At 40.4% G+C, this 112,033-nt stretch overlaps 3 protein-coding genes across 8 annotated transcripts; 1 reads left to right on the top strand and 2 right to left on the bottom strand.

Annotated features, from left to right (window-relative positions):
* Positions 1–9,301: 9,301 nt before the first annotated feature.
* pik3cg (phosphatidylinositol-4,5-bisphosphate 3-kinase, catalytic subunit gamma) lies at positions 9,302–28,423 on the bottom strand. Its single transcript, XM_085138754.1, has 24 exons — positions 28,243–28,423; positions 26,969–27,188; positions 26,712–26,883; positions 26,330–26,592; positions 23,018–23,104; positions 22,825–22,925; positions 22,527–22,696; positions 22,254–22,441; positions 20,543–20,650; positions 20,338–20,422; positions 19,824–20,253; positions 19,617–19,715; positions 19,400–19,535; positions 16,117–16,182; positions 15,854–15,997; positions 14,996–15,077; positions 14,136–14,239; positions 13,837–13,983; positions 13,663–13,753; positions 13,398–13,528; positions 11,324–11,435; positions 11,032–11,189; positions 10,825–10,906; positions 9,302–10,604 (listed from the first exon to the last, which is right to left on the bottom strand). The coding sequence occupies exons 2-24, from the start codon at positions 27,179–27,181 to the stop codon at positions 10,405–10,407; spliced, it is 3,369 nt and encodes a 1,122-aa protein (XP_084994880.1). The 5' UTR covers positions 27,182–27,188; positions 28,243–28,423; the 3' UTR covers positions 9,302–10,404.
* A 2,569-nt stretch (positions 28,424–30,992) lies between these two features.
* LOC146498636 (HMG box-containing protein 1-like) lies at positions 30,993–40,701 on the top strand. Of its 4 annotated transcripts, XM_085137567.1 has the most exons (14): positions 30,993–31,125; positions 31,778–31,785; positions 32,053–32,155; positions 32,494–32,601; positions 32,683–32,887; positions 36,153–36,279; positions 36,473–36,584; positions 36,672–36,781; positions 36,892–37,048; positions 37,129–37,273; positions 37,487–37,605; positions 37,715–37,898; positions 37,985–38,126; positions 38,204–40,701. In XM_085137567.1, the coding sequence occupies exons 1-14, from the start codon at positions 31,008–31,010 to the stop codon at positions 38,219–38,221; spliced, it is 1,656 nt and encodes a 551-aa protein (XP_084993693.1). In that variant the 5' UTR covers positions 30,993–31,007; the 3' UTR covers positions 38,222–40,701. The 4 variants fall into 4 exon arrangements, with proteins under 4 accessions (XP_084993693.1, XP_084993690.1, XP_084993691.1 ...); XM_085137564.1 differs by lacking the exon at positions 31,778–31,785 and having other exon boundaries at positions 31,001–31,125; XM_085137565.1 differs by lacking the exons at positions 30,993–31,125; positions 31,778–31,785 and adding an exon at positions 31,132–31,251.
* Positions 40,702–40,771: 70 nt separating this feature from the next.
* On the bottom strand, positions 40,772–103,682 carry ptprz1b (protein tyrosine phosphatase receptor type Z1b). Of its 3 annotated transcripts, XM_085137560.1 has the most exons (32): positions 103,338–103,682; positions 80,320–80,388; positions 63,611–63,790; positions 61,866–62,017; positions 61,683–61,778; positions 61,476–61,542; positions 59,989–60,146; positions 58,879–59,029; positions 57,830–58,014; positions 56,767–56,893; positions 56,606–56,658; positions 55,773–56,246; positions 55,441–55,624; positions 54,896–55,099; positions 51,656–51,800; positions 51,477–51,565; positions 51,301–51,386; positions 50,300–50,320; positions 48,190–48,286; positions 48,012–48,094; positions 47,802–47,936; positions 47,350–47,481; positions 47,114–47,271; positions 46,883–47,018; positions 46,106–46,252; positions 45,912–46,005; positions 45,345–45,418; positions 45,125–45,253; positions 44,372–44,521; positions 44,145–44,287; positions 43,925–44,060; positions 40,772–43,169 (listed from the first exon to the last, which is right to left on the bottom strand). In XM_085137560.1, exons 1-32 carry the CDS (start codon positions 103,399–103,401, stop codon positions 43,026–43,028), a joined length of 4,263 nt encoding a protein of 1,420 aa, XP_084993686.1. In that variant the 5' UTR covers positions 103,402–103,682; the 3' UTR covers positions 40,772–43,025. The 3 variants fall into 3 exon arrangements, with proteins under 3 accessions (XP_084993686.1, XP_084993687.1, XP_084993688.1); XM_085137561.1 differs by lacking the exon at positions 50,300–50,320; XM_085137562.1 differs by lacking the exons at positions 54,896–55,099; positions 55,441–55,624; positions 55,773–56,246; ... (9 more) ...; positions 80,320–80,388; positions 103,338–103,682 and adding an exon at positions 52,744–54,880.
* Between the last annotated feature and the right edge of the window lie 8,351 nt (positions 103,683–112,033).

Below are 112,033 nucleotides of genomic sequence, written 5' to 3'. Positions count from 1 at the left end.
TTATACAAGGAGCAGAGAGCGCGATAGTGACAGAGATAGTGACAGTTCGCATTAGGAGCAGCACATATAGACTTTAGGTGCACCTTCAGCAGGGCAATAACAAGTCCAGATATTACTAGCTAATTATAGAGCAAGAATAAAGAATATATGTTCAAGCAAGATTGTGAAAAACAGCCCTATACCTTTATATGTGCACTAGGTTGAAGTGTAAAAGAGTCCTTTACGACATTTAATTCCCTTTCGTCATTTTAATCAGGACATGGAGATGAGTCAGGTGTTATCACTTGTGGTACTTGTTTATGAGTCGCAACAATTTTATAGAAGTGGCCTGAAAATTTTGTACAGTTCTAATGAGGTTGAAAGTCAGTATGTTTAAATATTTGCAATGGCCACATTTACACATCTCTCTTAGGCCCGTTTTTTTTAGTAATTTCTTTGACTTAGTGTAGTGGTTTATAAACTCACCTAACAAACAGTAGTTCTCTAGTTTGATCCTGGGAGAAGGCACAACTATTTCTGGAGTTGTGTCAGGAAGGGCAAAAAAAAAAACAGTGAAAGTAGAAGCCTTCAGATATGGGTCTCCATGTCCTTCTTGAAGGACATTCAAAGCTCTTCTTTGGATATTTGTTCCTTTGTATGTTAAGGTTGTGGGGAGGCCAATCCATGACTGATAGCATTGCATGTTGTGTTTTCTCTCTCCAGGTATGCTTCTACTCAATTTCCGGTGTGTGCACAGTGTGCAGTGTGATTTACAGATCTAAAATTTGATCTGCATTCACAGTTCCATCAAATTCAACACTATTGGCTCAAATGCTACTTGTGTTTCCCCAAGCTCAAAAGGACTGGTTGGCTGGGTGAGAGGGTCGTGGCAAATGTGATTATATAAATATGATGAATATGATAAATGTTGGTTTGTAAAAAAAATTGTTATGCTACGTTAGGGCTTTTTGGTTGTTGTTTGTGTTAGTTTTCCCCTTTTTATGTGTCTCCTATATCAATATATACTCTTATGTGTTGCTAGGGGACGTCAGTTATGTTATGTTAACATTAGCTGTGTTTTTCTTCGCTGGCCTGATTTTGAGTGGGTCCTGTTTAGTAGCTACTTTTTCCATTTTGGATTTTATGGCCATTTTTACAATTTCTTCATTCGATTAAAATCAAAATGACTAGCTACACCTCTGTCCTTGACTTTCAGCTTTTTCTTAGGTCTTCTCTGCATCTCTCATGTTGTGCGTCAGGTCTTACTCACTGCTGTGGAGAGGTTTTTTGGGGGACTGTCACTTCTTTTTTTGTCCTCCAGTTTTCTCAGAAAAAAGAACATACTGCACACTGTGATGTGCAGAACCACCTTGTTAGTGCAAAAATACTTTTTATTCCTGTCAAACTATTTAGCTGTGATTCAGCTAAATAAATGGGACCAAAGTATCTGTTTTTGCGACTATACTGAAAAAGCATCCATTAAATGAGATTTCTGAGAGCAGACTAGGCTTGGACAATGTGCAAAGCAGAAATACCAACCTCAAAACTTCTTCTTTTTGCTTGCTGAGCAATGACAAATCTTGCATATTTGTTTATGTATCCTTTCTCAGAGACCTTAGATGTACTGAATAGTATTTGCTTGTCATTTCAAACTGCTTTAAACCCACAGACTGTCCACGAGCATTTGTGAGCAAAGAAACATGTAGCTGTAAGTAATACATCTTTTTTAAAACAAAAGATGGTAAATTGCCCCACAATTGTCTAGGAAATCCAACAGTAACCGATTTAATATAACAGCTTGATCTTTATCACTTGCTTGGCTTTAGTGATTCATATGTCAAAATATCAAGCAATGGATGTTTGCTGTTCAAATGCTCCTTAGGTGTAGTTAACATCTCCACTTAAAAATTTATGTTCACAGCAAGCAGCTGCCTCTAGGACTGAAAAATGAAGCTAATGTGGAAGGCCAAAAACTGCAGTTCATTTAATGGGCAGTTATGGCTCGTTCCAATTCCCATTGACTTCTATATTAAAATGGTGAACTTCAGTCATGGAAACAATATGTTTACACCCTCCTGGAAAAGTTGGTTTTAGCCTCTACAGTCTTTGTAAATCTGAAGGCGAGGGATTTTTTTCTTACCTATGGATACTGTTTTATTTACAGGTGTCCTTACAGAGGCAACTATAGTCCAGAGTTATATGCTAGACACCATTTTTGCTAACTCAAGTGATTAAAACAGTGTGTGTGTAGTGCTGGTGTTTTGTGATGGATTAAGAGAATTACCCACTACATAATAAGACTTCCTGTATAGTTATGGTTGTACTAACAGCTTGTCTGAAAAATTTGTGCTCCAGTTTTGGTGAGTAAAATTTTGTCTCTGTCTTAATTTTTTACTTAGAACTGATTAGTAGGTGTCTGTGTCTTTGCTAACCTAGCTTGTTAGCATTAGCTAATAACACTCTGGTAACTTATGTTTACAATAAAAACATGATTGCAAGCAAAATTCTACATTTAAGGTTGGACGTAGGAAAAAGTTTGACTTGTTATGCTTTTAAATCATTAATAAAAATATAGCTTTTCTAATTTTACAATTCATTATAACATTTGGCATTTCATTTAAAGCTAGATTTTTATCACCACGGTTAAAATGGGATTTGCATGTCAGTAAAAGCATATATTTCGACCTTACTGCTTCTCTATTTCTTCTCTTGGAAAGTAATTAATTAAATAAATGATCTAATTAGCTACAGGTTTGTGTGTTACACATTAAACTTCCTCCTGCTTGGCCTCTCTCCTCAGTGACTAATTGTTCTACCTGATGGTAACTGATGCTAAATACAGATAGAGTGCGAGAAGCAGCATCAGGTTGCACACACACATGCATGCACGCACTAACACACACTTTCATGCGCCCTCGTATTCTGTCAGTAAAAGTATCTGATGTGGCACACTGACACACACGTGTGTGTACTCAGACACAACTCCACGTTCATTCTCCAGTTACAGAGGGTACAGATATGTTCAGGGCGTTAAATATTAAAGGCTGTAATTTTAACGGCTAGGTGTTGTAATCGTGGAAACCGGTAAAAGGTCATGTTCGGACTACAGACTGTGGTTATGTGGTTGACCATTTGGCGAAGCAATGTAAAGTATACAGGTACAGGGTCTGAAGCTAATATATGTAATATATAATATATTGCCTACTGTTCTTTACAACATTTGTCATTTTGTTATAATATCTATAATAGTTCAGTCAGGTTGAGGTCTGAACTTTGAGCTATTTCTTTTCTTTTTCAGCATTTCTGTTGCAGATTTTCTGCTGTGCTTGGGATCATTGTCCTGTTGCCAGCCCAAGGTTTACCAGCCTCACATTTGACTCAAGAATTCTTTGTTATCCAAAGAAGTTAACTGTCGACTCAGTGACTGTAAAGTACCCAGCTCCTGTGGCCACAATCAAGCCCAAATCATGACCTCTTCACCACCACGCTTGACAGTTATTTATCAAGTATTTGTGCTGTTAGGCTGTATTTTGGTTTTGCCAAACGTGGCACTGTGCATTATGGCCAACCAATCTCCAATCTGTTCAAATGACATTGCTCCAGAGTTCTTGTGGTTTGTTAACCTCTTAAGCCCCAAGCCTACCTGATCTACTGCTTTTTGCCCCCGTATCAGGGGGCGTTGGGGCTTAAGAGGTTAAGATACAACTTCTCTCTTTCCAGAGAGAAGAGGCTTTCCTAGTCTTTCTTTGATTGTCATGATCTTTAACATGCTGAGGCCTGAAGAGTCTGAAATGTAGCTCTTGAATTTATTGCAGTTTCTCTTAAGGGGAATTTCCTGGGATCTCCTCTCCTGGTAAGATTGTGGTATTGTGTTAGCACAGACCAGAATGGTCCAGATCAGCAAACTGCTATTTAAACCTTGCCCCTATTTAAGCGATTTCTTGATTCGGTTGGTCTGGAAGATTCTTCTGCCAGTATCCCCATGAAATACATCTGTAAAATGCACTAATATTACAAATGGTTTGGTAATTATTTTGTTTACCTATCATGAAATTTTATTTCCCATCTAATTTTTCAAAAATGTACACTACAGTGGCAGAAAAGATGAAAAATAAGCGCATGAATGGAGACATCTTCGACAGCTAACATGTACTCTTCACACTCACGCTGCGAATTCAGAGAGAAAGCATCAAATCTATATTTATGCCCTTCAAGCCACTTCAAAACACCCACCACAAACAGAGAGAATCACACCCACACATCATAGGCATATACATGCACATACGGTTTAACAGCATTTACATTAACATAGTTGTGCATACACAGATATGTGCACATGTGCATGCACAAGTCACACACACACAATTATTTTAGTGCCTTTGCAGTCTTTAACCTTTGGTCTACACAGCACTACACACACTAATTATTTCTAATTAACCTCAAACCAGGTCCTAACCCTAATATAACCAGGTCATACCCTCACCCTGATGCTCCTAAACTCCCCTGTTCCTCACAAAGATTATACAGGAGCACACACATTCATGCACACAGTACGTGACGGCACGCAGGCATGTGCACGCACACACGCATACAGACAATGGAGTGATTTCCCCCGTCGTCTGATCTGGTTCATGTCTTCCTGGAGAGGAACAAGAGATAATAAAGAAAGAGAGGGAATCGATTCTAGATGCTCCAGTTCACTCCAGTTTCTTCCAGTTCCCTCCCACACCAACCTCACAGCCCTGTCACAGCCGAGGGAGTTATTTTGTAAAAGCTACAGTGCACATTTACCCTGGAAAAAAAGCTACTGAAAATCATTCAGTTGCTGTTTCAGAAGCAGAAATATGCCCTGTTGAAATACTTCTGGCTGTTCTACAACTCGCAGCATTTATGTGAGGAAAAGCCTCTGTGATGTGATCACCATAATAGTGTGCTCATCAGGAAATTTGACTCGCTCTCGGTTTGTTAGAAAGCACGATACTGTATATTTAAAGCACGCTGATTTGCAGTGGATGGATTCAATGGATTCAAGCTTAAGCAACAGAGTCACTGCATTGTTTCACTGTTGAGATCAAGCACTCAGGCCTATGCTGTTATCCTGGTGGATGCCAACATGCATTTCCTCACTTGTTGAGAATATGACAAAGGATGACTCATCTAACCATACTGCTTCTTTCACCTCTCTGTGCCTATCGTTTTTGCACCACTATACTCTCAAAAGTGCATTCGCTGTTGTTACGAGGGGTTTATATATCCATCTATAATATCCCTCTATATTTAACATAATATAGAGAATTTTTGCTGACTCGGATCTGGTTCTGTGGTAACTTTATGACTCTCTCATCAAATTAAATGGTTTTCTGTTTTTTTCCCTACATATTTGAAACTATAATTTGCTGCACTGATTTCTTTATCATAGAAAAAAATACACACATTTAGCTTTTGTTACCATTTCTGGTGAAACACTACAGTGTTTGTGAGTCCTGTCATCAGTGCTTCAACTATGAGGACCATTTTTGGACACAAGCCAGCAGACCACAGATGGGTTATATGTTTTTAATCAGAGTTACTAAAAACAAATGTAATCAATGTTTCACAAAACATAGGAAAGCTTAAGTTTCAATTTTTGCTGTTTGCAGGAGTCCTGTGAGTTTATTAAATACCTGCAACTTTGTAGGTTTACCTACAGCAAGAGAATCAAAGTGAGGGTTCCCAGAATTATTATTTATTCAGAATTATGAATTCTGTTTAGCCAACAGACAAACAGGTGAGCTGCATACACAGTCAAATTTGGACTTTTTAAGTCATTTGTTACACAACAGCCATCCAGTTAAATAAAAAAAAGATGTTTTTCTCTTGCAATTTTGATAGAAAATCAGGACCAACTGGGCTAAATACTACAAGTCATGACTGAATGTTAATTATTTAAATGTACCGGCAATCTGAACATTTAACTAGGATTATACTGGCACACTGACGGTTTCTTGAAATGTGCAAACATGAATGGAAACAGTATATAAGGTAAAATAAAGCAGCCTTCAGGAATACTTCTCAAAGCTTCTTGGAGGTCATTCAATGCTCTTCTTTGGATGTTAGGTGCATTTTGATCTGTTCTCTGTCAAGATGATCGCATACTGCTTCAATAATCTTGAGGTCCAGGCTTGAGGGAGGAAATCCATGACAGTGTTTCACTGCGTGAATTTTTGTACAAGTGTGCTGTTACTGCATTTGCAGTTTGGGATCACTGTCATGCTGATAAATGAACCCACTGCCAGTCAGTGGTGATGCATGGTGGACCAAACTCTGATGGTACTTTTCTGGGTCCATCAAGATTTTCATCAAGATTGGCTGCAATGCAACCCCAAACCATGACAGACGCTCCACCATGCTTTACAGATGGCTCTGGACACTCACTGTTATACCTCCCTCCTTGACCTCCTCCATACATAGACAACAATTTGGAGCTCAACTTTCAAATTCATCACTTCGTAAGACCTGTTGTCACAGATTTTCAGTCCAGTTCTTGGATATGTCTTTGGTCAACATTGGTTGTTGATCATTGGTCATGACAATTAGCATGTTAATGACCAAAAAAACTGACCTCACAGCCCATTGTTCCTTCAGTGGTGCTAGTTTCTGTCATTATGCAAATGTACTGTTTATAAGGTTGGGGAAACCTGCAGCCAGCTGAGACTGAAGAAGTCACTTGGATGAGTGATGAAACGTTTCCCCCACTGAAAACACTACGTCCAGATGAACAGAATCAACATTTTGGCAGTTCTAGTATAATTTGACATACCTCAGACTTTTCTTCCCTTTTTCCTCTGCGTAAGAACAGTTTACTGACAGCCACAATTTCGGATGAGGCTTCAATAAACAGTAAATAGATCAATTGAAGGGTCAGATGCATCTCTCAGGTCCTGTATCAGGTCTTTGCTGGATTTTGTTTTCCTGTTTCTTAAGGAGATGACTTTCATATATTGTCCATCTGCTGTAACTAGTTTGCAGGCCCACCACTTCTTCTACAAAGAAATGAGGGCTGGCTCAATACTTATGCACAGCACTGTGTATAATATGTTTTTGTTGTCCAAAAGAGAAGGATGGAGGAGACGTTGCACATAAAAGCATTGACGATTTATGTCTATCTGCAAGAATGCATAAGAAAAAAAACACTCTATTCAGTGAGCACCATTATTGTCTTGCTTTGATACAGTTCGTAGGCACATTAAAAACCTTACAAATTACATTACATAGAAAAAAGTCAAAAGGAGGAGGCTCATCTGTCTAATCCATTTAGAACCTTAACACTGTACATCACAAGGCATAAGCGTACTGCCATAAAGACTGAAAGAGATGTGTTCTTCGTGCAGTGCACTTACTCCCACGACTCTGCTGAAATTTCGTTGGGGAAGACAAAGGAGATAAGGTGAGGAGGAACAGAATACATGGGATAACTATCAGGAAGGAAAAGGGGAGCTGAACAGTGAAAAATACAGGGAAAAAGAGGAGCAGAGGAAAGGATGAGACTGGTTTCTATGATGTCGAGCTTTGGGACGTGTAAATGTAGAGACAAACTTGTGGTCTTGTGCCATCTTGTGGTAAAAGTGGACTTCCATCGTTGAAGTACACTCACCAGACACTTTATTAGGCACATCTTGCTCATACTAAGTTGGACCGCCTTTACCTTCAGAACTGCTTCAATTCTTCATGGCATGAATTCAACAAGGTGCTGGAAATACTTAGATTTTTATCCATGGGCATGATGGAAGCTTTGAATTCAGTAAACATCTTGACATAATCCAGAAACCAGTTTGAGAGTTTTGTGACATGGTGTGTTATCCTACTCGAAGTAGCCATCAATAGATAGCATTGTTTAAAAGCCTGCCCGAGTGTACCTTAGTCAGTATTAAGGGGCCCAAAGTTTGCTAAAAATATATCCCCTACACCAGCGGTCCCCAACCCCCGGGCCTCGGACCAGTACCGGTCCGTGAGTCGTTTGGTACCGGGCCGCGAGAGTTGAGGCTCAGGTGTTAAATGTATAGTTTTCAGGGTTTTTTTTTTTTTTTAATCGGTTTTCAGTGTTATATAGTTATCGTTTTTATCGTTGACTCGGTTTTCTCTTGGTCTTTTCACGTGTGTTATGAATAAATTTTCTGTTTTTTCGGTACCAGTACTAGTTTTATTTTGTTGTATTTATCCGCGACACCTTAAACGACTCGGTCCGTGAAAATATTGTTGGGCATAAACCGGTCCGTGGCGCAAAAAAGGTTGGAGACCGCTGCCCTACACCATTACTCTATTACCACTAGTAGCCGTTGACACAAGGCAACACAGATCCATGCACTGATGTTGTATATTGCCAAACTCTCACCCTTTCATCCGAATGTTGAGGCACCAATTGAAACTCAGACCAGGCAACATTTCCCTGTCTTCTTTTCTCCAATTTTGGTGAAACTGTACAAACTCTAGACTCTTGTTTCCTGTTCTTAGCTGATAGGAGTAGCACCTGGTGGGTTCTCATGCTGCTGTAATCCATCTCCATCAAGGTTTGACATGACATGTTGTGCATTCAGAGATGATCTTTTGCACACTTCTTGGCTGTAGTGAGTGTTACTGTGAAAGGACATGACTTACATTGAACAGCACAAACACGTTTCAGTCCTTTTATTGTCCGGAATCAACGTCTACAGACAATTACACGCACAAACAGGCTTGATTATAAAATGTTCTTTCTGCTAAAAAAAAAAAAAAAGAAGAAGAAGAAGAAGAAGAAGAAGAAAGTTTCCCATCTTTCCAATAATATTTTAATGCAAACTTTAAAGAAAACACTGATTGTCAAACTACTGCATTTAACTTTCTTTTAGCTTTTATCTCCAACATAGATACATGGATACTACTGATATGGAAAGACAACACAATCCCTCTTCCTGTTTATTTCAGAGAAACTGTGGAAAGACAAAAGTACATATTCATACAGTAAGCTGCAACTTATCTCTGTACATGGCTGTTATTTTAAACGTTAAGACAGCAAACAGCCATAAAACAGACTGAAACATGTTTTTAAGTCATTACATAATTAGAAGTTGGAAATTCCAGTTTTAAAGACATCGAACAGTTTTTCCTTAATGGGCAGTGCAAATAAAAACCACGTTCACGTATAAATAATAAGCCTCTCATCAAGCACAAAGTTGGATGTGTTATATTATTTGCAATCTCTGAAAAGGAGAATCTAACTATTTCAATAAACTCTTGCATACTAGTCAAATACATATATTAAACATTTAATTACCTGGACACTGAAACACTACTAAAATACTCTGACCACATTTAAAACATTTTTTAAGGATGAACGTAAACATTGCAAAGATCCGTTTTTTTACTGTTTGCTTCTGTTTTAAAAGCTTTCTTTTTAACTACTGCATTTAGTGGTGTCACTAAAGCAGACAGATTCAGTGCTTTTAAGTCTTAGGTCACTCCTATTTTGCATCTAAAAATGACACATTTGATGTTTGCCATGGTCCATTGTGCAGTGAAAACAGTCACACCTGTATTTGGTTTATCTCTCCCCTTGGTCTGAATCATAGCATATAACCTTTAGCGCAAAGCTTTGCAGGAATGGATCAGCAGATACAATTTAAGTCTCAGTTTAGTGACGTTTTGTAGACAGTGACATCCCATTATTTAGCGAAATATCTCATTTCAGATGGTCTCAGCTCATTCGCACAGGCCTAGAGACTGATCAGGCCATCTCCCCCGGCAACCTCTAGTTGCTAGGCAAAACTGTGTATTTGGCAACCACTTGGCAAGTGGTTCCTGGAAGTTGGGGGAGGTTGCCAGCTGACATCAGCACTGCACCAACAATCGTCCTTGTGATTGTTTTGGTCACTATTAGATTGCCACAGTTTCCCGTAGCTTGCATGGAAGACAACAATTTGTTTGCAAGCAGCCTTGACTTGAAAAAGCGCACCACAAACAGGAAACAGAGAAGGTTCACCTTCAAAGTAAAAGTTCTGCCTTACCACTGGAACCAACACATTTCAAAAGGCCCAACTTTTACTTTGAGGGCAAATGTGTTCCGTTTCTGGTTTATGTTGCACTTTTAACAGTTTCACTACAGCTGGGTGAGCAGTTTTCAAGTGTTTGCAGACAAGTTAGCATCTTCCTTGAAAAAGCAAACAGAAAGAGGTTTTTGTTGCAGAACCGTATATCTCTTTAAACCACTCTCAAAAACTTGTTGAGAACATGGTTTTCCCTCGTGACCAGTGGCTGTCCAATGGTCACCGACCAGTCTCTAGATGCCTAAAACACCACTTTCAAAAATACATTGTGTGCAAACATTTTAAATCCTTCTAGATTGTCTTCAGATTTTAAGACTCTTCAGTCATTGACCTTTTTTTTTTTTCACGGAAAACGTCTTAGTAAGTCCTAAGTGGACCGTTTCTCCACACCCTGCTTGATTCCCAGGACCAGATGAACAAACCAGTTAATCTGAACCATCCAGCCTTTCTCCCTGCAGATCTCTATCTGGTCCAGCAGGTGGCGCTGTGCCTCATCTTCACTGCGACCAACAGTCAGGGCCTCGCGGATGTACTCGATGTCCTCCTTACTAGTCAGCTGAGGCATCCCTGTTAATGAACCAAAAATAAGTGTCTTTTTTAAGTCAAAGCATGAGCATGTCTTAGTTTCACTTCACTTCGGTATCAATATCTAAAAAAATTTAAAATCTGTTTAAAACTACTTGTCACCGGTGAGCCAGTCATGGGTACAACTGGACCAACCTGTGAAAATGACATTATTATTATTTTTTTAATAACTGGATGTTATGGTATCAGGAGGAGATTGTACCAGTCATAAGCATCATGGAGAAAAGAATGATGAGCAGGTTGGTGTGATGCCGAAGGGCGAGGTAAGCCTTCACGCACACGTCCTGAAACACAGAGGATGTTCATATAGACAAATGTGACTAACTGGTGTTTGCATGAATCTGCATGAATTTAAGAATGGGACGTGTGTGTTCCTGCATCTATATTGTATTGACATGAAAAAAAGCACCTGGAACTTCTGGAAGTGGGGGCTACTTTTCTTCCCCGAAGTTCCCATAACATACAGGAAGTCTGGTGTGAGCACAAAGGGAACCCACTCCTTACTGATTCCCATGAAACTCTTGTAATTCCCCAGGATGTGACCAAAGTCGATGTGGAAGAGATTCCCTGCAGAAACACAAAGGAGGTCTGTTAGTGTGGTGCCACTCGAGTTTCATTTCTTTCTAAAAATAGCCCATTTTTGTAATTATTTAATCTGTATTTTGTCTGACAGTGATGTGAAAACGCAGATGTAAGATTACCAGATTCAGTGATCATGATGTTGTCGTTATGGCGATCCCCAATACCCAGGACGTATGTAGCCACACAGTATCCACCACAGGAGTACAGGAACCTCTCCACAGCCTGCTGGAACTACAACACAGACAACAGAGTTTTTAGCTCCGTTTCCATGCAATCATGTACTCGTGTACGACAACATCCGGGCTGTAACCCATCCAGCTTTGATTAGTGAGCTTCACACTAATACTGCAGCTGTTAAAAACATGCACAAGGACATTCAGCTGCTCATGAAGACCCAAGTTTAATCATCACGACTAATGCAATAGCTAAAGCCCTTACACTGACCTAAGCCTAACTTTATCTTAACCCTTTAAACCAAGTCTTAAATCTCAAAGAGGACTTTGAAAGGGGTGTGGAAAAAATGAAACATCATCACTCTTACAGCCTAAAAGTGTATCAAAGATAGACTATTACACACTATGTTTTCTAAATTCTGTGTAAAATTTATTAATTTTCATCTTCAGTTTTCTTGAACAAATGACTTGCAGTCAGTCTCCAGTTTGCATGAGCAGTTGTTATGAAAGCTCCAACACAGAATCTGCCCACTGGGAACATGCAGAGGCACAAACACACACTCACACACAAACACACACTCACACACACACACACACACACACACACACACACACACACACACACACAGTGAGTGTATCCTCGCATCAGTCCTTGTTTCAGAAGTGTAGCTTCCTGACTGCCTGCATGTGATGCATTTTGAACACATCTGTAAATTGTAGCTTTAACAAATAACCTCAGTTACACTCTCGCCCAACAGACGCTGCACTATTAAAAGCCAAGTGAGCACACTCACTCACACACACAACAATACTGTTTTGGAAAGAGAACAGCCATAATTATACGGTGGCAGGTTAAATTGATGGTATGTGTGTGAGTCACTGCCGATAAACAAAAGCACCCAAGAAGCCCAAGGAGCAGAGTCAAAGCTAACTGAGCTAGATTAGGGAAGATTAGATTTGGGAAGACTTACGCTATATTGACCCCTTTATTTGAAACTCTGGCCATATTTAATATGAGAATCCATTATTGTAACAGAGTTAATGCCAAAAGTGACGAAAAGAGTAACAGGCCCCCTTTAAGAAACTTTGACCTTGTAGTTACTGGAAACATAACTCGGTTTAAAAAAAAAAAAAAACGCAGAGGAAAAAGCGCAGACTGTGGGAGTGCAGGTGTCTGTGCTAAAAGTAGCGCACGTGGGTGCCATGGCGACAGGAAAAACTCTGACGGTTGCTTCCTTCCTCTCTCTTCCTCTCTTCAAAGTGTCATTTCCTCTGATCTAATAAAGTCTGCAAAACTGGTCTTATCAACACAGTTACTTAATGCATGCAAGGCTTGTAACTAAAGCTTTGCTGATCAGCGACATGTAATCAAGTATAATGATGAATTGGAGCAGAGGTATCAAATATGGGGGACAGGGACCAGAATCGGCCTGACAAAGACTTCAATCCGGTCAGCTGGATTGCTTTGCGAAAATGGAAGTAGGGCATAAAAAAGTCCACCTCCACGTCTATCACCCTTCCCCAATGCAATTATGTAATGGATTAAAAAAATACTAGATGACAGCTTTGTAATGCAGTTTTTTTTATTTGAGACTTCTACATCATCCGTGTGACTTTTTAAGCAATAAATTGTTTTTAAAAAAAAATCCCAGCTGCACATCACTGAGCGCCAGTTGACTGCTGACTGACCAGGAACGCGAGCAGCATGAAAAATCATCAAAGATGGAAAATACAGCATGAAAAGCACAGTGACAGCAGTGGAAACTTCATTGTTTAGCACTTGCTTTCCTTTCAGCTCTTTGCGTGTTAGGACTTCGCTCTTCACCGCAGCTGATTGACCACAGGACAAACAAGTGCAGCCCGCAGACCGGTTGTACTGCATATTTTTGACACTGACCCCATCTGACAACAAACACTCTCTGTAGGTAGACAGGCTGTCCACGACTGCCCGCAGACTGTCTTCGTGCTACCCCCGCTCAAGCGTAAAACCAGTATAAGCTGTCAGTGGTACAGTACGTACCTTGTCCTCACTGACACACTTGTCCCGGAGCCACTGGTAGAGGATTTCATCTTTAAATGCGCCGGTGCTTCCCACAACACTCTGCTGGATGTTGGCGATGGTGGTGGCGTCCTTAACAATCTCAATCATGCCTACAGTGATGCAATAAAGACAGCGATGACACGCTATTTTGGATTTGTCAGGCTCACATGATCAGCCTTGGTTGTTATAAATGAGGGACACAGGATCTAATATGTTTTCTGTGTCTCTGCAGGGAATAACCGACCTATCTTATTTCCAGTGGAGATGCAGCCGTACGGTAAAAGACAGAGATCCAGCGATTCGGTCTCCCAGATCGACTCCATGATCAGCAGAATCTGCAAAGAAGACAGACGGAGTGCTACAGAACTTTTCTTCTCATAACTGTCTCAGTCCTGTCTAAGGCTGAGCTGCTACACACCTGCAGGATGAGCATATCCTGTCTGAGATCATCACCGTCTTTGAAGATGATGCCTATGGGGTCTTTGGAGAGAGTGGTGGAGTCGGCCCGTTTGAACTGCAGCCACAGCGGCTTCTTCTTAGACGCCATCACTTTGCACTGCTCAATCTACATAAAGATAAATTGTTTTCATCAATAAATTCAGTCATTTATAGATACAATTCTGACGTCTCTGCCCAGAAATAAGCACTCATGAGAGCTGAAAGTTGTTCTAATTTCAGTGTTTGTTGCAGGGTCGTGTTGATGTGTTTGCTCCTCACCAGCAGGGCTCCAGCTCTTAGTCCTGGATCATAAGGAACTCTGAAGCTCTCTGGTAGACCAGAGGACTGCAGATTCTCCAGCTTCTGACGCAACTGAAACACCACTGAAAACACACACTTCTTTCTTTACACGTCTTTTCAAGTCTTCGTGCAAATTAGAAGGTTTAGAATAGTCAGAGTAATATCGACACATCCGACCATACAGTACATACATGCAACCATGTATTCATACAACAGACATGCTTTACACATGCTTAGATACAAATGCTGGTGTTAACCACAGAAAGTACAACCCAGAATAAACTAGTGACGAATGTTTAGCAAAGAAAGGTAACCGTAGACATTTAAAGCTTGGGGTGCAAACCTCAAAAGTGTGATATTCTGTTGATAACAGAATAAATAAAACCAGTGTGGAAGAAAAAGTCAGCAGTTTCACTGTATAATCAGGACCAAAGCCTTGGAGGGTTTGTATTTAAAACTGAAACCATCCATCTTCTTCCACATATCCACTTTGGGGTTTGCAAGGGCACTGGAGCCTGTTCCAGCTGTCATAAGACAAGAACTGAGCTTACACCCTGGGCTAACACAGAGAGACAACCATTCATGCCAAACTGAGTTTACTGTCACCAGTTAACCTAACAGGCATGTCTTTGGACTGTAGGGGGAAACCAGAGTGCTCTGAGCACGTGCAAACTCCACACAGAAAGGCCGGCAGGTTTGAACTACAAGCTCTCTTACTGTGAGGTGACAGGGGCATCCACGAAGGAGTACCACTAAATTACTTTAAAAAATAAGCAAATAATGCACGTTCATGCTACACGATATAGGCTCATATCAGTGCTTCTGTTTCTGCTCCTCACCTTGTGGCGTAACATCATACTTGTCTGCAGACATGGTCTTGATCTCGCGGGTGACTTTCTGCAGAGCCTCTGTCATATCCACCTGCAAGCATCAGGACTTTCTGTCAAAGATGTGTTCAAATCCAACCCCCCAAACACCTTTCTAGGCAGCTTTCTCGTCATTTCATTAAGAAGTCTTCGGCAAAGCTCTTCTTTGGTCAGCTGCTTTTCGTTCCCTTCTCTGTAAAGATTATCCCAAATTTGGACTCCGTAAGACATGCTGCCACCAGTGTTGACTTTGCTGACCAACAATTTTTTGTCACAATTTTCATCAATGACTTCTTTTCCTCTGATGAAAAGAAAAATGATAACTAAATAAAAGTGAATGCACAAGGACAGAAACCAGCGAATAAAAACGAGATGAAAAAATTCTGAACGGAAAATTCCAATCAGAACTATTAAGTTGTCTAGAAAGGCGGGACAAGTTTGGAAGTGATCCAATCAGAAGTAATCACCATGTGCACGCTCATTGTGCACGGTTAGACACACTCATTTGATGTGCCCCCAGGATCAGTACAGCTGGTTCACACTGTGTCTCATGAAAACGTCACAAAATCTCAACGCTTGGGAGGAAGAGATGAGCAGACATATGGAAACATTTCACATGTGACATCAAGGAAAATTAAAAAGCTTTGAAAACCGTGTTACTCTAATTATGACTAAAACTACATTTAAATTTGCTGCCAAAGTTATCGATGGTTGCCACTAATTTTCCCTTCTTTAAGAAAGGCGTCGTCACAGCCTGCCCTTCAGACCATGCGTATCACATTTTCACGGTACTATACAATTGTGGAAACATCTATAAATAGGGTGTGTCACCTGCTTCCGGAAGTCCTGCAGCATATTTTCACCACAGCCTCTGAGGTAGGCCTCCAGGAGGACAGCGTACCTCTGCTGGTAGTGCTTGGACTGAGCGATTTCACTCCGCAGGAACCAGAAGAGAAAATGACCGATACGCTTACTCTGCAAAAGAAAAACAAAAGGTGTTGTTTAACTTAACATTTTTTGACTGCAGTTATTGTGCTAATAAAACACACACAGAGCTGAAATGACATAAAACAGGCAGACACATGTCTGCTTACCCTCAGAGCTCTCTTCAGCAGGAACCTGACTAGAGCGCTGTCATGGTAGGGCTCAAACTTGACTGCCTGCAGGACACACAAACACATAAACAAAGCAGCTAACATGATTTCTGATGATAGCACAATGTGTGCTCTACAACAAGCCTGTGTGACCTCTAGTGTTGTGCAATGCACAAAAAGGAAAATGAAACATTCTTCCTACTCCAAAGCACGTGGTGGTGGGCTTTCTAACAACATCATGCTCTCTTCTCTTTGTACATGTTGCCGTTGGGATTAATTTTTAGAAAATACAACATCTCCTTTCACTGTTATGCTGACGATATCCAGATTTATTCACCTCTGAAATACGACGTGTCTGCTTCTTTGCAACCTCTGTTCAACTGTTTGCATGAAGTTAAAATTTGGTTATCACATAATTTTCTTACATTGAACGAGAATAAGACCGAAATTATAGTCTTTGGTAGTCACACTCCGCTAGACCAGTTAGCTGATGCCCTTGGCGCTCTCGCTAGCCATCTCTCGCTCACTGTAAGAAACCTTGGAGTGTTCCTGGAGGGCTCTTTTAAACTTGAGAAACAGGTCTCCACTGTGGTAAAAAACAGCTTTTGCCAGTTGCGTCACATATCCAAAGCAAAGCCGTTCCTTCCTTTAAAGGACCTTGAAAAGCTTGTCCACGCATTTATCACATCCAGATTGGACGACTGTAACTCCCTCTACTCGGGCCTCCAACACTCTTCTCTTTACCGGCTTCAGTTACCGGCGCGTCTTTTAACAGGTACGAGAATCTATGAACGCATAATTTTAGCCAAATTACATTGGCTCCCTGTTAAATATCGCATAGATTTTAAAATTCTTTTGTTCACTTTTAAAATTCTGAATAATTTAGTGCCCAGCTATCTTTCTGAACTACTCCACTTATACAAGAGGGGTGGCTGTAGTTCAGGTGGCAGAGCAGGTCAGCCACTAATCAGAAGGTCGGTGGTTGGTGGTTGGATCCCAGGCTGCCTCCTAGCTGCATGCCAGTAGGCAAACATGGGGTTAGTATCTTGGGCAAGATACTAACCCCATGTTTGCCTACTGGTGGTGGTCAGAGGGCCCGGTGGCGCCAGTGTCCGGCAGCCTCCCCTCTGTCAGTGCGCCGCAGGGCAGCTGTGGCTACAATGTAGCTTGCCATCACCAGTGTGTGTGAATGACTGAATGTAGTGTAAAGTGCTTTGGGGTTCTTAGGGACTAGAAAAGCGCTATACAAATACAGGCCATTTACCATTTACAATCCCAACAGAGCACTTAGATCATCCAATCACAGGCTCCTAAGCACAACCTAGGTCTCGAATGAAGTCGGGAGGTGACCGGGCCTTTGCAACAGTGGCACTCAGACTGGAATAACTTCCATGTTCATATTTGTACTGCCGAGTCTATCCAGTCTTTTAAATCACGTCTTAAAACTTATCTTTTTACTTTGGCTTTTGATTCTAAATAGTTGGCTGTTGTGTTGTTACCTATTGTTTGTTGTCCTGTTTTATTGTTTGTTTTAATTGTCTCATGCTTTTACTGACTGTGAAGCACTATGGTCAACACTGTTGTTTTAATATGTGCTATATAAATACATTTTGATTTGAGAACTGCCTTTTAACAGAGGCTACAGTGTGTTGGGAAGCAGCATGGACTGGCAGTAAAGCAAGTGCAATGAAAACACAGAAGTAACTGTGCTCCAACATAACTGCTATTTAAATGTTTAGAAATAGAGGCAGCGAGTGGTTTAAAAAGGACTGAATCCCTTTTTTTTAGTATATGGTGAAGCATCAGGGAAACAGTGATGTGTATTCTTTCACGTTCACCCTACAAACACTTTGACACATGCATGTTCTGGAGAATTTTGATGGTATAATATATTCCACAGATCAGTGAGATGTCATAACTGCATTTAGGAAGATGTCTTTCTCCTAAAAGGCTCTTTTGTTGGCCACGGCTGACGACCGATACAGTATCGCTCATGCAAAGCTGACTGCAGAGTCAACTAAACTCACAGCATGAAACAGTGAATCAGACAGAGTGAGAGTGTAAATGCAAAAGAGGCTTGGTCATCTCGAGCTAATATTTATCCGCCCAGTCAAATGTTAGTGGTTACACATCTGAAATGAACAATAAACAACTGTAACAGCAGCAGAGTGTGTGCTCATCAGCACCGCATCATAAACTCACAACAACACAAAACTTGGCAGCAGCAATGTAAAGCAGGCAGTGTGTGTTTTTGTTCACCAAACAAACTGCCAGCGTAGGATTAAAGTGTAGCATGTCTGCGCTAGGCTATGCTAACCAGCGTCATACAGATACCAGAGCCTGAATCTGACACAGGAAACGAATGTCCAACTTTAAAATGCAAACAGTCTCACATTATCGACACATCAACACAGAAACTGTAAAAGATCAACTTTAGCATTCAGCAACATTTTAAAAAATGCATTAGATTGGTTATTTTGTTTTGTTTTTCTGCCAAAAGAATACAGCAGGATACAAAATGTACCATCTGTTTCCTGGTTGTAGATGGAGGAAAGAAAGGTACCGTGCAAGTACAGCGAGTACATGTTAGGTATGCAAATGTTAGCGGCAGATAACAGCTGATTTTAATGCCAGCCCACGTCAGTCGATGACCTCAGCTGATACTTTTACAGCCTTCTTCGATTACAATTGGAGACTCTCACATAGGGCGCCACTTTATTAGGTACACCTCACTAGTGTCAAACTGGACCCATTTTTGGCTTCAGAAGTGCCCTGATGCTTCATGGGGGTGGCTGTAGCTCAGGTGGCAGAGCAGGTCAGCCACTAACCAGAAGGTTGGTGGTTCGATCCCAGGCTGCTCCAGTCTGCATGCCAAATATCCTTGGGCAAGATACTAACCCCGCGTTGCTCTCCGATGCATCAATCGGAGTGTGAATGTGTATGAATGTTAGACTACTCAGCACTTAGGTTAGAAAAAAGTGCTTGTGTGAATGGGTGTGATTGGGTGAATGAATTAGTTGTATAAAGCGCTTTGAGTGCTCAGACAGAGTAGAAAAGCGCTATATAAGAACAAGTCCATTTACCATTTACCATTCATGGCACAGATTCCTCTGTGCTGAGACCTTACTCCCTCCCTCCATCTTTAGCTCTGAATGCACATGTACAGAAAGGTCGGAAGGTCCTAGAAAAGAGCTGATGGCTAATTCTGTGACTGAAGTGGTTCTTACTCAGATTAACCAAATATTATTTATATTAAAATAAAAGGAAAAAAGACAGGGTGTACCTGTACAAGCTGGAGAAGATATCGGAGCACATCATCATCCTCCAGCGTCTCCAGCTTCCTGACAGCCATTGAGCGAACCTGTGCATCTGAGTAGTGGCAGTCAAGCAGCTGCATGGCCAGGCCAACATCCAGACCACTGCAAAGCAATGTTATGGTGAAAGGTGATACGACATTGATCCTAAACACAGTGCAGTGGCAGTCTGAAACGCTCTTGTACCTGGTGTCCCATGCGCTGCTGCGCTCCAGCAGTCGATGCGTCGCCAAAACATCTTCCTGTTTCCCCCATCTGACTGAGCCCAGCAGCTTTGGGTAGGCTCTAAAGGCAAGACACGTGTTATAAAATTATATTTTCAGTACTTTGGGGCAAAACATTACTTTATTGTCCATTTAATTTGAAAGGACAAATAAAGAAATAAATTAGTACCTGGGGTCACGCATACATTCGTGTCTAAAGTGCCACAGCAGCTCTTTGTCCTCAGGGCTGAGGGGATGTAGGGGATCAGTACCTACAATGGCCTCAAACTGCTTTTTCAAGTGGTTTGGCATCTCTCTCTGACCCCGCTCCCCTCCCTCTGCGTCTTCACCCCCAACAGCCCAGTCCCGGCCCACATCCCGGCTCTTGGGTAGCACCACAGGGTAGCAGTATTTGTCCAGCAAAATGGCGATGGCCATGGAAGAGGCCTTGTCTGGGTTCGTGGCTGAGGTGAGCTTGTCCGCGTTGATGCTACTGCTGCTTTCCTCGCTCTTTTCTGGCATTTTCCACATGTGGAGGATAAACTCCCCCTGGCGGAGCAAGGAGCGGTGATCGATCAGGAGCAGGTTCACGTAGTACAGGAGACGACTCTTGGTCTTTCCTGAAAGCCGGGTGAACACACAGAATAAAGCATTTCTCTGTAGATTTTCAACATGTGAAAGAACAGAAAGGGAGAGGACTTTACCATCAAGACAGCTGCTTCCTGCTGTACTCTCTTGATAAGAGCTTCCTTTGGAATTTGAGATCTGGGGTTGCTTCCCACAGATCACCTGGGTGGGAAACGTAGAACCATTATGTAACAAAAGTACAATAGTTACAGCTTAATGATTATTTATTCTACCAACAAACAGAGAATGAGAACAGCACCAGAAAGAAATTTCTTAGATTACCTGGAGGTTAAGGCATGCCCCCTTAGGCAGATCCTTGATCTTAATGTTAAACTCCAGCCAGCAGTTCCACAGCACTTCTTCACTGAAAGTTTTAGAGGTGGTTCTCTCCTTAAAAACGTAAAAAAAAATAAAATAAAACACTGCTTTTATCACCCTCCAGCCTTTTTCAAACCCATCTATTTCATATATTTTCATGCCGCTTATACATTTGTGGGCAGAAGTCATCACGGGCATGAATGTGAGGGTAATTTGGAGCTTCCAATGATTTCTTTGAACTGTTCTTTTTCTAAGGTGGCATACATCTTTAGTTCAAAAACAAGAAGTGAGTGCACAAATGTGAAATTCCTTTGGATTTTCTTTAATCCACCCTTTAAGTATACATAAAGGGTCTAAAATATACATGCTGCTGCCACTAATATTGGGTTAAATGTCCCTTAGCAAGTTGCACCTGAACCAGATGCTATTAGTAGCCAACAATAAATCTCGCTGTATATTTGCCTATTCTTCTTGGCAGAATTGGTAGAGTTCATTTAAATTGGCTGGTTTCCTGGCACAGACCCAGCATTTAAGCATAGTCCATGAATTTTGAAGAGGCTGAGGTCAGAGCTTTGCCAAAGCTGTTCAGGAAACATAATGGGCCATTATGTTTAAACTGCAGATTCCAGGATCAGCAGTTGAAACAACTGTTAATGTAAGTACATGTTAGTTGGATGTCTTACCGTTTCACCAAGGTCTAGAAAAAGACCCAAACAGTCACCCTCAGAGGGTAGAACACTGGTTTGAATGTTCAGAAACAACCAAGGCTTAAGCTTGCCATGAACTGGAAAAGTGCTGGAACACCAGTGTCACTGTCCACAGTTAAGTGAGTTTTCCAATTCCACGGACTGAAAGGCTTGTATAGTTATATTTAACTCATTCACTCAGTGAAGCAGTGGGCAGCAATCCAGCACCCGGGGAGCTCAGTGGTACCTCAGTGCAGCCGTTGTATTTTCAAATTCAACACAAAACTGTTTTATGTCGTTTGTGACACAAACTATCTTCTAGCTAAATATGCAGTTGCTGTATTTTTTTCTCTGGGTGAGAAAAAAACATGAATGTTAGCAATGCTCATGCTACCATTAGTGAGAGTGTACTGAAGCACCCAATCTTAGGTATACCCTACCTGTCTAGTCTCATTTTAACCTCTGTTTATATGCTAATTATTGGAAGAAGCCTACACATAAACACAACAGTCACCTGAAGGTGCCTAATATTGTAAGTTAGAGACCCTATGAGGACGCACTTGGCGACATTGGGAAGGAAAAACTCCCTTTCAACAGGAAGAAACCTTCAGCAGAAGCGGAGGCTATCTCCCGCTGCCAGTTCGGGTAAGTCAAGACATGACCTGGATGCCTGAGAATCTGCATGGACCAAAACTGGATCACAGTCAGTTAAGGAAGTTAACCTCATAATAGTATTTGTCAGATAAATGCACTAAAATGCTTCCAAAGCCACAACAAAATGATCAAAAGGTTAAGTTAATATGACCTGGTTTAGCTTTGATGAAGACCAGTAGGAAGCCAGTGGTCTAAGTTTAAGTTTAATGCAATTTAAAGATAAAATAAAAGGTAAACAAAGTGTAATTTAATCTAGAGACTGCAGAGGGATCAACTTGGTTTTATGGCTGGGCTAGAATTGTCGTTTGAAAAAGTGTAGTTTTTGTCTCAATTACCTGAGCTAAAAGCTGCTGCCCGTGAAAGATGCTGGCCTCGATGTAGACAATAAACTCCGGGACTTTGGGGAGAGATGGGATGTCAATACCCAGCACCTTCACTCTGAACTTCCTGTTACAGTCCCACATGGAGATGGTGAACACCCGTTCATGGTCCTTCTCATCAATGGTCAGCTGCTCATGGGTGCCTGAGAGGGAAAAATCAAAAGACTAGGGTTACAAGGTTGGCCATGTGGAAAGAAAATGACTGAACAGCTTAGTTTAACTGCTTACCTGCAACTCCAGTGCAGTCATCAACTTGGGCCCAGTCTTCCTTCTGGACCAGATCCAGATCGGGATCAGGAGGCATCTCCAGAACCAGGTGGATTTCCTCACCATTCTTCAGGCACTGACGGATCCAGTTAAAGTTCTCCAGAGGCTTTTCTCCGTACAGGTACTCCTCCCTGTGGGACAGTGGCTTGTTTACTCTCTAATGTAACGAATAAAATAGTAATGCTGCTCTGTTTCTCTCAACTTGGTTCTCAGTTTAAGCCATCAGCGACTTTCAAGCCCAACTCGACGGCACGGTTACCTGCCACACACCCGCAGCACAAAGTCAGTCTCACACACATCGTCGGGGATGCCCAGCAAAGCTCTTTTATTTGATGTCTTGGCAAAAAAGCTCGCCAACACCTAAACAAGATGGCAAACTTTCAGGAAACTGTACAGGAAATAGGCAGAGGAAACAGTAAAGATTTAAGTGGAATTCATCACTGCACGTCTACCAGTGTTGGTGTGTCATCAATGGAAACTTTGATGGTCTGGCTGGCTGTCCCTATGTGGATTACCACCAGGATGTGGCCATTATTGATCTGAGAGGAGGAGCAGAACACAAAAAACAACTTGAAAGTCTAAATAAACACACACTAAGACATTTACTCCAACATTTGACCAACAGCTTGCTGACAAATGATCAGTCATTTACGTTTTGATGCATTCTCAATCATCCAGGTAAGTAAATCTCCAAAAGTTGATTCTGTTCATCTGGACGTTGCGTTTTCAGCGGGAGAACCGTTTCATCACTCATCCAAGTGACTTCCTCAGTCTCAGCTGACTGCAGGTTTCCCCAATCTTATAAACAGTACATTTGCATAATGACAGAAACTAGCACCACTGAAGGAACAATGGGCAGGGAGGTCAGTTCCTTCATCATGATTATGCAAAAACGGCCAAAAGAGACAAGGATGTGACACGGAGGATGTGGACAAGTGGGTGAAGAATTTGTCTGACAGACAGCTCACCCAAACAGAGAAAAACATCCTTGCTAAAGGGTTGAATTTTGCTGTCACGCCAAGACAAATCCCGCTAGTGGAACTGATCACAGCCACAGAAACAACAATATTGCAGAAGTGGAAGCAGAGCAACTACGTACAAGAGTTTCGGCCTGTCGCAGCAATGCAAAGATCCCAGCATCCAACATCACCATGGAGGAGAGGAAGGCACTCACAACAACAATGACAACAACATTATCATCCTTCCGGCAGACAGGGGTAGGTGCACAGTTTTGCTAAACCACAAAGACTATCGTGAGAAAATTTTGTCACTGCTCAGTGATGAAAATACTTATGAGCCCCTGAAACAAGACCCAGGCAGTGGCTACAGGAAGAGGGTGATAGACTGTCTGAAGCAGTTAGAACGAGACAAGGCTATTGACCGGACCTCATACCACAGGCTGTACCCAGGGGAGTCTACACCAAGTCTGTATGGTTTACCAAAGATACATAAACAGGGTGCACCTTTAAGACCGATTGTCTGTATGATCAACTCGGTCACCAATAACATCTTTAAGTTTCTGGCTTCGATCTTCAATCCGCTGGTAAGCAGCTCTGAACACCACATTCAGAACACCTTGGATTTTGTTGAGAAGGTGAGAGATGTTACCATGGAGGCAGATGAAACCATGGTCTCGTACGATATTACATCTCTCTTCACTCGCAGTCCAGTCATGGAAGCGTTGGAGGTAGTTCGTAAGAGATTACAGGATGACCCCAACCTCAGCAACAGGACCATCGACCAAGTGTGTTTGCTTTTGGAACTGTGTCTTCATTTCACCTATTTGACATACGAGGGTCAGTACTACAGGCAGAAACATGGGTGTGCCATGGGCTCCCCAGTTTCACCCATCCTGGAAAATTTGTACATGGAAGAAGTGGAAAAGAGGGCTTTGCTATCCTACCCTGGAACACCACCAAGTCATTGGTTCAGGTATGTGGATGACACCTGGGTGCAAATCAAATCTCAGGACGTACCACAATTCATGGATCACATTAACTCTGTGGACCGACACATCAAATTCACCAGGAGGATATGAAAAGTGGCAGGTTAGCCTTCTGTGAGATTTCCATCAGTAATGGGGGACATCTAAAAGCTGACGTGTACCGTAAACCTACACATACGGATCAGTATTTAAGGTTTGACTCTCATCATCCACTGGAGCATAAACTGGGTGTCATCAGGACGCTACAACACAGAGTGAACACCATCCCCACAGACACAGCGGCCAGGGAGGCAGAAGAACATGAAGAAGGCCCTGAGTACATGTGGTTATCCCAGCTGGACTTTTGTCAAAGCTGGGAAGGCGCCAAAAGAAAGCTCCAGCCGATCCAGGAGAGAAGGACAATGGCCGACTAAGCGAAAACCTGTAGTTATCCCGTACGTGTCAGGAGTATTGGAACAGTTGAGACGCATTTTTTCTAAACACCGCATCTCATTGGGGCATACATCGGGGAAACCAAACAACCTCTGTAGAAGCGAACAGCACAACACAGAAGAGCTACCTCATCAGGCCAGGACTCTGCAGTCTATGGACACCTACAGGCCAGTGGACACTCTTTCAATGATGAGGATGTACACATCCTGGACAGGGAGGAACGCTGGTTTGGAGTCAAGGAGGCCATTTAGGTGAAAAGAGAAAAAGACCATCTCTGAATCGAGGAGGGGGCCGAAGTACCCTTAGGACCCTCCTCTTTCGCCATCTTACAATGCTGTGATTGCAGCCATTCCCCAACTCTCTGTGAATGGTACTCATGGCCATTGATCAGTGGTCTTTGATCAATGGTCATGAGAATTTGCATAATCATGATGAAGGAACTGACCTCCCAGCCCCCCGTGCTAGTTTCTGTCATTATGCAAATGTACTGTCTATAAGATTGGGGAAACCTGCAGTCAGCTGAGACTGAAGAAGTCACTTGGATAAGTGACGAAACGTTTCTCCCACTGAAAACGCTTCGTCCAGATGAACAGAATTAACTTTTGGAGGGTCAGTCATTTAGTGGAACATAATTTCTAATTAAGACTAAACTGAGAAATTCATCAAACAGTTGAAAGTTCAAGTTCAGCCTGTTGATCTGCAGTTTTCTTCATGCACTATTTTCCTCATCTCATTCAAAAGCAAAACTCGCTGCTCTCATTCTCTGCCCTGTTCTCCAAGCAAATCACTCCACAGTCAGTGTTTTTGAAATGAAGAGCCTGGGGTTTCACACTGGTAGTAATACGCTCCAGGATCCAATCACCTGTCATTACAATCACACAAGTAGGAGGCAAATAGGTGTATACAAGGCTAGAAGAGGTGGTTTCTGTAGCAACAGACATCCCCGTCTATCCTGTAAGCTCAGGCTGGTGAAGAAAGTGGCTCTTTAGTGAACTTACTACTCTAAGTCACACTTTTATGTGTGACTAAAGCTGTATCAGTCATCAGTGCAAGCACAGACTTTATAACTCAAGAAGAAGAGAGAACAGGCAGATGAAGCGTGGAGCTAATACTTTTTTTAGGTTTCAAAATGAATTATTATGACTGAAGCAGAAGCTGTAGCAAAGGTTGGTCCTTTTTTTTTTTTAAATAACCTAGCCCGTTTTTCTTTTCTACTTTATAATTATAGGAAAACGTCTACATCATTTTGCAGAGGTTTTCATTTAAGTCTGCAGGGCTTGGAGTTCTGGGTCAAACCTTGCATATACATATAAGTCATGTTGAGCTGCGGTAATTAAAGCTAACAGTGCTAACTGTGTTATACTGTTATAAACACACATACACACACCTTGGAGAGCAGGTGCTCAGGCAGAGGCTTGCGTGTCATCCAGGGGTCCATGGAGTAGAGCTTTGGGTCGCGTTCTGACAGCTCTATGCGTCGTGGGGTCAGCAGCTTCCTGCGTGTGAACTCCAGCTCATCGTCGTGGACGTTGCTGACGTCGGTTACGTCGTAGCCAATCAGGTAGTTCAGGTAGCGCTGGTACTCCACAGACTCCTGTGAGGGCTGTGGGCGGGGCACTAGCTGAATCCGCCCCACATCCTTCTTCAGAGCTTTTGAAACAAACGAACAAATAAAAAACAATTTAACATGATTTAACAAAACATGATTTTTACATCATCGCTAAAGACCAGCTCAGACTCTGATTGCAGGTAGAAGTGGGTCGTGGTACCTCTCCAGTAGCGAATGCAGTCTAGCGTCTGGAAGACCTGGTGCTTGTCATAGATCTCGCAAACGTTGCCCTTCTTCTGGTACAACAGGATGCAATGGTCAGGAGAGAAGCGCTGGTAGAACTCAGGGCACAGGTTTGAAGTCACTGCCTTCATCCACACCTGGGCTTTCACCTGCGAACGAGGCGCAGTGAGGATTTTTAACATCTACAACAGACGGTACGCGGGTCTGAGAAGAAAAGGAGTGAACGAGCCGGACCTGTTCGACAGTCCAGTTCCCAGCCACGTCCAGCTGCAGAGTGTCGGGGCCACTTCCACCCCGCGCAGCTGTGGGTAGCACAAACTCGACAGTGATCTGATCCATGGAGGTGGAGCAGGACGAGGTTATGGCTTTCTTTCTCCTCCTCCTTCGGCTCTCTTCTCGTGGTACTTCAGACTCTTCGTCGCTCACCTGGATCTGCTGCCTGTCCATCGCCTAGCTTGAGGAGGATGAGCATATGGAAATAGGAAAAAAAAATCCAACGCGCTGGTGTCATTAATTTGTGATGAGCCCTTCCCTTCAATAAACTCTGAAACTGGAAACATGCTGTGTTTCCTGCTGATGCTGGAAACAGAGACAGGCCACGATCCTGGTATCAAGCATCGTCCAGCAACGCCTCCTCATTTCAGCAAAATGTTGTGTCAGCAAATTTACCCAGATTAAGAAAGACTACAACTTCAGACTTCTTCTTTTTTTTTTACTTATTTTCCATTTATTCACATCATAAATTCAGTTTACTTCTCTTTTTTTAAGATCCAGTTTTAGATTGGCATACTTCCTAAAAGTTGGTATCAGAAAAATTTAGTCAGTCAGTGCAGAGGCAGATGCAGCAATCAGCCCACAGACCTTCAATGTTTTACTGACACCCCCCTCTCTCTCTCTCACACACACACACACACACACACACACAGACACACACAGCTCTCTATAATTAGACCTATACAAGAATAATACACTTTGCAATCTAAATGTTACCTCTAACCACACTTCAGAATCAGACACAGAAAATAAACACACTGAGGGCGACTGCATGTACTGACACCGCTTTTGGGAAAGTAAAGATTTACCAAGACGGTATTACTCATATACCTCACTAATAACTAAATACTTTTTCATCTCGTTAGCCCTTTTCTTTCAAATCATCTTCACTGGCTGACGTGTTCAAGATTAAATGGCTGGGGTTTCCCTTCTGCTTCTGTCACATCAGCAGAGGAAGCTTTGAAAAGCAGGAAGCAAAACTCAAAACAACATGGATGTGATTACAAGTGGCTTTAGTGACAGTCTGCTGTTTTAGTGACAGTCTGCTGTTTTGACGACGGTGTCATAAACATTTAAAAACACTTGAAAAGTGACCGTGGGGTATCTACTGGTGGGGATAGTTCAGCCTGTATTTAACATGACCACAGCCGAGCAGGGTTAGCCTGTGGTGTAACGGTACAGCTGCCGCAATAATCGAAAGGAGAGGCGGTAAAATAAAATTTATAAAAACTCACCAATGAACGAAGATGGCAACGAAATCCGGAGCTTTGGACAAAAGTTTCGGCATTTATGCGGAAAGAAGAGACCACGGAATAGAGTAAAGGATACTTTCAAGCTAGGGTGCACAGTTTGTGGTTAAGGAAACGCGGCGCTTCTACTCAGAAACTTTGTCAAACTCTCTGGCCAACTTTTGCCCAGTCAGAGTCACACCGACACTTCCGGCTTCTCTCCAAAATAAAATACCATTACCCGACACCATGCTCTCATAGACCAGTGTAGAAAGTTATTATGTATAATATTTACAGTCAGTGACATGACCCCGCAAAGCTGAACACGCTTTCTGCAAAATACGTAAAAACAAAAAAGGGTAAAATGTCTGTGAAGGTTCTCAGTCATCCAGGTCATCGTAGTCAAAGGAGCTTGCAAAGAAAAGGGTAAAGCATTTAAATATTAAGGGCAAACTAAAGTGAAGGGATGTTTAGAGGGAGTATTTAAGAGCTATAAAAGCAATATTATTATGTATATTTATTATTTTTATTATTATGCATACTTAGTTCCCTAATTAAGTTGGTGCTTTCTGGCATCAGCATCATGCCTGATCCAATGGGGTAGAACTGCCGTTGTTCACTGCCCTCTGGCGGCTACAGTAGGAAACTCGTGAGGGGTTTAAGTAATACATTTGCGAAGGAATAAGGGCAAAAATAACAAGATCCGAATTTTACGAATAAAGTATGTTGAGCTACCCACTGTCGTTGTGGCTCCATTTATGTTGGTGTTTTATTATTTATTGTGAAATATTTGCTGGAAATGTGCATATGTAACATGGGGTGTACATATGTACATATCCATCATGGGGTGTATCTGGGATGATCAGGAAGAGGAGTACAGAAGTCTGGTGAGGAACTTTGTCACATGGAGTCACACAAACCACCTGCAACTCAACACCTCAAAGACTAAGGAACTGGTTGTGGACTTTGGGAGGTCCAGAGCAGGTCCACTGCCGGTTCAGATAGAGGGGGAGGAGGTGGAGGTGGTCAACAAGTACAAGTACCTCAGGCTGTGGGTGGACAATAAACTGGACTGGTCATGCAACACAGAGCACCTGTACAAAAAAGCCCAAAGCCGACTGTACTTCCTCAGGAGGCTGAGGTCTTTTAACATCTGCAGGAAACTCCTGAGGATGTTTTACCAGTCGGTGGTTGCTGGAGTACTTTTCTATGCTGTGGTGTGCTGGGGGAGCAGCACAGCAAAGAAGGACTCATCCAGGCTGGAAAAACTGATCAGGAAGGCTGGCTCTGTGGTTGGCATGAAGCTGGACACTCTGGTGTCAGTGGCAGAGAAAAGGACACTAAAGAAGCTGCTGGACATTATGGACAATGCTGGGCATCCTCTGCACACGGCCATAAACAACCAGAGGAGTCTGTTCAGTGACAGGTTGCTTCTCCCAAAGACAAGAACCAACAGACTTAAAAACTCCTTTGTCCCACACGCCATCAAACTGTTTAACTCCTCTCTGGAGGGGAGAGGGAGGGGAAACAGGAGGACAAAGGAGGGGGGAACAACTAAGCTGTAGTGCCTCTCCACTTCACTGTGTAATACCTTTTGTGCAATACTTTTGTTAATAATCATACTTGAAATGTGCAATTCACTTGTATTTTTATTTTTATTTTTATTCCTATTTATTCTATTTATCCCCTTTGTATATTTTATCTATATATGTCTTTGTATTTATATATGTGTGTGTGTGTATATATATATATATATATATATATATATATATATATATATATGTATATATATATATATATATATATATATATATATATATATATATAATATTCTTGACTCTGTAACTTCTGTCGGTGCTGTGCTTTTTGGAAAACAAATTTCCCAGAGGAACCTACCCGAGGGATTAATAAAGTTTTATCTTATCTTATCTTATCTTAACTAGATCTAACTTAATCTATCGGGCTTGCTATAAGTCTCAGTAACCACTAGAGAGGGTAGTGACTGACAAAATTGCATATCAAATACCTAGTGCCAGCTGCAGTCACGCAATACTTTTTAAAAAATAAATAAATTTGTTTAAACATGTACTTTCCACGTGTTTTACTAATGACGTGGTCACCTCACTGTTTTTGCTGAGTTCTGCATGTAGTGCTCTCAAAGTTATGCTCCAAAAGCTCAACTGGTTTGATGAGTTTAATGTTTCTGGGTCTTGCTCAAACTAGTACGCTGATGTGTATTCACTCATTTCACATAATGATAACATTGGTTGCCCATATTTGATTTGTAAAAACAGTCGCCAAAACGGAGAATATCACACAGCAAATTCTGAAATCTATATGTTCGGCTTTACATAGACTTCTATAATTACAGTAAAGACCTATTTAATCGGTTCACACAGAAGTTGCAAACTTTGGTGAAAAAACAAACAAATAAAAAAACGGGTGTGGGGGACAGAAACCTTAACCAGGCAACATGGCGCCCCCCAGTGTTTTTGTTGCGCTGGATCTGAGAACTGAGCTGAAGGCTGTTTGACCGCCGATGTTCGTAGTTATTTTACAAAAAGACACTTGAGTCAAACATACGACTCCTGTTTCATTTTTAGAGTGCTATTGTAAAATTGCGCTAATGGAAATGACTTTCTATTTAGCTTCACATGTAATAAAATAAAATTAAATAAATAAAAATGAAAAGTAGGCACACACGATACATTTTTAACAAACTTTTTTTTTTTTTTTTTTTGCGGGGATCACAATGTACAAAACCAGCTGGAATGGAATTGACCAATGAGCGCAAGAGAAGTTGCGGATTGACGTCGATTGTGACCAATAGCACAGCTTGTGAAACTGTGTTTATACCCACCCACTTTTCCGTACAGGGAGACTGTTTTGGTGAGTTAAGGAAAGTTCATTGAAATAGTTTATAGGTTTAAAAGCGTTGAAATGAAAAAGCGACTCCACAATTTGATTTGTTTCTCCTTGAACTAGGCGTCGGAGCAACAGCGTGAAGCTGACACCGTGGGTTTTTTGTCGTAAAATACATTTGCGCCGCTCGCCCCGTAAAGCTTCATTGTTGACGTTTGTTGTTTTGTTGTAATGTCTTTTGCGCAACCGTGTAGCTCGTCCATTTTCATCCATTTAATGGCATTTTCACACCCCGAACATGTTTTGAGAATGTATTCGGTGCGTTTTAATAAAACCCGAAATGTTTTTGGCCACTTTTTTGTCGAAGTACAAATACAATTTTATCGACTTCTAGTTTCGATACAAAAGGCTCGAGTGACGCGTATCAAAACGGGCAGTCCGTGACGTAACGCTGTTGCGTTAGCTTTAGGTGATTTCATTTCTTTGCTTTTTATTCGTTTTGACGACTTTCTTCAACTCTTATTATCGCTCCCTTTCTCCGTATTGAATGAATGGGCTTTTTGTGCGCATGCGTCCAGGAACGAAGTTTATAAACAAGACGTCACATGATTATGAAATTATAAAATAGATAAAAGAGAAGCACGTTCTCTTCGGGGTCTGCTGTAGTTCTCGTCTTTAGTCCCTCTGGTAGTGAAGTGAAACGGGTCTAATGTGTCTATAGTAAACCTGTTTATGAGAGGGGAATAGCAGCCAGGCTACTGTCCCCTATGCCACCGCAACCATTTATAGCCTATACATTACAGCTCAGTTGGGGATTATGTTTCTGTGTGTGTGCGTGCCTGCGGCTGACCCATGGGGATTGGGAACATGGCTAATGCTGATTCAAGTGTATAGATTAGCCTTAATTCTGGGTCATGTATCTGAGACTCATGTAAATCACTCTGTATGTTTTAGTGCCTGGACATCATGGTGTGGGAGGTGGTGACTCCAACTGTGCTGTCAGGTCACTCTAAATGTCACCAAGTGCCGGAGCCCGAGCCTCAGGCTGAGGACGCAGGTAACCACTGATTACAGCAGTTTGTTAAACATGCTTTATGATGAAGCCGTCAGAAAGCCTCACAAAAATAAATAAAAAAGAGAGGTCAAGCTCTAAATGTCTCTTACCCTGGTTCTGCTGGAGGTTTCTTCCTGTTAAAAGGCTTTGTCTTTCCCACTGTCACCAAGTGCTTGGTTTTTTATATTATTGTAGGATCTTTACCTTGTGATATAAAATGGCTTGAGGGGATTGTTATTGTGATTCAGTGCTGTATATGTATAATGAAGTTGGACTCAACTAAATTATTTAAAGCCCTGTCAAACCGTTAAAGCATGTGGTGACTCTGCTGTCACCTTCAGAAATGATGATGGATGCAGATGGAGACCAATCGCATGATTCGCTGCGCTGTGACGAACACTTCCCCTCCTCGCCCGGATTCCCCACCAGTGACAGTTACATGGAATATGGTATGTAAGACACGAGGAAGCAGCTTGCGGGCTTCATCAAAAGGAATTTAACCGTTTCTAATATCTGTTTACTTCTCCTAGATGACCTCCCAGATCTACAGGAGGTTCGAGAGGAGACGGAGTCAACATCACCACCTGTGTACCAGGTGGAGTTGGGTGTTTCACACCAGGAACGAAACACACAGACACACAGACCAGAGCCTCCGGACACACGCTGGCTGACACAGCTAGCACACATTGCCACTGGACCTCAGAGTCCACTGCTACAGGAGCCTCCTGACAGCAGGTAGGTGCATGCCTCCTAAACAAAGCTTGAATACTTTACTGAAGGTACAAATAACTGGAAGTGTGTATAGTCTTAATTTGTCTTGTAAACAAAGTGAAGTGATTCACAGCACCATGACATTTAGTGACTTCAAGCCACTAGGCTCAAAATAAACTGTCATCACATGAAGTCGGTGGAACCCGAGATCAATTTTTCTCAGCTTTCAAACACATTAGAGGGTTACCTGTGATACATCTGTGCTGAATCTACGTAGAGTCTGTTCTTTCCAGGTTATGGTGTAAGTTATGGGATAGTGTTTCAGAAGGGTTCATGGTTATGATGCACCTATAGTGTATATTTAACACATAAATATAAGTCCCTCTGTAGATCACAATATTAGACATTTCTGGTCTCCCTCACATCATACAGGGCCAATAGTAGAAAAAATGTCTGAAACCAAGTGTAGAGTTGTCTCAAGTGTGAGCGTGTCTACATCTGTGTACTCTGGATGAGGTTGTAAAACCTTGAGGAAAGAGTCTGATACGAGTCAGTGAGTCTGAGAAGCTCAATTCTGTCTGATAATAGCTGTACAGAGCCTCAAATAATGTGGGAATGTAATTTTAAAAAAGTTTATCAGAGGGAAAGATGTTAGGTCACTTGAGCCTAACATTACATGGAATAATGTTAGCACTAGAGATGGACCAATCCGATATTACGTATCGGTATCGGTCCGATACTGACCTAAATTACTGGATCGGATATCGGAGAGAAATAAAAAATGTAATCCGATCCATTAAATATCAGAAAAGCACCTCACAAAACTTGCTACACGGCGTAAGTCGGCTCATAACCGTAGCACGTAGCAGCAGTGTGCATCACGTGATAGAGCGGCTGTGTGTATTTGTAGCCTGCTAGCAAACATTTCATCTCTGAGGAAGTTATCCCAGAGAGAAGTAAAGCAAGTGTGTAAGTTCATCTCTGAATGTTTGTAAAGCATTCCCGCGTTAAGTTTAACAACTGATATATGGAGCGACTGGCTCTCTCTCTCCCTCCCTCTTCTTGCTGCTACTTCAACCATGAAACTGCTTAATGATCAGCTGATCGGCTTTTCTGTCGCGAGTCCGTCTCTCTTCTTTGTTTATCGCCCACTTCGCGCCAGAAAGAGGAAACCAGCGGCTGAACGACAGCAGCACTATTAAGCTTGATAAGCTGTTGTTAGAATTTATTTAATATTACTTTCTACACCAGGATCTTTTTCTACGCAGCTGACGGCTGGTAACTGTGCAGGGGCGGATCTAGCAAAGTTTAGCCAGGGGGGCCGATAGGGCATGAACAGGGAAAAGGGGGCACAAAGACATACTTTTCTTTCTTATTCTCATTTAAAATGTCTAGCTTTTAATAAATAATTATCTGAATCTTACACCCAAAGTTTTAATCTGATGTAAAATGTATAGAAGTCCATTACTGTATATAGTAACTATTAAGTCTAATATACCCTAGTAAGCTAAACTACTTTTTCCTTTGGTAAGGTACCATCTGTGAATTCTGCAAATCTGTTGAAGAAAGATGTTGAATCTATTTAATATTTCTTGAAAAATAATTTATTTCTGTGCATTTTTTTTCCACACTGCATCAAATTAAAGTTGATTACGTCGATTAAGCATCATGAGGTGGAGGGTGGTTCCCTACTTGTTTTGCTGGGAGTTTGCAACCTTATTAAATCAAATCAAATCAAATCACTTTTATTGTCACATCACATGTGCAGGTACACTGGTACAGTACATGCTTAATGATCCATTAAGCATGTACTGGAACCTAACTGTATTAGTTAGGTTGCTTAATATTTCTGCCAAGTACTCTTTAAAATACCAGAATAGGGAGGATGGAGCAGGTTTAAGTTTATTAGATTGATCAGTGTTGCTGAACTATGAAATATTTTGTTGTATTTTTTACATACAGGTATAACAGAATAGCTTTAGTGTTGTTGTTTATTTAAGCTTGAGTATGAACTTATACAAAATGCAGCAAGATATTTAAAAAAAGTTTTATTGATTAAAAAACACACTATATCGGAGTCATATCGGTATCGGCAGATATCAAAATTTATGATATTGGTATCGGACATAAAAAAGTGGTATCGTGTCATCTCTAGTTAGCACATAACCAGCTGTGGTTGTTGTCTTGCCAGCTCATTGTTAGTTGTATGGAAACAAGAAGGTCACATGTCTAACACGCACAAAAATGTTTATTAAAATGTTAGAGCCATGACATGACCACCTCAAGCTGCTTCTCCCGTTGAGGTGGAAATAAGGGAGGAAAGAGAATAATGTACAATTGTTAAAAGATCATATATAGTTTGACAGAGAAACTTGTGATCTTTAAATTAAAACTAACTCATAAGGCATGCAGCATTTGTGGCCGTTCTCTAGCATACATAAAACAGTAAGGCAGAAGCACGATGTCTTTCTCCACCACTGTATGGCAGGGCAACAAGTGGTGTGTTCTCCTTTGTATTTGTAATGTATTAAGTTTATGAGAAGACATCAGTTTTTTAAGATATAATTACACATTAATCAGTGTATATTTATGAATACAACATTTTTTTTTCTATGAAATAACTTCAACAGTTTACTGACTGTACCTTAAACATAGATGTATATACTTTATTACAACAAAAAAGTGTGTCAGAAACAGGCTTTATTCTCTTTTGGTTGTATTATGAAGAAGGGAAAATTCTCCTCCAAATTTAAACAAAGCACATTTCAAAAATCTCTTTTCCACACGTGAAAAGTACTGAAGCAGCAAGTGAAGCAACAGAGAATGATTTATTGTTTTTAACCAGAGAACATGGAAACAAAACTAGTGCCATCTCCTGGGGAAATCTGGTACTGCACATGTATTAGTGAAACATTTAAAATAAAATTGGACTCACTTTTTTCATTGTTATAACCTCATCAAACACTTATCTTAGTTTTTTCTACAGTTTCTTGTTTGGTCACATGACTTTTCCCAAAATGAGGCAGTCTTTCTAAGACACTTCAGCTTCAAATAGTTATATAGTCTATGCCTAATATTTCTACTTGTGCACACGAGTTGCTGACATTAAACATACCAAAAATTACAGCTCGTGTTGACAAGTAGAAAAACTTTAGCACCACATCTGAGTGACAACAGCGAGCTTCAGAACATCATCTTTATTACACAATTCTTTGTGTCCTTGAGCCCTCTTTTAGCAACACGTAAGTGGACATTCTGAGCATTTACAGTCACACCTCTCTTTTTGCAGTTCTTCTTCAGTCTGCATCCCGAGCAGCAGCAGTGATCTACATTCCTACGCTCGGCCTCCTCCTCCTCTCCCCAGCAGCCCCCTGTCGTCCCTCAGAGGTCACGGCAGGGAGCGTCAGCGCTGCAGGGTAGAGCCTTCTTATTTCCTGTGCTTCAATACCACCCACAGTCAATTATGAAAACTCACTTACACCACTGCTTTTATAATTGTGTACGTTTAATACAGTCGTGTTTTTTTTTTTTTTGGGTGAAACCTCCAGAGCTTTTCTGGCTTCTTACAGCATGCATTGATCCTGATGATGCTTCTGTATCTTTCCACAGACAAGCAGTGAATGTGGCTCTGCAGTATCCACCAGATCTTCTCTGTCTGATGATGAAGACATGGGCTGGAGTTTTTCGTGCCCACCCACTGCCTGGCACTGTTTTCTCAAGGGTACGTACAACACTTACACACTCAGTCAAGATGGACTGACTGTGTTCTTTCATTTCACAGTAGCTCACTGCTCCTCTCTGTCACCAGGAACTCGTCTGCATTTCCACAGCAGCTCAAATATAGAGTGGCGGGAAGCTGACGACTTGGAGTCTGCTGAGGAAGACTCTGCTGATGAGGAGCAGTCTAGATTTCTGAAGGTACGTTAAGCAAGCAGCAGACTGCTGGGAGCAAATGCATAAAAAAACAAGCAGGGATCCACCAAAAGACATCACACAGTGAGGTAAAAATACCATTTGTTCTTCTGCAGAGTTATGGCTCTGAGGGTCTGCAGCTGGTGGAGCATGCAGAGATTGTGTTGTCTGGTCAGGCTGTTCTACAACTGACCTTTGACCCCGGGACATTTGGATATATCCCCCTGACTGCCCGCTGCCAACTCGATCACCCCTTCTATGTCAAAAACAAAGGTACAAGTGTGGACAAGGTTTAAAGAGACTAAACAGCATCAATGACTCTGCAGACATTTCATCCTCCTTTCTGTCGTCAGGCTGGTCATCCTTTTACCCCAGCTTGACTGTGGTGCATTATGGGATACCATGTTACGAAATGGAAGTGGGAGATGTTTGCCTGCCTCCGGGACACAGAGACGCCAAGCACACAGAGGATTCTCCAGTCTTTGACACATTTAAAAGGTAAAGCAGATGTTTGCAGTGTCATGCTTAAATACAGTGTTATGCGAAAACGAGTCAGTACTAAGGGAAAGGTCTTAAAACAGTAATCAAATGCCCATATAGAGGCTGTGGTTTGGGGTGAAAAAAAGAGGGAAAATAGTCTTGTTTGAACCAGCTAAGCCTAAAACAAACACCACTTAGTTTCAAATCAACCTCTGTTTGTCTCATACTTAGTTATGATTTCACTCCTCTGGACTCCTCGGCGGTTTACGTATTGAGCAGTATGGCGAGAAGGCGACGCGCTTCCCAGTCCAGTGGGGGAGCTGTTTCTCCAGACAGAGACGTGCTTCAAGGTCCTGCACTTCAAATCTCCTGAATTATTACTCACTGATACCGTTCTGTTTGCAAGATGCAAAAATCCCTGGAAAAAAAATTCACGTGAACCCTGTTTTGAACCCACAGATGTGCACAGTCCCAGTCATTCCCACGCCACCCAGCAAAAGCCCCCCAAAAACCAGCTGCTCAGTACACAAGGAGGCAGCAGCGCCACACCCACTAAGTGCAAGCGGCCAATGAATGCTTTCATGCTGTTTGCCAAGAAGTTCAGAGTGGAGTACACGCAAATGTACCCGGGCAAAGACAACAGGTGAGTGCATGCCATGGTTGTTAGCGTGGGTGTTGTGTAGGAGTAATCAGGTGTGTGTGTTAGTAAATGTGTGCGTCTGCCATCAGAGCCATCAGCGTCCTCCTCGGTGAGCGGTGGAAGAAAATGCGAAGTGAGGAGCGCCGCGTGTTCACCCTGCAGGCCAAAGTACTCGCAGACGAGCAGAAAAGACTCAACCCAGACTGCTGGAAACGGAAACGAACCAACTCTGTAAGTACACACATGCGCGTGCACAGCTTCACCCACCGTTTTGTACTTCTGCTTCATCCTGCCTCTTTGTCTTGCAGGGCTGTCAAGGAAATTAAGGCTACAGAAAAGAAAAGAGGACAACTGACAGCCTGTTGTGTACACGCACACATACACACACTCACATACGCACATTTAAAAAAAGAGCTATGCATAACCGAATATTACGCTTTAGTTCTATATTTGTTTTGTCTTGATCTCCTAAATCCCTGAATCCTGTTATAGTATTGCAAAAAAAACAAAACAAAAGGCTGCCCCTGGTGAACACCTTGGGCTGCTCTCAACAAACATCACTTTCCTTTTTCTTGCCTTTCAAAGGTGCTACTTCTTGATCTTGAAGTGCTATAAATCATTATTTCTTAATAGGAATTAGCAGAGGTGTCAAACATCGCCTTTTTTTTTTTTAATGCTGCGGAACGCCCGTAGTGTCTCCTGCCGGGGACCGGATATTTTTCCAAAGAGATGAACGGATTTTAGCTCCAATGAGCAAAGTTCATCTCTACACGTGATTCTTACATCAATGTGATAATATCCACAAAAAAAGAAGAGATCCTGATGATCTTCAGTTTCTCACACTATGCTTGAAACAGGTGGAAGTTGTGGTGCTTTTAGCCAAAGTAGAGAATGTAGCTATTTTTCCAAAATTCTATATTGTACAATAAGAAATATACAATTTATTTTATTGCCTGTATTACTTGTATTTGGACTCAGTGTTATTGCACAAGACTACATATGTTAACTTTGCTTTCATTTATCACGTAGCATTTAATAATGAAACACCACAAACTCTTAAACAGGGGCCTGGGTTTTATTCACCTCCCCACAAATTAAATGTGGCCTTTTTTAGCAGTAATAATAATAATTTGCTGTATTTTAGTGAGTCCCCAGTAGTGCTTCAGTTTTTCTCAGTAAGGGTTCCTCGTGGAGTTGTTATGTAAACAAATGTGTTTACATTCGCCGTTAGTCACCTTAACCTGCCATGTCATTTGGAGGACTGTGCATCACGTCACCGTTGTAATCACGTGACAAACCAAGAGACCGCATAATATCATTAGAATTCATCAAGTTGAAGTGATGAAGGGAAAAATAACCATTAAATGTCAACCCAAGTTAAAGCTCTTTCATCTTTGAGGTTGACAATTCTAGTGGCCAACAATGGAGGTAAAGAAAACCATTGAAATGTGGTGGTGCAGTAACTCTAGGTCATCTAAAGAGTGTCATCTGTGCGCTGGTCCACCAACAACCAGAAACAAGTTGCTTTACATGTAGACGAGGCTTAAAACTCTGCTTCCCTGAAGCTTCCCTGAACTCCTTGAATCCCTCACTTGCCCAAAGCTTTTATTTTGAAATAAGAAATGTATTTAAGGAAGTAGAACCACACTCTAATTGTACTTTGAATTAAATGACGATTACTTGGACAGTAAATAATCCCACTGCTTAAAGTTTAACTTTACCTGTGACTACTGGTGGCTTGACTTCGTGTAAAATAAATAAATAAAATAATAAAAATAAATTAATAATACAAATATATATACATACATATATTCTAGCCACTGTCAGGCAGGTAGTGTGCACACTGAGAAGAATTATGACGTGCCCATTGATTAACCGCTACTGTGAACATTCGGTGAAGCTAAATGCCAAGAAATCATCATGAGCAGTCGATGTGATCAGAAACAGGGAAATGTACGATGATGAGGTTTTGTGGTGTATTTTATCCAGGATGTTTTGTTTTTGGCAAAAATAAACAACTTTGTGAATGTGTTTACATGCACATTGTAAAGAGTAAAGAAGGAAGGAAATTTACATTTACATTGTAAATGTAAAAATGTTTCCATTGTAAAATTTAGACTCTCAAAGACGAAAATGGGAAAGGAAATAAAGCAGCCCTGAGGCCTCACTGATAGTAGGGAATGCTTGCCAAAGGCACTAAGAAGAATTCTGGTATACAATCATAAGCATTAAAAAAAACAGTACTGTTCCTCTTACTAAATAACTGAAAGTGAAACACGGTCTCAGTTCGGAAAACCTTCTGCCTGAAAAGCGCGACCCGGGGCTGAATCGTCATACCTTAATAAAAAAAACCAGGAGATATTCCCCGTGTGCATGTAAACACACCCACTGCTAGAAATGTTTGGAATTCAACAGGTGTATGGGAACTCAGCTGTGTGAGGATTTAGAGATGTCACACAATTATTATGAGAGAGTGGGTTTGTGTAGATTTGCTATCCAGGCAGAGTGCAGGAAGGGTGGGCACTCTTAACTCCCACTGCACAACGAGGTTTATTCTTAATGCACTATATACACTTTATCTACTAGTTTTTGTGACTGCTACAGTATAATGTGTAAAGATAAAACATTAATATGATCATATAGAAATCTATATTTTTGGTTTTGACTTATCTTTGGTAACTTTTCGTGGTTGTGCTTTGGATTATTTGACTTTTTGTCTTTGCCATCATGTCATGTACAGGTCCATCAGGGGAGACAATGCAATACAGTGTATTATAGTCAAAATAAAAGTGTAATAAACATGTAATGCTCCATGTCTTTACTTCTCTTTGAGTCCAATAATGATAATTTGAAAAGACGAGAAGATGTCTACAATAAAGGTTTGAACAAATCTTTAATCTTGTTGCATTATACATACAGCACCAGTTCATAGCTGGAGATAAAGGTGTAGACATAAAGCTGCTACTGTAATTATAGAGATAAAAAGAGATGCCATTTCATTAAAACTATAAACATGATCAATTTTTCCAGGCTAAAATTATCAAATAGAATCCACACAGTTATATATATATATATATATATATGTGTATGTGTGTGCGTGTGTGTGTGGAAAGGACTAGAAAATCACTTTTTGTAGTAAAATAGAAAATATGTAGAGGTACAGTATAAACATACAGTAATTTGGCCTTTAAAGTATTCTGGGATCTTTACACATAAAGACTTTTTATTCCAGTTAGGACTACTCTGAGCGTGTTCAGCTGCGGTCTCTGCGATTTACACCAGAAAGAGATTCACAGGTTGGCTAAATGTGTCTGATGCAATAGAAAATACTTGGACCCTTTTAGAAAAATGGAAACAGTCACAGCAAGTGCTACCAAGAATTTCATTGCCAGCCTGTGCCGCTGAGTATTAACAGAACGTTAAGCCTCCCAAGATATCAAGAATATGGGCAGTTTCTATTATTTCCTCCCTTGTCTCGTTTTCACTGCAGTAAATTTTTACAACGCGATGGCAAAAAAAGAAAAAATCTTATCTCTGCCTACATCTATAAGAAAATAATAAATGTCATCTCTTAAGATTTATTTTCAAATGGATTTTGAGCCGCGCATCACTTTAAATCCCAGATTTGATCTTTTTTGTTTCTTTTTTCCATTTTTAAACAAAACAGCTGAAACTGATGGCATTTTTTTAACGAGATCAACAACACAGGGAATCACCTTTAAGAAAATAGATAAAAACACCTCACCAGGATTTTGGCATATTAGTCACACAAACAGGTTTAAAAGTACAATAACGTGACGTACAAAAGGCACTGGGTACCACGGACCATGGAGCCAGTTGCAAGGTGACGTAAACGTAAAAGAAAACGAGCAGTTGCTTCAGTTCTCACCAGTGAGGCCTCGGAGAGGTTTGGCTAGTGAGAACATGATTCTAATTAAGGATACGTGGTAGTTTAAGCCCCAGAATGTGCTGGTTAATGTGCAGTGCATTTGATATTTTGCAGGGAAACGAAGGGTTGTCTTGCATTGTTTCCCTTTTTAACAATAAAGTAAGAATTTGCACTTTATCTACATTTATCGGCATTTCTACAATTCCATTTTGCCTGTGCATTTCTCTAATATTGATTTATTTTCTCTTAGAAGGAAGGTGTAACCTATGACGGTAATAAAAGAATATACTAATAAAATGAAAGAAACAATAGATAAAACAAACATTAATAGACAGATTGAATTTAATTATAAGGGATCTGTCATTAGAAATAAACAAAGAAACTTCATGCTGACCAGTGTCAGGTACAGACATGGAGACTTTCTTACCACTATCACCTAATTCCAACTATCCATCAATTCTCTTCCACTTATCCTTTCAGGGTTGCAGGGGAGCTGGACCCTATCCCAGCTGTCTTAGGCCGAGAGGCGGGGCACACCCTGGACAGGTCGCCAGTCTGTCGCAGGGCTAACACAGACACAGACAACCATTCACACCTATGGGCAACTTAGAGTTTCCGATTAGCCTTACCCCACTAACTGCATGTCTTTGGACTGTGGGAGGAAGCCAAAGTACCCGGAGAGAACATGCAAACTCCACACAGAAAGACCCCGGCCTGATGGAATTGAACTCAGGACCTTCTTACTGTGATGCAACAGTGCTAACCAACGTGCCACCCCTAATTCCAACTAATGCTTTTAATGATGATTAATAATGAAATAATAATGTATTGTTATAAATGTTGCAGGGTTTTGTTTGTTGTTCACTTATAAAGGGTCCCTTAGAAGCAGAAGGGTACCTTTTTCTCTGATCTGGTAGATTGTGTAGCCTTGTCTGCTGTGCATGCTAACATAACAAAAGGGACACTTTAAGGTGTTTCATCATCGCTTGTCGGACAGAGTAAGAATTTTCTTCATAATAAGTGATTGAAAGGAAAAGACTTTAGAGCTGAGCTCTTTTAGATTAAATGTCATTTCATTAGATTGTTCTGTTTTGAAAAATAATCTTATAAATAATGATTTTTGAATTTGCAGTAAATGAAAGTATTAGCATGATCAGCAGACCTACTCTTTTCTCCTCGTAATCTCAAATGTGCGCTCGTGTGATTTATTTTCTCTTTCATGCGCATTTTTGTGTGGATGTCTACATGAGCGACTCCAGGCTTTCTGCGATGTTGGTCTGGCCCAGCGGTACAGATCCATTGGTCTCTGGATTCTGCAGAGCTCTCTGGTCCTCCTGACTGCTCACCAGGCTCAACACCGCTCTGTACAGATACTGGTACTGCTCCTGTAGGGGGCAAAGAGGCAGAACACTGGTAAAAGCTTGCACTTGTTACCTGTCTCATCCATTTATTACTTCTAGGCTGGACAGTTGTGATTCATTATTATCAGACTGTCCTTAAACAACAAAACAAAAAACCCTGAAACCTTCAGTTGATCCAAAATGCTGCAGTAAGAGTACTGACAGGGACGAGAAAGAGAGAGCGCACTTCCTGTTAACTCCAGAATCAAATTTGAATTCCTTGCCATCATATACAAACTCTTGAATAATTAGGTCCTCTCTTATCTTAAAGACCCCATAGCATCACATCACCCTAATAGAGCACTTAGCTCTCAGACTGTGGGCTTACTTGTGGTTTCTAGGGTATTTAAAAGTAGAATGGGAGGCAGAGCCTTCAGCTTTCAGCCCCCTGTTTCTGTGAACCAGCTTCCAGTTTGGCCAGACAAACACCCTCCCTACTTTTTTATTAGGCTTAAAACGTTCCTTTTTGATAATGCATATAGTTACGGCCTGGTCCTGTGACCCCAAGTTTCTTCCTGTTAAAAGTGTGTTTTTCCTTCCTGCTTTTGCCAAAGTGCTTACTCATAAGAGGTTCTCTGATTATTGGAGTTTTCTCTGTATTACTGTAGAGTCTTTACCTTACAATATAAAGCACCTTGACAGGACTGTTGTTGTGATTTGGTGCAATGTATTTGATTTTATTTATTTTTTCTAAATTATGCTGGTAGATGAGAATTAAAAGGAAACATCCCAGTACTTACTATATCATTAAATACCCCAGGCCTCATGAGGTTGGTCATCCGTGCCACTTGGTAGACATCTACTGATCCCTCCTCCTCTAGCTGATTGGACAGGGTGGTGAGGGCACAAAACAGTCCTGACGTAGCACCTCCCAAACTACACATCCACACAAAACCATTAAGAACATTAGACGGATTTAAACAGTTTTATGTCCTTAAAAGGAGTCTGACTCATACTCACGGATCATGTACGATCACCGGTCCCTGTGTGTGCGTGCTCTGTTTTCTGACTCTGTTAATGAGATCAAAGCTGTTTCGGATCGGACTGTCTGGGTTGGGCCAGCAGGTGGTGCTGTACTGACGCACTTCCAGCACATAATTGTTCTAGATGAAAAAACAGTTTTAAAGTCTCAGACTGCATTAAAACATTTTGATTGATGTAAAATATTCTCTTTTATCGCGTGTTACCTGTGGAGACTGGACTGTGAAGTCCTGCACTAAAAGTCTCTCATCATTAGACAGACACATGTGCTCCTCCCTGGAGTACGACACAGTGAAGCCATCAATGCTCAGGGGCTGGTCTTTACTGGGCCAGTACGCACGACACTCTTCGTCTCTCTGAGATAAACAGGAAACGTGTTTATGTGTGTGTAGTTTTATATAGATATATCTATATGTAAGATAAGATAAGATAACTCTTTATTGTCATTGCACAGTCATACATAGTACAGTAGTACAATGAAATTGGAAAAATACATCCGCACTACATATAACACAACACGACACGATATGACACATCACAACGCAACACAAACAACACAACACAGTATATTAACTTAGTAATAAAAAAGAAGAATAAGTGTATATGTATTGCACACTGTTATTATTGCACATTAATTATTATTGCACCTTGTTATAAATATTATTATTGTTTTAAACATTGTTACCTCCCCCCTAAAAAAAGTCCAGGTAGGTAGCCAGTCAGGTCAGCTATTTGCATTGATCAGGGCTATTGCCCTGTTGTAAAAGCTGTCCTTGAGTCTATTTGTTCGGGACCTCAGCAGCCTGAACCTCCTTCCAGACGGCAGGAGCTTAAACACCCGGTGTCCTGGGTGTGTACAGTCCCGTAGGATGCTGCGTGCCTACGGGACTGTACACATAGGTATCTAGGTATGTATAGGTATCTATAAGTTCTACATGGAGTATGTGTGTGTTTTATACCTGGCTGTTTGAGTCTGGCAGACAGACTACAATCTGTGCATTGTGTTCCCAGATCATTCTCCAGAAATCTGCCACCGTGCTGCTCAGAGGAGTCTGGCTCACTATGAACTCCTTAGTGTAATGATGTCCCTGTGAAAATACGAGCAGCATTACACCACCGGCTGATGTTTTGCCGAGGTTTTCGAGACTGGAAAACATTTGCAATTTCCAGTGGTCTTACCATCACGTAGGACGCATTGATGTAGCCTGTGGAGTTTGATTCTGAAGCAGTCAGAGTGACTCTTGATCTCTCCACTACACAGAGACAAGAAGAACCAGGTTAGAGAGAAAAAATGATATTCCTGCATTTAAGTTCATCATTATAGTTAATTAAAGTAACCATAAGGGATTATTGAGCAAGCTGTGGAAGAAATGATGAGGCATCAGGTAACTTGTCGTCATAATCTTGAACCGAAATATCACATTTAACCTCTGACCTCTTCTTCTAGGTCAATGCATTGATCTAAAGGACAAAGTCATAACTTTGTATAGAGCTATTTAAAACTCTTTCTTAATGCCACTGTTTGCACTGACAATACAGGCATACAGTGATTAACTATGGGGATTCTAAATATCACGTTATAATTTGCATCAAAATATCATGTCATATTTGAACTCTGAACTCTGCCTTTCTTTCTGGTTTATTCCAAAATGTGTGCTATGTATGGACTGAAATTTCCAGAAATTATCTGCAACATATTGCTGGGAGTTGCCGGTTTTGCCCAGTTAGTAATCCAGATCTGCTTACCAGGCATTAGAGCTCTGGCTCTGTTCCTCTCAGCGTTGCCATCTTTCAGGGCAGTGCTGTAGTCTGCGTGCTTCGCCTGACGCTGACTAATTAACTGAAACACAAAAATAAAAACATTTGGTTACCTTCACATGGCAGGAACATCACAAATGATTCATTACAAGTTGGTGGGCGAAAAAGGAAGCATGCTGTACCTTGAATTGTTTATCCATACGTGTCCTGCCTGTGGCACCAGGGGTCAGCAGTTCAGAGACGTAATTGTGAAGGAGGTCAGAGGTCACCAAGGTGTCCCGGCTCAAAATAGCTTCAACCAGGGCATCGTGGATGAATATGTATTGCTCCTAGAAGACAGCAAAAAAAAAAGACTTCCTGGTTTTAGTAAGGTATGTCTGAACGCACGTCTTTGTGAACACTAGTGAAACACTTTTAAACGCCACAAGTTACATTTTTACAAGAAAGAAATCTGATACAAATGTGTTTCCTCTGGCCTTTGCTGCTGTTTAGTCATCTAGACTATCTTTATATAAGTGGCCTAGATTGCCTGTGCTTGAATAAAATGGAACTAGTAATGACTTTGAGGCTTCGAGGTGCTCAAAGTACAAAAATTATATTGAAAAAGCTCAGCAGCAGAAATCAAGTCCCAGTTTGTCAAAAAATGTGCTGTAAGAGAATACGGCGTATTAATGTAATAATAATAATAATGTGTGGGGCTATATTTTTCTCGTTCCGTCTTCATCCTCCAAAAGAAAAAAAGGAGCATGCAGTGAGCTAACACACAGATCGACAAATGCCTCCATCTGCACAGTGACGTGGTTGTTGAGTAAGTCCGTACAGACCTCATTACACCGGCTACAATGACCCTTAATCTAGCCACTATTTCCTTCTTTGCAAATGTTTAAATTGATATTGCATTTCTGGGATTGCCCCCACAAAAGGAAAGGTGAAGTCCCACAGCTGTATCACCCTCTTACCTCTGTCTGAACAAGGAAATTCCTCTGTGTGCGGACATGTTTCAGGAAGCCAAGAACGTTCACTGTCCCTTGATCCTGGATCTGCTGCAGCATGCTGTCTATCACAATGTAGGTTCCTGTCCTTCCCACACCGGCGCTGTGACAGACACACGCATCACATGTTAGCAGTACATACACCATCAAATTGTGGTGAGTCTTAAAGAGCAATAAATCATTCCACACACACTCTACCTGCAATGTACCAACACAGGTCCCATCTCCTGCGTGCGGGCCCTGGAGGACGCTCTGATGAAGGACAGGACGGGCAGAGTGTATTCTGGGACGCCCATGTCTGGCCACTGGGTGTAATGGTAATGGAGGACTGTGTGTTCAACTCTCCTTTGAGATACCTAGAGGATCGAAGTGGGTATGAGAAACCTAACCTCAAAGCCACTTTGGACTATCACTGCATAGAGAGAAGGGCTTACCTTATTGGCAGTATCCCTGACAGTGAGCGTCCGGAGTGTGTAGTAAGCAAGTGTCTTGGTGTTTTTCAGTGTCACCTGATAAGACCCATACTCTTCCTGGTTCTCCTCTGGCCAGTACTGATCACATTTTGTCTGTAGAAAGGGAGAAAAGTTCAGTGGATGTAGTTTAATTTTAGGCCTAATACATCTGAAACCACAGGGAAAACATGTCAAAAGGAAAGTCCTCAAGTGTATAACAAAGCCAGATTGCACTAGTGTCCATTCTGCAGTTTTTCAGCTGTCAGACTGCAGTGAAACTAAATGAAATACCTGACGTGAATCAGCTGGTGTCTGCTCATGACAAGAGATGGAAGACACAAACTAAAAAGAAATCAGCTGCCTGGGGTCAGTGTGAATGATATCAGATAAAACTGCACTTATGTCTCCGGTGAGGCTTGTGTTTGAGCTCCTACCCGTCCCTTCTCCTTCAGATTGGTGATCATGACAATAACTCCAATATTCTGCTGCCAGATCATCCTCCAAAAGTCCTCCCTGCCTGATTTTAGAGGCCCCTGAGCTGCAATGTATGCCCTCGTCCGCTCATAACCCTGCAAAAGGAAACATCAGTTGGTTTGCGGCAGCCTGGATGTAAGGTGTGTACACGTAAAAGGACCTTTACTTACATCAACAAAGTTAGCGTTGATGTAGTCCCCGCATGTCCCATCTCTGTCCAAACTGTTAGAGAGCTTAACTCTACTGTGGTCGTCTGAGACAAGTAAAGAGAGTCATTAGCAACATTCCTGCTGGCTTACACAGTTAAAAGTTGAACAGCGATGCAGTGAACAGTGAAGGATGACATACAGGCCAGTATGTTGATGTATCGGTTCTTGTTTTTGTTGTCAGGGTGATTAGAGCTGTCTGTAGTAATGCCCATGTCCACTGTGCATGCCTGCACCTCCTGAAACACACAATCCAATACTAATAAGAATGACAGTAATTACTCAGATGAACACAATGCAGCGAGGTTTGCATTCTCTTCATTTGCCACATTACAATGTGAAGGTCAGGTATATAGAGAAGCTACTATAGGAAATAACAAGAAATAAGCACAACTGAATCATATCAAATCAATTTCTGTCTCTCTACAGTGTGCCTTTTGTCCCGTCTCCCTTCCCTCGCACCCAATCGGTCATAGCAGATGGCCGCCCCTCCCTGAGCCTGGTGTTGCTGGAGATTTCTTCTTATTAAAATGGAGTTTTTCCTTCTCACTGCTGCCAAGTGCTTGCGCATACAGGGTCTTCTGATTGTTGGGGTTGCTGTAGGGTCTTATAATACAAAGCACCTTGAGCACCTTGAGCACCTCTTGTCGTGACTTGCTGCCATACAAATAAAATGTAATCAAATGAGAGGAGGAGCTGTGTATAGATTCAAGAGAAGAAGAAATAAAATCATCCCATGGGATTGGACAAGTTGCCATAATACAAATGTTTTCATTCTGTGATGATGACCCCATATTTAAGCCTCATATTGCAAGCTCTGGGAGAGAAAGGCGACTATTGACAGCCAGTCCCAACAAGCAGCAACCTCAAAGAGCTTCCTGGAGTGGCCACTTAAAATTAAGCATGTTTACATCTTGGCAGACAAAATAATTTTGGTCTCTATAGCTGCTACACCTTTTATGACTTTATGAATTGTACTTTTACTTTATTTTTATTTATATAGCACATTTAATGAAAACAAAATGTTGGCCAAAGTACTTTACAATGATAAAAACATATTACACAGTAACACATAACATCAAATAAAAAATACCTGGTAACAGATGAGTAAGTAGATAAACAGGTAACTCTCGTGCGGTGTTAAAAGCCAATGAGTAAAAACGCGTTGAAGATGGGATTTGTAAAGATTGACAGTCGGGGCCTCGCTAATGTGGAGAGGTAAATCATTCCACATTTTCGGCGCTACAACAGCAAACGCCCGGTCACCTGTATTGAATTGTATGAAACTCTTATATGAATTGTACCAGAATTAATTTGCAGTTCACCTTGTTAAACTTTTTCAAGGTTTAAACATAGGTGGCTATGTTTAAACCATTAGCCAACTGCTAGGCCACACCTTAGCTAGCTTGAGACATGGACGTAGCGCTCCTTTCTGTGTTTGTGCCTTTGGAGTGATTGAATGCAGCCATCTAACAAACAACATGGATTACTGTCTAGTTAAGTGAGCTAGCAGTCCTTCGAACAAGTCTATCCTTCAGTTTTTGGTGAATAGATTTTATTTGCCTGTTTCTTTCTCTGTGCATTGTACCCATACAGTCAAAGGACACAGGTTGCTAGAATTGGCGGATGGGTAATCAAAGTTACTCGTATATTTCTCTGTATTTCTGCCATTTTTACTGACTTCCATTGCTTTTATTAGAAGTAAATGGCCTGCATTTGTATAGCGCTTTTCTAGTCCTTAAGGACCCCAAAGCGCTTTACACTACATTCAGTCATTCACCCATTCACACACACATTCACACACTGGCGATGGCAAGCTACATTGTAGCCACAGCTGCCCTGGGGCACACTGACAGGCGAGGCTGCTGGACACAGGCGCCACCGAGCCCTCTGACCACCACCAGTAGGCAAATATGGGGTTAGTATCTTGCCCAAGGATATTTGGCATGCAGCCAGGAGGCAGCCTGGGATCGAACCACCAACCTTCTGATTAGTGGCTGACCTGCTCTGCCACCTGAGCTACAGCCACCCTGTGTGTTTAACTTGCACAGGCGACCATATTATTGTGTGTAAAACATGGTGAGTGCAGTAAAAGAAAAGATACATTTTCTTCCCAATTAAAACATCATTATGGAACGCTAAATTTTAAAATGTAAATTTTAGATTTTTCACAGTTGCAGTTACACTTGTAAAAATCAGGCCAAGAAAACAACAACAGCTCTGCAACAGGAGAGGGATGGTTGGTGTCTTACCTCATAGGACTCTTTGACAATCTAATGGAGGGTGGTGAGGATGCAGTAAGCACGGCGATGGTGGAGATGAGAGGAGAGTGGGATAGGGGACCAAGATGATGGACAGACAGACAGACAGGGAGTCAGTGCAGGTACAGGATATAGGGGTTCAGATACACACAGAGAGGTGTGTTTAAAGTCCACAGCTCCCATCTGAGCTGTGGACTTTAAACCTGCTACTATGTAAACCATGTTTTGTTATTTTACAAGTATAATTATAAATCAGGCTCGTTTTAATGTAGTGATATAGAGAAAGTAAGCAAATGTAAGTCCCCCTGGCAGTAATAAGGGAGAAGTAAACTTTATCTAATCCTATCTGTGTGTGTTTCTTAGGAGGTTCATGCTAGGAAACAGGGGTGACTAATGCCATGCAAATGTACCTGTTGAAATTAATCCATGTGTTTCTCTCAAACCATTAACCAACATTCAGATATGTCAATACTCCACATAAGACTAATATCTCTTTCTTCACATTCTAAACAAGCTAAAATGGAGATTTTAAAAGCCTGAAAGTCAACAGGTAGTTTGCAAGTAGCTGGCCTAGCATCGACAACCTGTCTTTCAGTTGTAAAGTCCAGTTTTCAGGTCAACAGGTTTAAATTTAGAGTCTGGTGTGAGAAGAAAGCTGCGCGGTCATGGTTAGTACCAAAACCTTCCTGCATGTTGATGTTGCACATGGGCGTTACACATCAACGGCATGTTAAATGATCTGCCTAAAGAACGTGATGTTAATAGAGATATGGAAGAGCATTAAGGGGCTATGACAAATGAAATACTTATACACATGGACCAGAGCTAGGTGATCTATTTATATGCTGGTTACGTTTTTGTACAAATCCAAAAACAAGAAAAATTTTTGTAAGTCTCCTAAAAGCGCAAACATACTGTAACTCACTAGATGTTTTTAAAAACAAAAATATCTTCTTCTGAACTCAAACACTCTGACTGGAAATGTCACCGACCTCAAATTCCTTGGAGAAAGTGTTGGTGGTCTGGAGCTCCATGACATGCTTCACAAACTGCTTCACTGTCAGCGGCTCGTGACCATCTGGAACACAAGACTGAATATTAACTACATCCTGGTACCTCAGCCTAACAGTTACAATAAGACTACTAGGGGATCCTTTGAGCATGTCACCTGTGGCCAACAGCAGGGGTGTAGATGGAGCAGATACAACTTTAGGCGATGTGTCATCTGGGTAGAAATTAGCTGCCTGGAAACAGTTTCTGTGACATACACACAGACACAAAATCTGAAGTAAAGTGCAAGGGTGCAAACTATACAGACAGACACAGTATGTTTAAGTTGGCACGTACCTCCAGTAGATGAGTATTCCCACTAGTACCAGCAGACAAAGGATGGTGAGAGTGGATACGACAGCCAGAGGAATGACTGTCCTCTTCTCTCTGTCCACACCCTCAACAAGTCCGACCCGAGACTCGTGGCTGCTGTTGCTTCGCTCTGTATGAGAGTAGGAGACAAGTTTGAAAGTCAAGAATGAACTATGAATTTAAATTGCTGTTATTTACAACACAAAGCAACAGTTAAGGGCACAAAAAAAAAACTTTACATAAGAATTTCAAACTGTTCCCCAAAGGTTCCTGTGAAAAACAACTGGTCTGGAATTAAGTATGGATCTAATGCTTTTTGGACACAAGTAATCATACTTATAAAGGTGGGATTGACTATATCCATTTAAGAGGAGCTGTTAACAAAGCTTGTCTCAAATCACCAGTGCTTTTCCTACCATCAGAAGTCTGTTATCATCTTCTAAGATGACATATCTAACATGTTTTCAAACTGTTTCCAACCATGGATGTATTAAGAGAGCTGAATATACTATCAATCAGATTTCCTGTCTTGCCACAGAGAAGTGCAATGTTCTCCTCGAACTCCTGAGAAAAAGCTCTGGATCTTCATCTGCTAAAGATTCAGTTCAAGCCAGAACCAGTTGTCAAACATTGTGCTGTCTGCAATCTTACCACATAACGCATAGTCAGTTGATCCAGATTTAACTGTCCGTGTCTCCACCAGTAATATTGCTTCTGTATTCTACTTCATTATTGACTCTGGTCAATAACTCTCTCAAGGTTAAATTAAGAGAAGTGCACCACCTCAAACCTCAAACAATGGGCTGACCTCCCAGCCCATCGTTCCTTCAGTGGGCTGGTTTCAGTCATTATGCAAATGTACTGTTTATAAGATTGGGGAAATCTGCAGTCAGCTGAGACTGAAGAAGTCACTTGGATGAGTGATGAAACGTTTCTCCCACTGAAAACGCTACGTCCAGATGAACAGAATCAACTTTTGGAGACCTCAAACCTAGTTAGCTGAAATTGGACTCGTATGCATGTCACATTCCATAACAAACAGCCAGGGCTGTGTCAAATACTACAGTATTTACCTTCCAGTTGCTCCTCCGTTGCCTTGTTGGTGTCCGTCAGTCTGACCAGAGGAACAAGAGGTCCCAACTCAGGGTTACTTGCACCATCAAACAATAACCCATCTACACTGGACAACTCCTGCACACTGTCTTCAGCTATGCCCTCTTTGTCCTCTTTAGTACCTCCTTTTATGTGTTCTTTATTCTCAAAAGTAGATTCAACCCCTAAAAATGGACCTATAAGGCTTTTGTTTTGATTGTGTTTATCAATTCTGTCACCATGGCCTTGTTCTTCACTGTGGTCAAATAGTATGGACTCTGCTTTTTCACTTTTTGAAAAATTGCCTTTAAGACCTTTGGCATTATTGTCACCTACAGTTCTAAAACCCTTTAGATTTTCTCTAAAGTCAAGCCCATCATGCTCCCCAGAGCCACTGACATCCTCAGCTCCGCTTCCGCTATCACCATACATTGTCGTTCCTAATACACTTACCACTATCTTTTTTTCTTTCAGCATCTCCTCAATATTTCTTAAACTCTCATTTCTTACTCCCCTTTCTCTTATATTTTCTCCTTCCTTTCTGTTTAGCTCACTTTCATCCTCCCGTATCTCATTCTTTGCCTCTTTTTCATTCTCATAGTTTTTGCTTTTTGTTACATCTCTTTCATTGATCACCGATCTATCATTATCAGTGACCATCTTAGTTACTGCTGATCTACTTTTGTCCTCAAAGCTAATAGTTGAAATGTCAAACACTGAAAATTCAGTTTTAACTGCAGCAGCTTCATTGATTTCCTCATTAAAGCCATTGCTGCCAAGGCCAGAGCCTGATCCACTGTCTTCTGCTGAACTTTCTGACAAATCCAGACTTTTGGAATTAAAGAAAAATGTTATTGCACTGACATTGTAGTTATCCATTTGTTTATCCGCCCTGGCTTCCATTTCTCCTATCTTGCTATCACTTTGAGAATGAGGAGACTTGTTTTTTTCTCCATCAGCAATGTTTGTTTTTGATGGGTTTATGGTACTCCAACCAGAATTAGGAAGGGAATAAGTGGCAAATAATTGATCCTGTGAAGACGTGGCAGAGAATTGAGGGTTTTCTACATCAGTCTGTAAAGGAACAAAAGTGGGCTCTTCAGAAGACTTGTCATTATGATGAACGATAACACCACTTTTCCTGTTTTCATGGAGGGCAGGAAAAAGATGGAAGATGGCAGGGTCTTTGCTGAAGGGTGTCTGTAATGGAGGGATTCCACTGGATAAATCTCCTTCAGCAGAGAATGCCCATTCAGAGACTGTTGCAAGTGCAGGGTTGATGATAATTCCCTTTTGAGTGTTTGTGAAGCCAGACGAGGCATCAATGGTCGAGTCTTCAACCGTCGACGTGGCTGTATTTGCTGCAAAATATTGCAAAGTCAAAAAAAAAAAAATCCAAGACAGAAAGCTTACAGAAATATCTCCTTTCATTTTGTGTTTCTCAGGCCAGCAAAGATGGAAGAAAAGGAAAGAACTGTTCTTCATTGAGTGTGCGAAAATTCTCCATAAAGGGTATTCACTAGCAGATGAGGCACCCTGGAGATGAAGCAAAGCCTTCATTCTTTAAAGAGGACAGAGGAAAAGAACAACCACCAGAGTGCGCTGTTGAGGCGCAGAAAGAATTCAGACACAGAGAAGGAGTCCCAAAGCAGATGATAATCACCAAGCTCGAGTGGATTCAAGTAGATTATATTGAGCAAGGAAAAAACTTGACCTTCTTGAGGTATGTGCTGAAAGATTTGCAAGAGTCAAACATGTTTAATTTCCAGACCACAAACCAAAGCAAGAAAGGAAGCTGCTGATCATCACTCTAATCATCAAAGCCAACATAATTTTCCTGGCCATCATAATTACCACCACCACATTATCCACATCATGTCACTAAACAACTGATCAGAGAGCGCAGCAGTGATTAGCTACACAGTCACGGGCCATTAGAGGAGAAAAGCAAACAACCACCACACTTAAATCCAGCTTTCCACCACAGAAGAACTTAATCATGTTCTTATGCATTAAAATTCATCAATATGACAATTCACAACTGCTTTTATTAAGACCTGGAGATCAGTTTTGGTGTTTTATTTTGTCTAATGGTGTGTTTGATTGATTCCTAGAGAAGTTGTTACATCTCACCATCGAACATGGGCTGAGTCGTATGCATCAGCACTCTGAGGAGAGAGGAGGTAGTGAAGGACTTGTAAACTGAATCGGCAAGTGTGTTGCTGGGGGTCGCCGTCTTTTCTGTGATCCAGAGAGATGAGGAGGGTAGCGTTTTTGGCAGGGGCTCATTTACAGGGGCATCGTCATCTTCAGAGGGCGGCAGGAAGGCTTCGTCCACTATATAACGGACAAAATGATAAATAAGCAAAGATGGTGTAAACTGAACCTGTCTCATTCTCAATATGTCTCATAAGACACGTTGTGCCGAAACGATGTTCCAGAAGGTCTAAATGTTCTACAGTGATTATAATTACAGGTTTAGTTCATTTTAAATGTAGACAAACAGCTTCAAACTGAAACTAAACAGTAAAAGATTTACACCACTTGGCAAGTGCCCAGCGGACTTAATCTTCTGTTTGTACCTGTTTGATTAAACTCCCTCCTCGCTCTGCGTGACAAGCTGCAATAGCAGAAACAAACAGAAAGAAACAGGAAAAGCACTTATTCTCTAATCTGACCTGGCACTGCAGAGGCAGGCATCGTTGGAGGGGAGGTGATGATTTCCTGTGGAGAGTTGTTGACTGTGTCTTCATAGAAGACATCTGTGATGTGGATATCCTCCATAGGAGTTGTGTAGAGCTCTGGTGAAGCAGAAGGGAGGCTATTTCCACTGGCTTGTTGTGGTGGGCCTTGATCTCTTGTCTGTGAGCAAAAGATACAGTGGATAAAAGAACAGAAAAATGAAAAAAAAGAAAAATTGTTGTTGCACGTAACAGTGAGTCTTTATGTTTGTTCAAATTAAAAGTTTTAAAGTGAGAAAATCAAAGTAAATTGCGGTATGAGCAACTACCTCATGTGGCAGCACTGACAACGATGCCTCTTCTGTGATTTGCCGGCGAATTGCTGGCAGAGGGGTTGTCCGAACAACTGGAAATAGGAAGCCTGGTTGTTCGGTTAGCTCAGTGGTAACCCATATTGCGCTATTGCCCTCAAAGCCTGCATTAGTGAAAGGCTGGTTCATCATCTGGTCACCTTCAATCCAGTTCTGATCCACATCATGTGATTTTTTACCCTGTTTCTTTCTGACATTCTGAGAAACTGGGGCCTCGGTGGGTGTCTTCGGGGTTGGAGTGGTGCCTTCTTGGACTGGACTGTTCTGGCTGGCTTGGGTTCGGTCTGTGGGCTGGTTCTCATGATATGAAGGTTGGTTCTGGTAAACTCTGGTCTGCTCCAGTGGAATCTCCTCCACTGGGCTGTTGTCCTCTGAAGCTAAATGCATCGGATTCTGCTTCACTGGCTTCTCCCATCTGACTATGGACGAAAGCTTAAAAGAGGAATAAAAAACAGGTATGTCATGTCTATACTGTGTTTATAGGAAATTAGAAACAAAAAAATGAAGGAATTTTACAAATTTCACCTCTTCTTCCTGAAAAGAGTGAAAAATTACAGTAGGATTACTTTTTTTTCTGGTAATCCCAACTCAACATGTCCCTCAAAAAGTCCCTCACAACCTTTTATAAAGCTCTCACAGCCTCTACAAACATAATTACATTAATCTGCATAATAATTAGTTGCACTGATTTTATTGCCGACAGGTCAAAAGTCAGCACTGCAAAATAATTGCACAACATTCAGCTCAATTATGTGGTCAAGTGAAAACACAGATAACTCAGACAAGCTTACCTCCCTGTTTCCTTCCAAATCCTTTGTGACAGCTTCAGGGTCAGAATCACTTTCTAAAACAAGAAGGAAGGAAGGAAGGAAGGAAGGAAGGTAAGAAAGAAAGAAAGAGTTAGCATGTAAAAATGTGCTCTCACCAGGAGCATGCTTGTGTGTCTTTGTACCTGGGTCTTCCAATGGCATGTCCACAATTATCTGGTCGCTCCATCGTCCTCTGAGTCCATTGGTGCAAACAGCCACCACCTGGACCACATAGCTGCTGTTGGCCAGCAGGTTGGAGATGATGGCACCCTGTAAATTTACATGTTAGACTTATGTTAGATCCTTTCAAAAGGGTCCATTACCAGGCCTCTGGAGAACTTCAAGACATGTTGGCTGTGTCCAAATTCAGGGGTAGCATGCTTCGAAGGACCCTACCCTACGCGGACTTGATAGGTTGGGTCCTTCGAAGCATACTACCCCTGAATTTGGACACAGCCTTTGAGGAGGTAATTTAACCATTTAAATCAGCTGTATTGGATCAAGGACACATCTAATACCTGCAAGACACCGGCCCTTGAGGCCTGGAGTTCCCCCACCCCTGCTCTAAGTGAATTCAATGTGAATCCTCTTGAGTCGTACCGAATGTCTTTTTACAATGAATCTGCAGTCACAATGACACTTTTAGTATCTTAAAGATATACTTAACCCTCTTAACAGTTACTAAGTATCTATTTGCATTTATCTGCTTCTTTCTACACACAGTCACTCATCTTTTTTCATGTACTCTCTCTCAGAATTACCCACAAGGATGACACATGACTCCTGGATGTCTTTAAGTATAAGGAAGTTAAATTCACCACCACTATCACACTGAAACAAATATGAAACTACAAGTTGACAATAAAAAAAAAATAAAATAAAGACTGAAAATGAAAATCGAAATCTGAAAATCTTGTACAAATACATGGATATTGTTAGTCACAATAAGGGATGTTCAGTGACTCACTGACAGGCAAAAACTAACTGTCACCACCAACAGCAGCAGCTGAACTATGTGAGAGATACATGGAGAGGAAGAACAGATGGTAGGAATGCTTGATTTTGAAAAAAGTACAGGAAATTACTGTAATTTCTACCAGTTACCTATTTATCAGTTTAATATTGCTGTGCGGACAGTAGATAATAGTACAAAACAAATGCTGTTTTTCAGCATTTTGTGGAGAGATATAAAAAGATCTTGCATACCACATCCTGGTCTCCATCGGTCCTGTACTCCTGCTTGCGCTGGTCTTGGCCCTGCAGCTTCTGGTATGTGACAGTGTACCAGTCGATGGTTGTGTCATACACTGCACGGGGACGCTCCCAGGTCACCATGATGGTGGTGTCGTTCTGAGCGTCAGCCTGAACATTCTGTGGCTCAGAGCTGCAGGCTGGAGGCAGTGCACAGAAAGACAGGTTACTAACAATTTGTATGAATAGCATGCAAGAAACTTTTTTTAAAAAAGAATGAGAAATAAAGAGATGATAGCAGCAACTGCAAGCACACATAAACGTTCCCCACATTGAGTTCAGAGTTTCTGAGGCAACTTGATATTAATCAGCTGCTGAAACTGGAAGGCTGAGTGTATGCGTGCGTGTATGGGTGGGTGAATTTGTTACTGGGACAAAAAAAAGCCTTTCTGAATTTCTGAAAACGTTATTTCAATTTCAAAAAGAGCTGCAAAATAAATTGCCTGCACTGAGAGAAGCAGGGCCACTGAATTACAAAGTCGAGCTGCTTGGCAACCCAAAAGACCCACTTTATTTCAAGGTCCCCTTTATGAAAATGGAGAGTGCGGTGAATTGTATCTTTTGATGATCATAATCAGGCTAGCCTTGAAGGACCACATTACAACCATGGTGGATGCAGAAGATGGGCAATATTTTTAGTGGAGTGAAAAAACACAAGATTAATAATGCAATACTTATACTGATCCCTGAGCAGTGATCCAATTTTCTCCTCCACGCACGCAAAATTTAGTATAAATTAGATTGGTGAAAAGCTTCAGAGACTCTGAGTCAAACTCTTTAAAACCTAATAAGGATTTTTTTTCATAATTTAAAATTATAGCGTGCTGTATTGGGATGGGGTGAATAGCATTGTATATCAATGTTTTACTTTTGGAGACGCTGGTAAATGTGACTATTAGTGTGCACCGTAAATAATCATAAAGAAAACTTGTAAAAAGTTCAGTAAAAACACATATGATGGATAAATGGATTGCAAACTTTTCCTTTAGACTGTGATGACATACTGGGTGTGAGCACCTCCTCGACTCCAGTGTAAGAGGCAAACACCTGACCCATAAACTGCTGCTGCTGCTCTCTAAAGTTGTTCTGCAGGTAATCCGTCAGCATCACATAACCAGCTTGCTCCATAGTCATCACTTCACAAAACACCTCAAGCTGGTGGCAGACAGAAAACACACAGAGGTAAACAAAGAGAAAATGTTGCACATCTTCCTGCTAATCTCTATCAGGCTGCTGAAATAAACCAAAAGTGATGCTTCTGAGTGTTTCTGTGTGTGTTAAAGTGGCTTGTGTTGGTGCCAGGCTGAGGCAGAGAGGCAGCGCTGCTCTATTTTTGGTTGGCATGAATATGCCTGTGTCATGCCTTGCCACACTGTTTCAATCATGCATGCACTCACGAAACACACAAATATTCATGCACAATACACACGCAACCATTCGCAAGGCCTCATTCCCTCTCCATTACTCTGCTGCAAAAGTGATGATTATCACACGCATCAATTCGTCAAGTCAGGGGTCCTTAAGCGTCGTCAGTCCAGAATCGAAATGTAGTAATGCTGCTGCGTCAGCCCGTGATGCCATGTTTACCGGATTACCCTGCTACAAAACCCTGCTCTGTGCAGTTTGACTTAATGTGTCACACTGCATCGCTTCAATGTAGCATTTTGTTTTATTTTGTGCAGAGATGTCAAAGACAATTGACCTGATGCCAACCTCACACTACAACCAGACACAACTGCAGGCAGTTCTGCTGTTTTGCTCATGTACATCATGCGCTGTGCATCGGGCACCAAGTGCTGGAGGGGGCGCCAATACAAGATAATGAGATATATATAAATGACAGGCTGACACAGACCTGTCTCTGTATGCAAGTCTCAAACCTGATCAGGTGATAAAATAAATAACAGTAGCTGAATTTCTTGCTTGTAGCTGTTTGTAGGAGTCTTTAATTCTGACTTAATTAAATACCAAAGGTCCCGAAATTTAAACACGTAGAAGCATCAGCATTTTCATGATTATATAAATAATGCTGTAATGTATATTTGAACGGTGTTATTCAGTGTTACATTTGGCCAGTTTTGGGGGTAAGCGTGTGTGTGATTCAGTGTACTTACCTGTGTTTCCGATATGGGCACAGCATGCTTAAAGACAATCCATTCCACCAGTTCAGAGCATGGGGGGGAAGTCAGTGAGCCGTTGTAGATGTAGTATTTGTCTGTGTTATTTGGCAGCAAGGACCTCAAAGTGAAAGCCTCCACTGACCCACTCTTACCTTGCAAAAAACAACAAATAGCAAATCTTTTCTACAAGCTGCAAGAAGGTCTTTAACATTTTAAAAATATCCTTAAATGTTCTTCTCTGGTCATTTATAGCACTCCTTCATAATTTTTCTCAGATTCATTCTGGTTGTCGTGCACTGTTTACCTCAGCTGTATGTATGACTGCAGTCATTCTGAGGCTGTGAAGGTTTGCAAAAGAAGTCCCATACGAGTCGATGAGTCAATGAAGCTCATTTCTGTTTAATAACAGCTGCACTAAGGTGAGTTGTTGATATTCTGAACTTTTCTGTTGGTAAGCACTGTTGTTTTTTCTGCTGTTAGCTGCTGTTAGCCTCGGTCAGTTGCTGTTATCAGTGAAACTTTCTTTAAAGAGGATCCAACATGGTTAGATTTGGACACTTAACAAATAAACTCTTATACAGTTTGAGAATGTAATTTAACTGGGGTTAATGTTTATCAGAGGGGAAGTGTGATTTTTATTATGCTCGAGCCTAATGCATAACTTTAGCTAATAACTAGTTGTTGTTACTGCTTATCTGGCTTGTTTTGAGTTGGTCTGGAGACGGAATGGAGTCTAAGCAGTCTCATAATTAATAACAATAATACTGGGAGTAAATGAGCATTTCTATGCAAGTTTTCATGTATTAGAGCCCTGACTTCAGCCTAGGAGTTGAGGCTTCTGGTGAGGAGAAAGAAGATTGAGGTAGAAATTAAGAAATAAGAGGGGAGAAAGAGCAGTGGTGGAGGAGGCAGATGAGGAGGAGGTGAAAAAAGACATGATGAGAAAAAGATGATGAAAATATTGTAGGGTCTACCTTACAATATAAAGCGCCTTGAGGCGACTGTTGTTGTAATTTGGCGCTGTATAAATAAAATTGAATTGATTTGAAAATATGTTAAACAGTCACATTCAGTTCAAAGAGCTTTGTGATCTTTAAATTCAATTTATAAGACATACTACATATGTGGACAGTCTCTAGTCACACATATAAAACATGATAAGGCAGTACAGTGATGTCTAACAGCGCTGCTTCCTATGTACTTTTAATAGATTAATTGTTTTTGAGAACACAAAACTTGCTGTAAGAAGTAATTTCACACTATTTGATGTATATTGAGTACAACCTTCTATCTGAGCTCAAAAGAAAATATTTACTGTACCTTTAAGTGAAAAATTGAAATTAGGCCTGCTTTACCTGATTACGTGTTTTGGGTTATATTTGCTAAAACGTGTGCTTTTGTTTATCTCTCGATTTGATAGCTTGATATTTAATGTTCATTGTTCACAAGCTGCAATGCACTGTCCTGTAGCTTCAACCTACCAAACCTGCTGACAGTGTTAATGGCTTCCACAACAGGAATTAAGTTCTCATTATCTTCCAAGCTAATCTGCAGACAAAAGCACAAGCTATTATTGAGGATCACATAGACAAACAATGACAATATTACATTTACAGTATCTGAGGAGAAACCGATTGGACCCTAAAAATGACATGTTAGTTATCAGGTCAGCTATCAGATCAGCCTACCTCAAATAGCACAGCTAAGGCAGCCACCCTTCCTTCTTTCTCTATAGCTTCATCCAGACTTTGGAACTCCTCTGAATTGTAACAATAGATCTGCATCTGATCCATAAGAGACACAAAGGTTATCAGGGTGTAAGGTTATTGGTTAAAAAAGCCAAACTGATGCTGTGCACCACCGTCCTTTACCTCCAGAGGGTATTTCATTCCATTCAGACTGTGTTCAGACCCATCTGATGTTGCATTGCAGCGACCCCAGTGGAAGGTGATTCTGCCAACACGAAACCTGGACCTCAGCCCTCCGCCACTCACAAAGAACTCCCCATCCACATCGATTGCCACTAAAATGCACAATAGAACACACGTTTAAATGAGTTTCACAGAAGCCAAAAAGGCCGATCATCAATTTTGTTTAGGCAGCACTCATTACTTATATGTATTCAGTCTCTCCTAACTTCAAAGTATGTATTTAATGTTTGACAGCCTAAGCAACAGATTAGACAGTAGTAACTTTTAATTCTGAAACCTACTTCTCACCTCATAAAAATTAAAAACTTCATGTGATCAAATTTGGCACAATCACCCCTTCAAAATTATCTTCTAAAAAAATTCATTAATTAAAGAAACACTTTTTAATCCGAGTTTAGCATCAAGCCAGTTAAACCTCTAGCATATTGATCTGGTTAGTTAAGTGGGAGAGGGAGTTGTTAATCAGTTTCAGCTGCTCTGGTGTTAATAAAATTAAAAATACACACACTAGAGCAGCAACAATTAAAAAAAAACAATAACAATTTTTTAGTCATAAGCACCACAAGGCTGGGCTTGAACCTACTGAGTTACAGTGTTAGCATTAGCATTAGCATCAGCCAGTGTTATACTGGTTTAGGTGCTCACACAGCTCACACTGCTACCAAGCAGAACAATCACAAGCACGGGCTTATGAGAGCAAAATCTGATACATCTGAGGCTGATTGGTTAGGTTCCTGTCATGGCCCATCAGCTGAATACTGGTGATCACCAGATCAATTGGTATATCACTTTCTACTTCGCTGAAAAATATCTCACAACATAATAAAATATTTTAATGAGACTCTGTAGGCTATACATTTCTCTCATGAAAATCCTGCCAGCAATGGAATATCTGTTTAATATGCAATTTCCTCTCAGACAGAGCAAGAAAGGATTAATTTTGGAACCATTAACATATACAGAGCGCACACAGAAGCACACACTCCCACAGCCCAGGCAGTATTGGAAAGAGGGTGATGATAGCTCAGCCAGCTTTCATTTGTTTATCAGACCAGACATCACGCCACATGTTGCCTCTCCTCCCTGTCTCTTCACATCGTCCTCATTTCATGCCTTCCCTCTCTATACATTTTCCCTTTGCTCTTTTGTCGCCTCTTTTCTTTTGCTCAGTTTCATCTCTGCCTCTTGGCATCGATCTTTCTTTCTCCACACGGTCTCTCTCTGCTGCTGTCCCTCTAGTTGCATCGCTCTCAATTACTTAGTCTCTTTCTCTTCATCTTCCTTTGACTTGTTCTCCTTTAAATCCTAGCTGCGCTCTCCTTCATTAACCTCAGAACTGTGAATAATTTTTCTTGTGGTATTTAGAAAGTTAAGCTTATTTCCACAGCCAGAGATTAAGACGTTGTAATTTCGAGCTCCATCAGTATGTCAAAACATTGCCGTAAATCGAACTGACCATATATTGTATTTCTACCTCATGTGCTCGCTACTTTAATACTTTAATAAGCTGGTGAAATAGTTCAGTAGAGATGAACTGGCTTTTCGTTGGACAGGACAGAAGATTTTTTACAGAAAATTAAGAAACAGCACTGGTTAAGGTAAAAAGATAGATTCTGGAAATTATACGTATTAGGGTCAAACACAAACAAAAGCACACAAGGGACAGTAGAGGGCTATAAACATACCAGTCTTCCCGTTGTTGTGAATGGTGGTAGACTCTGCTGTCAAGCTGTTCCAGCCCTCTAGCTGTAGATTCTGGTACTGCAGCCTAACCTGGGTAAATGTCTCGTCGATGTCCACAGGAGACTGTCTGGGACTGTTACAGGATGGATACTTCTTACCCCACTTGCGCTGGTTTAGGGTACCTGTATACAGTATGGAGAAAGTGGATTAGTGCTCATAAAAGCTTTTGAAGTACAACTGTTACCACCAGACAATATTCACACGAAAGGCAAGGATTACACCTGTACATTGTGGTGTCACAAAACTAAAAGGTAAAAATACTCAACAAGGTCTCATATATCATAAGGTAAAAAGTAATACTAAAAAAAGACAAAAAAACAAATCATCTGATATCACCAACACGTTCTTATCCCATAACGTGACATACGACGCCATGTGACAAATGTCGATATGTTACACTTTCGGCCACCCAACCTGTCTGTATGTTACGTGTTCAGAAACATGAGAACCATTTGGAATGAATCTACAGATGTATATTTATTTTCTCATCAATAATCGCTTTGGAAAACACTATCTAATACGATTAAGATTGTGGTTAAGGTTAGGGATAAGGTTATGTTTGGGGTTAGGGCTGGAATACACAGCTGGAACATGTGTTACCACCAGAAGCGTCATTCTATTGGATTCCATCCACAATCCGGTGCTCCTCATAGGGATGCGACAGGTTACCTTTCACGTTTCTATGGGATGCCTCGAGACGTGACAAATCATTGGTAATGTTACACGTTGAGAATGAGAACGGTCTCATACCACTGTTAAAGGTATTATTTTTCATTTTTGGCTGATCATTACAATTTAAATGAGTACTAGAATAACAACTGTACAAAAACAGTAGTTAATAACAGTTGTTACTAAATGTAACTCCTGTTCTGTGAGTAGGCACAAGGCCACTTACAAGTTTAATCACTGAATGTGTGGACCCAGAAGAAAGAAACCACTTCTGCTTTGTGCTAAAAAGAAATCTTCCCTTTAATGTACAGTTCAGTATATTGCACAGTAATGTGATATGTACAGTACAGTTTAGTGGTCCATTTGTATTGTGTCAGTTTCAATTTTTAGTCAGTTCAGAGCAGACGGTCAAACTAAAGGTCAACAGTAACCAATTGGCATCAGTCAAACTTTATGCTAGCATTTTAATTACTCTATATTTTAATATTGATGTGCTGTGGGTGAAGAGATGTCTTTTTTTAAACAAGACTGTATTTTTCACATATAAAGATTAAAAATAAAAACTAAACAAAAACACGTTTGTAGTGGAAAAATGCAACATGAATAATCCCAATGAGGTAAAACCAAAAGCAGCATTCCTCTTTTTTAAGGGAAGGAGTTGTATGCTAATTTTCACCAGCTCAAATGTCTTTGTGCTGTGAATTATTATTTATGAGACCCTGTCAGAATGTACGTATATGATGATTTTCTGAATTTATCTACTGCATGACACATACTCCGCATTTAAATCCACCTGCATAATGACTGTTTTCTGCTTTGGCTACATTTGCTTCTTATTCAATATTTATTTAATTTTGTTCATGTCTGAACTGCACCTTTGTATTTATTAACAAGATATATGTGCAAGTAGTTAAAATATTACTTCTTATGTGCAACTTAGTATTACTAGTCATGGATTCTGGCACACACAAGTACATGTTTCTGCATAAATGAATGTTTTAATTTATTGTGCATCCAAATCCATGACATTTACTCAGTTCCTCCAGGCATATCCAGCTAAACCCTCGTTAAATGCATTTATTATGCTGACTAAACTTACTGAGCTTTCTGCAACGCTGATAAATACCATAACAGATAGTACTGTAAATATCATATTTTACATAGGTTTTACAATAACAACTGGGACTTTACTTCATTCTTTTCAATCTGATCCATTTTTTTAAAAAAAAAAGATGAATGCATCAAATATGCATCTTTACCAATAACAATAGAGCAAAGCCCTATTGTGAGCATTAACATTGCTGCATAATGAAATTGCATAACTAGACGCTTCTTTTCTAAAATATAATCATTAGCATGTGTATACTTAGTATACAGTAAAGACAATGAGTCTAACAAGGTCAGAGCAGATGGTTTAACTGTAACTTGTCACACATGACCAAACAGCTATTGGCTTTACATTCCTGCTTGCGTGTGTGAGCATGTGTGTGACGAAAGAGCGTTGATCGAAATCGATCGCTGTGATCCTTGTTTCGCTGTGCCCTCTTTCAACAGCTGAATGCGGAGGGTGAAGACAGGTGCTTTTTTTCTATCCAAAGATGCAACATGTACGATAAGCAGTTGTGTTACTTATTCCTCTAATGCTGTCGCCCGGGGACACAGCTGAAGCGACATTCACTCTGCCGTTTTCCAATATAATACAAAATTGAATTTTTCAAACCACTGAAGGGGATTCAGTCACCAATCAACAACCCATTGTTTACAAGCTGAGATTTGTGACCCAATTTGTTTGTGCACTGACCACTCAGACAACACACACAACAGCATCTATCTCTGCATCAACTATAGATTGACATATGACCTTCAGTATCCGAGTATAATGCCACACCAAGAGACTGTGGAGACTGAAAACCTCAGAGCTACCTCCAGCTCCACCGTGTCATTATCGCATTCTCCAGCTATACCAGTGTATTAAAATCAGCTAAAGGGAGCGCACTTAGTGGCTGCCAGTGGTGTCACCTTATAACCTGGTTCACAGTCTTGACGTGTGTGCTAATGGGTGTATGACAATCAAATTGTAAAGTGCTTGAATAACAAGCACAATATAAATGTATAGCTGTTTGCCAAGTTTAAACAAGCAGTAAATGGGATTATTTTTCAGTGTTTGCTGGTGAAGCTAAGATAAAACAGTGGTATCATTCTTTCCAAAAGAAATATTGGACTGTCCTTTTAAGACTCTTTAAAATGCAACTGTGATTTAAGCATATATTAAGCCTTTATATTGGCTAAGATTTGAACACACAGTATCTGTCACCGAAACCTCAAATCCTACTTTACTTCACTGACTGCAGGCAATCAAAGTGGAGTGCTCTAGTTAAAAGGTCAAAGCAGAATGCTGGTCACACTGTTATTTTGGTCCCAGGTTTAATGACATAATTTTGCATTCATTCTTTATGTGCATTACTCATGTTTGTTCACACGTGGGTGTCGGAGAAACGTCTCTATGTATCAATAAGCACATCACCCCTACAGCTTCATCTGTCAACATCATAAAACATACACACAAAAACAAACAAACACACACACACTCACTCTTCTGACATAATGCTACCATGGCAACAAGTAGCTGACAGGTTGGAGAGAGGAATAAAAAAAAATAAATCCCCTGAAGCTAGACTTAGATTCAAATGAAGACAGGAGTCTTCATTTGAATCCATAAATACTCACTCGCACACCAGCTCACACTCAGTAAAGGAGTCAAACAGATGATTAAATATGGAAATTACATTTCATATCTCTGAGTTCCACTTGCTTTTTCAGAGTAATACCAGCCAATGCTGCCAGTGCTACTGGCTGTTGTTAAAATGATATAATGTATTTATTTATTTTTTGTCAACATGTGTTTTTCATGTTTTAATTTTTACAACTTAGAAAGATGAATTTTAATGATTTCTACTCATTCATGTAGCATACCAACACAGCCACCACCACAGACATTAAGGCAAAACTACCCTTCAGCCTCCATTGACATGTAACCTCAGTAAAAAATTTCCTGATGAATTTAGAGTCTCAGATAAGAGTGTCAAGTCTGATTAATTTTAAGGTGGAGATATGAGGGTTTTTTTGGCAAGTTAATAAATGCAGTAAGGTGCACTTTCCTACGATCTATCTGTAACAGGTAAGAGGAATAATGGTATTTACTGTATTCATTCTTAGCAGAGTGGCACAAGTCCTTATATTCCATGTAAATTGAAGCTCTAAGTTTCCTGTGCTCAGTAATACAGTGTTTTTATTATTTCTTACCGAGGTGTTGTAGAGCAAAAATATTTGACCTAAGTATTTATTCACTGATGGATTTTTTAACAGGAATAAATATGACTAAACACGAATGAAAGCCAACAGTTTGTTTGGCATGGACAGATCCTTGATCTTATATATATAAAAAAAAAAACTTTAGTTACCAATATTTTAAACCTTTGGGGCCTCATTCATATCGCCAGCATACAGTAATGTTCTGTCAGAGTAAGCAAGGCAAGCAGTGCTTGCTGAGTCGAATCCAAGAAAAGACATTAATTAAAACATACCATAAAGCAATCTTTCTCCTTTCATCTCAGTATTGTGTCAGAAGTCTTCTCACACATCTATTTCCATCACAGGTGATGGATGGGAGACTAGCACAGTAGACAAACTTACATTGCTTTCACCGCACTTGAGTTGAATGGATTTTTCTCCTGTTGACCATCACAGCCAACATGTGTAACATAGGTAACTTGTTTACCGTGTTAGTAAAGAAAGCTTCAATGAAGGAGAGGGTAACTCCTCCTGATTCCACAAACGCTTTCAGATTAGCATCAAGTTTAACCAGCTGTTTTTCTAATACAAATCCTACTGTAGATATTGAAAGTCAAAGGCTCAAGCCTTCAATTCACCTGTTTTTAAATAAATATATTTAATATACTTCGGTAAATCAAAATGTAGGCCTGTGTTTCTGAGCTGATTGTAAGCAGAATGTAAAGTGTTTAAAATGAGCTCACAATAATGCTAATCCATGTAACACAGAGGAGGAATATTTATTTGTGCTGCTTTGTCTGGAATTTGCCAATAACACAGTTTTATTTGTAGTGAAGTGTTTTACATCCATCCATTTTATTGCTTCTTCTACTAAAGCAATGCTTCCATCACCTCACACTATTGTCAGCTAATAGTAAATGGCAACACACACACACACACACACACACACACACACACACACACACACACACACACACACACACAGAGAGAGAGTAGTGAACATGCTCCAGGTACAAAACATGTCCCAAATTCTAGCATCTTTAAAAACCAACCTGATGGATGCACAGCTGGTTGAAAACTCATGAGCCATGACAAAATACAAAAATTATAATACTGTATAACTGTTGTTTTTCATTGTGTGGTACATTTTCCTTTTTAGTTTGTCGTTGTTGTTCATAAAGAGAACAACAGGTTTTAATCTGCATCGGCTGAAACTGATTCATTTGCTTCAAAATAAGCAATCTGTAATTAATTATTAGAATTGTCATTTAGTCATCTCTGAACTAAAGCACCACAAAAGACAGATAGAAAGGAAAGAAAAATCATAAATAAAAGTTATTTTTCAGCCAAAAGAGCAGTCAGCTGTTAAAGCGGTCAAGACAGAAACCATTTACACCTGATGCTGCTGCTCCTTTTATCCCCAATCATTTCAGCTCACTTCTCACTCAGGGGAGGAGAGAAAACACAGGAGAGGACGAGAGTGGATAGACAGCAAAAAGAAGAAAAGGAGATACAGCAGCAGAGGGCGAGGAAGCTAAAGTAAGAACAGAAAGAGGAGCAGAGAGTGGATGATATGCAAGACAAGTGGGAGGAACAGAGAAGCACAGAATGAAACAAAATGAGGACAGCAGTGTGCATATGTGCAGTGAGGTACAGTGCAGATGTGTTTCAAACAGCACAGGATGTGCACATAGACGTATGGCATGTTTGTGTAGTGTGTGTGTGTCTGTCTCCCCTCGCCCACGCTTACACCAATTAAGCTCCCAGGGACAGCATAAACACACAGAGAGCTGATTTCACTGTCTGTCAAAGGTTCTGCACTGCCGAGTGAGCGAAGTGTTCAAAAACATGCTGGATTATTACTCTGAATAATGTAGGGCTTGACTTTTTCAGTGACTGTCTGCTCCTGTTTGCATCACTGGCGGCAAAGATAACTGGATATGTATCAAATATTAAATACCGAAAAACGGCCCCTGGTTTAGTTTAACTCGCACTGCCTATTTTGAATCTGCATTATCGTCTGGCTGACATAGATAAAACACCAGTTAAACAGCTTAACCTCATTTCATGCACTGAGAGCCCATTATTTCTCAAAGGCCCTGGATGTAATGTTTTATGTACTTAAACACACGTTCTTATTGCTTTCATTACCCACTGGGTTGTTTATCTTTTTTGGCAGGGTTTTTTTAATCATTCTCTAGAGAATGACACAGATGAATGAGAAATTTGATAAAAGCTGTAAAGCTGTGAAATTGATCTATTGTACTGTCCGTTTACTGTTTATTACCTCATATCAAACATGCCCAAAGTTTCTAACAATGAGGTCAGCATAGGTGTTTTTTCTCTATGAGCCAAAAAAGTCTGTTTATTTGACCCATCCACCCTGCTGTTAAAATCTTCTGTTTGTAAGAGGCAACCAATGAGAAGAAAGTTGGATTAGATTAGTATAGGGGCAGGGAGTAGATAAAATGACTAAACCGAGGCCAAATAAAGATTATTTTGGACTGAGACTAAGGCAAAACTATAACATGAAGCTGGAAATAAGCATAATTTTGGCAATGAAACTTCCCTACTTGATTAACTTACATTAATATTACTACGTTGTAGTCATATGAGTTTTCCGTAACCCTCCCAATTCAATGAATTCAAAAACAACCATGGTTGCTGTTTGTCTGTAGTGAGTGTAGGAAGTCTGTTGCGGTTTAGATGTTAGAGAAGATTAAAACTTGAAAGGAACCCAATGTGATAAGTGATGTTCACTTATGTCAGATGACAACAATACTGAGGTCCGATGTTGAGGATGTCCTGAACTGTTTTTAACCTCCTAAGGCCCGAACTCTTCCACAGCATGCATTTTTAATTTCTCTTTGATATTTGAGCTGATTGGGACCTGATAAATGTAAAAACAAAGAATTACCAGATTTTGTTTTTATCTAATTTTTGTTTCTAAGAAAAATAAGAGCCACATATGAGGATATTAATTTAAGATTTTGATAGAACAGTAGCAGTATAATGTCCTCGTAAGTGGATATCAGGCCCTTGTAAAGCAAAATTGAGTATTTTTGTCTAAATAACCCAAAATGTGATGTCCACATATGTGGACACCAGGTCCTAGGAGGTTATGGTAAGAACTTCTGTTTTTGCCTGTGTTAGCTGTTGTTAGTCAAACTTTCTTTGAAGTGGCGAATAGACTCTCATACACAAGAATGTAACTAAATTGTTTATCACATGTAAAGTCTATTTCTTTAGGACAAATGAGCCTAACAATACATGTCTGTATCTAGAAGTCATCAGAATCATCATCATCAGCTCAGGTCAGGTCATTATCAACCATCCTAGGGGGCGTGTCCCATTTAAAGCTTGGAACTGAATCCACACACTGGAATCCGGGAAATTCCTAATTATCATAAATGATTCCTACTGGGGACAAGTAAGGTGAGTGTACGCTACCAGTAGTACCGTTGCGAGTATCCTAGCCAGCTAAATGGATCTATTTGTCCTGTGAGAGACTAATTAGTGATGAAGCACTCCACACATCTCTCTCTTTGATTAAGAGGTAAAACCTGTGAAGCTGGTTAATGACCTGCTGCATTTTTTAGGTTTTTGGCCTTTTGTTTTGACAGAGCAGGCCCTTATCACAGGGATGCTAATGTAATCAAGCCACACACGAACGACAGAGGCTACTATTCCCATTTAATTAATCCTTCAATATGACATAGGTTATTCTGTATTACAGTTCTATTAGCAGTGCTCTCCTCAGTGTTTTTCATGCGTGGGTCTGTCACCTACCAGAAGGTTTCCACCTCCTTTGTTTGTAGAAAGAGCAGATAACAGCAAGCACAGATCACTGCTATCGCACTGCAACTGTTATGTAGGGTTAACAGTTAACAGCACTTTTATGCACTACAAATAAATAACCTTGTTCTCGTAAACCTCAATATTCAGTGGTGGATTTTACAATTAGAGAGCCATTCTTCTGTCTCAGCTGGAGTCAGGTGTTTCGATTAGCATCTCAGCTAGCAGTATCACTGATTAAAAGCTGAGCACACAAATAAGAATCATACCTTTGTGCGAGAGTCATTTTTATTCATTTGCGAGCACACACAGACTCACACAGACTGACTGACACAAAGAAACGAGTCTGTAGCTGACAAGATCTGAGCCACTAAATGAATCCTTTCTGAATGACAGAGAATAGACTACACACACACACACAATCGCACATCACTCATTCAGCAAGATCGACTACAATGACAGATTGTCACACACATGAGCAGACAGCATATCTGAAAAACAGACTCGTCAGAAAATTCAAAAAGAAAGCAAGCGGGTGGGGGCAGTGAATCAGAGTTTCCATATGAACTTTACGTTATCTCGATGACTCGATAAAGTGGTGAACGTGAGAAAGTCTTCAAACCGCCGCTTGCATAAATATTAAACACCAACTGGTAGACTGGCTCTCTGAAGGAATTTACTATTTATCTGAAGTTTTCAAATAAAAATATCTGTATTTCTTACAGAAAACGAGATTCACTTTGACCACTAAAATTGTTCCTACTGCCGACACGAGCTTGTATCTTTTAGACTCCCACCTGTTGACCTGTGACTGCTAGACAAAAAAGACTAGACTGGCCATGCTTGTACACATAAGCGTGAAGTGTGGCATTTGAACATTTTTAAATGCTGAAGTCACCTCATGAAATCTCCCGTCAAGGCTGTGTAGTGCTGCCAGTGCGCAGGGGGAAAAATCCCCAGCAAAGAACTCATTAACCCAACCACATACTGGTGAGAGCAAGTGAAAAGGAGAGAAAATAGGGAGTGCATATTGTGTATTTGTGAATAAAGAAGCACACCTCTGCATCATTACCTCATGTCTCCTACAAGGCTCCAAGAGCAGCCACACAGGCTGAGCAACAACTGGAGCAGAAGAGCAGCCGGCGTAAAGTATTTGGTGACTAAGAGCTGTTGAGAACATAGTGGGTGGTGAACACAAGCATGTAAAGGGAAAAAGAAACAACAAATGCATGAAGGAAGGGTGCAATGCAATGCTAGCTGCCTGAGAGATACTTAAATAACAAGGATTTAATGTTTTCTACATGTCACAGTGGAAATGGCACAATGAGAGCTTTTAAACTGGGATCTGGAAGCTTGTTTCTAATCAGAAATAAAAGCGGTAAATAAGACGGCTGAAAATAATTAAAGTGACAAATCAGATCTCAGTGAGGAAACAAAATCATGCCTGATGTCTATACTGATGTGAACTGGGTCATGTGTTAGGAATGAAAGGATGCCACACCTTTTACTAGAAATAAAAATGACCAACCAAGTGGGCAGAATTCAAAGACACCTCAAAAATTAAAATGAAAAAATGATGTTCTGTGAAAAGCACAAGGTGCCAATGAGGAACCTGCCAGTTCTGATATTCTATGGCAGATGCCAATCGGGTTCCACGGTGCCAGGCAGCGAGCACACTAGAGGACCATCAGGCCTCGCTCATGAGGTGGCCAGGGGCCTGTTGAAGGTAATTTTGTAGCTCTGACGGGGCTCATTCTCTTCCTCCTTGAAAAAAAGGAGCAGATATCAGTCCTGCAGATAAGTTGAGGACCTTCTATGGGTCTGTCTAGCTTTCCTAGAGTAGTGGTCTATTTCCTGGAAGACACAGCAAACCTTCTGGCAATGACATATATTGATGTGCCACTCTGGAAGAGCTGGACTACCTGTGCAACCTCTGTATGGTCCAGGTATCTCCTCATGCTACCAGTGCTACACTTACCCAAGCAGTCAGTGTCACTAGTGTCAGTGTAATAAGCAACAAATGATAAATAACTAATTAAAGACAATGTTGTTCAAAATAATTGCAAACTCAAAAGGAAGATAGCTGGCACTTCTCACATTTAAATAGCTACCACTGAAAGTATGGGATTAAAAAGTGTGTTCACAAATCACAAATACAGCCGTGGCCGTTTTAATCCCAAACAGTTTCAGTGTTGATTTGTCATCAGACAGTCAAAACGACTGAGTCTCGTGTGTCACAGAGTTACTTTTCTCCACTCTTACTAAGCACCTTGGGGAATAGGTTTCGCTCTACAATGCTAAAACATCTTCACCCCATTATGTAAGGTACAAAGGAAAGACCTATGCTAGGTCTCTCACTTACGGAGCCCCTCTGATGACATGGTCCAAAAAATAAATAAATTGTGGCCACAAAATACTACTTTGTGCCCTCGAAATAATATAACGTGCCCACAAAATACTTATTTGTGGCCACAAAATACTATTTTTAGGGCACGAATAGGGTATAACGTGCGCACGAAATGCTAATTTGTGGGCACGAATTGGGTATAATGTGGCAACGAAATAGATAACGTGCGCACATCATATTGATACAATTCCTGGACAGCTGTGTAGAGACATAAGCATAAGAGTAGGCTAAACCTATACACCGTGGACTGAGACAGTATGATTGAGTTTTATTTTAGGCTGGGAGTGAGCTACAAATGCATTTTGAAAAGCCTGCAATGCAAGGAACCATTTTTACAGAGAGACATTTAAACAGGATATTGAGAGCCCAGTTGCTTTACAGACTAAAGCACGACCTGGATGCCGAGATAGATTTTATTGTCAACCAGCTGCAAGGGCCTGGGAAGGATCACGGTTATCGGTCAAGTGTTTCATGCCCTCAAAATAGTATTTCGTGGGCACAAATAGGTATTTCGTGGACACGTTAGTAGTATTTTGTGGCAAAATTTATTTATTTTTTGGACCATGTCATCAGAGGGGCTCCGTAGTCACTATACAAGTCAAATAAATATGAAAACTGTCTAGCCCATAGATTTAAAAACAAGATTTGTCTTAATTTGTGTTCCATTTAAAGAAGGCAGAAATAAGCAGAAGAAAACAATTACTGAACTATTTTCTGCTTAATATGTTTATTTTATCTCTTTATAAGCTTAATGGAACAGCCTTGAAAATGAAATGATTTGTCCACCACTGCTTAAGGTCAATGGATCATGCAGATGACACAACAGTGACTATATCCCCACCCGAATAAGTCATCAAACATCCGATTAACACATCCAGCAGACACAGAGTCCAACATTCCCCTCTCTGCTTTAGTGGCCAAGAAATCCTGTAGCTGATAAACACTCACTGTTCTGGAAACAGCAGCAGAATCAGGTTGAGACATTGCACACAGCAGGGGAGAGTTTGCATCAGGTACTAGTGGAAATCATGCTGTCGACTAGAGCATTCGAGAGGGAGAGCACAGAGCAGTCGCTCACTAGCTGTGAGAGGACATGCGCTATCACATCAGCACAAATCGGTGCAATCGGACTTCAAACAGGCTTTGTGGCAGGGAGTTTGACGATTATGGGCAGAGTCTCACGTGCACCTCAGGTGATGTCGACAAAAGTTTAGAACTGCCTGCTGTTTACTGCAGACAGAGCGATGTAAAGTGTGATTGGGTTTTTGGTTTGCTTGTCATAGACTGCATCTGGAAATAGCATTGCAAAAAAGGACAAGTGTGAACCATGAAGGTAAAGCTTTAAGTTGTAAAACTAAAAGAATGACACAATAAAGTCCACATAAAACAAATTTCTGTCATTTCACATCCAGTAAACAGAAGAATAACGAATGCTGTCAAGATCTGCCGAGCTCTTATTCCTTCCTTTGTTTATTTGTTACATACCTGTGCTTGCTTCTCCTACTAAATACTGAATGTGTATACACATACACACATGGACCGATCAGACATGACTACCTGCCAAATATTGTGTTGGTCCCCCTTTTCCTGCCAAAACAGCAAACAACAACTGTGATGCACGGCGGATTCTGACACCTTTCTATCAAAATGAGGCTGTAGTAAAAAAAAAAAAAAATAGCACTTTGAGTGCTCTGTAGCGACCAGTCCATTCATTTTCTCTAATGTGAACAACTAAGAACTCTGTTTGCGTGATATGACTGGAAATGCAAAAATTTTGTTGGTGCCTCCTTTGTCTGAATTAACATTATGTGATATCATTGAAATGAATGAGTGATTGCATTTTTTTTTTCATACTGTGCTCCTGTTTCTACATGAAGAACATTGTAGCTGAACTACAGTACGTTGCCTTTCCATTATGCACCTCTCTATTTCATTGGTTGAAATAAATATTTTAGCTTCAATGCAACTTTCTTCTGATTGGCTGCCCCTCGTAAACAAAAGATTGTAACAGCGGGTGGGTGGATTTTCTGTGCTCTCATCATAAAATGAGTGTTTACCGCAGTCTGAAGCCTGAGCCTTTGGCTAAGAGGAATTAATGGTGACCTCATTACTTGGAAATTTTGGCCATGTGTAATATGAGAATCAAATATGATCATTTTCTTTATTCTGTAGAATGTTTTCGACCAATTCTTCTAAAGAGATTTGGGTTGTGTTTCTGTTTATATAAAAGAAGATAATTCAACAAGCATGGATGCTCTCAGGCATTCTCTACCATTATAAAATACACCTACAGAATTTTCTCATAAATTATTCACTGCTTTTCTCATTTAATATTCTTCCAACTGAATCAACCCGCAGTCATGATTTACTCTTTGGTCCTGGTTTTAGGTGAGTGTAACCAGACAGTTCAACATGATATCAAGTCACTTTTGCATCTTTTGTTTCGGGATGTAACCTCTTTAAATCTGCATGTGTTAACTGCAAACTTCTAAGATGAAAATGAGTTAGCTTAATTTGTTTCAACTTGTCAGCTGGATTGAAAAATGTCAGACCTCATCTTTCTTTTTCCTTCTGCCTCATCCATGGATATCAATCAGCCTGTGTGTACAGTGGATCAGAGGAGAAGCTGTGCAGCTGCTAACTGAGATCACAATACTGTGACTGTCCACAAAATAGTGCTATGGTTAAAATTAAGATTTCTGAGTCAGAGACATTCCTCACTTCCTCACTCGCCTAATAGTACAAGTGCAATATTTCCTTTGCATCCATGCCGAAATCCACGCTGTCTGAATATTCACAGACTATAAACCCACACACACAGAGCAAATCACAAACTCCTCTGAGATTTGCCAAAATTAAGCCATTACGCAGTCTCTCTTTTTAGTCCTAATGATTCTGCTGCATGAAGAGCAGCGCTCTGTTCAACTGCAGGGTAGATACAGGATGTTTTCTTGGAAACCACTGCACAGTTTAACCAAATGTGTGATCTGAATCTAAATGTGAAAATATATGGGTTGATTCATAGTCCGCTTCTCCTTCCAATCAGATAAAATGAAAACTTTAGGGGGGAATTTTACAAATGCATAAGGACAGAGGTATTCATATTTAAAATCTGCAAATGCATGCATGTGCATGCGTGTGCGTCTGTGTGTGTCTTCCCCAGACAATGAGGGGAGTATTGAAGCCTGCATCGCCCTCGGCTATGACTTAGTTGGATCAAGAAGAGGAAGAGGCAGAGAGACACACAGAGAAGCTCAGATACAGATACTGGGGGAAAAAAGGAAAAAAAACATTCAGCGTTTCCATTCAATTAAATTCTTTTTGTCTTTGTCATAAGGCCAAAGCATCATGTTGTTACTGCTTCAGTGAAAATACTGCCTTATATAACAGTGATCACATCTATTATGAGGGCTCATTTTAATGTGGTTCTGACGTAAGTAACTTAAAGCAAAAAGAAACCACTGATTTATTTTTTAAATCCATTAATAAATAGTGCTATTGTATGTCTATTTCCTCTATAAGGATATGAATATAACAGGCAAAAGCAAAGGAAACTCTGGGTTATCAGGCCACTCTTACATTCACACACACACATAACAGATGGGGCCCTAAGGGGTGTCTTCCAGCCAGAAGGATCCAATGGACACCCTGAAGGCAAAGCACAGTAATGATGAGGACAACACAGAGGAGGAGGCGATGAGGAGAAAGAGGAGGAAGGACTAACACTGATACACTTTGCGCACAAATATGGCCTCATGTATGAGTATGCCAGAGTGTGCAGGCAGTTTCTGGAGGACGAAGGAACTGATACCACTAAATGGCCCCACACTTACCTGATCCAATGAAATCCATCAAAAGTGTGACATTGTTCCATTCCTCACACATTACCGAGTCTACATCAGTATACACATCCACATGTTTTTTTCTTATTGAGATTTGATGTGTTTTTAAAGTGTTCCTTTAACTCTTGAGCAGTCTAATTTATTTCTCAAGTAGGTGAATCAGCAACTTAAAAAAACAAAAAACAAACTGCGAATGGTGCAGCCACATGCTGTATGTAATATATTTATCCAGGTATCTTAGTGACAGCAACAAGAGGCCCAATAAATATGCCTGTCCAGCCAGAACATGACAAGGGATTTATACTGACTTCATATTATAGCTCACTATCTGATATACAGTATCTCTCACTATTTACTTTCTCAAGCTTTTCCGAGCCTTTGCCAACGATGATGACGATGATTTGAAAAACTATCCCTTGTACAGACGACAAAACACAGACCAACCACTCTTGCTTTGGACTAAAACGTATAAACTATCACTTCTTTAAAAAGGCAGGCTGCCACAAATTCCTAAGCAGGAATTGTGTTTCAGTTCTTTACTTTTAAACATTATTAGGACTCAAACCGTAGTATGTCTGAGGTAAGCATCTCAAAAAGGGTATTGTGATCTGGATGTAACCTAATTTGAAACCTTCTCCAACTCTCTAACACCCCCCCCACACACACACACACACACACACTTTCTTTTATTTCCTTTTGAGCCCGCACCCCCCACTCCCACTCCTGACCTAACTAAAACGCAGTGCACAGTGCTTCACAATGAAGTGTATTTCTTTCACATGTTAATGCTTTTACTCATGGCTCAGTGCACAGCACAAGGCAAGAAACAGAGCTGGTCAGGAAAACAAGACTGCACACACACACACAGAGTGAATCTAAATGAACTGCCACTGACTTACCTTTATTTGTGATAGTGAAGTTTGAATGAATGAATGAAGGAAAGAAGGAAAGAAAGAAAGAAAGAAAGAAAGAAAGAACCATGTCTATTGTAGACATTTGTCATTGTTTCTAACCATTTACACAAAAAACCCCTTTTCCACAAAGAGGGTGTATGTGTGTGTCTGTCGAGGAATTGATTGTACAGATTTGACAAGGGGGAGGAAGAAAAAAACTGAGAGATGAAAATACATATGAATATGTTGACATTCATGCTGTTTGACAAACAGAACTACAGCGAGTCTCAGAAACAAAATAACACAGCTGTATGCGAATTTTGTGTGTGTGCATGTGTGTGCTCATGTATGTAACTCCTCCTCCTTTGAAACCTGGTTTACTGCCAGGTTTCAAAAATGCACGAGAAGTGATTTATCGGTTCATTAATTAATTAAATTCTTCTGTGACGGCCGATTCGATCCCGTTTTATCCTTTTTGCTTCATTGTTTTTAACATGTTTCATATTTCACCCAGTTAGCAAGGACGTGGATAAATTGTACTTTGGAACAAACAGCCGCGGCTAACGATATCTGCTTCGGGAATACGGTGACAATTCATCCACCGTTAAAGCAGATTGCGAATGATTACTTTCACATGCTAAATTGTGTGAGAGCTGGAGACACTGTCATGGTAATTTGCAGAAATTCAGGTAAAAGCATGAAGACCAAGAGGAACATTAATCTTTTGCTTTGCGGTGACGTTAACTGCGAATCTCTGCAATGGTAAGCTTCCCTTTTAAGGAGCTGAAACACAGGGATTCAACGAACAGAAACCCAAACAGTGGATTTGGTGTGCAGGAGAACAGCATTGCCATCTGTCTTCTACAGAAAAAATGTTTCTGTCTGCTCAGTATGCCCATCAATAAACATTTCTAACAAATACTCATAGCTGCACATTATATTCTGTGTACTCATCAGGAGTCGGATCAATAAACCAGACAGAATATGTTGCTGATTTGCCAGTTATTGATTTATACTGTCTATGATCTCTGTAAGCCTAAAACTAACCATTTCTCTTGTATGAGCTTCAAATGACGTCCTTATTATCACCAACATGCTACTTAGAAGTGCAGGTTAATAAGTCTAATAGCTCTGCATTTAACCCCCTGATGGCCTGCTAAGCCTGTTCGCTCCTCCTGGTTCCCCTTGAACAGCTAATCTCTCCCTCTGGGACCATCGCTGTCTGTCTGCGTCCACTCTTCGTTTCTGTTAGACCCACGGCTTAACTCGGGAGGAGCTTCGTGCTGAGTTAGCCTTTATCATCCAACCATATGGTCTGAGGTAGATCAAGGCTCTCTCGTGGGAGATAGTAACACATAATTCCTTTGCTTGATGTGATGTACAGACGGTCCAGACTGACATTGACCAGTCTGGTGTAGCTGTCTGTTTCAGGAAGCGTCTGAGTGATTTTGAAATCCTCTGGGATTTCTGGCTGAAACCTTCTGTCACTGTTTGCAAGTTTGCAGAGCGCTCTCCTTCTTTTCCTGCTTGTCTTTCACTTCTCCTTTATCGTTCTTCATATTAGCGATGGAAAATATATTTCAAAGATATTACAACACTGCCTTAAAAATAGACCTGAGATTTGATTTGCCATTTATTGCGCTGTGTAACTGACAGCAGATCAGATTTCTGATGATTCTCATCTGAAATTTCCTCTTATTGCCAAAAAAGGTCAGAAAAGGAAATAAGAAAAGCCACAAAAAGCTCACACAGACCTGAGTATGACCAGTCGACATCTTCAGTGAGCCTCCTCAAGCCTTGGGCCAATGGTTCAGCTTCCACAACTATCAGGGAGAGAGAGAGATTATTAAGTATGACGTGATCAATGACTTTTTCTTGGGTTCACTACAGATCATTTACTAGAGGTGGGAATCACCATATATCCCTCGATACGATAATTTCACAATACTTAACGCACGATACGATATTATTGCAATTTTTTTAAAATATTTTGCAATATTCAGATTCTGTACATAAAGGTAAACTTTATCAATATTCATTTTATCTAATATCAAAGTCTCACACTCAGTCTTTCTCTCATTTCAGTTTTATTGTTGACAAACTGAACGGTTTGTATTACAGTCTAGTCCAACTTAACTGAACGCAACCATCTGGTACAATTATAGCTATTCTGAACTATGCAATTTATGAAAACTATGCAGCCCCTTCAGCAACTGAAGAATTTGAAAGTAAATTAAAACAAAATATAATTTTACATTAAATAAAAACGTTTTAAACTTAATTAAAATAAGTAAACTATCATGTTTATTGCTGCCAAAAAAAAAGTTAAACACATTTGGACAGTGAAGGAATGTCAGGATTCTTGCTCAGAAAAAGGAGCTGAAGTCAGAGCATGTTCCATTCCACAAAAACGTTTTTTTGTAACAAAATATCTCTGCTGTCCCTGTATCGATACATTATTAGCAAACAAAATATCATGATACTACACAGTATCGATTTTTCCCCCACCCCTATCATTTACCAAGCTGCAAATTAGAAAAAAACTAGTTTCATTCAAGCACACGGCAAAGGTAAGATTCTCTAAGTAACACTGAAACAGCCACAACTTTGAATTATTCCATTTTTCCAACTGGTGTTATATACTGATTTATTCAGGGCCACTGAAAAAAATTGGGGTGTGTTTTGGATTTTATTTTCCCAGAATTCTGACACTGAGAGAAATGTTTTCTCTTCCGTAGATCTATGTCAATATATGAAATGACTATTTTTCACTTTTGAACGGCAAAATAAAATCTTGGTCAAGGTGTTTGAAATGCCACTCACACCAGAAACTACCTTTTAAGGCCCACATGTGACAGATTTCATCATTACAAATTTGCAATGTATTGAACGTAATGTAATATATAATTTTTCCAAAGTGACAACATCCCACCTCACACTGTACTTGCCATGAAATACAATAGTTTCAAAGTTACAATTCATAACCAGGAATATAAATAGACATGTTTTCATTTTATGTTTGCAATGAATGCAGGTTAGGTGGTTAAGGATTCTATATCCTTTGTAGTCCAGTCCAGAGCCTTTTGATGTCTTAATTAAACAAACCAACAAATTAATTCTATACCGAATCAAAACATCTCTATTTTTCATCATAATGACTTGTGTGTAGCCTTGAGTAACAATCTGTCTTTGCTGGATGAGTTTAATTAATGAAATAACTCTTTCTTCCCATTTTCTGCCACTTGAGCTCATCATGCTCCTCTGACTGCTAAACTATTCTCTGACACAGGGCTCAGCAACCTGACAACAATAATTTATGATAATTTGGATGTTTATTATGATGGAATTGCACAATAACACCATGCTTTGGTAGTATTTATGAAACTATTAAACTAAAATAATAAAATTCAATCACTTCTTTTATAATTTTTGTTAAAATCTAAACAGAATAATCATGGCACGGTGAGAAATATATATTTGCATGTACAGGCCTACTTTAGTTACATGTGTTTTTGCAAATGAATCCGTGTCAATTTGCCTGCTTTGATGATGAATGAAACATTGTAAGTTGTAATAGCTGAAAATGAAACAGTTCAGTTTCCGCACAGGCTAAAACTTAATTGTCGCCGTAAAGAAACAGTCTTGGCAGTAAAAGTAAATCCGTCTTTCTTAACAGCCGTTCTTCATTTGGACTCTGTTGGTTGCCATTTATGTGTATACACCCATGTTAAACACAGCTTTACAAGTCCAACAAAGATAAAAGAAAAGGGTGCAGGTGATAGATTGCAACAATGTACATATTACAACTTTTTTTGGCAAATGTAACGAATGATAGCAAATCTAAATAACATTTTCCATCTTTTTAACTAAGTATGTGATGCAAATGAAATAAAAGAGTATCACTAAACAAGAGATCACTTTGTAGAGCGCAGGAAGTAACTGTAATTCTGTTAGCATACACGCACACACAAACACACATTCATAGAGCTATCTATCACGGCAGTAACTTTCCCTCTGGGACAGATGAGGACACGATGATGAATGGTGTCACAGCTTCAGTGTATCTGTGGAAGTGCTGCTTGCATAGCTAATAATTCCACTAGCTGGACATTTGCTAACAGCTTTGTGCCCTTCCATAACCACCCTCTCTTCTATTATCACAGTGTAAAAATATAAAAACGCACAACTCTCTCTCCCTTGTGCTAAATCTAGTTCAGACTCTTGCTTTCTATTTTCACATTCTGCATACCAATCTTTTTCTCTGCTTTAGTTTTCCTTCCTACTTCTAACAGGGTTCAGTAATTAAAGGTATTTAATGAAAGAATTGACTGTATGTGAATTTATTTTCTTAACTTGGTTGGTTGGTTTTTAGGAGAGTTGAGTGAGTACTATCAAGTGTATTTCCTAATCATTTCTATTCATGGCACAAGGGTAATCTCAGCTGGATAATAATGTCAACAACATCATAAAAAAAAATCTTCGAAGAAACAGTATATCCAAATAAGATTTTCCAAACAGCAACCCTCAGGAGCGAGTGCATTTCTGTTAATCAAAACTGCAAAGATGTCTATCTTTACGTGTGGTCCAACAAGCCTGTTGCTACACTGAACCCCACAAAGAGAGCAGCAGGGGGCTCCATGACAGTACAGACTGCAACATAGAACCTGAAAGGTTTGTGTCAAAAACAACGTGAATAAATAAAAAATAAGAGGACTATAAGAAACCATCTTCTCTTTCTTTGATCTTTTACTGTGTGCAAAAATACCAAAAACCTGTCCTCCAGGAAGATGAAAGCCCTGCGCAGAGTCAGATTTAGGTCACGAACATCATATCCACAACGTTAAATCTGTCCGTGCGGCTCAAGAATAATCCCATTGTTTACTGCATAAAGCAGCAGGATAGAAACACTGGGTAAATTACTGCACATGTGACATATGCACTTGTGTTGTTCAAACACCAAATATATTTAATGCAACGCTGCCACAAATCCTTTCTGTATCATCTGTTAAAACTCCTTCCTAATGAATATTCAACAAATGCTGACAGAGAATCAGCCACAGGGGGATGTGATGTATTTTACACTTGTCTGACTCATTGTTGCTTCTTCCGCGTTTTTACCCCATAAGTGAATTAAGGGGAAAAAATAAAAGAATCGTTGCTTTCTTCTCTCTCTTTTTGGAGTTTACAGACAGCTCACTGCTAACTAGCTGGATGAAGAGTTAAAAACAGAAAACATTTTCAATGACTTCATTAACATCACACTATGCGCAATCTTAATCTAATTTGGTAATGCTCTTTGGTAAACTTGGATTTTCAAGGGTTTTTTTTTCTAGAATTAAATTTCCATCTGAAAAGGTATTTGAAGTATTTCTTGGGAGAAAAACAGGAGAACTGGAGAACTGCCATGGGAAATGTGTGGAAAACAAATATTCAGAGTTGAATGAAAATGCAGAATAAATGTATCTCAGCAGTATTTCCTTCCCATGTGATCACTGAGACGACACTTGATTAGACATCCATGACCTGCTCTGCAGTTATGAATTCATGTCCTTTCTCACAATAAAAACGGTTTTCTGCTTAATCAAAAGACAAAACCTTAGTTTACTATGGGACAGAAAATACAGCAACTTTCAGGAGAAAACTTCATAATAACTGTATCAAGTCTTCTCTAACTCAAGTGACAGGAATTCATGAATGAACACAGCAAACTTTTTCCAAACGTTTTCCACTTTATAATACAGCCTGCGACTAAGAGTGTAATTGCCAAGTAATTAAAGGAAATTTCTGTATGTATTTTATTTAAAATTACAGTATCTACTAATACTTAAAGGTAGGCATACTGGAATAATAGGTAACAAATCAAGTTTTTTAAAGAAACCAAAAAATAACTTGATTGTAACTAATTTTGAATAATGCCTAAGTATGAGTACGTTTAAGTACTGCAAAAGTTCAGGTATTTTCCATAAAGGGATCCACAAATTATATTTGAGTAAGTACTGTGAGTGCTGGGTACTTTCTTGGTAATTTGATGAAAAATCACAATCTTACAATGTAAGTGCACTGTACTTTTCTGGACACTGGCTGTATTGTGGAGCGGCTTAATCTTGGCTAAATTCATGTATTTTGCGGAAAAAGAGACACTGATGGAGCTTTAGAGGTTCTGCAAAGACAAAAGGGAGAAGCTGCCCGAAAATAGGTGTGCCAAGCTTGTAGTACCATACTCAAAACGTCTCGAGGCAGTGATTGCTGCCAAGTGTGCTTCAACAAAGTATAAAGCAAAGACTGTGAATGCTTATGTTATATTTTTGTTTTGTTTTTTATATATAGTTGTAAGAATTTCAAAAAACTTTTTTTTATTTTGACATTATGGGGTATTGTATGTAGAATTTTGAGGTGAAATTTTCATATAAAATTCATTTTGGAATAAGACTGAAAAAATGACAAAATGTGGAACAACTGAAGCGCTGTGATTACTTTGTGGATGCACGTTATGCTGGCAGTGCCCTGCATGTGAAATGATGCTGGTAAAGCAGGAAAAGATTTCTCAAAATCAGACAATTAAAAGGTTCTCACAGGTGCCTTTCCAGAGTGCTGCCCTTTAAGAGAATACTGCTCAGCAGGACGAATGTAGACGATGGAAGACCAGAAGGATTAAGCCAAGACAAGCATTCTCTTAAAAGAGCTTGCAGAGAAAGACACAAAACTCTCCATCAACAGGAACCAGCAGCTTCAGGTATATTTCCTGAGCTCATGATGTTCCTTTACAACAGTGGCTTGTTGAATCCTAACAGATTTTTTCAAAATGTTTCTCAGTTTAGTGAAGAATCCTTAAAAATAAACTTTTTTTCTGTTCAGCAACTCCAGCTTTTACGTCCTTAAATACTCAGTGTTGGGAAGGTTACTTTTAAAATGTATTCCATACAGATTACAGAATACTTGCCCCAAAATGTATTCTGTAACGTATTCCATTACGTTACTCAATGAGAGTAACGTATTCTGAATACTTTGGATTACTTAATATATTATCATGCTTTTTACAACTACATGAATGTACTATTGCTGTGATTTATGACTGTTACTGAAGGTCCGCGGCTCCGAACCATATTAAAGGGACCTCTGGCTAATATGTCAGACTCCGAGTTGGGCTCGTAGCTGAAAACTAGCTTTACTTTGTTGTCTGGGTCAACTTTGCTAGCGAGAGACAGAGAGAGGCGTTGAAAGGCTGCTCCAACAGAACTTATTGTTTTGGAGGAAAACACGAACACAGCGTACAGTCGAGTCTTAATAGCTTACTTACAACTGGGCTGGTCAGGCTCTCTTCTTGGCTGCAGTGGTTATTATATTTACATGCTTCCAGCTCCCGTTTCTGCTTGATGATAACTAGTAGTTTTCCACTCGCCTTTTTCTCTCTCCACGGGCTCACAGACACATAACGGGTGTGGCAGTCCATTCTCCCTGCAGCATGGACTACACTGCCCATGATGCTACATTCTTTAGAGCATGTAGCATTCTGCCTATTAGCTTAGCACAACAACAACAACAACAACAACAACAACAACAAAAAGGCCTCTCTCACCCAGGAAACACGCAGAGAAAGAGCGTCACCCTGTAACCATGGCAACCGTAACGCTGCCGCCTGGAACAACAGAACGTAGCTGTCAAACAAAACCCAAACAGTCCTGACCCGCGACAATATGAAACAGGAAAGTACCGCCGTGTAATCCATTTATTTCAACAAAGTAACTGTATTCTAAATACCACCTTTTTAAACCGTGACCGTGAATACAGTTACTCATATTTTGTATTTTAAATACGCAACACTGTAAATACTTGCAAAAACGAATTGTCTAAACCTACCTAAAAATGTTCTTAGTTTCCTTAGAAGAGATAATGGTATAATACCAAAGTGTTTTGCTGATATTTTATTGACTCCTTTTACATATAGAGGATTTTCATACTTACTTACTTCACTGAAGAGGTATGTGCCACCCTGCCTAGACCTCTTGCCCCTCCTTTCCCCCCTCAAGTTTACAAAACACCATTTACACACAAGCCCGACTCTCTCCTACACAACATGCACATATTGTCCAGGGTTACTACTGCCTTCACTGCAAGTTATAAGTACACATGCAGCACTGCTAACAAAAATACCTTTTGAGTAATGAATACGTTATGCTGAAATGCACACATGTGGAAACTTTTGGGGTTTCTTCCAGTGCAAAAACTGTAAGGTTGAAGCTTTTAGCAGATAAGGCATATATTGGGGGGTTTTGTGGACATTTTGGATCACACAGATAGTTTTCATATCTACAGCAGGAGCTAGCCACAAGAGCCACAAAGCCACATTTGGTCTGTGGCTGTCAGTCAGTTTTTAGACACTACTTGAGGGAAGAGATGACGAGACAGTGAAAAGCCAGGAGCAAAAAGACACTGGTGCTCTCTGCTTTAAGAGCATAGCGGAGACTGATGGGCTTTCACTGCTACAGGCTGGCCGTGCATAAAGCTCACAGCTGAATCACTGTATTATTCCACCCATCTGCACTTTATCTGCTTTATCAGATTTCCTGATATTAAAATTTTAAGAGACTGCTGCAGAAAGAAGACTTTCTATGAACGGTGTTTTATTTAGACAGGAAAGTCAAAGGACATGCAGTGCTCCAACAATGTTTCACTGTCAAACAATCACACGGCTACTATCTGATACCTGCATCAAGGGCATCCAGAAGTAACTGATGTCCTGTGATAAATGAAAGTAATTAAGATGAATGAAATCCTGACTGAAAGGCGTGGAACAGGCACTTGACACTGACTACACTGACGTGTCAGTCAGTGAGGATAATTTGTTATCAGAGCAACACTCATGCATATAAGCACAAAAGAGCCATAGTTTTCGCATGTGTATCAGCTGGATGGGAAAAACTATTTTCCTTAAAAATAAAAATAGCGTCACACAACCATGTTTCTTAAATTAAATAGCAGGTATTAGTAGTAGGTGCATTTTTAATTTATAGTGCCACTTTTCTTGTAGACAAAATTTTTAAAAAAAAAACTTTAAATGGAAAAGGGGACAAAGATCACAAAGGCAAAGGTCATGAAACTGTTACCTCCTGCTCCCATCACCCTGACGAGCTAGTGCTACCTCTCAAATTTCATTACATCAACACTGATTCATTCCAGACGTGATTTGGTGATGAAGTGCTGAAATTTACTGTTTCAGTCTACATATTTGACCGTGACCTTTTCCCCTTCTTTAGTTACCAATCCCCCTCTGCCCAGAGCAGGGACGTGAACGTACCACATTAAATCAAGAATTGATGTTTAGGCAAGGAATTTTAGTGTTGCAGTTTGTGAACCTGCATTAGTTTTGGATCACTGGATCTTCTCATTCACTGAATTAAACTGATATGTCACTTGTTTTTTGGTTGTTTTTATTAGATTTATACAGCAATAGCATTGGTTTTCTTCTGGGGAAGGCTGAGGGGTGGGGGGATGGAGATGCTGCGGGAATGATTCATTGAAACCTTCTTACTGTTATTAGATTAAGGAAAAGCAAAGCTGTCCCAGCTGAACACTAATGAATAGCACCGTGTTGGATTACATGACTCCTGGGGGAGATTTAGCCCGACTCCTGAGATGAGGGAATAGGCTGCTGTGTTTACACCAACACACACTGATTTTTAATGGTAGATGTTATTACTGTTGTCCTCTTAAATGAGTCTCAGCACTCCAACAGGAAGCCCACATGTGTTCACCCACAGAGGGAAAGGTATCTGTGAGGTCCTGTGAATGTATTCATTTATAAGGGGTTTACTTTGAAGCCTGGTAAAAATTATATGTGTTATATATTGTATGTATGACGTTACAATGTTAATAATACATGTAAATGGATCTAATTTGTACAGAGACCATTTTCAAGCAGAAATTTATAATACTTAGATTTGATAGTTTGTCTGAAATGATTCCATAAAGGCATACAATAAGCAGACAGGGAGCTCTTAGGAAAGGGGACCCTAAAGAGACATCCACTAAAAATTTTTTTTTTTTTTCCAGACTATTGCTTATCTAACTAGGATTACAGAGGGCTGACGCTCATCCCAGCTGACATTGTGAAAGAGATGGACAGGTCACCAGACCATAACAGGACTAACACAAGGAGACAGCCTGCTATTGATGCTCACATCCACCGCTGCAGCCAATTTAGGCTCCACAAATAGGCTGGCATGTACTGGCACAGCGAGAACATGCAAACTTCACACAGAAAGAAAACTCAAAACCTTCAAGCTGCGAGGCATCATATTTGTCTGCTGTAAGATAAATGAAGACTTTTTTAAATAAACATCCAAAGCTTTAGTCAACAACAAAACATGATGAATTTCACTGTGTCACTATTTATCTAACGAAAACTAAATCAAAATGCAGAAGTAGACTGTTAAAAAAAATGCAGTAGCTTGTAGAACTGCCAGGCAATAGAAACTCAAAATAATCATTCTCACGTGGCTTTGTCAGGCTCTCTCGCTTCAGTTTAAGCATAGCTTTGTTAAGTCAGGTCAAAATCTGGACTTTGATTGGGTCATTGCAACATTTTATTCTTTTATTTTTCAGCCATTCTGTTGTAAATTTACTGCTTCAGATTATTGTTCTCGTTCATGACCCCAAGCAAGGATTAGCTGTTGACAGATGACCTCACATTTAACTCATAGAAAAGTTTATGATTGACTCAATGACTGTGAGATGTTCAGGTCCTGTAGCTGCACGACAAGCCCAAACCATCACACATCCACCCCCATGCTTGACAGTCGTTATGAAGTGTTTCTGCGGATACGCCGTGTTTGGTGTTAGCCATTATGGTCAAACATATTAACTTTGGTCCTTTGTGTCCAAACCTCATTATTCCAAAGGTCTTGTGGTTTCTCTAGATACATCCTTACAAACCATAAGCCGCGCTTTTATGTTTTTGAAGAGAAGAGGCTTTCTCCTGGCAACCCTTCCAAACACGCTATATTTTTAAATCTTTTTCTAATTGTTCTGTCAAGAACTTTAACATTTAGGATGTTAACAGAGGCCTGTAGAGTCTGAGATGTAACTGTTGGGTCATTTAATAAACTACATCTTACTGAACAACTCTAAGAAGAAGGAAACAATAGTAGATTTGCAAAAATTCAGAGCTCGTCTCCACCCTGTGAAAGTTTGTGGTTTGGACATAGAAGTGGTAACAAAATCTAAATATCTAGTTTTACCACTAGATAACAAACTAGACTGGCCCCTGAATACAGACAAACTATACAAAAAGGGGGAGAGTCGCCTCTTTTTGTTAATCTTACATTCATCTTAAATTTGACCTGAGTGTCAAACCAACATCCATTCAACCATAAACTGAACGCTAAGTGAAAGGACACAGTGACAAAAACTGCCCTGACTGATCTCTGATGAACACACTACAACCGTGTCACATAAAACGTGACACCTGTTGACCTCAGCGTCAGAAACACAAGCCCAAACACACACACACACACACACACACACACACAGGCACACGCACACACACAGGCACACACACACAGGCACACACACACGCACACACACACACACACACACAGGCACATACCACCAGGGGCCATCTTATAACTTATATAGCACTCAGCTGTGTTAGCCATCAGCTGGTTAAATTAGTATGCATGTCATCTCTCACCGTCTCACTATGTCTGTTTCCTTATCGTACTCCGTCAGCCTCGGTCTGATTTCCTGTGTGTCATACTGGAAACTATGCACAGGTCCATTAGCAGGATGGTTAAACAGAATGAAGATTTAAGCAAGAGACAGCTTAAATGTTGATTGTACCACGAGCACCCCGTTATTTACAAGTCTAATTAAATATCCATTAAATGGTTCAATGAACATCATTTATTAAACTGTCCATCTAATAAAATCCCAGTAATGTAATTACTTATAGATAAAATGCAGATTTTGCCCAGTTTTGCCCAGTTCTGGGACCTCTTCTGGTCTTTCTGTGTGTTGCTGTGTTTAAGATGTCTCACATATATCTATGTCCACCTGAAAGAATGAAACCTCAGAATAAAGTCCACCAGTGCAGGTTATGAGTTTAAGAGATTAGGCTCCATATAAAATGGAGGATATTGTTTCTGTGTGCTAAACAAACCAAACATTGTTCCACAGAGAGTCAACGACATTAAAAGCGCAATATAAAACCTTATCACAAAAGCCTATCATTGCACTCTCTCTCTGTGTGTGTGTGTGTGTGTGTGTGTGTGTGTGTGTGTGTGTGTGTGTGTGTGTGTGTGTGTGTGTGTGTGTGTGTGTGTGTGTGTAACAGAGCATGTGGACTGTCTTGCACTCCAGCTGTTCTGAAAGAGGCAAAGAAATAAGCTTTGTGAGAAAGTGTGTGTATGCGTGCGCATGTGAACTGGTTTAGAGGTGACCATGAAAATATGGGGCCCTGTCTTGAACAGCTGGGAAAGGGAGGGTTAAAAGACACATATGCAGACACACATACACACATACAGAGCGTTGACACCCGACTATGTCCAGCCAGATGAGGTATCACATATTCCTTTCCTGCCATTTGGCTCCATGAAAATCTAATAAAACCAAGCTTGTTCTGTAATTTAAAACTCTTCTCAGCTTTAACCAGTTTCATCTACACACCGCCTGACAACTCAAAAGTGGCTGCTGGGTCTCCATGGGACAAAAGCTTTAGTGTGTTTCAGGGTGCGGACTGCACTATAAGGGAATCCCCACACTGGCAGCAGGAGTTAGTAATGTAATCAGAGTTGCATTGAGTTAAACGTTTTCCTTCGCCTGTGAGGTGCAATATTCTTGTTTACTGCACACAATAAATTGAATCACAATATCATATGTAGGCAGTGACCAGAGAGAACAGTAAAAATTAATGAGCAGGTGTCCTCTTGCTGTATTTTTCTGTTATTCTGTTAAGATTTTTTGTAAACAATTCCTGAAATACTTTTTAGATGTAGGCTCAGATGGCCCCGCCCCTCCCTGATCCTGGTTCTGCCGGAGGTTTCTTCCTGTTAAAAGGCAGTTTTTCCTTCCCACTGTCGCCAAAGTGCTTGTTCATAGGGCGTCATATGATTGTTGGGTTTTTCTCTGTATGTATTATTGTAGGGTCTACCTTACAATATAAAGTGCCTTGAGGTGACCGTTGTTGTGATTTGGCAATATATAGTGAATTGAATTGAATTGAAGATGGACACAGGAGGATTGTAGCCAATTTGATTGACAGGTGGATGCTTTCTAATCCTTTTCGGCGTTTAGTTGTAGCTGCTGAAAAACACTGTAAGGAGTCAACTATATGATATTCCCATAAATAAAATTATTTTTTTTAAACTTATTATTGTGCATCCAATTAAATATCACTATTGCTACCTAAGCCAGGCTAGCATTAGCTAATAACCCCCCCAGCACTACTGTCTCAGACATATATGGTCATATCTAGTTAAAAAAATAATTATAATCCAATGACCTCGATGGCAAACTTGAGATTTAGAGAAATAGCTTTCAAATCAGTGGGGATCACCACTCTGGCTGGATCCATCTTTGATATACAGTATATTTATTTATATACAGTACTTTATTATCTTCCTGTTCTATTGAATTAGGATCAAGAGAGCTCTTGTCTTGTTCATTGGGCTTCAGTATAATCTTCTAAGTTAAATGAGGTAAGCTCATAAAGCTATAGTGTTAAACTCTGAAAAAAAGATCCCATCCTTGGGTTAAAGCCAGATGTTAAGAAGATGAATGAGCATGTTCTCTCCACTTTTAGCCTGCAGCTGGGATATTTCTGATGAACTGTGAGTAGCAGAGGCCCTGCAGGGGACTGACCTCAAATTTTTTCTCCTAGATAAAAATCAAACTAGCAGGTCAGACAGGAACCTTGTTATCCAAAGCCTATGAATAAATGCAGCACATGAAAGCATATGCTGTCTCTCTCTGGCACACGTACACATGTGAGTACGTGTCAGATCATTTTCTTGGTCAAATGAGGTGAACACACAATTATCAAAGGACATTAAATAAGCCATGACACACGTATTACCAGTAACGAATGAGTGATGTGAGGCGACATCTAGGACACACATATGTATGCAGGAAGGAGCACAGTGGACTGAAGGAAAGCAGCCAGTTGGCACGCACAACTGTTTATCTGTGTGTGTGTGTGTGTGTGTGTGTGTGTGTGTGTGTGTGCACGCATGTCCGTGCTTAATGTTTCAACCCAATTCCCGTGTTCCCACTGGTTATGTATTGTGGTTACTTAGTTTGTATGATTGTACATGTCCACCTCAGTCATCAGCGAGCTTTGTGCGTCCATGTGTGTGTGTCTCACTAATCTGCCCGTTAGAGCAGTGAGATGTACCATTTCCATCTGCTTGGCACAAACTGAGAAAATACCACACAGCATCTTTGGATGTGTGCGTGTGTGTGTGTTTGGAATATGCGATTAGTAGTCTGTAGTTTAGTGGGGCGAGGATGCACACTAATACATCTGTTTGTGGTTTTAAACAAAGATCATCTTGAAGATTTCCTAGGATCTGCAAGATTTGTTTACTCAAGGAAAGCTTACAAATCTGAATGCACAAAAAGGACACAAGGAAAAAAACATATGGCTTCTTGAAGGCTGTTTTGTTTTCTCTGAGAATTTTCTGCTCCAGTTTGGTTAAATCTTACGTTATGTTACGACACAGACCAACAACATCGCACAGTCTTGTTCATCTGGTGATTCCTTAAAGCGTAATTGTGGAAAAACTTCCCTATCAACAAGTGTTGAGACTCATTGTAGAGTCTATTCAGCATGCTTTCCATAAGCATTCAGCCTCAATCAGCAGAGTTCCCATGACAACAGTTCACAGCGTCATGACAACGGAAGAGCCCCTGATGGCGTGCTGAACACCCTGACTTCCTGTTGGCTTCCTACTCTGACTCTCTCTATCTCCATGGATACAAAACCATCCCCTCTCCTCTCTATTTTTCAGGGCAGGATCACGCCCCCAATTCTTCTGCTGTTTAGCAGAAAGCGCTCACACACAAACACACATAGGCTGGAATAGCAACACAAAAACACATGGATACACTTACAGACTTCAAAAACAATCCCTACACATATACATTTGTATTTATGCACGTATACAAAGGTATTCAAGGGCTGCTGAAAAAGTGTTCAAGCACACAAATATAGGGGAGACTGCTCCAAGAGCTCACCCAAATCTTTCGATTCAAGAATCTCTATGTGCACGCAAGCATGTGTGACTAATGGGGTGGCTGGCTGGTGGGGGTTAATCAACTTTCAAACCACTCATTGGTCACAGCAGCAGCAACTTAATGAATGTTCCCACTGGAGAAAAAAAAAACTTCTCTGTTCAAATTCACTCAACTTCTACTCTTCCACTCTCTGAATTTTGTGCTTGAAAAAGTAAAAGCTAAATCTCCTTTAACTTTCAACACAACCACTTTTTTCTCAGTGCCAGGGCTCCTGGGGTGCCCCGACTTCCTTAAGGCTCTGGATGTTGTAGGTCTGTCCTGGTTGTCACCTTTCTGTATTATTCAATTAAATTCAATTTTATTTTTACGGCGCCAAATCAAATTAACAGTCGGCTCAAATTGGATTTGGATATTGCAAAGAGGTCTGGGGCAGTGCCTCTGGACTGGCTGACTGGGGTGGTGGCTCCCCTATTTAAGGGGGAACAGAGGGTGTGCTCCAGCTATAGGTGGAACTGGAGGTGTCTATCGGGAGAGTGGTTGTCTGGCCCCCATTACTGGTCATTCTGTCCCGTACAATCATAGTCAGAGCTTGGTCTGTATTGCCATAAACTGTCGATTTCCTTTCCCAGGGCAGTCCCAGGACTCGCTGGATAGATTATATCTCTTGGTATGTTTGGGAAAGACTGTTTCCCCCCAGGTGAACTGGAAAAGGTGGCTGGGATAAGGGAAGTCTGGGCTTCTCTGCTTAGCATGTGACACAAATCTGGATAAGTAGTAGAAAATCAATGAATGGATGGACATTAAAATAAGATGGGGCCTGCTTATTTAAGACCTTGTATGTTCCAAATCATATAGCTCAAATTAAAGCAACTGGGGTGCAACAAACAATTAATATACTGATTAATTTCAGTGTCACATATTATTTTATCCATTATATTTACGTCTGAAATTTTTGTTGTCAATAAGAAAAAAAACAATACTGTGCTGTCATGATCAGTCTAACCTCTGATATAGGTCTAAGATGCCAAACAAAAGTATTTGCAGTTATAGGTCTATCAGCAGCACACATAACTAAAGATATAAATTGTTATTTAAATAAAAGTTAAGTCTGAATTACACTTTAGCATAACGCTTAACTTTATTCAATTATCTAACTAAGAACTGTCCTAAACGTGTGATTGTGTGAGTTCAGAAGTACAGAAGCATACTAGAAAGGTACTCCCTCTCCAGAAGCCTTGGCCCTTGTGCCAGCCTCTTAAAAAAAACAAAAAAAAACAACAACAGTAGCTTTTGTATGTGGGCAGAGACAGAGACAGACGGCCATTGTCAGCTGCTGTAACTTCAGACAGACTTTCTCAACTGGAGAGACCACAGAGAGAGCATTGGCATTGTATATCTGAGCACTGGTTTCACTGGCTTAGTTACTCTCTTCCTCTCCTTTTCACCTTTTGTCCCCTCTTATCCAGACATTGGCCTTTTTAGATGCAAACTCCTCTGATCCTTATCCTTTTCTTCATCCTCTTATCAGCTCCTGAACATTTTCAGACTTAAAGCACTAAATGGTGAAGACAAATTTACCACCACTTCAACTCTGTGGCGGCCAGTCGCTGTGAAGTGACAAAGTAACATGGGTTTGAACTTCTCTTACTCTCCAAGTCACCTAGCATCTAAATACCACACAAGAAAGCCAGGCATCTTATTTCTCAGAGAAACATTTAACCACACATTGCTGGGCCAGTGCAAGGCAGCTGGATGGTTGTATTTCAGGCATGATGAATCCAATCCCAGGTTCTAAAGAGGTAGTGCTGATGTTGCCAGTATCAGTTATATCAAAAGAGGAGATCATTGAAAAACTGAAGAGCACTGAAGGCTTTTCTAGTTGGTAACCAGAACTCATCTTATGTTATCAGCATTGTGTTGCATGGTTTTCAGAGAATTCATAGAAACATTAATGAAATGTTGATCCTCCACCACGTTACAAACACTCCCAAGAAATGTAGCATTACTAGCTGAGGTCAGAGTTGCCATAACACCAGACAACTGAAGATATCTGGTGAAAGAAGACTTTCACCTCTGCATAGAGTCACTTCCCCAGCAAACTAAGTTTCACTAAGGTCGCTACAGGTCATACTTCTTGGAAGCTACACATCAGAAGGTTGGTGACTTCCCAGCTATATGTTTGCCGCCACAGATGCATTTAAGCCTAAACCATGACCTTATTAGGAACATAACCAACTGAAACAGTGAATCGGAATGAGACAACTGAAAATTAAACACTGATTAAAAACTAAACTAAACTGCGAGAGAAAACTGACTAAAGTTTATTTTTAAAATATAGAAACTAAGTTGTTGTTTTTTTTTAAAAATCTCAATCATTCCCACTACCTCTTTGTGCAGGTTTTGATGCCCTTTTATCTTTGACACCTTGTGCATTTTTAAATCACAACTGACAACAGCAACCAAAGTAATTTGTGAAAAAAAAAAGAAAGCTCTGACTGACATAAGCAATTCATTGAGCTGAGTTTCCTGTTCAGGCCGCTCAGTATCAAAGAGATCCGCCAGTCCTCGTGGCACAGACCAGCTCTAAAATAGCCATGACCAAACGCTGTCACAGTCGCAGCAGAATGCGTCTGAGTGGATTAAAGAATAAGAGCACTTACGAGTATAATGCTTTAGATGGAGGGGCCAGACAGAAAAGTAGCTGCACGAGTGGGGAAAAACAGAGGGCAGGAAGAAAAATTATCAAAGTAGAAAGGAGCCAATCAATTATTCAGTGCAACAGCTGTGGTTTTTAGCAACACCAACCCAGCAGTGGCTACTGACAGTTCATCCTACCTCTGCACGTATACTCAACATTCAAGTTTGGCTTTCAATACGACTTTCTGTACAAAGTCTGCAGAACACAGAAATGTTAAAAGATTCCTCAACTTTCAGAATGAATCTTTTTTTTAATGCAATATCATCCTCTCCCCAGTGTGTTGTCAAGAAAAAAAGAAATCAGATTTTATATATATATATATATATATATATATATATATATATATATATATATATATATATATATATATATATATATATATATATATATATATATATATATATATATATATATATATATATGCCAGACAGTTAAGAAGGCTTTGGAAAATCTTTCTAACAAGATTTATTTCCCTCAGTGAAGATTTTTATTTCATTGGTTGACCAAGCTTGACTCCATCAGCCTGCACACGTGTGTATGAATGTGTGCGTGCATGTGTGTAAATTAGTGCGCACATAATCTCATCTTAAGTATGGAGTTAAAGGTAGATGGAGACTGACAAACAGACTTTATCTTAAATGCAATCCTATGTACAAAACAGCAGGGCTCCGAAATAGAAATATGTAGTACTTCTATGTTATGTTGATGCTGACACCAACCATGAAGACTCAAAATGCTCAGAGCGTTCTGGATTTTTAAATTAGGCAGTGACCTGATTTTTCTATGAGGTATCCTTTAACATTGCCTCAAATAGATACATTGGATATCCAAGTTCATTTTCAATTTTCAGTTTAATTCAATTTTATTTATGTAGCACCACATTATATTAACATTATTTTGTCAGGTGAAGACCCTACAATGGCTCTGTAATCAGTGACAACAGAGCAATCTAAGAGGTCAATCTGCTCAATTCAGTTCAGTTTTGCCCACTATTGACATCACTGCACAAGCAGTGAACCTGAAAGTAAAATCAGGCAGAGCTTATGGTAAATGGCCTGCATTTGTGTAGCGCTTTACTCAGTCCCTAAGGACCCCAAAGCGCTTTACACTACATTCAGTCATTCACCCATACTGGTGATGGCAAGCTACATTGTAGCCACAGCTGCCCTGGGGCGCACTGACAGAGGTGAGGCTGCCGGACACTGGCGCCACCAGGCCAGTGTCCGGCGCCACACTGGCGCCACCGGGCCCTCTGACCACCACCAGTAGGCAAACATGGGGTTAGTATCTTGCCCAAGGACATTTGGTATGCAGCCAGGAGGCAGCCTGGGATCGAACCACCGACCTTCTGATTAGTGGCTGACTTGCTCTGCCACCTGAGCTACAACCACCAGCTTATAATATAGTATGTGCAAATAAATGAAATTATCAACATAAATACATTTATTAGTTTTAATTTTTATTAATGTAGGTCTGTAAGTTGTTAGACAGTGAAATTTCTTCTTTTTTTTTGAATTTGTGTAATTATTTCTTTTTTCATCACTACAGTGAATTTTAAATCAAACATTCAAGATTTGATTTGGGTGCAGATTTAATTCAAGGGTTTTACAAAAGCACTGTAGTAGTTGTATTAGTTGACTCGAAGTGCTGAACCTGCATTCAGTAACTGTTTGCTGGAACAATGAAGTTCAAAGACATGTCCATGTGAGTGAGGGAGGCCATCATTAGGCTGGAAAAAAACAAAATAAACCTACCAAAGAGATAGCAGAAAATAAAAATAAAAATGTAGAAGTTGGCTAATATATTCTATATTCTTAAAAAGAAGGCATGTATGGGCAACACCAAAAGGCCTAATGCCACAGAGGACAAAGTGGATGATCACAGAGTTATTTCCAATGTCACATTGTCAAGAACAGAAGGGAAGTATCTCATTGTAATCGGTTCGTTAGAGAGATAAAATTAAGACTTGTAACTTAAACCAGTATGTTTGGAAGAGAAAGGTATGAATGAAGGAAAGGAACATGATCCAAAGCAGTATTATGGCACGTGCAGGAATGGCTCGTCACGTCGCTAATGTGTATATGATGTGACTACTGATAGGAGCAAAAGGATGGCCTGTGAAGTGTACTTTCTGCTCAGATTTAGTCAAAACTGATCTCCAAAACTAATCAGACAATGCTTCACAGTGAAAATGGATACTGACCCAAAACATAGTGCAAAAGCAACCCAGAAGCTTTTCATGCCAAAGAAATGGGATATTCTTGAATGACCACAGCAGTCACCTGATCTTGACCTAAGGGAGCATGCTTCAGTTACTGAAGACAAAACTAAAGGCAGAGAGACCCACAAACAAACAGCAACTGAAGACAGCTGCAGTAAAGACACAGCAGAGCATCTCAAGGGAAGCATGTTATGTGTATGTGACTTCAGGCAGTCACTCACTGCATAGAATTTAGGCCCAGGTATTAAAAATAATCTTTATATTTAAAATTATGTTTGCTTGTCCAATTACTGTTGAGCCTCTGCAAATGGCTCTCCGTGTACAAGAATGGCTGTAATCCTTAACAATGAATCCATTACTTTTGTAAAACCCCTCAAATTAAAGCTGAAAACATGCACTGTCTGTCATGATTTAATTTAAGGCTGGGCCATATCATACCGTTCACGGTAATACCGGTATAATGTTGGGCAACGATAAGAAAATGAAATATCGTGATATGGGTAAAACGCGCATGCGCAGTGCCTTTGTTTTCATACGCACATGGTGGAAAAAGCATGGCGGCGACGGAGAATGAGAAGGGCGAAAGTGGATCGTTGAATGAAACTGAGGAACCAGAATTGGTTTGTAAAAATGCTGCAACTTCAGTGGTGGAACTGGTTTAGCTTTCGTCCGTCAGATACACAACAAAGCACTATTTTTGGTAGAGCAAACAAGCGGGCCGTCGTTATTACCGTGTTTTTTGGAAAATACGGCACACTTAAAATCAATCCTTTGATTTTTCTGAAAATCAACAGTGACCCTTATAATCCCGCGCGCCCTATGTATAAATTCTGGTTCTGTTTACTGACCTCGAAACGATTTTATGTACACGGCGCTCGAAAATCTGTCAGATGTTTTAGTACGACTTTGCTAAGCTACGAACCTGCACAGCTTATCGTGGTGTTCAATTTGCCTACAAAGATTGATAAAGTAACAGATTTAATGTCAATATGGTTGGTTTTAAAGTTGGCTTATATTACTAATTTTCATTCATTCTTAATTCTTAGACTTGTCACAGAGCCCAAGAGAATGATCACAACACCTTGGCAAACTCCAGTCACCAGCGAAAAATGGGCATTGTCCTGCTGGTTAGCAATTGGTTGTTGCACCTTCTGAAACGTGTTGGTTGCACTGATAAGGCACAGCTTTTACATTGAAGGAAAACATTCTCCATTTCTGGTTTGGATCTCACTTTTTCAAGTTTCCTTATGGCTCAGTGAGCAGTTGGCAACAGTTTGGAGACAAGGTGGTGTCTTCATTCAAACTGAGGGGACACAGGGACAGTCCTATGCACTGTATGTATCAGTTTATGTATTATATTCTCTATAAACCTCTTATTAGAGTCTTCGACCATATCTAATATGAGCATCAACCACCATAGCAGTAAATATTCTATAATGTATATATAAAAAAAAAGGAAAAAAGGCAACAGGTCCCATTTAAAAGTAAAAATTTAAAATCTAACTGTTACAGAAGAGACATGCCTATTGTGCATTACCATCTATCTGACTGATTTGACTGCTTCTTTTATATAATTGATGTGTTTACACATGGAGCATGCTCAGTTCACTAGGGGTGCCAGGATGAACGTGCCAATATTTTGTAGCCAATTACTATTACACCATCAGGCATCCTATCCTTATGTCACCGGATGCAACCCCTTTGCTTCAAATTCCCAGAGTGCACTGGCCAGCCAGATGGTATCTCACAAGCAGACCGTACAATTCGCTGAACACTTCAGAGATGACAGTGCATGGTGCTGTAATGCTCAGATTTTCTGCACAGGGGGCTTCATGAAATTCATCTGATGATCAGAGGAATTTTGATGAGATTAGTACACACTACACTCACAGATCAAACACACACACACTGATCAATAGCATGCAGCCTGTTGCTGTCTCACTCCATCTAACTATCTGTCATGCACTGCCAAATCTATTACAGCCACAGTGCCTTTGCTACTATTTCCAAGTTCAACACTAGAGCTAAACTCAATACAAAATGATTGGTGGTACCGCGCAACCAACTGCAGAACCAAGCTGGGGGGAAAAGCATCAGCTACAAGGTGTCGTGTTTGGAAAGATGAGTTTAACGTGTGAGCTGAGCGAAGCCCAGAGTCTGCTGTGAAGTGGTAAGAGCACCAGAGGAGACACAACCACCATGCTGAGCTGAATCAGATTAGGTTTAAATCTCTAACCAGCAGGATCACAGGATACTAAAACTCCATGTTATGGGGGTTTCCAAACACTTGGTTCTTCATGTGTACAAAGCCAAAATGTTGTATCCAAAAGGGAACACAAACTCACATCCTCTCCTTCCTGCTAAACTGCAGATAGAGCATGAAAGGCAGCAGGTGTGATACACACTGAGAGTCAGATGTACGCTGTATGGAGACTGTGCTGTTAAAAAGAATAAGGCGCAGCAAAAAGGACTGTGTTCACTGCTATTTGTATGTGTGTGTGTGTGTGTGTGTGTGTGTGTGTGTGTTTGCACGGAGGAGTGTGACAGCAAGGCTGAGCAAGAAAATGTGTGTGATGTTGTGTGGTGTCCGAGCATATTGGGAGACAGATGGTGGGGGGAGACGCTGTGCTTCCTCGAGAGAGGGGAGACAATATTTCTCTCACTATGTATCTGAAAACATAAGCTTTCACATAAACATTCAAAAAGCAATGGAACAAACTGCATCAGACGATTGCAAAGAGAATCAACAACAAGTGGACGCCAACAACTTCATCTCAAACTTTGACCGTGCAAAGGCTTTTCTTAGAAAGGAACTCCTCTAAAGTTCACTAGAAAATGATCTCAGCCGATCGCACCAAATCTCAGATGCACAGATCTCTTTATTCCGAGCATCTCCATTTAATTAAGATATGGCCTTCACCCTGTGGTGACAGCAGGTGGTGGAAGGAGTTAAAGGCCGGTGGAATTTATGCAGATTCTGATCCTCTTCTTCTTCTTTTTTCTTGACATGAGAGCAATAGCAATTGCACTGCTATTATTGAAATTAACCATCCAACCAATCAACCATGTAGTAGAGGAAGATTTCAGGTATCTTCCCTCCCTCGTACCATCTATCATGATGCATCTATTTCTGTACAAATTTAGAGTTTATCAAATTTAAAAAAAGGAAAAAAATAAAGGATGTCATCAGAGAAAATCTCATCAAATGGGAGCAGACAGGTTTGTGTTTCGGGATGTGAAAACGTTTGAAACCGTCTGATCTCGGCTTAATAACTGGAACGTCATGGGATTCTGCCTTTTGAACAGGCGATTGAATAAAAAACAGTTGGATAACCTCGTTAAGACTCAACCTTGAACAACAAACAACCGTTTGTTATGTGGTCAAAATCAACGTTTTTCAACCAGCTTCAGACAGAAGCTGGTTGAGATTGGCAGGCGTCCCTCTAAGTAGTTCAAAGAGCACCACAGCAAATTTAGAAACGTCTTCATTTCATTCTTCACTTTTGAACTCTTGTTGAAAAATTCCTGACTCTGTGCCAGGAAAATCCCTCCTGGGGCCGCTTCAATTTTACTGTTTGCCTCAGGTTTTATGATAACATATTGGTTATATTACAGCATCAATTTACTACTATAATATATTTCACAGTGAACGAAAGTTACCATCTAAAGCTACACTATTCGCTTTAATTCATGTAACTTGGCTTTGCTCCATGAGGGGGCTAGATCTTGGAACTGCCACTAATCTGGTTTTGATGAAATCTGAACAGATCGGATGCTTATGTATTCCAGTTATTAGTCTTTGGTAATGTGTTTGCAGTCAGGATACACAGAATTCACAGTTTCTTCCCCACCTGTTACGCACATCTGTACCAATTTCAATACACGAATGAGTATCTGTGATTTGGCATCAACAAGCTATTAAGGTGAGGTTAAAATGAGCCAACAAGGTCAAAAAACTAATAACTGAGGTGAGTAAATGTTAAAGGCGTGAATTCAGCAGCCAAATCAAAAAGTACTTTCAAACATTATATAGAACCGTACTTAAACCACAATGAGCTAAACATTAAGCTTTCATATGAATTCCCGCGTCATCCAATTTAAATGAAAATGTAGATTGTATCTACATGTTTGTGACCCAGAGAAAGCCCAGTTGAATCCCGTCATGTCACTGAAAATGTTGATTAATATTTATCTTCTCAGATACGTTTAGAAGACCGCGAGCGAGCGTTCACCAAATAAAACATCAAACACCGAGCGCGCTCACAGCGAGCATCACATTTCATTCACTCTTCAACTTGTCTTTGAAAACGCTTCAACACGTCTAAAGCATGATCAGGGAAACCGCTGCATGCACTGCGCACGCTTCCTCTGAAACTACAATTATTCGCTGTTGGTCATCCTGAAACCCCGAGAAGCCAGCGGCAACATGTGTAATCCTTCTGTCTTTTCCACCGATTGCACATTTGGAAACACGGGCTGAAAGTGTGCCGAATATCCGGGGGAATTACACGGACCCACCGCTCGGTCTTTTAACGGCGTTCAGAAACATTCACGGCATCACTTGTCAGCCACCACAATCACTTAAATTGGGATTCTTATCATTTTCCTCCTCAGTTTCTTACCTATTTGGATGAAAAGGAGAAGCAGAGAGAAGATAATATGGGTCCTTAGAAGTGCTGTGTCCATGATCTCAGCACGCGAATCAAGCGCAAACAGGCGGAATGTGAGCTTTTAAGGGACGGACAGCGGGTCGAGTGCGTAAAAGATGCGTTAAGAGGTCATCATTCCGTCTCTCCAGCCTTGGACTGCGCTGGCGGGGATGTCGATTCGGATCGTTGTAGTTCGGCTCGGGTTGGTTCGGCTGGGTCTGATTTGAGGAGTGCGGGCTCGCTGGCTGGTTGGACGATTACGGACGCGCATGTACATCGCAGTAAGAGACGAGCTGTGCGCGCGCGCCGCCCACTGCCATTAATGGAAATCACTGTTTCGCTCCTGCGAAATTCCTTATGGTAGTAGGGACAGTGTATGTGTGTGTGTGTGTGTGTGTGTGTGTGTGTGTGTGTGTGTGTGTGTGTGTGTGTGTGTGTGGCATGCGACTGTTATCAGGCTCTTATATCCCAGGGCGGCAGTACAACACATAACACAGTATTCCTCCTATCTACCCAATGAGGTCTTGGTAATATGTGGCACTGTGGGAATGACAAGGATATGCAGTAACTGTACCTGTGCTCTCTAATGTTACAGTGCTGTATAGTGACACACTCATCTCTCACTGCATAGCTCACTTTATCGATTTTTTCATCCCTTACACAATATTGTGCAAAATTCTTGAGCCTCATTTCTTCATGTTTGGCTAAAAATTGAAATAGCTGCAGTGATTTACTGAAATATTCAGTCAAATACTGCATATATAACAAAAACAGAGTTTGTACAATTCTCACAAGCTCAAAAGTCAATATTTGGTGACACAGCCTCGACTCTCTTATGCAAACTTTCTTATAATTTTCAGGTATGGTTCATGTCCTCCACCTGTCAAGAAATTTTGTAATGACACACTGCACACCATGCTATGTTAAACCATGTTTTTGGCTAATATCTCTTTAGGAATCACCTTGTTCATGCAAAAATAATACTTTATCCCTGTCAAACTCTGTCATCTTTGTTATTTTTCATAGATTTAGTGAAAGAAACGGAAAATTGGTTCTTTACTAAGTGTCTAATTTCTGCAGACACAAAAGTTGTTCATCCCTTCAGTTACGGCCCTTTCAATGCATTACTGATTCATAGGTAAGTAGTTTAACAAACAAGAAAGAAATTCTACTAAAATGGTCAGATACAAGACTGCAGTGAGTGAAAAAGCAGACAATGTCCAAAGGAAATCTTTGAAAGTTCTTTAGAAATCTGAAAAACTGCCACTCAGGGCTGCTTTAAAGAATTCCAAGACAGTCTGGATCCTTGAAAGCAAAATATAAAGATTTAGGGATGGCGGCTTTTGCACAGTTTTTGTGACCCAATGAAACCCGGAGATGTGGGCTACATCTGGGCTTTAGCCACTGGTACACAGTATGGGTATTTGGGCTGCATCCAGCCAATACAACGCTTCTTTTCTCCAGCATCAAGCCTATATGATTTACACAACATACCACGAGTGCCAAAAGTTTTCCTGGCCCACAGATTTTGTGGTGTTTTGGAACTGTATTTATTATTAAGTCTAGATTTCTGTTTGGGTTCACTGTTGTGGTGATTGAATGTTGTGAGGTTTCTGTGCATGCTCCCTTGTGTGCTGAACATCATTCCTCTAGGATTCATCCCTTTGCTCCATTGTGTTTACTTTTGGGATTTATGGTTTCTTCACTTATTAGACTTTGTTGCTCCTGGATGTTTCTCACAGCCATAAAAGGCTAATTTTTATTTCAATCCTTTTTGTTCTCGTGTCTGCTTGCGGGACTTCCCTCCAGCCTTCATTATTACAAAAATAGTCGAAAGGTGGTGGTGTGTGTTTGTGATAGGAAACCCATTGATAGGAAATGAGCATGGCTTTTCATAGGCTAAGTGTCCCCACAGGCAATTTAGACAGCTGTGATGTCACAGAAATATCAACCAAAAACAAAAGCATGGTGAGGTTACTTCAAATGGCTCTAATGTCACAGACGGACATCAGGTGGTGACCTTTAAAAAAAACAACAACAAAATAACAACAACTTGGATTTGAGCAGCTAAGCAGAGAAATGACGACAGTCTGCTGAGCTGAAGCAGAAACAAATAACAAAAACAAGAATGTGGAAGCAGCCGAGCCAGCGCAGTCCCACAGAGGAAACAGGGTGATGGTAGAGAGTTTGGCTGTGGTTGGTTGTGGATTGATGGATTCAGGAGTTTTTGTGTGTGTCTGTGAGACAGGCATCAGTCACACAATAACACACAGCTCTTGTTGCTCTGTGTGCATTCATTAGCATAAATTAAGAGAGCTAATCCCCCCCTTAACTCAGGCCGGAGCCTCATCTCACTTGTTGGACCAACATTTTTTCGGAAGCTTGTTACAATATCCCCTCTTGCGTCCGTGCTGCCGGCACATAAGAGTAAATGTGCATGCATGTTTGTGAAAGAACGGGAGTGTTGTCTGTGGAAAACATGCTGATTGGACCCTCAGTTTGTGTAATTACTCACACAAATAGAAAAGTTAAGCTACTGGGGGAATCTTCTCTCACTGTGTCTCATTCAAACCGCACAAACATTACTTTTTATAGTCAAAGCCTGTAACATGAGTGTAAGAAAAGAGGGGTAAATGAATCAAATCATCTGATAACAAACATGTCAGACCCACACACGGTCTCCTCTGACAGTTGCAGCCTGATGAAGGCCTCCTGCAAAAACATCCAGAGCTTTCTCACATCCTGTTACTGAGTAAAGCTGATTCTGTTTCCAGTGCACACAGGCAGCTATGGATTATGGATTACGTGTTTGCTCTCTTTCCTCACTCTCACTGTGCATTCACATCACGACTGGAACAAGGTCAATAACCTGACAGGAGCTCATTTAGGTTACCCACAGAGAAGATTTGCGCCATGTTATCAGCGGCGCCTCTAATCACTGATTTAATGACACTTTAAGAAAAGATTCACGCCGCAGCTGCCCTCCATTCATCTTTGCCTCATATACTTCTAACTGTGGATGACTACTCAAGTAGTTTTTAACATAAATAAACCAGGTTGACAAACACACCTTGTACCCTGTTCTGAATTTTCATGCACTGATACACCAAACACGAGCAGAGTCAGTACTCTTCTTGCCAGCTGCTGTCCAGGACAGTGGACTGAATGGAGAGGCAGCTGACTGAGTGTTTTAAAACACATAGAAATAAAAAGTCTTTGCAGCGTTCATGTGGCTTCTTTCACATTTACACATGTGCATATAGTGTCAACAAATGTTATTTAAATGAGTGTGGGAATGCTAAAACGTCTGTTACCATGACAGTGGATGTCATTTCCAGACTGACAATGATATTGACTTGGAGGTGGCAACGGGAGGTCAGCATCCTGGACACCACTGGTTTGGCAAATACTGCTCGATGTGTTCGTTCGTGTTTGTGGGTGAAAGAAAGAGATGCCTCTGCCATGGAGTGAGTGATGTAATGCTTACTGTAAGTGCTGAAAACATTGGGCTGCACATTATACAGTAGGTGGTTGCTCAAACACTGTACAGTACCAGGCACGTGCAGAGGGGGGGGGGGGGGGGGGGAGGGGGGGGGCTAGAGGGGCTTGAGCACCCGCCCCTTTCCTGATGGGTGCCCAAAGTGCCCTTTTGTTGAGGCAACTTTTTAAAAAAAAAAAATTATTATTTTTTTTTTTATGTGTGTGTGTGCGTACGGAGTCCTGTCTGTGCCCCTCAACAATAATATTTAACTATTAATCACAGTTTTGCTAAATAAAAGGATCTGGCTTGCATCAGTCACATGATCACATTTAACCAATGATCGCCCTTGACGGCAGAACGCGCTGGTTACGAGCCGGGAACGAGCTCACAAAGAGCACGCGCATTTTTAGCGGTCCGGAGCTGTAGGAGAAACATAAGTTAACTCAGAGACACAGACTGATGCGACAAAACCAGTAAGTAGGTGTACAGCGTACACTGTAGTGTGTAGCACACAGGAGTATTAGCTTATTATGTACACGTTGATCAGCTGTCTTGTGGCAACTGACGAACTGAAACAAACGAGCGTGCTGTGTTTGCAACAGCGCCTTTCTGGAGGGATTATATTTCACTAAAGAACGATCTAATATGCATGTCCACATAATTATGCAGTATTATAATTATAATATATTAAAAAACACATGCTATATTTTAAAGAACATACATTAAGAAGCAGATTATATTAGATTTATATTTTAAATAAGACAAAATGTGGATTTTACTGCAGTAAAATTATTGTATCTCTACAGTTTAAACATGTAATAAGCTTTGCCCTGCACAGAGTGGATAGTGAAACAAATGGAGTCATCATAAATACATTATTTCATATTTATTATTTCCCCCTCCTCATTGCTTTATTATTGTAGCTCTAGTAATAAATAATAATGTAAGGATTCTGGATCAGCACCATGATGCCCATAGTATATACAGTATTCTGAAGAAGGTCTAAAATGTCACTGTGTGTGCGTGCATGTGTGTGTTTTATTTAGATGGATTTAAAAAAAAAATATTACTCATGATATAACATTGTCCAGACATGTCTGGTAAGGACATGAGGAGAAAACAGTAGGAGCTGTGTGAGGCTACTAAAGGCAGTGCTATAACATTTTTCTGTCATCATTTTATTATAGATTAAGTGCAAGAGTTGTTAGGTGTGGATAATTAGATTATAGTTTATTGCAATAGCAAGTTGTGCCTTGTTCTCACATAGACAGCAAGTGGAGAGTGATATATGAAATGATGAGATGGAAGGAAGAAGCAAAGAGTGATTCACAGGCAGAGCCTAATTTATTTCTCACAGTTTTTTGTGTCCTTATGGTTCCAAGCGCTGTCACCAATCTTTGCATTTTGTTATCATCTCATGACACTTGTTTAATCAGCTACCATCTCTCCTATGGACTTTTTAATGTCTACAGTCTCAGATCAACACAGTCCTGCCCTTCCCATATTAGATTCTTGATGAATGTGTGTTGTTGTTATTCAGCCTGGTTCAATGTGCCCCTTTTTAACTTTGAGCACCTGCCCCTTTAAACCTCTCTGCACGGCCCTGTACAGTACATTGTGTTGAGGAGTCGTGACCCAAGCTTCCGTGTTCTCTGCGATTAAAAGGCAAGATGACCTATCAGTCAGTGTCAGGAGAGAAAGGGGTTTCTTTTTCTTTTCTTTCCACGGTCATCGATTTATATTAGCAGCACCCGAGTGTATGTGGTTTCATCTGAGAGTGAAACTGAATGCGAGCAAGTGTGTGACTGTGATCTGACATTTACCGTCCTGGAATACTAAAGTCTCCACTAACAATCTTGAAGTCAAATGACTCATCTCTCACTCTATTTATCACGTGAGCAGGGAGAAAAAGAACTTACTTATCTGCAATTATGTTTTTACGATATTCAGACCTCATTATCGGCTCCTTCATTTCGTATTTGTCTCTGGGGAATAGATGCCATCTCACAACACTCATAAATATTCTGTTATGATGGCCCCTAGCACATGTTGATAAATGGACTAGCTGAACAAATCCAGATGTGCAGATAATTTATATCACATAAATTCATGTTAACATCATAGTCTCATTAACCTTGCTTGGATGAAGTGTTTACATGACAGTTTCTATGAGTCACAGAAAGATAGAGGCACACAGTGAGAGCAGGAGAACAAGAATCAGACTGGTAGCTGAAAGATTTATTAAGGATATTTGGACAGATTAATGGCCTAGAGACAATATCACATCATAAAATCTATCATAGAAAAATACAGTGAAAAAATAGAAAGTACAGTATAAAGACTCTCCTTTAACGTCAATAGATTGATCTGAGCGTTAAAGTGATAATAATGCTAAATAGGACTATTTAAAACAGAAAGAACAAAGAGAAAACAGCTTTAGTAGGTTTACTCTGTAGGTTTCTCAGTCATCCAAGTCCTGCTAGTCTAAAGAGCTTTGAAAGAAAGCGACTGGACTTTTTTAAGTTCTTGAAGGTGTTTCAACTCTCATCCAAGAGGCTTCTTCTGTTGCAAGATGTATTTCATTGCAATATTTAAAAATCACAAGCACGGATCAAAATTGTAAAAGTTTAGCTTACAGACAGTGTGCACATTATATCTGATAATCCCTTTTAAACTGCTCTTAGAACTGATTTTAAACCTAACTGTCTTGTCACAAGTACTATAAACCTCTACTTGACATACAGGCCGAAGTGACACTGACTGACAGGTGACAGCAGACTGATGGTCACCCCAAAGGAACAGGTGCTCATACAATTTAAAGCATGCATTAAAAATATAGAAAAAGTACTTTTTCCACTGGTGCAGCTTTTTTTCTCCCAAGCTTTATTTTCATTTTTAAATTGGAAAACAAACAAAAACAAACAAAGCAAAAGAAACAAACAGAAAACTCACAACTTGTATGCCTTTCAAGGATAACCTCAGACATCCGAAAACCAAACACAGAAAATACAAGCATAATAATAATAATAATAACAACATTGATAATTACAGAATTTTTTTAAAGCAAACAAACAACCCCCCCCCCCCAAAAAACCCCCAAAGAACTAAAAAAAAAAAAAAGTGAACAAAACAGAAAACACATCATGTGAACCCCTCCCACCTTCCCCCCACCCCTTTACCCCTGTATGGCTCTCAACCTCATCACATTTGTGCATCCAGACAGCCCATATTTACACCTATCTATAGAAACTCTCATGCACAGGAAACAACATCCCCCACGATAAAACTACAGCATTCAGGAAATTGAGTCAGGAGGGCCTAACCGGGGATCAACTCAAGGCAGACCCAGGGGGATTTGCGTCATCTCTATGATCTATTAGGTTCAAAGACGGTAATACTGACAGGAAGGGGCCCCAAATTTTTTCAAAGGTTCCATATTTCCCTTTTACACTATGCAATATCTTCTCAGGTGTGCAGTAGGACGCTAGCTCATTAATCCAGTGTCTCAATGTTGGAGAATTTTCAGATTTCCAATGTAGCAGAATACATTTTTTCACTGCAGTGCTCGCAAGTAAAATAAAATATTTCTTATGATAATTCACATTAATAGAACCTGTGTCACCTAGAATCCATAGTTTTGGGTCCAGTTCGATTTGGATCCCCATTACCCTTGAGATTATTTCAATGGCCCGTCTCCAGAACTCTTCTATCACTGGCAATTCCACAGCATGTGCAGGAGATCACCATCTGTCACCTTACATCTCAAACATTTGGGGGAATAATTATTATCAATTTTATGTAACCTATAAGGGGTGTAATATATCCTATGAAATATATTAAATTGCATTTGCCTGTGTTTTGTAGAAATTAACATGGTCTGTGCCTGTTCCAATAAATGGTGCCATTCTACCTCTTCATAGACATGGCCCAGGTCTGTCTCCCATTTTCTTTTTATCGACGCTTTGTTATGGTCAGGTAACTTTTCATTGATAATAGCATATATAGAAGATGCTATTCCTTTTATTAACTTCCATGGTTTGGTGCAAAGATGTGTTTCAAGAGGAGTTTCTTTTGGTATCTCGGGGAATAACCCTTTGGATTTCTCTTTGACCCAATCTCTTATTTGTATGAATTTGAAGAAACTTTGTCCTGGGAGTTTGAATTTTTCCTTTAGTTGTTGAAAGACAATAAATGTATCATTATTGTATAAGTCAGCAACAGTTCGAATATTTTTGTCCTTCCATCCCCGCAATATTGGGTCAGCAATATGATGAGAGAGATCAGGGTTGCCCCATAGGGGTGTCCTTCTAAGAAAAGAGATATTTATTTTCAGAAGTGAGTGGGATTCCTGCCAGGCACAGAAGGTGTTTAATATTATCAAATTGTTTGTGAGCTTGGATAGACATTTTTTTGTACCTAAAAATAGAACATCTTTTAATGGTATGGGGTTCACCTCATGTTGTTCTATTGGAACCCATCAAACCTCACTCCTCTTGCATGTAGCCAGATCCAAATTGATCGATACTGGGAGGCAAGATAATAGTTCCTGAAGTTTGGTAAATTAAGTCCTCCCCTTGAATATGGGGCTTGCAGGGAGGAGAGTTTGACTCTTGGATTTTTCTTTTGCCATATGAAAGAAGTTATGAGTTTATTAAGCTCTTTGAAGAAACTTTTAGGAACATTTATAGGGAGACATTGAAATAAGTAAATAAACTTAGGCAAAGTGTTCATTTTAATAACATTAATTCTCCCTATGAGAGATAATGGAAAATCCATCCATCTCTGAATATTAAGTTTGGTTTGCTCCAACAGTTTGATATAATTTAGTTTGAATATTTGATCCTCGGATTTACCAATTTGTATACCCAAATACGTGAAGCCATTATTACGCCACTGTAATGGGTCAGTAAGAGCTCTAATACGGCTATCTTGTATATTTAATGACATAATCTCACTTTTGGTATAGTTTAACTTGTATCCTGAGGCTGCACTGTATTCTTTAAGACACTTCATTAAAGAGGGAATTGATTTAAGAGGGTCCGTTATATATAGTAGGAGGTCATCTGCGTATAGAGAAAGTTTATGTTCACTTGTGCCAAATTTGATTCCAGAAATGGAGGCACTAGTACGAATGGCAACTGCTAGTGGTTCGATCGCAATCGCGAAGAGCAAGGGGGAGCTTGGACAA

This window comes from Neolamprologus multifasciatus, chromosome 17 (genome assembly GCF_963576455.1).
Source record: "Neolamprologus multifasciatus chromosome 17, fNeoMul1.2, whole genome shotgun sequence".
NCBI lineage: Eukaryota > Metazoa > Chordata > Actinopteri > Cichliformes > Cichlidae > Neolamprologus > Neolamprologus multifasciatus.
This window is presented reverse-complemented; position numbering and strand designations above follow the sequence as displayed.

Excerpts from the sequence above, each read along its gene's own strand:
- pik3cg (XM_085138754.1), bottom strand. The coding sequence starts at position 27,181 with ATGGACAGGCAGCAGATCCAGGTGAGCGACGAAGAGTCTGAAGTACCA. Across the intron at positions 26,593-26,711 it reads CTGCATTCGCTACTGGAGAG|CTCTGAAGAAGGATGTGGGG; the intron begins GTACCACGACCC and ends TTGTTTCAAAAG. Across the intron at positions 20,423-20,542 it reads GGGCATGCCTTAACCTCCAG|GTGATCTGTGGGAAGCAACC; the intron begins GTAATCTAAGAA and ends TTTCCCACCCAG.
- LOC146498636 (XM_085137567.1), top strand. The coding sequence starts at position 31,008 with ATGGAATTGACCAATGAGCGCAAGAGAAGTTGCGGATTGACGTCGATT. Across the intron at positions 32,156-32,493 it reads GCCTCAGGCTGAGGACGCAG|AAATGATGATGGATGCAGAT; the intron begins GTAACCACTGAT and ends TGTCACCTTCAG. Across the intron at positions 37,274-37,486 it reads GTCTTTGACACATTTAAAAG|TTATGATTTCACTCCTCTGG; the intron begins GTAAAGCAGATG and ends TCTCATACTTAG.
- ptprz1b (XM_085137560.1), bottom strand. The coding sequence starts at position 103,401 with ATGGACACAGCACTTCTAAGGACCCATATTATCTTCTCTCTGCTTCTC. Across the intron at positions 50,321-51,300 it reads CTTTCTCCAAGGAATTTGAG|ATTGTCAAAGAGTCCTATGA; the intron begins GTCGGTGACATT and ends ACCCTCCATTAG. Across the intron at positions 47,272-47,349 it reads TCAGGGATACTGCCAATAAG|GTATCTCAAAGGAGAGTTGA; the intron begins GTAAGCCCTTCT and ends TCGATCCTCTAG.